Raw genomic sequence first — 126426 nt, 5'->3', positions numbered from 1 at the left:
ATGATAGTCTTGCATATCCATCCATGATAAGGTAAAAAAGGGGTTTTGGCAACTTTGAGAAAAACAAACACAGACAGTTTAAATCACTAAAAGCAAAACAAGTAATTACAAAGGGATACACTGACCACCATTACAACATCCCCTGGTCTGAAACATACACCAGGGCAAGGAAAAACTCATTGACTTTGAGAAGGTGTTGCATTTGTTCATCCCCTTGCAGGATGACCAGGCTGCAAATGGATGCTGCGAGGGCATCAACAAAAAAATAACAGTCAACATCAACCAAAAACATAAGTAATATCTGAAATTATACAAAACATCCAATTTACAGCAACGTCAGTATGCTTCTTGCGCCAAATGATGGACTTAAATCCGGCAGGTATATCATTTAGGCTACTCTCGAGCATTAAATTATCAGAAGCAGCTGGTGTAGGTCAACAAGTATATAAACGTAGTTTCCCAATAAGCACATTAAGCACAAGATCTGTATCAAAATGTTGACGCTGAAATGTCTACAAATGTGTTTACTGCCTCACTATCTAAAACAAAATCCAATCAGAAACATTCTTGTTGCATGGACTTTGGAAAAAACATTTCTCTGTGGGTCGCACTCTCACCCCTGACCTTTAGTTTCGGAGTTTTCTCATTTTGCCGTTGCCTTAGTACCCTCCCTGAGTGGAAAAATATGCTACCTATGTGTGTAAAGGAGGCTCTGAAGTGATTGTACCTGTGAATGTGAAGCATTTTCCCATTTGATAATGAAGCAACATGAGAAAAAAAGATTCAATTTTTCCACAAGCCCTTCGATTCAAGGACCAAACTGGCCAATTTGCTTTTTCTAAAGCCTTTGAAGTGTTCTAGTCTGCCCCAGGGCAGAGTTGCCAAGGTAAATAATTTATTATTGTTGTGTTGTTATTTTTGGTTTTGTTGTGGTTATTCTAATTAATATATATTCTTTATATATATCATTAATATATTGTATTTTTTTTTTATTTATCTTTTTACACATTTGTTTTTTTAAATTTCATTTTTACTTTGCACAGAAAGGAGAACCCGTCCAATTGCGTTGTATGATTGTATAATGGCAATAAATTCATTCATTCATTCATTCATTCATTCATTCATTCGTTTAATTTTTTGGGGGGTCATTATTCATGAAGCCAAATAAGTACAAATACAATTATACTGGATTTGTTTTAGGGTGCATATTTAAAAAAATATATATATTTTTTTGCAACATTTAAAACAGAAAGAAAATCCTAAACATTCATTGGCCTGGAAAGGTTTGGGTGCACGGCAGCACAGTGGTTAGCGCGTGTTCGTCACAGTTCTGAGGTCATGAGATCAAACCTTCCTGTGTGGAGTTTATATGTTCTACCCGTGCTTGTGTGGGTTTCCTCCGGGACTTCCATTTCCTCCCACATTTCAAAAACAAGCACGTCAGGTTAATTGGCCGGTCCGAATTGTCCCTAGGTGTGAATGAGTGAGTGAATTGTTGTCTGTCTCTGTGTGCCCTGCGACTGGTTGGCAACACGTTCAGGGTTTCCCCTGCCCACTGCCCAAAGATAGCTGGGATGGGCTCCAGCTACCCTACTGAGGATAAGCGGTGCAGAAAATGGATGGATGGATGGATGGACGCAGGAAATTGTGCCCCTACAACCCTAGTGGTTAAGGCATACATCCACACACCCCATATAAGTGAATTGACAGACTTATTTTAATGAAATTGCTACTTTACCAGGAAAGAAATATTAAGATGCAATGCAAAAACAAAGTTCATCTCCATTGACATGATTTATTTTATTTTATTTACAGCTTCAGTTCAATTGCTCACTAAATTAAGAAATTTCACAGCTTTGAATCATAATTATCATTATTATTATAATCATACATTCCACCCAGGACACTTATTCACAATGAATTAGTTTAAACAGATCTGACATCATAGACAGATAACGCCACTACCCCAAGCTTTCTGAATTCTAGTTTTCCAGTTTTCTAAGCACACTTTGTTGACATCTACAGTAGTTTTTTTTTCTCTCTGTGTCCCACTCACCAAGAATCAGAGGAAGTGGGACAGGAAAGCTAATGGAAGTAGTTCCACGGCAAGCGTTCTTCCGTGATCACACATCTTTCACTTACTCTTTCTTTGTCATAATTATCTACTTTTTGTTTGTCTTGTATTGTTTTCGTAAGTATTTGTTTGTGTTTTTCCTATCGTGGTGGTAAATGTGCCTCCTGCTGATTGCCTACAGTAGCAGGCCATTATGAGCACAAACACATATAAATACACACATGTGAGAAACAGGAACGAGGGAGGTGGGGGCTGTTTCCTGTCTGCCAGTAGATAAGTGTGCTGGAGAGTGTGCTCGTGTGGCCTGGCTCCAGATGTCTAAACCGTTGGGAACGTTGGTCTAATGGTCATGCAGGGGGCCCTCTGGAAAGTACATGAAAATAACAAACACTAATAATGAATGTTTTCCCTGAGTAAAATCCAAAAGGACACTACCGTTCAAAGGGGGTCGCTTCAAAATTTGCAGTGTTTTTTTGTTTGGTTTTTTTTTCCAGAAAAAGCACTATTTTATGAAAGGAGATAACACTGAACTAATCAGAAATACAACCCTTGTTAACATGGAAAATAGGTATATTAAGGCCCATTTCCAGCAACTGGCACTGCAGTGTTCTAACACTAAATTGTGTTTGCGAATTGTAATAAAAGGCTAATGGATGATTGGAAAACTCTAGTGCTGGAATGTTAACAGTACTGAAACAGTATAGCAGGTTAGAGAAGCTATAAAAATGTTTTGGGCTAGTCCAGTATTTGGATCATCACATTTGTGGGTGTGATAAAACTTCCAAAATGACAACAAAAAGAAAACCTTTGTGTGAAATACGACAGTCTATTCTTGTTCTAAGAATTGAAAGCTATTCCATATAATAAATTGCAATTAAAATAAAGATCTCCTACAGCGGTGTGTATTACTCCCTTTAGAGAACAATACAAACATTGTCAATCCAGAGTAGAAAGAAAAATGGGAGGCACAGCCAAGCAAGAGGACAGGTACATTAGAGTCTCTAGTTTGTGAACTAGATTTTATACAGGTCCTCAACAAGCAGCTTGGTTAAAAAGTACCCTCAAAACACCAGTGTTAACATCTACAAGGAATAGGCCACTCTGAGATGCTGGCCTTCAAGGTAAAGTGGCAAAGAAAAAGTCGTATCTGAGACTGTCCATCAAAAGAAAGAGATTAATAAGGGGGGAAAAAAACAAGACATTGGATAACTAACTCGTGAGATAAATAAAAGTAGGACTTTTTCACGTAAGACACAAAATTGTCCGGGTGACGCCAAAATCGTTTACGAATGTTTTCAGTTCACTGTGTACACCTGTTCAACTATAATAATAGCATGTAAATGATATGCGTCAATAATGAGACACCTGATATACAAGAGAGAGGTTGAACCTGTTCATGAGAATGATAGTAAAGGGTCCTGTTGCCTGAAGCGCTAAGAATGATGGAACCGTTCTGTTTTCATTTTTCATGTTTTTTAAACAAGCCTGGGTCTCAGGCATGTGTGCGTGTGGTTGTGTGTGTGTGTGTGTGTGTGTGTGTGTGTGTGTGTGTGTGTGTGTGTGTGTGTGTGTGTGTGTGTGTGTGTAGTGAATAGTGCAAATATAACTGCCAACAAGTGGACAGAAATAGCTTACAAGCCCAGCTAATCTTCCTTCCTTCACACAAACAGCCACACACACAAGAGGACGCTCAGACAAAGGGGGTCCCTTCTGTACATCCAAAATCGTTTTTATAATCGTCCTGACACACACTCACTCGAAAGGTTATGGCCTCTCATCAGCTAACACGAAACAGTTGACACACCACACGTTAGCGTTTTAATGCTGTTGGTTTGACGTGCGATGATCTTGAGATGTTAAAAGTCGCTTTGGGTCATTTCTCGGACACTTATGCACACTTGCAGGCACCCAAAGGAGTAATGTGCAGTCAGGGGAGGCAGAAAAGGTCTGCCTCACCTGAAAACATGGAAATATACATTTAAAGATATATTTTTCCTGTGTGCCCTGCGATTGGCAGGGCACACAGGGACAGACAACTCGCTCGCTCATTCACACCTAGGGACAATTTGGACCGGCCAATCCACCTGAAATGCATGTCTTTGGAATGTGGGAAGAAACCGGAGTGCCTGGAGGAAACCCACGCAAGCAAGTGGAGAACATACAAACTCCGCACAGGAATTATAGGCATCCAGTTATTTTTAAAAATTGCTACATTTTACATTATGTTATCAATATTATTAATGTAATTAGTAGGTAATGTATTATAGTGCGTATGCAGATTCAGAGCAAGGCACATAATTCTGGCAGAGGTTGATAGTCAGCCAAGGATTCCATTAACATAGTACTAGTAGACTAACAGTAGGTCAAACCATCCAGTAATTGTTTTCTTGTTGGATAGTAATTTCTTTCACAAGGGAAATTACACATCAATTGATGCTTTTATACAAAAGTAGCAGCACATAGACTTCTTTTGTAAGTTAAGAATAGACAATAAATGTTGTTTCTATGCTACAACTTATATATTGATTGTTTGCTCTGCCAATCAAATGGTGGATGAGAAGTAGGTTAATTTACTTGTAAATCTGACTCTGTTTTACCACACCCGAACGTCACTGACCCAAGGGTATTTATAAATTGGTATAAAGATGGATGGATAGATGAATGCATGGATGGATGGGTGGATGGATGAAACACAACACAGTATTTCGTTGTCACAATATGTTAACCCATTTTGTAACAATGACAATAAAGGTATATTCTATTCTATTCTATTCTATTTCTGTGTAATGGTCATTTGCCATGTCAAACTGTGAAATTTCAATTTTTTCTATCTATCTATCTATCTACCTTGGTCATATCCCTCAAGAGGGGTGTCTGACAGCAAGACAAACACATACAATAATAAAGGAAAATTAAAAAAGGAAAAAAAAATGACAATAAGATGAAACGGGACACAAGAAAGCGGCCATGTCACTTGAGTGACTCCTGTTGTGAGGGGGCCCTCTCCTTCTGAGAGGTGAGAGAATTCTCCCACCGTGGTCCGCTGTGTGTCGTAAGAGGCGACTAAAGTGGATGGAGCGAGGGGACTGGAGATCCTCTCCTCTCTATCTCTACTCCCTAAGAAACAGCAAGGCAAAGAAAGGGGGGCGGGGGACCAAAAGGTCCCACGAACCCTAGTTATTGGGTCACTAAATGTGAGAGGATGTGGAAGTAAAGCGACTGAGTGGAAGAAAGAGGAGATCGGAAGGATGATGACTAAAAGGAAGGTTGATGTGTCAGCCTTGAGTGAAACAAGGAGTACAATTTCTAATGGGAAAAAACGCACACAAAACACTTACTTCATTTCAACATGAATAAAACATATCTATGTAATGCAAGATGTGTCTTATTTTCCTCAAGCAGGTTATTTCAATCCAGCGTTTTCTACCAACACTTGATCCAACGAGGTGTGATTCCCAAGGGTTGTGTACGTCGAAATAATCAAATTTGTGGACTGCTGCCCAAGTTTAAAGGCCATTGCTGATGGACATAACAGAATACTTGGTGAACAGTAGTTTTATTTTATATCAAAGGTGTTTAATGGAGGCCAAGGCTCTCCCTTTTTCTTCAACAAGGCGCAGACATGCTGAGAAAGAAAGTGACTTTTTGAATGTCGAACATGGTATTATCTTAAATCCGATTTTGTATGGCGTTGATTCTGTGAAGCGACAAAAGTCTTTAGTGTCAAATCTCTGGACCTTCCGCAGATACAGCTAAATAGTTTGGTCTGACCCAGGAATGTGTGGCAGTCACAAACAGTTAAAATTATCTCAAAGGCTACGACCCAACAGCTGAAAATTTGAGGCAAGTGAAGGAATGAATGGAGAGTGGCTGGGCATATGGAGCCCCCTTTTGGAGTGTATAACTTTTACAATCAGGTGAGAGTGAATATGTAATTTTTGAAGATCATTAGAACCCAGGTACATGACAGTGTTTGAATGTGATATTGTACAACACAGAAGAATTTGAGATGAGCATCCGGAACTAAAGCATGTCAACTCCTGCATCAACCGGCAGGCGGAGATGGGAAGCTGCGTTGTTGCTGTTATGGACTTTTTGGACTATTTTACACACTTGAGGCATCGTTGCTGTCATGCACTTTCTGGACAAATTTCAACATATTACCTATTGTTTTCTTTTATTGATGTTCACTATGTTTTGTGTACCGTTACCCAATGCTAAATCTATTGCATCCTGTCATCATGGAAGGGGGATTACTACTCGTGAGGGCCCTTCTCAGGGTTTCTTATTTTCTTGGTACTGAGGTCCTGAGTTTTTCCTTGTCCACATCTTTGTTTAAGATCAGGGGATGATGTAATTGTAACCAGTGCAGTCCTTTGAGAATTTTTGTGATTAAGGGCTATATGAAGAAATGTGATTTGACTTGAATTGAAAGAAAAATGTGTAACTTAATTAATCTTAGACACAGAAACTGTAAATGTTGTGCAATACTTTGAAGTTGTTAAATTAGAGCCAAACTTAAAATCAATTGAGCTGTACGACTTTTGCCATGTAACAAATGGCCTCCAAAATGTGTGTGGCCTTACTACGAGCTGTCATGAACCAGAACGGAATCTCGGATCCAATAGCGTTAGTTTACAAAGTGCTTTTATTTGAAAGAGTTGTTGGAGCTGGCTTGGGACGTCGAAGCTTGTCGGTCGTCAGCTTCTTCGGGCGGAATGGCAGCTCCGTGACGGGTGGACAGAAAGTACAGCTGAGCGGGTAAGTCGATGGCCGGGACGGGAGAGTAGGTCGCAAAACGTGGAACGGAAACAGGTCAAAAACGGAAGGCAGGCGTGAATCAGGCAAGAGGAGTCATGGGTACCTTGTAGTCTGGAGAAACACTCAGGGATACAAAGAGTATACCCAAAAGTCCATCTCTGGACGCAGACCGCTTAAGTGGAGAACGTCAGCCAATCAGGAAGTGCGCTCCAGTGCGCCAAACGATTGCCCCAGGTGACTTCACTTAGGCAATCACGACAACGAGCTGTGTTTTTTTTTTTTTTTTTTTACAAATAATGAAATGTTAAAGTAAACTGATATGCTGTTTATTTAGAATAACTCAGCGTTCCACATAATAAACAAAATGTCCATTCCATCCATTATCTGCACCGCCCATCGCAGATATCTTCAGGCAGTGGCAATTCACTCACTCATTCACAACTAAGAGACGATTTGGACCTGCCAATTAACCTGACATGCATGTTTTTGGGAATGTGGGAAGAAACTGGAGTGCCGCGAGGAATCCCCCGTAACAAGCAAATTCTGCACAGAAAGGCTGCTAGCTAGATTTGAAACCCATTACCTCACAATTGTGCCGCGGATGTGCTGACCACTCAGCTGCCGTGCCATCAGTGTAAATTTATCTTATCCTCTACACTGCCTGTGTACTGTTTTTGCCAAATTTAACACAATAAAAGCTGTTTAATGCCTCAACTTGAATGTCACCATAAATAAAACAAAATTGAGAAGTACATACATTAACATTTTCAATGTAAATCACCCTGCAAATCCCATATATACTCTTTTCTCTCAGCAGAAGAGGGAAATCTTTACCCCATCATTCCGACAACAATGCTCTGTTCACTTACATATAGAGAATGAACAATGCTGTCTGCGTGCGCGCATGCATTCATGTGTGTGTAGTATTGTTCCCAGTGCGATGACTGCTCGTGGAGCCAAGGCTTAACTTTTTTGCTGAGCAACCTCGCAACCAAAGTCTGCCCTCAGTCCAATAGGATGCGTGAGTGCGGCCTACCTGCTGAATTGACAGAATGTGTCTTCATTGACTTCATGAGAGGTTATTTCCTCAACTAAACCATGGGACACAAAATCTTTCGACATTCTACTCAGCAACTTCATGGCTCTTTAACCTTAAATTTGTATGATACAATGTATAGCAGGGTTCTCCAAAATTTCTGTGTCGCAGGCTACTTTTTGGGCCTTCGTTTTGAAAATGCTGGTCTACTAGTGATCCCAAAAGCCAAGAAGAGATCCGCCAATTAACCTGATATGTTTTTGAAATGTGGGAGGAAATCGGAGTGCCCTGGAGGAAACCCACGCAAGCACGGGTAGAACATGTAAACTCCACGAAGGAAGGTTTGATCCTGTGTTGCGCAAAATAATAAATAACATTTATAAATGAATACATTTACATTATATTCTGCATATATATATATATATATATATATATATATATATATATATATATATATATATCTACATCTCATCTCATCTCATTATCTGTCCCGCTTATCCTCAGTAGGGTCGCAGGGGTGCTGGAGCCCATCCCAGCAATCATCGGGCAGTGGTCACCCTGAACTGGTTGCCAGCCAGTCGCAGGGCACACAGGGACAGACAACTCGCTCGCTCATTCACACCCAGGGACAATTTGGACCGGCCAATCCACCTGAGATGCATGTCTTTGGAATGTGGGAAGAAACCGGAGTGCCCGGAGGAAACCCACGCAAGCACAGGAAGTCTGGTAGATGGATTTGAACCCACACATACACACACACACATATATATATATATATATATATATATATATATATAAACAGAGAGAGAGAGAGAGAGAGAGAGAGAGAGAGAGAGAGAGAGAGAGAGAGAGAGAGAGAGAGAGAGAGAGAGAGAGATATGTATAGATATAGATATATAACTGGCTGTGCTGGTGAAAAACATCAAAGCATACAGGGAGTGCAGTTTGCTGTGTTTTACGGGACGTGGCTCACGTCTAGCATCCCGGACGCTAATGTGGAGCCACCCGGAGCTACCCGGAGCTATCCGGGTTCAGCACTGTCAGACAGAGACACAAAAGCCTGCGGGAAGCAGAGAAGAGGTGGGCTCGCTAACATGAGGTGGTGTATCCCTGGGCACAAAAACTTCCATCTGCTGCAGGGACATCGAACTTTTGGACTAGCGTGTCATTCATTCCGCTGTGGCTAAACTACAACAAAGCACCCCGAGAGCATCCTGTTAATAAACAACAAGCGAGACTGCTAGAAGTGTGAATTACTTTCTCTCTCTGCATATATATATATATATATATATATATATATATATATATATATATATATATATATATATATATATATATATATATATATATATATATATATATATGGCAGTGCAGTGGTTAGCGCATGTGTTTTAACTTGTATCTGTTGTTTCCTCCCTGTTTGCATCCAGCCACTAGTCCACTGTACCAGCTCAAGTAATGTCCCTCTAATAAAAAAATACAGATTCATTGTCCCCTTCAAGTTCAATTTTATTGTCAAACATGCTATATGCACAGCATACAGCACAGATGAAATAACTTCTTCTTTCCAGCGTGCCAACATACAAAAAATAAGGCACAAAACAATAAACAAATAGCAATAAGAACAAATAGTAGCAAGTTATTTACATGTACGTAATTGTATAATGTTATTCAATATGCATATGCTTACATATAAGTAGTGCTTACTCTATACAGTTTTGTTACTAATGTTTCTATAGTTTTCTATTCCCCGCCATACGACAATTTCACCTTACGATCGCCACCTCAGAACAGAGCTAGGAAGGATCCCAGTGGTCTACCATATTGAAAATGATTTTTGTACAATTGTGTGTGTGCAGGATTATAATAAATCTTAAAAAATGAACACCTAAACGCAAATTTATTGTTGTTGCATATATAGCGATACAGTACTTATGGCATAATGTGCACCACCTGGTGGTGGCACACTACATTGTTTATATTTCAAATGCATTGCCGACGCTGAAACAAAAAGCCATGTTCTATTGAGGCGGTTTTGTAAAAACAATTCCGACACCAAGGTATCCGTCCTGTTATCTATTTTTTAAGAAAAAAATATTGTGGACTTTTCCAGGCCCTTTTACGTGACAAGACATGATGTCCTATCGGGAACCTTGGATGGGGGAAATTTAAATAGTCGGACACAAAGTAGATTTTTACCTGAAATGGAAAGTCCTCTTCCTTTGAGGCTATTCATAGTTTTAAAACATGCAACCGAATTATTTGTCATATTATATTAACTGTTTAACTTTCCTGAAAGGTTTTATGTGACGAGTTCTGATGTCATATCCGGAACATTGGAGGGAGGGGAACTTAAATAGTCGGACACAAACATGGGCGATGTACCAACTAATGCGAACGATCGTAAGTTTTACCAACATATGTCAAATATGTTACTACAATTTGAAGACATTTATTAAAATCTTTATATGCCGGATGTGAGGGTGGAATTGGGTCTTAATATTTGCTTGACGTGCTGCTTCACAGTTTGACACAGCCAATTTTCCCGTTAAAATACAAGGAAATTCCTCTTGATTTTCAATTAGCTATTTATTTACCCATGTTAAGGTTAATGTTTGGATTCAGTTACCAGGAAACCATTCTAGTGGGTTTTTTAATCATCCCAAAGTAGTCGAGTAACAATGACTCAGCCACCTGCCCATTTTGTTTGATAACGAGGGAGGGAGGGAACTTAATTTCAAACATGATCAAAACAAAAACAGGTCAAAGATAATGTTAATCTACACGTCCTAAAAAGAATAGGAAGAAGCATATGCTTATTTAATCATACCCCAGACTTGCTTAATAATTGTGCCTTACAGCTAGATCTCTTGTGTATTTGCATGTTACAAAACACCTAATGAACATCCATATTTACGTTGGATCTGTGGATGCAGTCATTTCATCACCTTTACCATCGTCATCATCATCATTATAATAACCATCACTTTTTTCACTGTCATCATTCTTATCATTGCTGTTTGTATACATTTTCCGCATACTATGTAAAAAGAGTATCTTTTATAATAACAATAATTCTCATGGGTGCTCATGTAGACAACTGACTGTTTTGTGGCGTGTATTGTCATCCATCCATCCATCCATTATCTGTACCGCTTGTCCTCAGTAGGGTCGCAGGGTTGCTGGAGCCCATCCCAGCTACCTTCGGGCAGTCGGCAGGGGACACCCTGAACTGGTTGCCAGCCAGTCGCAGGGCACACAGGGACAGACAATTCGCTCGCCCATTCGCACCTAGGGATAATTTGAACCGGCCAATTAACCTGAAATGCATGTTTTTGGAATGTGGGAGGAAACCAGAGTCCCCGGAGGAAACCCACGCAAGCGGGGGGATAACATGCAAACTCTACACAGGAGGTTTGATCTCATGACCTCAGAACTGTGCCGCACATGCGCTAACCACTGCCCCGCCGTGTCTATCATACAAAGTATTTTTGGGCCCGCTGCTATAGGGGGTGTACCCCCAGGCAACAGAACCACCCATTGTTAAGCGTCCTGAACTGTGCAATAAAAAGACAAGGCATGAGAATTTGAGCCGGATGCCCCCAGCTTCTACTTGTCTGCCCTAACTATGCGATGTACATATGTTTTGTGTTCTTATTGCGATGTATATCTATGTGATTGTATTCACATTTATTAATTTTTTGTTTGGAAGACAATAGAAACTGATACACTAACATCTTTTTTTTCAAATTTAACAAAATTGTGACTGCTTCTGTTAGAGTCAAACTACCTGTAGAACAGATGAAGTCTGCAAAATCCTACACTACATATAATAATCAACACTAAATTTACTGCAAGTGGGAAAAGACCTAAGGAAGATGCTGGAAGAATTGTTTGTGTTGTGATTTGGTAAATAAAGAACGTGTTCACAGAAATCATCTTTGTTTTTAATTTACATAGTCTGTCTTGGTGTGAGTAAATAGCATTGTGTTTGTATGGTTTATCATCGCTTAATAAGGGCAATTGCAATCAATAATACGGGGAGGGGCAGCACGGCGGAACAGTGGTTAGCGTGTGTGCGGCACAGTTCTGAGGTCATGAGATCGAACCTCCCTGTGTGGAGTTTGCATGTTCTCCCCGTGCTTGCGTGGGTGTCCTCCGGGTTCCTCCCACATTCCAAAGACATGCATGTCAGGTTAATTGGTCAGTCCAAATTGTCCCTAGGTGTGAATGAGCGAGTGAGTTGTCTGTCTCTGTGTCCGGTGACTGGCTGGCAACCAGTTCAGGGTGTCCCCTGCCCACTGCCCGAAGATAGCTGGGATGGGCTCCAGTACCCAGCGACGCTACTGAAGAAAAGCGTTGCAGATAATGAATGAAAGAATGAATGAATGAATACGGGGAGCAATTGGCAAGGTTGATAGGAATGCTATTTTTGCCCCACAGACTGTCCAGGCACAAGGAGTGAGCAGGCAGGGAAGGCTTCATCATGCCAGGGATGTCCAAACCAAAAACTTTGTGCTTCTGGAGAGACAAAGGCCCCAGACCCCGGTACAGTATCAGCAGCTTCAAACTTGGCTAGGTGGTTCAACACTTCAAAACAGGATTAGCACAACCTTTTCCCCTTTTAAAGCTGTTTAGTATACATTAAAGTATTCCCTCGATTTTTGTAGTTAATCTGATCCATGCCCACCCATGCGAAAAGTGAACCATGTAAGTCAACAAATTAGGTTTTTTTTGTGTGCAATACTGTGCATGCGCAATTTCCCCATCAAGGATATATTTATTATACACGCAAACTCCAAATTATTCACTAAAAAAATCCTCTTGTGTATTTATCAATTTCTCTGGGACATTTCCCTTTTAGTGTCTGCCTCCACAGTGACCATTCTACAGTCTGTTGTGAATATTATTTAATTGGTAGTTTAAGTTATGCTTCAGGCAGGCCTCTCATACTGTAGACCTTGTAAAACGGATGAGACACAGCAATTGAGCCCACTTTTGGAGTGCTAGCAAACAAGCAGAGTATGTAATTTTGTTGAGCGACATAAATTAAATAACCATTTTATTTAACCTCAAAAGTTAAATACAGTCACCATGTCTAGTCACGCAATGACATTGCTTTTACTTGCCCCTCTGATTGGAATGCTCGTAAACAGCATGTATATAGGTTTGTTATTTTTTTCACTAGACATGTAAAGGATTCATTCGGATTGTTCATATCCCAGGAAGCAGAATAAGTTCTCTTATTAGTTTTAGTCTACTGGCCCTCTAAAAGTAATCCCAGAATTTCACGATTCATGCACAAATCCGAAGAACAAATAAACAGAAAAAAAACCTGCGCGCCATCGAGCATGCAAAAATTGAAATGCTGAGGAAACACTGTATTAGTAAATGACAATGTTGCAATTAATTTAATTTCTTCCAGCTAAAACTAACAAAGTAATAAAAGGAAATTTCTATCCGCTTATCTTTATGTATATGTTTTCTGTTATACATCTATAAATTCTTGACCTTTGCAGCCATAAAAGAAATTGGATTCAAACTGTCCACGGTCAAGCACAAGATCCTTGTCCTATCTGGGAAGGGAGGTGTAGGAAAGAGTACTTTCAGCGCTCACTTGGCTCATGTTCTGGCGAGTGATGAAACCAAGGAGGTACTTTTTGATCATTCAAAATATTGGCACTTTAATTTGGGCCACAGACCTTGTCACATTTTGTACTTTTTATGACCCAGTCCCTCTCCATTGTTATGTAAGGTTGCCCTTCTGGATGTTGACATCTGTGGTCCGTCGATTCCTAGAATCATGGGGTTGGAGGGAGAACAAGTAAGTTATGTTAATTCGAATGCAGATATTTGATCACACGTGCTTCTGTAAAGAACAGTGCGGCATATTTAGACCTTGGTAGTAATGAGTAATTTTGAAAGAACGTTATTTGTATCTGTTGTTAAATCTGCTGAATTATTGACTTCCTATTCCATAGGTACATCAGAGTGGGTCAGGCTGGTCCCCAGTGGTGAGTCACTTTAAGTACAACTGCTTCATGACGAAAAATCGATAAAACTCGTTTTTTTATTTTGATAATGAATGGCTGTGCCAACTAAAATTAGAGTTTAAAATCTTGTTATGCATCGTATTTTATTAGGTTGTTCCAATTTACGGAATAACTTATCTATTGATCATTCAGTCAATAGTCTTCCCTGTTCTTGTGTTTCAGTATGTGGAAGACAACCTTGCTGTCATGTCTATTGGCTTCCTCCTTGGTAGTCCCGATGATGCTGTTATCTGGAGAGGCCCCAAGAAGAACGGTAAACAATATGAATCTTCTGCTTGACATGTACTGTAAATTCAGTGTGATTACCTGAGGACGACGGAAGTTTTGATTTTAATCTCAGGAATGATCAAGCAGTTTCTGAGGGATGTGGATTGGGGCGAACTGGATTACCTCATTATAGATACACCCCCTGGAACATCAGATGAGCACCTGTCAATTGTGCAGTATCTAAGCTCCACCCAAGTTGATGGAGTTGTCATAATTACCACTCCACAGGTACAGAAAAGGACAAAGTACTTCTTTATGACTGAGTTTTACCCAAAGTGAGCGGAGAAAACCACGGACTGAAAAAAAACAGCTTTCCTTCTAATACAGTGGAACCTCGGTTCTCGACCATAATCCGTTCCAGAACCCTGTTCAAAAACCGATTTGTTCGATCACCGAAATCATTTTTCCCATTAAAAATAATGTAAATCGTTTTAATCCGTTTCAACACCCTGAATGTTTACCTCGAATGTTTAACGTAAACATAAAGCTAACCCAGGCTAATCGTACGTTCGCGTTATCGTAATCTTCCGTACGAAAGATTACGCTAACATGAACGTGTAAAAATTAAAAAAAAAAAGGCTAAAACACTTTGTACACCTATATTAAAAGGGAAAGAAAACAAAGCAGGTCCGCACGCGGTAACAGTTGGTCACGAAAAGAGCGATCTACACCCGTACGCCGCTCAGCATCGCACCCTAGCGTACGCACACACGCATTACCGGCGTTCGAACTCCGATTTTTTTGACCGAACAGCAAAGCAAGAATTTCTCGAAATTTTTGGTCGGACTCCGATTTGTTCGAACTGAGAGACGTTCGAAAACCGAGGTTTCACTGTAATAATAATAATAATAATGACTATTATTATTATTATCAAGTCATATATCACTCAATCAATCACAAACATATATATATATATATATATATATATATATATATATACACAGTGAAGAAAATAAGTATTCGAACACCCTGCTATTTCGCTATTTCTCACACTTAGAAATCATGGATGGGTCTGAAATTTTCATTGTAGGTGCATGTCCACTGTGAGAGAGATAAATTAAAAAGAATAATCCAGAAATCACAATGCATGTTTTTTTAACTATTTGTGTGATACAGCTGCAAATAAGTATTTGAACACCTGTGTATCATTAAAAGTTCTGACCCTGAAAGACCTGTTAGTCCGCCCATTAGAAGTCCACCTGCACTCCATGTATCATCCTGTATCAGATGCACCTCTTTGAGGTGGTAAGCAGCAAAAAGACAGCTGTCCACCCCATACAATCAGTAAGACTTTAACTTGTAACATAGCGAAGTCCAAAGAGCTGTCCAGAGACCAAATTGTACACCATGAGTGTGGCCGTGTATTGTGAGATTTTGGGGAACAACTTTCTTCCCTCAGTCAGCATTGAAGATGGGTCGTGGCTGGGTCTTCCAACACTACAACGACCCGAAGCACACAGCCAGGAGAACCAAGGATTGGCTCCGTAAAGAGCATATCAAGGTTCTCGCATGGCCCAGCCAGTCTCCAGACCTGAATTAAAATGAAAATCTTTGGAGGGAGCTCAAACTCATTGTTTCTCAGCGACAGCCCAGAAACTTGACTGATCTGAATGTTTGCAGTGTGGGCAAACTTGGTGAAAGGCTACAGGAAACGTCTGACCTCTGTAATGGCAAACAAAGGCTACTGTACCAAATATTCACATTCATTTTGTCGGGTGTTCAAATACTTATTTGCAGCTGTATTACAGAAATAAATTGTTAAAAAATCACGAATTGTGATTTATGGATTTTTCTTTTTAGTTTATCTCACTCACAGTGGACATGAATCTTCGATGAACATTTCAGACCGCTAAGTGCGAGAAATAGCAAAATAGCTTGGTGTGCAAATACTTATTTTCTTCACTGTATATATTCACAGTTCCCTTAACCACTAGTGTTGATGGGGCGCCCACCCCTCTATTGGCCTTTTTTTTTGGGGTAGGGGTTTTCTCCCCCACATGAAACAAATGGTACTAGTGGCAGGAGAAGCTACCTGATCTGACTCTGAAACAGCACTTTCATCATCTGGTCGCCATTTTTTTTGGTGTAAAGCGCCATCCTGCTTTTCAGAGATGAACCTGACATCTGCATTGTCTGACAGTGGCTTGTGATAATACTGATACTAGGTCCTAAATTATTGGGGAAAAAATTGTATTCAAGAAATTGAGTTTCACATCGTACAATAAGCATTGCATCAGTTGTGGCTTTCAAATTTATTTTGGGTGTGTATGGCATTCTCTCTTTTGCTTTTGCGACATATTAAAAGCTCAAATGCTCTTTGTCCCATAAAGAACTATTTACGTTTTTTATATACATTTATTTATATTCAATTTCTTTATTTATTAAAATGAATATATAATTAGATGGATAAGGATAATTGAAATGGTTCCTTCAAAAATAATGAGTGGGAAATAGTTATGTAAATACAAAAATAAAGATATAAAATTGTTCTTCTAAAATGCGTAAATAAATTATTCAATAAAAGCGTTTCATTAAATCGCATAAATAAATTAAGTAATTAATGGATATGAAATGAAGACGTACTCACCAGTTTGTTAAAATTCTTAATAATTTTGGGCCATTTTGTCTGTCCCATTTGCTTTATTGCAGGACACCTTTCAGAAGTAGGAGTCAATTTACAATGAATGAAAACCTTCGTGTTGCTCATATTTTGGCACAATCTTCACATTACACCTTCTTTACTGCAGGAGGTGTCTCTGCAAGATGTCCGGAAGGAAATTCGCTTCTGCCAGAAAGTCAAGTTGCCAATCATTGGAGTGGTGGAAAACATGAGTGGTTTTGCGTGTCCCCATTGTAAGGTCAGTCTGTTGAAGCTCGGCATGCAAATGAATATTTTAATATCAACAGGCCAGCATGTGAAAAACAAACTTAACATTATTTTTTCAGTTTACCATTGTAAATGTATCCCCTTTTTAAAAAAGCTTGGCTTGGCATAGGTTAGGTTCACACTGCAGAGCTTAATGATCAACTCTGATTTTTTTTGGGTGAGATCCGATTTTTTTTTTCATCGTCTACATTTCCAACTAAATGCGACTAGTTTGCGATCTCCTGTAACTTTTAAGCGTCTCCTGTTGTAATGCCACAAGTGTCCAGAATACGCAGAAGAGGACACGCAACGTCACACGCAATGTGCTCATTGTTTGCGGAAGTTCTCAAGGATGCTAAAAGCGTATCCAGCAATTAGAACGTTATTGTGCTACCGGTGGCTGAACATAGTTGTCCCTCCAAATACTAATTCAATGCAAAACCTCACTTTTCCTCCATTAAATGATTTCTGTGTTTTCGTCCGCCATGTTGGTTGAGTTCTATGCTTCTTCCAGCCTCTTGATGACGTGCAAATTGCATGGATGCGCATCGCATTCCAAAAGATCAGATGTGTATCGCATTTAGGATCACATAAGAAAGTGGGATGGGTCCGTTGTGAAGAAATCGAATCTCTGCTGTTCAGAAATAGGTCGCGTCCATTCCATGCAGTGTGAACCTAGCCATATTACGAGGTTTTTATTTATGGTTAGAAGTGCCACTAAGAGTAAAATGACGTTTCTAATTTAATTGAAAATTCCAAAAGGGACAGTGTGGTATATTTAGTGCCCCCTAGTGGTAGACAAAATCACATTGATTTGAATACCAGGCAAAAATGCATTAACTATCATCTGCATTGCTTATCCTCAGTAGGGTCGCATGGGTGCTGGAGCCCATCCCAGCTATCTTCAGGCAGTTGGTTGCCAGCCAATCGCAGGGCACACGGACAACTCATTCACACTTAAGGACAATTTAGACCGGCTAGTTCACCTGACATGCATGTTTTTGGAATGTGGGAGGGAACCGGAGTGCGCGGAGGTAACCCATGCAAGTACGGGGAGAACATGAAAACTCCACACAGGAGGTTCGATCTCATGACCTCAGAACTGTGCCGCACACGCGCTAATCATTGCGCCGCCGTGCCGCCCTTATAAACAATCATACCGAATTTTTTTTTAAAAAATCATAGGTTGAGTAATTTGTATTTCCTTTATACAGTGGGATCCGCATTTAATTCAGAGCCATGTTTGCCCCTCATCCTGCTGCCACGCTGTGCCGTCTATCACTGGCCCTTGTTTGTACCAGACAACACAGTGCCCTCTAGTGGTCGATTATTAATCCTGGGGTCTTTAAACTTTTTGGGAATCAGCAGGTGTTGACACTCGTTCTGTCTTTTAGAACACATCACAGATCTTCCCTCCTACTAGCGGGGGTGCTGAAACAATGTGTGCAGACCTCAATCTACCTCTACTTGGCAAAGTGCCTCTGGATCCAAGAATAGCGAAAAGCTGCGATGAGGGCAGGTCTTTCCTCGATGTCATACCAGACTCTCCTGCTGCTGAAGTCTACAAGAGAATTGTGCAGAGTGAGTTTTTGTCGCCTTTTCCCAGTAGAATAAAGGGAAATTTGTGGTTCAGACCATTCTGCCTCACAGTAAAAAAGGCCCAGAATGGCCCATGTCATATTTCTTTTTCTGTTTTCCTAAAGGCTTTTGTGAATTTTTTCCTTTAGTAAAACCATGCTTCCCAGGCACAATGTAGTTCACATACTTAACATTTACAACTTTATTTTCTCACTTTAAAACCATGAAAAGAGTCATATGTAATATGTAAAGTGAGAATCATGAAACATAATATAGAAGGTTAACACTACTCTATGGTTTGCACATAAATTTTTCCCTGTTTTGTTACAGGAATATGACTGAAAGACCATCACATTTATATGATTTCTCATTCCTTATTAGGCATCAAGGACTACTGCTCCATCCATGCCGTTGAAAAGCAGAACCCTTCATGAATCCAGCTGGACCAAAGTATCCACATTATTCCATTCTGTAAAACCTACAAATGACTGATAGCCATAGGCGTGTGTGTCACACACTACGTGCGTTCATTCCCAGAATTGTATGTTCAAATCCAAAACTTAAAGGGCAATCATGTGTATAATGTGATGTAATTTTCTGTATGCTTCCTGAATTTCTGTTTTTTGTTGATTGTCTTATAATGAGTGATGAATCCGACAAAGAGATCAAACAAGAAAGTTGAAAACAGACTGTGGATGAAATAATTAATACAATGGTCAATTTTCAACATCAGAACACATTTTATTATACAGAATAAAGTACGTTTGTGACAACAGTTTTGTTTTGCTTTGTGGGTATTCAAGAACATTTGTTTGAACAGTATTGTGCAAAAGTCCTTATTTGGGCAGCTGAACTGTATTATTTGAGTTGATGATGGTTATTTTTTTTCTGCCCTTTTTTGCGTCAATAACAATCGGGGATCACAAGATAAGCATCATCGACTATACAAGGAAAGAGGAACATTTTCATACCTGTCAACCTGTACTTTTTTTGCTGTACAAAGTACGTTTATTATGCATTTTAAAACGTGTACGACATACAAGAAAATCTGTGCGGAAAACGCAAATTTGTTAATTATGGGTACCATCCGTTCATCCGAAGAACGGCCCCCCTGACCTGAACCCGAGTGGTGTTTCGTTATTGGACTTCTGTGCTCGTCATGGTCTGTCCATAATGAACACCATGTTCAGACATAAGGGTGTCCATATGTGCACTTGGCACCAGGACACCCTAGGCCGTAGTTCGATGATCGACTTTGTCATCGTTTCGTCGGACCTGCGGCCGCATGTTCTCGACATTCGGGTGAAGAGAGGGGCGGAGCTGTCAACTGATCACCACCTGGTGGTGAGTTGGGTTCGATGGTGGGGGAAGATGCCGGCCCGACCCGGCAGACCCAAGCGTGTTGTGAGGGTCTGTTGGGAACGGCTGGCAGAATCTCCTGTCAGAAGTTTCAATTCACACCTCTGGCAGAACTTCGCCCATGTCCCAAGGGAGGCGGGGGACATTGAGTCCGAGTGGACCATGTTCCGCGCCTCCATTGTCGAGGCGGCTGATCGGAGCTGTGGCCGTAAGGTAGTCGGTGCCTGCCGCGGCGGCAACCCTCAGACCCGTTGGTGGTCACCGGCGGTGAGGGATGCCGTCAAGCTGAAGAAGGAGTCTTATCGGGCCTTCCTGGCCTGTGGGACTCTGGAAGCGGCCGGCAGGTATCGGCTGGCCAAGCGGAATGCGGCTTTGGCGGTTGCCGAGGCAAAAACTCTGGCATGGGAGGAGTTTGGCGAGTCCATGGAAGCCGACTTCCGAACGGCTTCGAGGAAATTCTGGTCCACCATCCGATGTCTTAGGGGGGGGGAAGCGGTGTGCCCTCGACACTGTGTATAGTGCCGATGGGGCGCTGCTGACCTCGACCCGGGACGTTGTGAATCGGTGGGCGGAGTACTTTGAAGACTTCCTCAATCCCACCGGCACGTCTTCCTCTGGGGAAGCAGAGCCTGAGGACTCTGGGTTGGGCTCTCGTATCACTGGGGTTGAAGTCACCGAGGTTGTCAAAAAACTCCTCAGTGGCAGGGCCCCGGGGGTCGATGAGATCTGCCCGGACTTCATTAAGGCTCTGGATGTTGTGGGCGTGTCATGGTTGACGCGCCTCTGCAACATCGCGTGGACATCGGGGACGGTGCCTCTGGACTGGCAGACTGGGGTGGTGGTTCCCGTCTTTAAGAAGGGGGACCGGAGAGTGTGTTCCAACTACAGGGAATCACACTTCTCAGCCTCCCCGGTAAGGTCTATTCAGGGGAACTGGAGAGGAGGGTCCGCCAGGAAGTCGAATCTCGGATTCAGGAGGAACAGTGTGGTTTTCGTCCTGGCCGTGGAACACTGGACCAGCTCTATACACTCTTCAGGGTCTTTGAGGGTGCATGGGAGTTTGCCTACATGTGTTTTGTGGACTTGGAGAAGGCATTCGACCGTGTTCCTCGGGAGGCCCTGTTGGGGGTGCTTCGGGAGTATGGGGTACCGCACAGTCTTATCCGGGCTGTGCGGTCCCTGTATGCCCGGTGCCAGAGTCTGGTCTGCATTGCCGGCAGTAAGTCGGATTCGTTCCCGGTGAGGGTTGGGCTCCGCCAGGGCTGCCCTTTGTCACCGATTCTGTTCATAACTTTTATGGACAGAATTTCTAGGCGCAGCCTTGGCGGGGATGGAGTCCGGTTTGGGGGCCTCAGCATTGCGTCACTGCTTTTTGCAGATGACGTGGTGCTGTTGGCTTCCTCAGGCCGTGATCTTCAGCTCTCGCTGGAGCGATTCGCAGCCGAGTGTGAAGCGGCCGGGATGGGGATCAGCACCTCCAAGTCCGAGGCCATGGTTCTCAGTCGGAAAAGGGTGGTATGCTCCCTGCGGGTCGGGGAGGAGGTCTTGCCCCAAGTGGAGGAGTTCAAGTATCTTGGGGTCTTGTTCACGAGTGAGGGTAGGATGGAATGGGAGATCGACAGACGGGTCGGTGCAGCATCTGCCGTCATTCGGACCTTGTGTCTGTCGTGGTGAAGAGGGAGCTGAGCCAAAAGGCAAAGCTCTCGATCTACCGATCGATCTACGTTCCTACCCTCACCTATGGTCATGAACTTTGGGTCATGACCGAAAGAACTCGATCCCGGATACATGTGGCCGAAATGAGTTTCCTCCGCAGGGTGGCTGGGTTCTCCCTTAGGGGCCGGTCACACAGACAATTGCGGCTGAATCACGGCCAGAAATTTCTGCCTGTGAGGCGGACGCTATTGGACGCTTTGAGATCGCAATGCAGACTAGATACAGCAGTGCTTAACACGCGGTCGGAAATTCGCGCGCGGGTGGCAGCGCGAAAAAGTTTTGCGCTGCTCAATTCTTCAGAGCGCGGGTACACAGCCTTTCACGAGCGTATCAAGGCTGAACCACGGCCAGAAATTTCTGTTTGGACGTTTTGAGACCGCCATATAGACGAGATACAGCAGTGCTTTACTCGCGGTCGGAAATTCACACGTGGTTGGCCGCGCGCAAAACTTTTGAGCTGCTCAAAAGTTTGAGGACGTGTTAAACCGCGTGCCGCACACGTGGTCAACACGAGGTAATGACGCGGAACGACGTGCTCTGGCCGCGGCCAGGGCGTGGTTACACATGGGTAGGACGGGAAATTTCAGCGGGTAATCGTGGGTGGAGCATGGTAATAGCATGTTCTGCGCCTGTATCGCGGTGTTATTACGTGAAATTAGCGTGTTACGCGTGTGACAGTCAAACGCCTTTCTCCGCGTATATACAGCGTGATTTGCCGAGCACACGTCACACGTCAGTTGTGCTCGTGACGTCAAGGGGGTGAACATGGATCCCCGTCAGCGTAGTGACCTCGTCTTAATCCATTTTTATTTCTTGACATTTCTTTTCAAGATAATAAAATAAAAATGATGCCATAGCTTGAAATCTTGATCTTCACGGGACTGTGTCTTGAGTGGTTATGATTTCTACAGCCCGGTGTTATCCGAGAAATGCATCCCTGCCGAGATTTGCATTCCCTCGCTACTACAACCTCTTTTACCTCGTTTTATCTCACTTTTAGGGAATGTAATGGCGAACATATAACCAAAACCACTTCGTCTTGCATTTGTTGGAAATGTAATACAACTTAAACCATTCCGTCTTTGTTTTTGTTGTGAACGTAATCGAACGGTAAATCCTCCCCCCCTCGCGTGAACGCGCATTCTGCTGCGCTTCCAACGAAAGCGATCGTATTCTATATAAAACGCTTATTAAAACTATAAAGCGAGCTAATTATAACAATTGGGAGATCCTAGTCTATATAACGCGTTTATTTAAACAAAGTGCGATCGTATTCTACAAAATGCGTTTGTTAACGCGGATGAAAAAGTCACCAACGTCAATGCACGCTTACAACAAAAGCGATCGCAGCAGAATGCGCGTTCACGCGAGGGGGTGGGGGTGGGGGGTTGTTGCGTAGGAGTCGGATTTGGGCACAACACCGGCTCGGGAGCTTTTATACCCGTGGTCCACACGAGAAAATGACGCAGAAATGACGCGATGAGGAAGCGGAACAGTCGCCGGCGTCTGTTTTGCGGGCATACCACCGATGAACAGCGGGTTGGCCAATTTCGCGGATTTTCCATCGCGGGCAACCACGGGCAAAAAAAAACTGCAAAATTTTAGCCGTGATTCAGCCGCAAACGGCTGTGTGACCGGCCCCTTAGAGATAAGGTGAGAAGCTCAGTCATCCGGGAGGGACTCGGTGTAGAGCCACTGCTCCTCCGCGTTGAGAGGAGCCAGTTGAGGTGGCTCGGGCATCTAATAAGGATGCCTCCTGGACGCCTCCCTCGGGAGGTGTTCCGGGCATGTCCCACCGGCAGGAGGCCCCAGGGGCGGCCCAGGACACGTTGGAGAGACTATGTCTCTCGGCCGGCTTGGGAACGCCTCGGGGTCCCGTCGGATGAGCTGGAGGAGGAGGCTGGTGATAGGGACGTCTGGGCTTCCCTTTTAACGCTGCTGCCCCCGCGACCCGACCTCGGATAAGCGGAAGACAATGGATGGATGGGTACCATCCGGTATACACCGACTATCACGAAACGGCAAATCAATCAAGTCAAACGAGTTCGTCGCGGTAGCCTCTATTTCGGTATTGTTTTTTTTTTCGTTGCAAAAGAAGCGAGCGGTTTGATGCTACTGTGCGCATGCGTCTGCCGCCTGGGGATTCCCCATCATGCATATTCAACATCGGATTTCATGTGGTAGTTGTGTAGTAAAACAAAGTCTGTCTCTTTTTAGAGAACCGGCTTTTTTGGCTCATCTTATTAAAGAGAGCCGGCTCTCAAACGGCTCACTTGCTTTGATGCATTATATTACGAATTATGTTGTATAAAGAAGTTAAGACAAAAAGGATGTATAAAAGCAGAAAATGAAAAAAGACAGGTTTGTGGTTGTCCCTTTAATCAGTATATTACCAACAATAATTTAATGCAAAAATGAATAATTTGAATAAGAAAATGTATTCTTCTACTTAATTATATTTGTATGTATTTTTTCCTTCTACGGTGAACGTCCAAGCAACTTAATTTTTTAACTTTTTATAATAAACCTCATTCATGTCGAGCAACTCAGTATCTCTCACCAAAATGTTAATTAACAATATATAACAACACATAAACATTATACGATATTAAACTACATCAATAAACACGATTGGAAAAAAAATATGGTGTAAGATTATTTTGTAAGGGAAAATACGACAGTTGGTAAGGGTATGCATTTTTTCTTTTACCCAGATCGGATTTATAATTAAGTTTGTACATAGAAAACGTCACTTCTTTGAGAAAATAGTAGGTTCGACACAGGTTGACAAATTTTCTGCCGTCTAGGATCCTGTACACACTACAGTATTATTTTCGCCTGATCCATTCAATGCTCATTTACCTCCTCTTGTGGACAAAGTGAAATATGAACTTTGAAGCAGGTGCTTTCGAGTGTATAGCTGTACTTTGAACTGACACGTGAAAGTTATATAGCGGGTAAAATCCATACTTCTCTGCTTTATCGTCAAATATGCTCTATGTACAACATACAGCACATATTATATCGCTTCAGCTTCTCTACATGCAATATTATTTGTATTGCGCTTTATTTTACGGCACAATACAAACAATCAAGAGCAGAAACAATTGAAACCTTTTCTACTGTCTTTTATTTTAATCAAGTATTATAATACTTGACACTTCAGGTATTCCTTTTTAATGTTACTTAAATAGGCCTTTTTTCTTTCTATATTTTAGACCACATTGTTTGAGCAATACGCATGGGGATACGACGTTATTTTGTTGCCGTTGTAACATAAATCAACAAGTCAGTGAAAAGTACTCTCTTCCGTGTGGTGCAGTAAATGCAGATAAATATAACCCCCACCCACCTCCTCTTCTCTCCGCCGCCTCCATTCGTTGAGCTCTGCAACATCCTGAGTGGCCGTGGCTGAGAAATGCAGGCAGCAAGCAGACAGCCCCATCAAGACGGATGATTTAACCTCCCACTTCCACCCACTTTTCTTTGATTTCTTCTCAATCTTAAGAAAAGACTTTCTATTGCCTTTTGTGAAACCGACGCAAGGTTGGTAAATTTATGTACTGTATTAATAAAAGCTCTTAGTAGTGGATACAACAGAAAAACATTTACTTCATTAAAATGTGTAGGGCACTCCTGCTGCTTAACCATGGTTACTTGGCATTGTGTAGCACAAGATCCCTTTTGTGTGTGATCAACTCTTTTTAACTTGATCCAAAAGTTCACTAACCTTTGAAAAAATAATGCATGAGAAATCCCGCAAAAGGATGTACTGCTAGTGTTCATTCCTGTCATTGGTAAGTGGAGTAAAGCCCCGGCTCGGATCACATAGCACTGCTGCTGCACACCAACTGCTCGGGCTATAATAGGAGAGAGAGGTAAGGTTGCGCAGCTGACCATGCTGATTCCAAGGAGCCAGAGCTCTGCAATCCTATTTAAGTCAGTGTCCTGTCACTTCTCAGGGCTTAACAGTGCCGTGACAACTTGGGGGGGATATCTGGATGTGACAGAAACATATGCATATCAGCATGCTTTTTTTAACCGTTGAGAACATGTCATAAGAAACTATTGATATGGAATATATAGCTCGTCACTCGTGTTAAAGGGACAGTGTGTATTATTTAATGCCTCCGGGTTTAAAATGTACAATTTGAGAACTTTAAAGTCGTATGTCAGGTCAAGTCACATTTCTTTCTATAGCCATAAATCACAAAATGTCTCAAAAGACTGCACTGGTTACAATTACACCATCCCCCTGATCTTAAACAAAGACGTGGACAAGGAAAAACTCAAAACCTGAGAACTAGGAAAATAAGAAACCTTGAGAAGGGGCCTCACAAGTGGTAATCCCCCTTCCAGGATGACCAGGGTGCAATAGATTTAGCATTGGCTAACAGTACACAAAACATAGTCAACATCAATAAAAGAAAACAATAAGTAATATGGTTAAATTTGTCCAGAAAGTCATGACAGCAACGACGCCTCAAGCCTGTAAAATAGTCCAAAAAGTCCATAACAGCTTTGACAAGAGGAACAAGAGGTACTATCTGGCGAAAGTTTGGACTTTTCTGCTTCGGTTGATAGCACTGCAGCCTGGCTATTACAATGTACAACTAATGAACAGGTTTTAACTTAATACAGGAGACCACCCCAGGATACAACATTAATCCGTTCTGAGGTGGGGATCACACAGTGAAACTGCCAAAAAGCGGGGGATAGGAACCTATGCTAATCACCGTTGGGCAGATAATTGAGAAAAAGAATAGTTAGAGTTACTAGTTACTTTATGTAAAAAGTAATTGTCTTACTCCCAAGATTACTGACACATTGAAGTAGTGCTTTACTCTCAAAATAACTAGTTGCAAAATATTGTATATACTGTATCCACATTGAAGCCAATCCCCTAAGATGACTTAAAAATAGCCATGTAACAAAAGAAATAGCAGAAAACGTGTACAACAAACTGTGGAAGCGGTAAACCCTTCCTATTTATTGGCTTATGCAATCTTGAGAGCTTGCAAGCAAACACAGCCGAGACACTTCTTATTCATTTTGTCTTCCATCCATAGAAAGTTGGTGAATTCTACCACGTTTTTGAGACTATTGGTATTCCTGACCCAAAGTATATTTCAAATTGTAGTTTTCTGTAACACAAGTTCTGGGTCACTGCAGAGGTGACTGCCTCCCATTTGGGGGCAAAATAGTGTTGTTTTTTCCAATTTTTTGTCAAAATAATTAAAAACTACTTTTGCTTTTTCCCAGTTTCATGGATTTTTTTGTCATAGTCCGCCCTCTTTGGCTTGACTGTCTGATATTTGTGTTAATCGGGGCTTCCTGTGTGCAGATTCACCATGGGGATCAAGGCTGGCCTCCCCAGATATGAGCTGTATCTCTACATCGCTGTTGTCTCGGGGGCTTTAGCGTGGGCTGCCAGTTGGATCGTTGAGGCTTCAAGTGGTGAGTGCTTTAACTCCCTGACTCACGTTCTACACCTTTTATCAATGCGGGGATGATTAATGGATGACCTGATTACTCTCCGGATGAAATTCTGTGCAGTTGCTTACAGTTAAGCCTGAAACATTGAGAGTCATGTCTCCATGCTTCCCATGAAGGAAAGTGCACAAACTCATCACAAAGATGTGAATAGTGTGATGCTGTGGATGGTACCAAAAGTCAGCACTGAGCTTTTGTCCAGTAATGTTTGGCCCTATCCTGTCTGCATTCCTTTCTTTTTGTCTTCAAATTGTCATATCCTTTTAAAGCAGGGGTCTCTGGTCGGATTTAGGGTTTTTTGGGGGGGGTCATTTCAGTTGTTTTATTGGTCCTTTTTCAGTCATTTTTGGTTTTAGGGTTCGTTTTTTGGTCATTGTTGGTCATCTTTCGGTTTATTTCTTGAATGGTTTTTGTCACATTTTTTTCATTCGTTTTTCATTTATTTTCATACTTTTAAGTAACATGTACTTTTTTCCTACTCTCAAGTACTTCTATACTAGATACTTTTCAGCACTTTTAATACTTTTCAGCACTTTTTCACAACAGTATAAAGTTCCTTTTCAGTACTTTTTCACACTTTTCATTAGCTTCTGTACTTTTTCCAAACTTTTCAGTTTCTTTTCACATGTTCTACTACATCCTTTAAAATCGAACATTTTAGCTTTAAACTTCGATACTTTATTTTTATGTCATTTTCCTGGGTTTTTTTTTTCTGTTTTTCTTTTTGGTCAATTTCTGTCAAGCGTTGAGGCTCGTGTTTGACGAGGCACATGCAGATTTACAAATAAACAGTCTTGGATGTTATTCTTAATTTGATTAGCAGTGCGAATAAGAAATATAAAAACTGTGGCGTAGAACAATATGTTTTATTGTCTCACCTTAACTTATAAATGATATCTATGTGCTGCTAATTTTGGATGAAAACATTAATAGCTGGATAATTTTCCATTATGAGAAAAAGTCCACGCAACAAAAGGAAAATTACTCGATGGCTTGACTTCCTGTTAGCCTCACTAATTCTATTGTTTGGGGCTGAGGTGTCTGCCAAATCAGAATCCTTGGTCTCACTATCGCCCTCTGAGGCAAAATAATTGAGTGTCACACTCAGCATCTGCAGACACTCAGCACAAAAATACATTACATATTAATTGTATTAAAAGTTTTCATAATATAATGTGAAAATTACGCCATTTTGATGTAAAGGTAAATGAAATAGACCTTTAACACTCAACTACCATAACCATTTAATTCATTTTAATGTTAAATGTTCATGATGATAGATAAAGCACAGCCACACCTGCCTCCCCTGAGTGAACGTCACTAGTGTTTTCTCATGATTCTATGTGCGATATATGTGTGGAGATCCCAACTGCATTCACACTTTAAAATAAGCGAGAAAACGAGAGTTTGGACATTATTCTATTTTTGTATTTATCAAATTTATCCATTAATTGCATGTTATTATAATATCATACCTTTCTTTGCTGATCCTTCATATCTCATCCTTGTGCCTTTTAGCCATTAAAACCCGCACACAGTTGCTAAAATGCCAAACTAACACCGTATATTAACTGCTCGATATTTATTTTGGACATCTGTGTTCCTTTACAGTGAACGTGGGCAGAAAAACATTCAGAGATAGTGTAAAACCAGGATGGTATTACTTTGGCAGGAAAATGGTATGTTTGAGCTTGAATTTATTTGGATTATTTTAAAGATATCTCATTATTTAATCTTTCTCTTGCACAGGATGTTGCGGACTTTGAATGGGTGATGTGGATTTCTACATTCCGCAATCATATTCTTTTTGCTCTCACCGGACATGTGATTTTTGCAAAAATCGTCACCTTGTTGGCCCCAAAGGTGCATGCATGTGTGTACTGTAAGTGTGTGTCGTAGCGAGAGACAATGAGGTTTGAAGTGGCATAGCACTGCATGCAGGTACACTTGAACCCTTTTTGTATACAAGGTAATCCCTCGTTTTTCGCGGGGTTTGCGTTCCAAAAATCCCCCCCGATAGTCAAAACCCGGGAAGTAGAAGGCTTTAATTGTTTACTGAATAATATATTATACATTAAAACCAGGGCAGCACGGCGGCGCAGTGGTTAGCACGTGTGCGGCACAGTTCTAAGGTCTTGGGAACCTCCTGTGTGGGTTCAAATCCAGCTACCGGACTTCCTGTGCGGGGTTTGTATGTTCTCCCCGTGCTTGCGTGGGTTTCCTCCCACATTACAAAGACATGCATTTCCGGTGGATTGGCTGTTCCATATTGTCCCTAGGTGTGAATGAGTGAGCGAGTTGTCTGTCCCTGTGTGCAACCAGTTCAGGGTGTCCTGCCCGATGATTGCTGGGATGGGCTCCAGCACCCCCGCGACCCTACTGAGGATAAGCGGTGCAGCTAATGAGATGAGATGAGACATTAAAACCAAAAAAACAACCCAATTTACAAGCTCAAACGAGAGTTTGCTATGTGCAGTCCCTTCTGAAGATTTCTTAATTTTCCTCATGCTGAGGTTTTTGAGTTTTTCCTTGCCCTCATTTAGGTTTTAGATCAGGGGGTGGTGTAATAATAGTCTGTAGTTAGGAATAGTCTGTGGTCTGTGCAGCCTTTTGAGACTCCTTGTGATTAAGGGCTACACGAATAAACGTGACTTGACTTGACTATTTCACAATGTCACTTCAGCTAATTCGCAAGTGTGAATGTTGTATTCAACTGCACTGACTCCAATACCATTCTCAAATCCCTCTTTATCCAAAAATATGTACTTGTAAAAGGGGGAGGGCTTGATTGTGCAGTATAGCACCCACATGCTATTTATTTTTTATAACAAAAGGACACGTTACTGTTTACATTGAAATTGCTTGTGTTATTTGCCTTTTAGATCCCAACAGTTTTACTTTTTCTTTGTTGTCAGGCAGCATTTAATTGAAACACTTATCTGCCTTCTCCGTTGTTTTATTAGAATTTGATAAATGACAACACTTAAAAATAGCATTTAGTATAATGGCTATCCACTTTTCGTAATAACGGTTAATTATTTTATATTGTACAGAACCATTTCTTGCAAATCAGTGCAAAATATTTTTATTTATTTATTTGTTCGGTGTGTCAATTTTGCTTTTAAGCTAGCGGTTTCACATTATCAGTTTTGACCATAAATTTTAATTTCGGCGCATCCCTAATTAATATATTCCATTGATTCCGAATTAAATGTATGGCTAAATCGTCCGAGCACTTGATGGATCTGCTGATATAGTGCATGGTGTTGAATTGAGTTTCTTTATACAGTAGAATAACAGTCATTTACATTTTGTGAACTCTGGAATATTTCAATGTGTTTTAAACATGTTTTCTATTTTGTTTCATGCTGACAATGAAGATTGGTATTAATGGATGTAAGGTAACCTTAATAAACGTGTGATGGCTTAACATCTGTGTTATTTATTTAGACTCACAATAGTTATCTGTGTTACCCCCCTCACTATCTAAACACACGTCCATTTTGGTGGATAACCTTTAATGACACTAAACTGCATTTTTTTTTTGACAATATCAAAAATACAAAGATGATGCCATAGTATCGAGATAAGTGTCTCCTCTCTCCCCGCAGCACAGGCCCTTCATCTTCTGTGTGTACGGTGCCTTGGCGGTCCTGATCACAATGGGCTGGACCTTCATGACGTTAGTTGTCTCTCACTGCTTCATACTCTACAGCATCGCCATGCTCAAGAACAAATGGATGTGTTTTGCTGGCGGATTGGCCACTTTAGCCTCAATCAAGCTGGAGCCCTATAACTCCTGGCAGGTAGGAATGGTCACTTATTTCGGTACTTCACATTTAGAATCGACCAAGACAGTTGTTGATTTGACTCCTGCAGGAAACATTGGTGACCGGCTCCTTTGACCTGCAAGACGTCCTGTTTTATGGAGGCTGCGGTTTCACCATCATGCGCAGTATGAGCTTTGCGTTTGAGAACTGTGAGAAGAAAGATGGCAACTACACGTTCTGCGATCTCCTAAAATACAACTTCTACCTACCGTTCTTCTTTTTTGGGCCTGTAATGACTTTTGACAAGTTTCACATTCAGGTAAGAGATCTGAAGTCAAGTGTAGGGTTTCCTACAGGGGCTTGAAATCATTGAAGTCATTGAATTTTGTGTGAAGTGCTCATAGCTCCTTGAAATAGTTGCCATATTTTTAGGCAGTCTGACTCAATAGACAACGCATTAAATGAAGAAAAATAAAACAACTCTGCTTAGAAATTATGCAAACATGCCTTAGTGCTCACATAAGTTAAAAATTAGAATAATTGGCTTTCCATTCCCTACAAATGTTTGATTGAGTGCTGTCAGTAAAAAAGGAAAAACATTTTTTTATACAAATTCGTACAAAAAAACACTAATAATATAGGGCACAGAAGCCCAGTGTCAATTTCTATGCCTTTTCTATGCCCAATGGCTGCTGCTCAATATTTGGCTTAGGATCTATCAAATAGGCTATGCATTGTTTTACATGGGATTTCTTCTGCTAATGTGCTGGGGAAGTCTTAAAATTGGCTTTATAGGTCTTTAAAAAGTGCTTGAATTTGGCCGTGAAAAGGTGTACCTACCCTGTAAGAGTAGATGCATTAAAAAAACATATTTGCAGTCTGCCATAAGGATGCTATTTGTTTTAAGTGGAAAGAATGAAATAAATAGTCACCACGCATAACAAATTTGCTCTCTCGCCCCCCGCTCTCAGTAATTGTCGGCTGGGGATAATGGATCATGGCTGTACAGGTGCCGTTCGTTCAGCGGAAACAGTGGAATCAAGAGCTGCCACTCATGGCACAAATTTGCTCTCTCGGCCCCCACCTCGCAGCAATAGTAAACTAGGGATGATGGATGGTAGCCATAAGGATGCTGTCTGTGTTAAGTGGAAAGAATGAAATAAATAGTCACCACGCATAATAAATTTGCTTTCTCGTCCCACGCTCTCAGTAATAGTCGGCTGGGGATAATGGATCATGGCCGTACAGATGCTGATTATTTGGCGGAAATAATTGAAACAAGAGCTTCCACGCATGACACAAATTTGCTCTCTCGGCTCCCAACTCTCAGCAATGGGGGTTAAAAGATTGCAGTTTTACGGGTGCTGTTCATTTTAGGAAAGAACAGAAAAAAGAGCCTCCAAGCATGACATAAATTTGCTATCTGGGCACACACTCTCAGCAATAATCGACTGGGGATAATGACTCAGGGCTAAAACAGTGCAGTTCATTTTAGGCAGAACACAATAGTAGGCTACAGTGACTCGAACTGGGGAAAAAGTGCTCTGTCGGCCCGTGCTCTCAGCAAGTGTCAACCAGGGATAATAGACTGAGGTCACAACAGTGAATTTCATTTTCGGCAGTCAAAATTGCACGCCTCCTGTTAAAAGCACCTCATGCTGGATCCGCTCGCAGCAATATGGGATTGGGGGTATGGGTTCGGGTCAGCATGAGTTTATCTTAAGCGTGTCATACAGTAAGTAAGGAGCCACCTGTCCTTAATCATATCAATATGCAGCTCCACGGTGCAGAGGTTCAGGGTTCAAGTCCAGCTACCACAGCCTCCCTGTGTGGGGTCTGCATGTTCTCCCCGTGCTTGCGTGGGTTTGGTCCAGTTTCCTCCTACAATCCCAAAAACATGCATGTCAGGTTAATTGGCCGGTCCAAATCGCCCCTAGGTGTGCATGCGCGAGTGAGTTAACTGACACTGTGTTCTCTGCAATTAGCTGACAACCAGTTCAGGATGCCCTGCGTGTGTTTCCTCCGGGCACTTCAGTTTCCTACCACCTTTAAAAACATGCATGGCAGGTTAAGTGGTGATTGCAAACTGTCCCTAGGTTTGAACGAGTGAGTCTGTCTCTGTGTGTCCTGCGACTGGCTGGCAACCAGTTTAGGGTGTCCCCTGTCCACTGCCCGAGGATGGGCTCGAGCACCCCGTGACCCTACTGATAATATATGGATGGATGGATGGATAATGGATGGCGGTCGCATGAGTAAAGTTCACTTTTCGGTGGACAGAACAAAAAAAACAAGCAGCCAGGACTCATAAAAAGGTCTTCCGCTGACTGCCGCTCCTAGTATTATTGGGGATAAGGAATTGCCACTGGAGGGAAGTATTTGGCCTTAGAAAATCATCAGGTTTGAAAATTTGGCTTGCGAGAGTTTTTTAAAGATAAGCATGGTTATAATTAAAATTTTTCTAGTTCGTACAAATACATGAAACACTAAATCATTAGCGCAAGATGAAATAAAGGAATTTATAATTCCATAAACACATTTTTTTTAATCATCCCATTGGCATATTTAAATGTGTTGAATATATAAAATGCAGGCAGCACGGCAGCTGAGTGGTTAGCGAGTGTGCGGCACAGTTCTGAGGTCATAAGATCGAACCTTCCTGTGTGGAGTTTGCATGCTCTCCCTGTGCTCAAGTGGGTTTCCTACGGGCTCTCTGGTTTCCTACCACATTTCTAAAACATAGATGTCAGCTTAGTTGGCCGGTCCGACTTGTCCCCAGGTGTGAATGAGCGAGTGACCTGTCTGTGCTACTGGCTGACAATTAGTTCAGGGTGTCCCCTGCCCACTGCCCGAAGACAGCTGAGATGGGCTCCAGCACCCCCGCGACCCCACTGAGGATAAGTGGTGCAGATAATAGATGGATGGATGGATGGATGGATGGATGAATTCATTTTAACCTTTTCTTTATAGCAAAGTGAGTATAATGCTACTTATACATATATCTGCTAGCTGGTATAGTAGAACCTTTTGCTGATTCATTGTTGTTATTGATATTAGTATTTATATGGATATTGGCACTCGTTTTAGTATTATTAACCGACATTTGATGACAACTGAAACAATACAGTCCGTTAAAATCAGGCTTGCTTGTCTTCCTTTATATTGAGTGAGTGGGACCTGGCAGATGATCTCTCCCGATAAGGGTATTATGCTTGATTCTCCAGGTCAACAACACTTCGCTGAGCCGCAAAGAGAAGGAAATTTGGAACATCACCACCAAGGCTGTTTTGCACTTGGCGCTGATCCTGATGGTGGATGCTTTCTTCCATTATCTCTATATCCTAACGATCCCCAGTGATATGAAGCTTGTAAGCCAACTTTCTGATTGGTGTTTAGGTGAGTTGCATGTATCTTGGATGGAATTCTATTCATCATTTTTGGTCAGAGATTTTATTGTTTTGTTTCTCCGTTTGATTTAAATCCTCCTGTGAGGAGTTTGCATGTTCTCCCCGTGCTTGCGTGGGTTTCATCCCACATTCCCAAAACATGCAATTAGTTCTACCCACTGCCTGAAGATAGCTGGGATGGGCTCCAGCACCCAGTGACCCTACTGAGGATAAGCGGTGTAGATAATGAGATGGATTTATTTTTTTTATTATATTTAATTTTTTTTTGTTATCGTGTTTTTCATATCATTTGTGGCATGAGGGTTACAAATCGATATAGGGTTTTTTGGGGGGGTTGATAAATTTGCTGTAATTTTGGATATAAGTGTTTAAGCTTTTTCAAGGTGTACTATATATATATATTTTTTTTTTTAAAAAAACAAATAACAAAAATCATTCTGTCGGACGGTCCGTTGGTAATTAAGCAGTTCATTCCTGCGTAACAAGCTTTATGGTAGAGCACATAACAGTTTTTAATACATGTGATATCCAGAAGATTACTGATTTGAATTGAAAAGCACCCTGTTTACTTCGTGAGAAATGGCAACGTAAGCCCCAAATGTTAGCTAATTAGCACTCGCTAACTTATTATATTCAGTGTATTTGACGTGACTAGTACCTACTAAACAAAAATACATTAAAACACCTGCTCGCTGAAAATCCTGGAATAAATTGAGGGCTACAAGTCCCTCCACTTAATTTGCAGATAAACATCACTGTCCTCTGTCTTAATCAAAACAGATGGATACAAATCCAAATCAGGTCTGGAACCTTCCCGGATGGCACAGCCCAACGCACAGCAATAAATTACCATCGTAAAAAGTTTTGGTTATATTCTTCTGTCGTCGCTATTAATTCTTGTTTCGATTAAACTGCTCATTCATCTACCATCTGCTGAGGTGCTTCTGCCATTCGTCATGGCTCTCATTCTGCTAAGGAATGCGATGTGACGTCACATGCAAAGAGTCAATATACAGTAAAGATTACAATAATGTGCATATCTTGGTGATTTGTACTACTTTGGCATTACTGCCATGAATTTGTAAATCATAGTTGTATATCATTTTGATTGATTGATTGGTCGATCGACTGATAAAGTCTAGCTCTTGTCTTCAACACAAACTTTAGGATACATTTTTCATGGAGTTGTATTACGTTATTGGAATTTAAAAAAGGCACTTACACAAAAAATGATTCTGTGTGTGCTTTTATCATATTCTGAATACAGCATATACACTCGCCCCTCCCCACAAAGTTATCGGTATTGGCGTCAGCCTGTCGAAGCGCAATTTGTCGAGTATCCATAAGAAAAAAGTTATCGTGCGTCCATCATCTTGAATAAAGTGGAAACTTACTTGCGTTTGCCATTGCAGCTGGTCTTGCTTACTTCAACTTGGTGTATGATTGGCTAAAAGCAGCCGTGATGTTTGGAGTCATTAACACAGTGGCAACCCTGGACCACCTCGACCCCCCTAAGCCTCCCAAGTGTATCACAATGCTTTATGTATTTGCTGAGACGTGAGTTTCAATACACTTGCGGCGTTCATATTGGATGCAAAAACATTTCATTCATGTTTTTTGGTTTGTTTTTTGTTCAGGCACTTTGACAGAGGCATTAATGACTGGCTGTGCAAGTAAGTATAACACAGATCATATTTTAACACTCTCAAGTACCTGATTTTCTGGACTATAGGGTGCACCTAAAAATGAGAAAAAGAGAGATGGATCAAATGAAAGATGGGGAAAGGAAAAGAGAGAGACAAAGAGAATAAAAGACAGAGAGAATCTACATTTTCTAAGAACAAAAGATAATAGGAGGGGAAGTAAGAATGACCGAAAAGAGAGAAAAAGATAGGAGTGAAGAAAGAAAAACTAGAGCTACAGTAGTTTTGAGAGTGGCGCCTTGCTTTGGTGACATCCAGTGGATAAATTTAAAACTGCAGGTCCTTTTTTCTTTTTCTTGCGCTTTTCTCACTGTTGTGTTGCGGGCCAGACTAAAGCAGTTGCTAGGCCTACATTTTGAAATCCCTGCCAAAATGATTGATCAAGCGATAATCATTGCTGACCAAAATCATAAAAAATTGAAAGCAAGGGGAATTTTACCCGGATTGCAGCAGTGAGAGTACCAGCACTCAAACACTAGACCACCACTATTAGAATTTATCCCTTCATCACACTACTTTTACTCATGGTGCCAGAAACGAAAGTTAGAGAAGAAATAAAACCGAAAGTCGTCCTGAAAGATTTAAACGTAAAGTCATCCTCGATACACCAAAAAGGTTGTTTGCCTCGTCGTGCTTTTTTGTGTTCTTTTATATATTTCACGATGACTTTCTGTTTTTTCCATTCTCTCCATTTGTTTCTGGCACCATAAAACTTAGATTACTGCTGGTCTAGCAGTTGTGACGCGTACAATGTTTAATCAGGAATTTGGACAGCGTTATTTTTCAACTGAACAAACCATTGCTGTATAGTCATCGCACTACTACGTAAGGTAACGGTAGCTCTTACCGTGGTTCTACTTTCGGCTTTGTATATTGAAAAAGGTACAAAAAGTACTTTTTTTGGGGGGTGCGTCTTATAGCGCAGAAAATATGGTACTTTTTCTCTTAATGGGATGCTTCTCAGGTACGTTTATGACTACATTGGTGGAGATCACGATCAAATCTTCAAGGAGCTGCTAGCCACCACCAGCACCTTTGCCGTCACTACTCTTTGGCTGGGGCCATGTGAACTGGTTTACGTCTGGTCTTTCTTTAACTGCTTCGGTCTCAATTTTGAGCTTTGGGTGGACAAGTTATTCTCCATTCCACCATTTTCTACTATGGAGGTGAGACATTTGAAACAAATCATTAGCGCACGTCCACAGTATTCGATTATACATAGGGTTAAAATGCACAATTGAATGGGATCTAATACAAAAAAATCAAGAGATAATAGAAGGATCATATAATCCCGCTTTACTCATTCTAAGGGGGAGTAATGTCGCCTGACTACTTGTCAGCAGTTTTGTGTGCGTTACTGAAAAAAAGTCATTAGTTACTGTTACTAGTTACTTGTATGTGTTGGTCTTGCTGTCAGTCACCCCTCTCAGGGGTATGACCAGGGTAGGTAGGTAGGTAGGTAGGTAGGTAGGTAGGTAGGTAGGTAGGTAGGTAGGTAGGTAGGTAGGTAGGTAGGTAGGTAGGTAGATAGGTAGATAGATAGATAGATAGATAGATAGATAGATAGATAGATAGATAGATAGATAGATAGATAGATAGATAGATAGATAGATAGATAGATAGATAGATAGATAGATAGATAGATAGATAGATAGATAGATAGATAGATAGATAGATAGATAGATAGATAGATGGATAGACTAGTTACTTCATTCAAAAAGTAATTTTGTGACCCCCCCAGATTACTGCCACTCGAGGTAGCATATTCTCTGAAAGTAAAAATCAAGATACAAATTACCAGATATCCTTACATTGAAGACAACCTCTTAAAAATAGCCACATGATAGAATAGAAGTAAATGTGTACGCCAACGTGTGGAAGCTGTGAACCCCTTATATTTTTTAACTTGCTTAACTAGCCTGCAAGCTGACACAGCTGAGACGCTCCATATCCATTTTGTCTCTTGTCTTCAAACTACTCAAAGTTGTCCTTCTCAAATTTTCTTTTGTTCTCAAGGAAAGGTGTATAATTTCTCTGCTCACATTTGCCCTAGTGATTTTGTGGTTTCTGTACGAGACACGCCCCCCACGCGGTGACACACAAACAAATATGCACATATAATTGGACCCCTGATTTCAGTATTTTATTTCATAGTTGTAAATTAGGGAGAAAATCAGAATATCAGTAGGGAGAAATTACACGTCCTCATACTCTGTGCTGGGGATGGCACATAGTTCTATTTTGTAGGTTTATACAAAAACGCCAACCCTACTCAAATGTTGTATTCAGCGTTGTAATGATTTCTTATTCATGATTTTAAAACGTAGCGGAGCGACGCATCATGTTGTAATTACAGGTGAGGTACAAAATAATATTAATAACGAGATTCTGTACTCGTTACGGAGATAAGTGACCGCACTCTAGGAACGTCTTTTTTTTTGTAACACTTTTACTACCAACACTTAACGTTTGTGTCTTCTGCTCGCAGGGTTTAGCGGGTGAAGCCATGTCTCGAAGGATCCGGGGTCTGTTCAATGCTGCCAATTTTTGGGCCATTGTTCTCTATAATGTTCTTTCCCTGAACAGTTTAGAGTTTGCCAAACTGGTTGGAAGAAGACTGATTTTCAAAGGTAGGAAATCCTGATTCATTTGCATATAGTGATGCTACTGAACAGTGTTAAATGATCTTAAATAACTTATAGTGAAATTATTTTTTTAACCAGCCAGACACTCTGAGTGCTTAGCACCACCAAAGCTCTGAACCTATACTGGACTGTCTCAGAAAATTAGAATATTGTGATAAAGTTCTTTATTTTCTGTAATGCAATTAAAAAAACAAAAATGTCATACATTCTGGATTCATTACACATCAACTGAACTATTTCAAGCCTTTTATTATTTGAATATTGCTGAATTTGGTTTACAGCTTAAGAAAACTCAAAAATCCTATCTCAAAATATTAGAATATCAGGAAAAAGTATACAAGTAGGCTATTCAACTAATCACCTGAATCATCTAATTAACTCGAAACACCTTGCGAGGGTTTCCTGAGCCTTAAAAACACTCAGCTTGGTTCAGTAAACTAAATCACAAGTATGGGGAAGACTGCTGATCTGTCTGCTGTCCAGAGGACCATCATTGATACCCTCCATCAGGAGGGTAAGACACAAAAAGAAATTTCTCAAAGAGCAGGCTGTTCACAGAGTGCAGTTTCAAAGCATATCCACAAAAAGTCTGTTGGAAGGGAAAAATGTGGCCGGAAACGCTGCACAACCAAGAGAGATGACCGCAGCCTTAACAAAATTGTGAAGAAGAGCCGCTTCCAGAATTTGGGGGAGCTTCAAAGACAGTGGGCTGAAGCTGGAGTCCAGGTATCAAAAGCCACAGTTCAAAGACGTGTCCGGGAAATGGGCTACAATAGCCGTATTCCCATGGTCAAGCCACTTCTGAACTCAAGACAACGGAAGAAGCGTCTGACTTGGGCTATGGAGAAGAAGCACTGGACAGTTGCAGAGTGGTCCAAAGTCCTCTTTTCAGACGAAAGCAAGTTTTGCATTTCATTTGGAAGTCAAGGCGCCAGAGTCTGGAGAAGGCTGGAGAGGAGCAAAATCCAAGTTGCTTGAAATCCAGTGTGAAGTTCCCACAGTCAGCAATGGTTTGGGGAGCCATGTCAGCTGCTGGTGTTGGTCTACTGTGTTTCATCAAGTCCAGAGTAAATGCAACTGTGTACCAAGAGATTTTAGAGCACTACATGCTTCCATCTGCTGAAAAGCTCTATGGAGATGAGGATTTCATTTTCCAGCATGATCTGGCACCTGCCCACAGTGCCAAAACCACCAGTAACTGGTGCACTGACCATGGCATCACTGTCCTTGATTGGCCTGCTAATTCCCCTGACCTGAACCCCATTGAGAATGTGTGGGGTATAGTTAAGAAGAAGATGAAAGACACCAGACCTACAAATGCAAATGAGCTGAAGGCCGCTATCGAAGCATCCTGGGCATCAATAACACCTCAGCAATGCCACAGGCTGATTGCCTCCATGCCACGCCGGATTGATGCAGTAATCCGTGCAAAAGGATTCCCAACCAAGTACTGAGTGCATGAATGGACATTTTCAAATGTTTGATTTAGTTTTGCTGTTATAAAAATTTTTTTTTACTTGGTCTGAGGAAGTATTCTAATATTTTGAGATAGGATTTTTGAGTTTTTTTCAGCTGTAAGCCAAAATCAGCAATATTCAAATAATAAAAGGCTTGAAATAGTTCAGTTGATGTGTAATGAATCCAGAATGTATGACATTTTTGTTTTTTTAATTGCATTACAGAAAATAAAGAACTTTATCACAATATTCTAATTTTCTGAGACAGTCCAGTAATTGCCCCTGTAGCTAAATATAATTGTTATTTTTTTGTGTGTGTAAAAGTATGTACTGTGTGCCTAATCCATTTTTTTTCTTGTTTGGAACAAGAATACATACTTCAATAGTATAATAATAGAATACTTCAAATCAGTAAAATTTACCAACTGTGTGTTAAGAATTCATTTTTTGCTGTCTGATTGTCTGACACTTGAGAGTGGAATATGAACATTAACTATCTTTCTGTTGCTCTCTATGTATCTCTCTCTCCATGTCTTTCTCTCTTTGTCTCTCTTTTTGTTTCCCTCTCTGATACTCTGTCTCTCTCTGTATATCCTTCTGTCTCTCTGCCATACCCTCTGTCTTGCTCTCTGTCTCACACCCTTTGTCTCTTTCTCTGTCTTTCTCGCTCTTTCTCTGTGGGTGTGTCTCTCTGTATTTGTCTCTCTGTCTCTCTGTGTCTGTTGTCTCATAATCCCTGTGTATTTCTCTTTCTTTGTAACTCTACGTGTATCTTGTTTGTGTATCCCCCCCCCCCCCCTCTCTCTCTCTCTCTCTCTCTCTCTCTCTCTCTCTCTCTCTCTCTCTCTCTCTCTCTCTCTCTCTCTGACTCTAACTCTCTGACTCTTTCTCTGACTCTCTGACTCTCTGACTCTCTCTCTCTCGCTCTACCTCTCTCTCTCTCTCTCTCTTCCTCTGTCTGTCTTTCTCGTTGTCTCTCTCTCTCTCTCTTTCTCGTTGTCACTTTTTTTTCTACCCAGGCTTTCCTTTATCTACCCTCTCAGTGTTACTGGTGACCTACTGCGGCGTACAGCTGGTCAAAGAGCACGAAAGACAGCAAGCGCTTCTGGAGGATGAGCAGCCGGCAAAGCCGCTAGATGGCGACAAAATAAAGGCAGAATAACACATGTAATGAGATTAGATTGGTTTCATTTGCAGCTTTCAAAACAGAACCGAACTGTAATGGCCAGATTGTGACTAAACTATGGTGGTCACAGCACAGTGTTTGTGCTTTAAAAATTCTGATGTTTCTTCAAGTGCACTTTTTGGGTGATAATCATCGCAATATTTGGCACAGTACCCTTTGACAGTTGGGTTTATTGTATCCAAATGCTGCAAAATGAAAGTCTGTGAAGTATTGATTTAGCAAAGGAACAGCCACTCACAGATGTAGTTCATTAATAGATTTTTTTTTACTTGTCTGTCTTAATATTTAATCAACACAAGGGCTAAAACATAAAACCTCAGTGCTGCTGATAGGAGTGTGATGACGCGAGACAAACATGAAAGGTGCTGTGGAGTCCTCCACTTTCATGCAGCTGTTTTTTGATGCTTGTTCCAGAGACTTAAAGCATGATACAGGCCGCATATTTTAATATCGACCATATGTTGGTCTTGATCTTGTCAAATGTGTTCTCTAACAGCTTGAAAGAGTTAACTGCTGACTAGACAACTTTTTACCACGCACACGCTCACACGTATACACACAAGCTGTGCCCAAATTATGCTCTTATGCATCACGTTTACATTGCCTGTTGTCTTTTGGACTTTGGATCAAATAAAGTTTTGTTCCATCCATAAATGCTTCCCTGATTTCTGCATAAAAAGCTACATTGAAAAGCAGTCCTGGCTCAAAGAGAAATCGCCACTGTCTACAAAGAGTTAAAATTGGATTTGGTGAGTGGTTGATGTTGTGTCAGTGAGTCAGGCGTGCTCTCGATCACCACAACAAGGCTTAGTTTAGACAAATGTGATTACCATTGTTACATTCACTCAATGACATTAAAGGAAACCTTTAAAGGCCAGACAAACCGATGCTTATTCAATCTGTTCTTCTCTTTTAGTCACTCTGATCCTGGTTGACTTCTGCTTCATTTGCCAGTTAGTGCAGCTGTTTCTGACAGCTTACCCATGTGACAAGTATTGGTAATTTAATGTAATTTTGAAAGCATTTTTTGTGAAAAAAGCTCAAGATATGTTTTAAAGATATGCTGAAAATGATGACTGTATCTTAGAAATTTTGTAATTGTACATCAGCTAATTGATTTGATATATGGAAATTGAAAACAGAAACAATTACGGTTCGCTATTTTTCTTTGTTCACTGAAGGGAATTCATTTGACACTCTGTGAAGCTCCTGTTGCTTACATCACAGTACACAACAAATCATTTTACATTCTTGCTGGCAAGGTAGCTATGTCGAGGTAATGAAACATTAGAAAAAAGCATGTTTCTGATGGATTTCAGTTGTCCATAATCACTGTTTAAGACATTTGGCACATCATATGTGTTATTTGTCTACATTTTTTTTCTGTTGTAAGATAATAATAAAAATGTCTTTAATATCAGCCATATTATATTATTTAGAATATAATGTAGCTCATTTTGTGATTTTTTTTTTCAATATAAGTGCTTGAATAGTGAGTAGGATCGGTTATTTGTGTGCATTTGGGTCAAGTGAGACAAGGTGTGAGTGGAAATCAAGGAGGAAGTGGCCAAAAAAGAAAAAGGGTAAGCGAGAGGGGGTGGGGAGAGAGAGAAAAACCCAAACCTGACAGCCTGACTTTGACAGTAAGGAAGATTGTATGAAGCTTATATAGCAGTGTACATTTATTTTTCCCCTCCAAAAACTCAATATATAGCCATGACTAGCTAAATCTCTGGTAACAGAAGTGAGTACACCCTTAACTAAAAGTTCCTGAAGTTAATAATTTGTTTTGCCACCATGATTTTGAAGAACCACTTTAATTCTTCTGGCCATGTATTTTACCAGAACTTCACAAATTGCCATTGGAATGCTCTTCCACTCCTCCACGAGAACAAGACTTGTCAGGGGGATATTTGTGCTTCTCCACCTCCCGCTTAAGGATGCCCCAAAGATGTTCTTTTGGATTTAGATCTGGAGACATACTTGGCCAGTGTATCCCCTTTACCCTTAGAAGTGTATTTGGGGTCATTGTCAGGCTGGTACATTGCCTTGCGACCCAGTTTCTGGAGGGAGGGAATCCTTCTATGCTACAGTATTTCACTGTATATGCTTGAGTACTTATTTCCCTTTATGAAATGCAACTCCCCAATTACGGCTGCACTCATGCAGCCCCAAACATGACATTCCGAACACCATGCTTGACTTAAGCACGATACAAACATGCTTGTACTCGTCACCTGGTTGCCGCCACACATGGTTCAACCCATCTGATCCAAATAAATTTATATTTGTCCCATCAGACCAGAGGATACATTTTCAGTAAGCCATGGCCTTTGTTGACAGACTTATTTTCATTGTGTCAAAGTGAAGTTTCTTCAGTGATGTTACATACATCTTATTCGTCATTTGATTCAGAGTAAGAAAGCAATTTCTAAACTGTAGCATAAGGGGAAAAACACGTTTTATTATCTTATAGGGGGATATAGGGTTTCCCTTAATCACTCGGCTTTCTGTGGTGTGTTTTGGGCAAGTGCAGCCTGGTGGCACCCATCCCTCTCCAGGCCCCAAAAAATGTTTTCACCCAGTTTCGAACTGGGGACCTTTCACGTCTTAGGCGAATGTGGTATTTAATGCACAAAGGAAAAAAAAGTCCATGCACTGTTCCCTTTGAATAAAAGCCTGAATAGATAGATAATCATCTATTGTGAAAAAAGTCATTTCAACAAGAAAAAACAATACTGGATAGTTTGACTTGGTGCTACGCTCGCTAGTGATATCACTAATTCTACTGTTTGGGGCTGAGGCATGCGCCAAATCCAAACCCTTGGTCGCATTATTGCCCTCTGCCATAAAGCAAGATAATGTGCCTCACTCTGCATCTTTAGACGCTCAGCAAAGTAATATGTTACATACGTATTTTATTAATAGTAATTATAATATAATGTAAAAATTCATCAATTTAAAAAAGAAAATCCAAAAACTATAAAGTTAAACAAGAAACGTGTTTAAGACTAAATAAATATAATAATAATTTCATGTATTTTTAATTTTATATTTCCATTCCTCATCGGCCTTGTCCGACTGCATGTCACTGGTTGTCAGGATCCAAACTTTTTTGTTTTCCTACGGGTACTCGGTGTGCAATTACAATGCTCATGCCGGTAAGAACAGTGGCAAGGACACATACATCCTCCAAAACATTATCAGGGTATTGAAACCTCCGGTTGCAGCTTTTATTGGTTATTACATACTCTGTAACAGTTGGCTTTCAAGACATCTTTTAGAGCAAATGAAGGCAAGGTGAATTGCATTTATCCCGTGACAAAACATCCAAGCAATTTTCCGATGAGCTATTATACCGTATATAACATCCTGTCCTCACTGCTTAGCGTTGAGCTGTTTGTGAGGATCCACGTGGGGAATGGGTGAGTCGGCTCCACCAAAATGGATTCCTTAGCTCTCAGAGTGTCCCGCCTATAAATATCTGCGGTTATTGAGAGCTACTGACAGCTGCAACCACCCAGTGAATGCTTAGCCGAACGATCAGTTGTGTTCCTTTGTAGGGAATGAGCAGACCCTCTTTCGACCTTCCTGCGAAATCAGGTTAAGGTAGCAAAAGAAAATGGCTGCCCTCACTATCGACTCTGCAGAGCAACCTCGGATGTACCAGCAAACCCTTCTTCAGGATGGACTGTGTGACCTCTTGGAGAATGATAAGTTTGTGGACTGTGTCCTCAAAGTCAAGGACAAAGAGTTTCCTTGTCACCGTTTAGTTTTAGCTGCCAGCAGCCCTTTTTTTAAGGCTATGTTCCTGTCTGACCTGGAGGAGAGCAAGACCCGGGACATCATCCTCAAAGATGTCGAGCCTCGCACTTTGGGGATGATTTTGCGCTACCTCTACACCTCCGACATAAATTTGACAGAGCAGAACGTCCAGGACATCTTCATAGTCGCCAACATGTACCAGATCCCGTCCATATTTTCTGTTTGTGTGTCCTACCTTCAAGAGAAGTTGGTCCTAGGTAACTGCTTGGCTATCTTCAGGTTGGGGCTGCTGCTGGACTGTCCTCGGCTTGCCTCCAATGCTCAGGAGTTCATCTGCGAGCGTTTTAAGGTCGTAATCAGGGACCCGGATTTCCTTGAACTCACCGCCACTGAACTTGCCCTCATCATCAGCTCAGATGCGCTTAACGTTGAGCGGGAGGAGCTCGTGTTTGAATCGCTGATGGACTGGCTCAAACACAATGATAAAGAAAGGTTAGAAGAATTGCCTGAATTGTTGCACTGCATTCGCTTCAGGTTAATACCAATGCGTTACTTCCAAGACAAAGTGGAAAGCCATCAATACATCCGTTCCAACCAGGAGGTCAAGAAAGAGATGGATTTAGTTAAAAACGCTCACAAAGGTTGTATTCCAAAGCCCAAGTCGAAAAGAACTGAGGTAGAAGGAGGCGAGGAAGACAAGAGGGGTTTTCTGCCAGGAATACTTAACAACAATCCCCGTTTTGGGATGTTTGAGATGGACTTGCTCCTCATGATCAGTGAAAACGGGACTGTGGCCTATGAACCAGTTGGAAATGAATGTTTTGTTGTGTCGGACTCCAGTGAAATTCCTAAGAACCACTGCAGTCTGGTTACAAAAGAGAACCAAGTTTTTGTTGTCGGCGGCCTTCTCTACAATGAGGAGAATCTCGACGAACCCTTCAGCTCTTACTTCTTACAGGTAAGGGTGTCAAATCTTAATATGTTTAACTATGATATGATGTCCCTTTTTTGGAGAGGAGCTAGAGTTATAGGGGTGGAAGTCGATTGAGGATGACTCACAGTGTATCCAAGTTCAGGAAATAGAAATACTTTGTAAATATTAAAATAATAAAAAAGAAGGAAGTCTGTTAATGAATGACACAAATGAACCGTGTTTTTTAACATTTGAAATAAAATATTGTACCATACAAAGTATCTTCAGTGGGTAGATGTCAATCCTTTGATTAAATACATTTGCCCAAGGGTTTCTTTCTCCAATTGTAGGTTAGCTTGAAAAAAATTTGTTTGGATCAATTAAGCACAAATAATTATTCTTTATGCATTATTCATTTTATAATTTTTTTAATGGGAGTGAGACCTGATGGGTCATCGTGACAATTTCACACGAAACAGTCTCCCTTGTGGATTTTGCTGCCTAACCAACATTTAACAAAAACAATTGACACACACGCCAGGGGCATTAACAATATATTGTAAGAGTCATTTTCCAGCTCACATCTCCCTAACTTCTTTCCTAGTTTGACCCAGTGAGTTCAGAATGGTTAGGGATGCCCTCACAACCCAATCCTCGCTGCTTGTTTGGGATGGCAGAAGTGGAAAACTCAATATATGTTGTCGGAGGCAAGGAACTGAAAGAAGGGGAGCACGTTCTGGACTCAGTCATGATCTATGACAGACAGTAAGTATGGACAGTTTTCTGTCAAAAGTTATGATTTAGATTTCATTTATTTATGTTCATTTGTCACCTGCAAGGTATGTGTACCTCATCTTTAACATAAAATCCCATCTCTGGTTCAACGTGACCCATTTTTATGCGCTATCGAAAAAATGTTGATGGTCTTCATTTGATGGTTTAATTTGCTGTAGTTTCTACATTCACGGTATTAATTTGACTTTTCATGGTTTTCCAATGGAAGCCCATTTCTGCTAGTAAAAGTAATTAAATTAATAAATGGGCAGCGTTTTTTTTTCCTCTAACATGAAAATGTCTACCAACAGGCTTTAAGCCACACATAGCAACATTAAAATAACAAAAGGCTTGCAGAATTTCACTCATTTTTAATGTATGCAGAATGAATTATATTTTTTAATGGCATTGCATATATATATATATATATATATATATATATATATATATATATATATATATATATATATATATATATATATATATATATATATATATACATTTATTTTGTTTTGCATTCGTAGAATAGCTTGGGTGACAACCTATAAAAATTGATTCTAAAAATTCTAAAAAATATTTTCAAAATCATATATTTTACTCTTTTTTCAGGTCTTTCAAGTGGGGGGAGTCAGACCCTCTACCATATGTTGTGTACGGCCACGGAACTGTATCGCACAAAGGGCTTGTCTACGTTATTGGAGGCAAATCAGAAAGCAGGTAATTTGTTTTCCTAATGTCACGCTACACTGTGGATTTGCTTAATCGCAGGAAAAACATGTACAAGTGTTGATTGTTTTGATGCAGGAAGTGTATGAGGAGGGTGTGTGTCTACAACCCAACAAAGTTCGAGTGGAAAGACTTGGCCCCTATGAAAACAGCTCGATCACTTTTTGGTGTGGAAGTCCACAAGGAAAAGATTTTTGTAGTGACAGGGGTTACAGACTCAGGTCTCACCAGCTCTGTGGAGGTTTATGACATCGCCAGCAATCAGTAAGACGACAAGCTTTTAACATTCTTGTGTTATTTATTTTTATTTATTTATTATTATTCAGCCAGTATTAACCATCAACATGATATCTACCGGAAATCATTTTGTCACGCGAAGCTATCGACGTGACTCGTCGCCTTCGATCGGCGCCGGGTTTTTAGACCCAACTGCTGTGTTGGGAGTCATTATGTGACCAAACCCCCCAATTCCAACCCTTAATGCCGAGGGCCAAGCAGGGAGGCAATGGGTACCAATGTTGTAAGTCTAAGGGGCCGGTCACACAGACATTTGCGGCTGAATCACGGCCAGAAATTTCTGCCTCATTCTGCCTTTGAGGCGGACGCTATTGGACGCATTGAGATCGCCATTCAGACGAGATACAGCGGTGCTTAACACGAGGTCGGAAATTCGCGCGCGGGTAGCAGCGCGAGAGAGTTTTGCGCTGCTCAATTATTCAGAGCGCGGGTACACAACCTTTCACGAGCGTATCGAGGCTAAACCACGGCCAGGAATTTCTGGCCGTGAAGCAGATGCTGTTGAGCGCTGTTGGACGTTTTGAGACCGCCATATAGACGAGATAGAGCAGTGCTTTACTCGCGGTCGGAAATTTTTGATGTGTTGCGTAGGAGTCGGATTTGGGCACAACACCGGCTCGGGAGCTTTTATACCCGTGGTCCACACGAGAAAATGACGCAGAAATGACGCGATGAGGAAGCGGAACAGTCGCCGGCGTGTTTTGCGGGCATACCACCGATGAACAGCGGGTTGGCCAATTTTGCGCATTTTCCATCGCGGGCATCCACGGGCTAAAAAAAACCGCAAAATTTTAGCCGTGATTCAGCCGCAAATGTCTGTGTGACCGGCCCCTTAGGTATGACTCGGCCAAGGCTTGAACCAGCGTCCTCCCAGTCTCGGAGCAGGCGCCGTACCATCTAGGCTACCAAACTGGTCAGCTGGTTAGAGTCTCCAGCAACCGGTTTTGGATTTTAAAATAATACAAAAAACATCATCATCGTTTTATTGGAACAAGGCTCTTTGACTTAGTCCGGAACGTCTTTTTTGACAACGAAAAGAATGTTTCACTAAGTTATAAAATACTTGAATTGTAAAAACAATATTATTTCAAAAAAAATAGCTACAGCCAAAACTGAAATTGTAAGTAGACTGTCAGTCAACACAGTGATAGCCAGCTCCTTCAGTTTCTCTTTTTCTTGTTTTGCCAAGGCAATAGCCCAGGACCCACTGAAAATGGGTCAACGACCAACTTTCAGATATCGACCCACAAGTTTAAAAACACTCCTTTAGGGGATTCTCGTTTTGCTGTGTTTTTCAGTATACCTGCACAAAATCCAAACAAAGAAATCTCCAGACATGTGGAATTAGTTCAATTTAGAGCTGATAATTTGCAGTGTGCACACAAATTTGTATCAGGCAAAAATTAAAAGAGAATTCACAGAAAAAAAACTCATTTTGCCTCAGGGGCCAGATCCAGTCCTTATGTTCTCAGGTGGGTGGGATCAGCAAAGAAAATGTCAACGCCAAATATTTAGCTTTGTTTTTTAGTCCCATGATTTATCATTTAGCCTACATTTGTAGCTACCCAACAAATTGTAATCACGGATGATAATGGATATTCTCTAAGCACAACATATCTATTCACAAACAATGGAATGTGTTTGCAATCTGTTAACAGTTAAATAAATACTGCTTTACAACCTGAACCAACTCACCGCAAACATCTCAAACATAACAAATTCATGTGTGAGCTAGGACTAAAAATGTACTTGCCTCGAACGTCAAACTGCTTTGTATAAATAAAGAAATACAAAGTAAGAGGTTAAGCAAAAACATTAGATTAAAGTACAAGCCTGGGGCTACTGAAACTGAGAAAATTCTGCACAATATTGTTTTCAATGAAAGTCGACAGGATGTCCGCTCTTTTACACCTTTACTGCCCTCTAGCAGCGGGACAAAGCACTCGGTTTGTATTTATTAAAAATAAAAAAAGTCTTCAGATAGAAATAAGCAAGAGATTTTCTTTTTCCTTTACATAATTCGAAATTTACGGCCGGTCGGATTAAATCATCCAGGATCTGGATGCAGCCAGCAGGCCGTAAGTATGACAAATATCATATTTTTGGTGAAAATGAGAGTGAGGGACTAGAGTAGCATAAAATTATAAATTAAAATGTTTTGTGGATTTTTGGGGAACTAGTAATTGACCTTGTTCTTTATTGGCTTGGTTTGGCTTGTCAAATGTATATTATTTTTTTATATTGTTTATATTTTTAGTGTTTGACTCATTCTGTTTTTCCTGTTTTATTTATATTACAATTCAATCGCGGATTAAATCCTATTCTAGCCTTATTCTAAAGTAAATATGCATGGGTCTAAAGGACACTAACAACAGAGATGTTATTATAGTTCACAATATTAACAGTAACAAAAATTTATAGAAATTATTTAGCAGATGTGTTGTAATACCTCTCAGTAATAGTCAGATAACAGAGAAAAAAAACATTTAAATATCTATAATATTTGCTTTATTTTTCATTCTATTTATTTATTTGACCATTTTTAAACATTTCAATAGAGTTGTATACTGGTAAAAAAAGGGGGCATGGGACCCACACTAAAAATAAGAAAATAATCAATATTTTCATGGATGAGTAAGCCTAATGAGGTAACCAAGAGATTAGAAAAAAAATTGTAATACAGTATATTATTGTTTTCAAGTATTTTAGAGCAGATTTAAGACGCGGTTCGCCACTGACTCGTTAACACGGGGCGTTTTACCTGAAAGCTAACACAAGAGGAGGGTTAAGTGACTGTTCTCATAATCACGAGATGAAGCATCTGGCTCCATTTGTCAAATGGCTCATGAAACGGAAATAGTAGCAAACGATTGTGTCATAAAACACAAGATTACAAATGACTGGGTCATGGAAAAAGAGCAACTGCTTGCCGTTGAATTTTAGTCGAGCTGAGGTTCAGTAGATGTTATCAAATTTTAATCATAACAAATTTGTGATGCTAGGTTTGTTTAGGGCTGAATGATTGCAAATCAAAGTTCACCTGTCATACCTTTCAATATGTAAGTTTTTCCCGTGTTTTCCCCATGTTTTGATCACTTTAAATTGTGTACACAGTGCAACAATATTGTTCGGGAAACATTTTTTTTCTAAATGAATTTTAAAAACTAATAGTTTGTTAGGCGGATCTCACATTGGCTTTTTCAGCTCTAATCCGGATCGTCTTGGTCACTGATAGCAGATGACAACGTCCTCATAGATAAAAAGCGTGTTACACTAGCAAATGTTGTAAAATGTCAATCATTACATCTGGGTATGTCTGCAAGTTTCTCTCTCGCTGACTTAAAAAAAAAAAAAAATATATATATATATATATATATATATATATATATATGTGTGTGTGTGTGTGTGTGTATGTTTATTAAAATGTATACTTAAACAATAAAAAACAAACAAACTTAAATGATAGGACAAAGAAATCTTTCCTGTATCTGTCTATTATCCACCCATAATTGTTTTTCATTGTCTCTCTGCTTCTCTCTCTCTTAAAGTGCAATGCTAGTTTCCTAACGACGTACTGTTTTGTGGTTTATGGCCCATTTTTCAACCTGTCAAAATGACGTCAAAAAAATTGTCATTTGATGTAACCTCTGCAGACACAGAAATATGAAAGATGTAAATGTTTATACAGTCTTGTTTAACCCCCTTTTTCCTGTAAAATTTGCCTAAAATCCGAATCCAAGATGTACCCAAAGTAAATTAAATGCTGTTCTTGAATAATTTAGAAAATATATACGGCTTTGGTATCTTTTGAAAGGTAACACTCTGCGGTTTTGTCTCACACTAAAATAATCACTGTAAGTGCTACTAAGTAATCTGAGTTACAACACACAGAAATATAAGGTTTTTATTCTCGTCCAAATTTTCTTTTGCAATTAAATGCCTGCAGATGAATGTAGCATGGGCATCTTAGCTGCAAAACAGCCGAGACAACAACTTTTGGAGTCTTACCTGGTGCCTTGTCAAATTGGATCACAATCTGAAAAACTAAACATTATATTTTACACAGCTTTCCATTTTGGGCAGGTTTAGGTATTTCCAAAAGTGGCCATTTGGAGACGACTAGTTTTCAACAATTAAATATTTGCAAAAGTGTATTTTACTTTGGGCAATTTTTTAGTCATCGTAAACGTTTGAATTCTCTTTCCAGAAGTCAATTAATGATTGTGAACACATGCACGTGAAAATAAATCACTAGTAACTTTATGCACACTTATTCCAGGGCCGAATTTGAACACAATGTATATTTTTTGTCAGAATTGCATTTGTTAACCAATGTGTCAGTCATGATTTGAATCAGTCACTATTGGCTAAAGTTAATTGGAGGGAAAAAAGGTGGGACCTTTTTAGCAATACAGACCTCATACAGGCTAATGGGGGTTGTTGACTGTAAAACAAAGACTGCAATTGGCCGAACAACACAAGTTTGGATGCTAAAGGCTAGAGAAAATAATTCTACTCCTCTGTTTATTTGTGAACGGGAATTATGAGGCTAAACAAACAAATAGCAACAAGTAAGTCTATCGATGCAGAGATACTTTTCTGCGGATTTATATACAGTGTGCATTACCGTTCGATTACGTTCACAACAAAAACAAAGACGGAATGGTTTAAGTTGTATTACATTCCCAATAAATGCAAGACGAAGTGGATTTGGTTATATGTTCGCCATTTCTCGGCATAACACCGGGCTGTAGAAATCATAACCGCTCAAGACACAGTCCTGTGAAGATCAAGATTTCAAGCTATGGCACCGAAGAAGCCAATATGTTATTATTGTAATAGTTTTTAATTTTTATTTTATTATCTTGTTATGAAATGAAAAGAAATGTCAAGAAATAAAAATGGATTAAGACGAGGTCACTACGGTGACGGGGGGAGGGATTTTTAAGGGTTATTGATCTATCTTCGTTATTCATTAGCCATTATTCGTTATCGGTCAGTTCATAATACGCTACAAAGCCAAGGCGCCGGGACACTTACTCTCAGCCAAAATGCCGAGCTAAGGTCCTAGCCCCAAAGCCTTGCTGCGATCGTCACATGCTGACACATCAATTTCGCATTTGCGGTATGGCTATCCATGTTCACCCCTTGACGTCTCGAGCACAACTGACGTGTGCTCGGCAAATCGCGCTGTATATACGCGGAGAAAGGCGTTTGACCGTCACACGCGTAACACGCTAATTTCACGTAATAACACCGCGATACAGGCGCAGAACATGCTATGACCGTGCTCCACCCACGATTACCCGCTGAAATTTCGCATCCTACCCACGTGTAACCACGCCCTGGCCGCGGCCATAGCACGTCGTTCCGCGTCATTTCCGCGTCATTACCTCGTGTGCCGCCCGCGGTTAACACGTGGTCTAAAGTTTTGAGCAGCGCAAAACTTTTTCGCGCGGCCAACCGCGTGTGAATTTCCGACCACGTGTAAAGCACTGCTGTATCTCGTCTGTATGGCGATCTCAAAGCGTCCAACAGCGTCTGCTTCACAGGCAGAAATTTCTGGCCGTGATTCAGCCTCGATACAGACGCAAACGGCTGTGTGACCGGGCCCTAAGGTGATGTATTTAGTGAGCTGCATTGTGTTTGTAAGATCCATTATGCTTGATAAGGAGAATTTCTAATCATTAATAAGAGGAGGATTCGGCTGAGATTGACGTGTATGACCTGTTTACTGAAGATGAGCAGTGATTGTTTGTACTTACTACCTAAAAACGGCGTTGCTTTTGAAGCCCATTAGTGGCTAAATGGTTACCCCTGACATCAATAAAAACAGCCGTAAATTTTCTGCTTCAACATATACTTCAAATGCCATATTAATCAAAAGACAGTGTTTTGACCATTTGTGAGTGGGTCACAACCGAAGCGGTGATTTGTTGCGATATAATTGACTGAATTAAAGTGTGTGCGTTGTCCAGGTGGTCCGAGTTTGCTGAGTTCCCTCAGGAGCGGAGCTCCCTCAGTCTGAAATCCATGGGGGGCTTCCTGTATGCAATTGGGGGCTTTGCCATGATGCCGGCTGAAACCAACGAAGAGTCCATTCCAACAGAAATGACGGACATTTGGAGGTAGGGAGGCCTCTTCACATAGGCCTCTTCAATTTTCTTTTTGTCATTGATATGAACATTGTGAAACATTGTATGCAACAAGATTAGACACGGGACTTGAGGGTAAACATATAATTAAGACTTAAAATATATACATATATATCATCGAGATTCATTTGTTCTTGAAGATCAGCCTTTATTCCCAAATTTTTTTGCTTAATATAATTTTCCCTTTCCAATTCAACAAAACATTTTTCCTTATAAACAATGTCCACAATTTTTTGTTCAGGTTATTAGGTAGAGGCAGGGTTGGGAGAGTTACTTTAAATATGTAATCCGTCTGTCTCCGTTCTGGTCCTGACACATTCGTAAATAAAAATAAATGAAAATGTTAAAACGTAGTTAAAAAATGTGTTTGACTCGCACATCATCTTCAAGCTCCCATTAGAAAAATATTATAAAATCCAAAATATAAGGTAAACATCTTGCACATATGTTTTCTGATTTTAAAAATGTATTTCTTTTTTAAACACAAATGAATAAAAAGAATACAGTTTAAACTTAAAAAAATGCATTAATATAATTTAACTAGGGCAGCACGGCGACGCAGTGGTTAGCGCGTGTGCGGCACAGTTCTGAGGTCCTGAGATCGAACCCCCTGTGTGGAGTTTGCATGTTCTCCCTGTGCTTGCGTGGGTTTCTTCCGGGCACTCCGGGTTCCTCCCACATTCTAAAAACATGCATGTCAGGTAAATTGGCTGGTCTGAATTAGTCATATAATTAGTAAAAACACTGTTTTTTTCATTATTTGAATTATTATTTAAAAAATGGATAAAAATTAAGTTAAAATCAAGTAAAAAAATGTGCAGATGACAATATGTGTTTTAATTATTTTTCTAAAAAACATCATAAAAATATCATAACATTCAAAATAAGAGAACATTTTTTTACCAAATGGATAACCAGTATTACATCCTGAATCAATCAATTAAGCCCTTAAAAAAAACTAAAACTTGGGGCCAGGAATTTATCCCAGAAAAAATCAACGAACTGAGTGTCCTGAGATTTTTTGAAAGGACTTGTAGGGAGTTTGGAACTTTGTTACTCTCTGCCACCATCTTCTGGCTTGTGTCATCAACGCAGCCTCAGTCAGCTCATTCATGATGCGCGTGCAAGTAAGTCATATCATAGACATGCTGGAATAAACTATTCTAATCTTTTCAGGGGTTTTGGTTGGCATTTGAACTTTACTATAAGAAGGACTTTTTTCAGTTTCATCAATTTCATGCTACACTAACAAATAAAAACAAAAACAAAAAACAGGTCTTCCCCACAAGACCCCATTCTGTTTTCCGTTCCTAACAGCTTTGCTAAAAGTAAAATAAAAGCAGTTAAGTGTGGTGGGAAATAAAGCATAAGGGATCTTTGAAAGCGGTTGTGCAACTTTAACAGACAAATAGGGAAAATATGTAACTTTTTGAGTACACCTCAAACTACGCACCTCACATTTAATGAAAACAAGTGTGCTTTGGCTCCAAAAAAGGATTACAGACTCTGAGTGACGCAGTCCAACTCGTGCATAATGAATGGTTTGATTTGCCGTGCATGACCTTGCTATCGTTAATTTATTGAGTCTTTTATTTATTTTTTTTCATTTTAGGAAGGAAGGAATGCTGATACGCGCCAATAATATAATATGAATCTTCTCTACAGATATGACGAGACCGAAAAGTGCTGGAGTGGGATTCTACGCGAGATCATTTACGCAGAGGGAGCCACTATCGTTCCTGTCAGCCTCAACACTCTGCGCCTTAACAAATTATAGCACAGCTTTTAACACGCAGTCACTAGAATGAGTCAGTGAATGGAAAATTCTTTTATAAAACTCTATTTGCACATCCGGCTCTTCTTCTCATTCATTGCAGAGTCACAAGGGTGAAAAATAAACCCAGGGGGTGTGCAGTGCAAACAGTTTTACTTTTATTTGTTTTCCACATGTATTTTTTTTCCAAATAACTTCCATATACTGTACAGTACGCAGTATTTACACAAATTTTACAGGGCACCACAGAAAATACACATTCTTCTTAGACACGATGCAAACAATCGGAGTGAACAATAAATGTAAACATTGATTTCCAGTAGACACCTGAGCATAGAAGTCATCACCATAAACGTGCCATAAAATCACATTTGTTTAAAAGTATACTTTATGTACAAAACACCTGGGTGTGTGTGAGGTACTTTTATCGAGTCATATCAACTAAGCTGGATGTGGCATCAAACATGCTCTTTAAAGGAAATACATCTCTGAGGATCTTAACAACAATGAAAAATAGGAGTAGTAGCTGTACAAAACTCATTATTATACATTCATTGATGGCAATGAAAGCCATCCATTCACTTATTCACTTATCATAAAATAATGTTAACTTTAGCCTACTGATAATGTCAATGGCCAATATGAAACCCATTTTATGCAGGTCGATAAAACCTTATGATAAACCTTATCTATTATCACGTTACCTTGAAGGGACCGTGTGTATGATTTAGCGCCTCCCAGAAATACGTAAATAATTTCATAAAAAACGATATTGATTTAAATAATAAGCAACCAGCATTTTTTTGAATAATCTTAGGTGTAGAAATTTGCATTTGACATAACATTTAGCCTCGCCAACTGGGAGTTTACATAATTGGCAGCCATCTTGTTGCTATGGGTACCCCAAGAAAACCAAAACCTTGTGAAATACTATGCAAAATAAAATGGAAGAAATATGATGGTCACTTTGAGTTTCCGCAGTTGGTACTCTTACTTTTGCTTTGTAGCATTTGTTTTCTGTTGCAGGACGATATGTTAATGAACACTATATGTCACTGTATTGTGTATTGCAACCGAAAACAAGTGCTGAAAAAGCACAAGGGAGAAAATAAACTTGGCGGTTGCTAACGGAAATGTATTTGTGGTGGTAGAGGAGTGAGGGAGCACGAGAGACTGTTGATACGGATTTTTTTCTCAAAAGCATCTTGTATTTCTCTTAACTAGAGAAACTTGTATGAAGAAGGGCCGCTGTATCCTCTTTTAAAATAAATGATGTTTTTTTTTAACCACCATGTTTTAATAATAATACACATTGTCCATTTTACATGAAATGCTAAACTGGATGTTCCGATTTGCTGAGGCATCAATTCAAATGTAGAGATAAAAATATACGTGGAACAGCAGTTGCAATTACCACACTAAAACTGCACACGCAGTATAAAAGTAATTAGACAGCAAGCTTACAAAAGGGATATTGATGAGTAATCACAATCAAATCGTCAACATTGGACAAGTTATTATTAACATATAAACATATTTTCCAGGCTATAAGGTGCACCAATTTAGCCAGAAATTTGAAAGTGCATTTATAAACAGGTGTGCCTTATAGTTTGATAAAATTGTAAATGCACAGAGTATTTATGCCTGTGTGATTCTACACAAGGTTTTACATATACCACTGTTTTTATGCAATGAATGATCAATCAATTAACATGGCAGACCACAATAGCAAAACATTGTATGCGACAGGAATCGAACCTGAGTCACAGTGGAGGGAGCCACAAAAACTAACCTCTAGACGACCGTGGATACAGGTAATATGTGATAAGGCATTAGATTTAATCCCATCATACTAGAGGTACGATCGGCCAAAAAAATCCAGTCCGACCCGACCAAGGCCTGGGGGTATTAAAGCCCGACCCAGCCCGAGCCCGACCAATTAACTTGATTTGAGGGACTGAGCCTGAAGCCAACCCGAATTTTTTTTTGTGAGGACTCGGGAGCAGGAGGGGTGATTTTGGCTGTTTACTCATTATCTTTTGTATTTACTTACATATTTCAGGACAACTTTCTGTTTTCTCCATTCTCTAGCATTTGTTTCTGACACCATAGGATATTATGACAATGAGATAAAATCGGATGCCTTACAGTGTGACGTCGGTATTACTGGTATCACTGGTGGTTAGTTTTTTGCGCTTTCATCGCCGCAACCTGGGTTCAATTCCCTTTGCATGCAATAATTTGCAATCTTGGTCAGAGACATTATTCGACTGATCAATCATTGCACAAATGTAAAGCCCAAGTATATAACCTGCTCAACAGGTAGCTCTTAATGCAGTTTTAAATTCATGCGCCTTATGGTCCAGTGGCCTTACTTATGAAAAAGGATGACAAAAGATTATTTTGGGCACGTGCAATTTATAATCTGGCGCACCTTATAGTGTGGAAAATACTTCAAAGCTCTAAAATTGCTGACCCTCCCGTAATCTAAGAAAAGCCCACATGTGATGTCTGGGTTACTGCATATAAAGGCTCACGAAACACTACCAAACCTAAATGTACTGAAAGAAAACACACAGTTATCACTTTTAGACACAATATTTTACAACACCAAACGCCTTGTGGACCAATAATGGAAGTCCTTTATGGCACAATTTCAAGCAGACTATGCAGAAAATACTGTACATAAAAGCCTCAGTAATCCGAGATGAACAAGTTTTATCAGTTCTCTACTTTGGAATGTCATCCAGTAAACGAAAAACACCTTTGTTTGGATTCGAAGGGAATACAATGGCTAGCTTAATAAACTGAACAACATTGGCTATTATGTTAAATGACTGCACATCCTTGTCCAGTTCGTCTTAGGCGAAAAAGTCTAGTCAGCAAGACAATACTTGTAAGTCAGTGATACAATTGTGATTTATAAGAGGGTTGGTGAGTTGGTTGGATCCCTTAACAACATGGGTCATTGGGGCACTACTTCCTGCGGTGTGTCTGGTGGCGCCCATCCCACTACAGGCCAGATTTTTTAAGATAAACCAATTGAAAATGAATTCAACACATGAAAGTTTGAAAAATCGAATTCTCGGCAGATATAATTGGTAGTATTTGTTCTACTCCCTGCGCACATGCCTGTAATTGTCCATTACTAGTGCTCTTCTGCCTTTCCTCAGCAGATTTTTATTGTTACAATGTGTGATCGGCGCAAGCTGGCTACTGCTGGCTACTGTTCGCTACCGTTAGTTACTCGTAACTACAAGTAGCTGTCGTTATCGGCTTGCCCTCGGGAACTCTAATAATAGCAGTGGCATGCAGTCAGTGGAGGCAGGTGAGGCACAGCCTCATCCATCATAATAGAAATGGAAATAATAAATTATAAAATATATCAAATGATTACAGTTGTACAGCGTTAAAATTGTTTCTCATTTCTGAACAACTTTTAGATTTCATTTTTCAAAAATTTCACATTAAAATATGATATTATTAATACAATAAGTATGTAACGTATAACCTGGCTGAGTATCTGTAGATGCAGAGTGAGGCACGCAACTTTCTTGCCTCATGGCAGAGGGCAATAGTGAGAACAAGGAGTCCAATTTGCCGCTTACCTCAGCCCCAAACATAAGAATTTGTGATAGTATTAGCAAGCTAACAGCAAGTCGAGTCATAATTGTTTTCCCGGTTTGCATGTTTTTTTTTTTTTCATTAGAGGCTGCACGGCGGCTGGCTGGGTGGTTAGCACACAGCCCCACGGAAAGGAGGTCCAGTATTTGATTCCAGCTGCCGCGGCCTCTCTGTGCAGAATTTGCATGTTCTCACTGTGCCTGTATGGGTTTCCTACTAGAACTCCGCTTTCCTCCCACATTTAAAAAAAACATGCATGCGAGGTTAGTTTTTCCAGTCCCTAGGTGTGTTTGAGCAAGTGAGTTGTCTTTCTCTTTGTTCCCTGCAACTGGCTGGCAACCAGTTCAGGGTGTCCCCTGCCCACTTCCTGGACATAGATGGGATGGTGCTTTTATTCAAACAGGAGCAGCATCTAGACTTTGTTTATGAGTTAAGGTAGGAACACAAAACATTTTTTTCTATGTGACGGTTCATATATTGTTTTCTTGCTCGACCAATCAAATGATGAATAAGATATAGTTTCATTTATTCGTGAATCTGACTGGGCCTCACCAGACACAAACCTCATTGCACGTCACAGGTTGGATATAGTAGTAAGTGCACTGACTTCTTTAGTGCTGTTTAACCGACATCCTAGATAGAACTTGGCTTTAGCTCTATTAAAAACAGACAGACACCATACAAAAATCCTCATGGTTTTAATTTACTCTAAATTTGATTTGGAGTGCATCTGTTGTTTTCTGTTTTAAGGCTTAGAAAAACTGAAATTCTAACTCTACTCCACACTACTGTTCAGTGCTTTGTACAGTACAGCGGTACCAGTTTATACGAGCAGCTCGAAACACGAGAATTTCGATACACGATATTTATTTAGAAGAAAAATCTTGCTCTGTATACGACGAAAATGCAGGTCACAAGCATTCCCAGAGGCTACCACTAGAGATGGCTTACCGCTGAAGCCTGCTTGCTGCTACCATTCCAGTTTCCGCTTGCAAACTACTAAAGGCGCAAAAGAAAATGTGTTGTAAAATGTTTGTGTGTTTACATTTATTTCAAGTTACAGTAACTTTTTTTTTTATATAAATGGTAAATGGTCTGCATTTTATATAGCGCTTTTCAAGTCAATGAAGACCTCCCAAAGCGCTTTACAATGTGCTTCACACTTACCCATTCACACACACACTCACACACCAATAGCGGCCATACAGACCTACTTATTGGGGGCATTGGGGATTCAGTGTCTTGCTTCGACATATAACACAGAGGAGCCGGGAATCTAACCTGCGATTTCTTAATCCCAAGACGAGCGCTCTACCTCCTGAGCTAATGCCTGCCCAGTCACACAGCCGTTTGCGTCTGTATCGCGGCTGAATCCCGGCCAGAAATTTCTGCCCGTGAAGCAGATGCTGTTGCCCGCGGTGGAAAATGCGCAAAATTGGCCAACCCGCTGTTCATCCGTGGTATGCCCGCGAAACAGACACCGGCGGCTGTTCCGCTTCCTCATCGCGTCAGTTCCACGTCTGGACCACGGGTATAAAAGCTTCCGAGCCGGGGTGTAGAAATCATAACCGCTCAAGACACAGTCCCGTGAAGATCAAGATTTCAAGCTATGGCACCGAAGAAGAAGCCAATATGTTATTATTGTAATAGTTTTTCATTTTTATTTTATTATCTTGTTATGAAATGAAAAGAAATGTCAAGAAATAAAAATGGATTAAGACGAGGTCACTACGGTGACGGGGATCCATGTCTACCCCTTGACGTCTCGAGCACAACTGACGTGTGCTCGGCAAATCGCGCTGTATATACGCGGAGAAAGGCGTTTGACCGTTACACGCGTAACACGCTAATTTCACGTAATAACATCGCGATACAGGCGCAGAACATGCTATTACCATGCTCCACCCACGATTACCTGCTAAAATTCAGCGTCCTACCCGCGTGTAACCGCGCCCTGGCCGCGGCAGTAGAACGTCGTTCCACATCTGTACCGCGTCAAATCCGCGTGAGTACCACGTGTGCCGCCCGCGGTTACCCGTGGTCTAAAGTTTTGAGCAGCGCAAAACTTTTTCGCGCAGCCAACCGCGTGTAAATTTCTTGCCGCGTGTAAAGCACGGCTGTATCTCGTCTGTATCGCGATCTCAACGCGGGCAACAGCGTCTGCTTCACGGGCAGAAATTTCTGGTCGTGATTCAGCCGCGATACAGACGCAAACGGCTGTGTGACCGGGCCCTTACTTTGATTTTAAGTGTATGGTATGGGCTTACGTATCATCAACAGTCTCTCAATCTCATACCGCTCAACCTCAGCCAATTGATCACTGTAATAATGGTTGAAATTCCCCCTGTTTAGCAATAAAACACCTTACAAACAAGACACAGCACCTATTTACTCACAGGAAGATAGACAATGTAGAACACTGCGTCAATAGTAGCAATCGACGATGACGTTGTCTGCTACCAGTGACCGAGATTGATCCAGATTACAACCGAAATGGGTGCGATAGATCTTTTTTAATGTTTTCTTTTTTGTTCGTATAAATATGGTTATACGGTGTACACAATTTGAAATATAGGTTTAAAGGTATACTATCTGTTATTCCTCCTTGCAAATGCCCCTCCCCACCTTCCTCCGTCACACGCGCACACTTTCATTACGGCAACTTCTTCCACGATAAGTACTCAATTCATATTTTGTCATGTGTAATTACTATTTGACTGTTTTTAGCGATCAAGATGATGTGTTTTATAGGTATTTGGTGTTAAATCAAATATTTTGAGGAGGTCGGGAAAGGACCAATTAGTTATCATTTATTTCCTATCGAGAAAATGTCCTGGTTGCATGAGCAATTCGAGCTAAGAGCACAATCCTAGAAACGAATTAAGCTCGTATGAAGAGGTACCACTGTACTTTCATTTTTAGCCTCTCTGCCTTCCATTACAGGTGCACATCACTTGCTAAGAAAAAAAACACTTTCACAGCTGGTTGAAGGAAATCGTTGAAACCCAAAAGGGTCGCACTGACCTGAAGAGACGGCCATACGGAATTGCAGTTTTCCGTGTCAGATGGCGGAAAAGTGTTCCTGACAAGCGGAGGCTCGGCGGGCGCTTGGGCTGCATTTGGTTAACATTGTGATCTGCGTGCTAAAGTTGTTTCCGTTGCTGCCTATGGAGGGTTGCTGGTATTTTGTGTCAGCACCCAGGAAGCGCTGGAGCATCCATCTGCGCCACTTACGCTTGATCTCAGTCTGTACCTGCGGGACGAATAAAGGAATCGAGAAAACGAGGTGAGGGGCGGTGCTGACCAAGGCTAGGGGTATAATAGACCGATGAACATTCAAGGCAGCTATTTTTGTTTAAACTTACCTCCCCATTTAAGAAACAGTACAAGACAGCAACTACAAAACCCTGCAACAGAGAGAAGACGTTACTAGTATTTAGTGTTGGGAGCAGTGTTGTGCATGTTACTGAAAAAAGTTATTAGTTACAGTTACTAGTTACTTCATTTAAAAAGGAATTCCATTACCCCCCAGATTACTGACATCAAAAAGTAGGGCGTTACTCTGAAAGTAACTAGTTACCAATTACCTTACCCCCTAAAACTGCTTAGAAATAGCCACGTAATGAAAATAGATTAAAAGAAATGTGTAGACCAACAAATAGAAGTGGTGACACCTTCATATTTCTTGGCCTGTGCAATCTTGAGGGCTTACAAAACAACACAGCCAAGACACTCCATATCCATTCTGTCTTTAAACCACTCGAAGATTTAATTCTCCATTTCTGGGTAATGTCCAAGACGTTTTCTTTTTTCCACCAGGCATGGTAAAATGTAAAAAATATTGTACAAATATCTAGCAAATGTGCTTAAGTTTGCCCCTTGATTCCCATTGGTTTGTTTTTCCTGTATAAGCCATGACCCCCCCAAGCGCTGCCTCCCATTCGCTACTGGTGACAGACAACCAAATTTGCTCATATTAACTGATCTAAACTGAGTTGTGTATATGCCTTGGATACAAGTATATACTGTAGTGAGAATATCAGAATATCAGTAAGTAGAAATTATGCATTGTCGTACCACAGCACCTGTAGTTGTATCTTGCAAGCAGTTTTAAACCACTGTTCTTTAAACCACCATTTTGTATTCTCGCATGGTATTCTAAGGCATGCTTCCAGCTGAATCTTTGAGCGCAGAGCCGGAATAGGGTTTCTCGCCTGTGCGGAGTCTCGTGTGTCTTTTCAAGCTGTCTTTACAGCTGAAATTTTGACTGTAAACTGAGCAGGAGAAACACTTCTCACCAGGGAAATCTAACAAATAACCCTTCCGCCCCCTTTTTAACTAATACTCTTGACAGCCCCTGCTTGCAACGATAGTCTACCGGAGATAATGAATCGCGACGGCATGGGAGCTGTTCATTTTTGGTGGGAAGAACATGGAAAAAAAGTTGTCATGCATGACACAAATTTGCCCTCCCCAACCCACGCTCTCAGCATTAGCCGATTGGGGATATTGGATTGCGGCCACAACTGTGCATTTCATTTTAATCGGCACGCCTCCAGACAAAAGTGTGCTCTGCCAGACACTCCTCACAGCAATATGCAATCAGGGATAGTGGATCTCGGCTACACGATTGCTGTTCACTTTTTGGCGGACAGAAAAAAACCCAAAAATGTGAACTTTTTTTTTATGAATTTTGTATTTAATTTAAAATGAAGCTTATTGAGCATTGAAGAGACTGTTATTACTTGAAGTCGTTTTGGTTCTCTTTGTCGTTTTTTAAAGATATGATTAGATTCTACTATCTAGGGTTTACACTGAAAGGCAATACATTTGAGAGTGCATATTTTTTATTGATTTGTATTGTATTTAGTTGGTGGTTCCTTAAGTCAGACCAGTTTTATGTTTTTTTTTCTCATGTTGCCTTAATTGACAGTATAAAGTTTAATGATTCGGGGCAAACTAAGGCCCAGAGGCTGCATGCTTAGCCCACCAAACAAAAATGTTAAGAATATAATGATGATGATGTGGACTGAATGGTAAAACAGGCACTGCCAATGAAAATGTTCTGATTTGATGCTTTGTAGTCCAGTTCTAAGAGTACATTTTTCTTTACTTACTATTTTTATTGAGTACATATTTTATTTATCAAGCTATGTATCAAATGTCATGCAAGAAAAGAAACCTTCTTTTGGGTTTTTCAATGCATATTATAAAAATACTGTGCTTCAGAAAGGGACATATCATATTTAGACTTCCTATACAAATCAAGAAGAAAAATGTAATAAATCTATTCTAATCGATTTAATCTTACAGCAAAAATATATATCCACAGCAAAATAACAGAAATGAAAACCAGTTTTATTAGAATTTTGTCAGAAAATTTTCTTTTTGGTTGAATCTTTATGTTTGGTAAACACTCTCAATGTCCAAAAGATATACAATATACTTGTGAATCTCCCTCTTGTATTGAAAAAAACATAATTACAAATTATTTTTCTTTTAACTGTATTTATTTTATCTATTTACTTTGAATGAATGAATAATTGAAAACTTTTATTTCGAACATTTAAATAAAAACAGGACAAAAACAATGAGTCAACAACAAAATATAGTCGAAAAGGGGTAGTCAGAAGCAGATGCTTATTTTTCCTACCCCTTTATCTTCCCTATTAAATACATTTTACAAATTCTCCTTTCCTCTTATGTCTAATATAACAAAATCTCATGGATATACTTATTACAAAGGTCAGATATCAATAATTATAATAATTACAATAATCACAGATTTTATACACTAATCTTCGCAATACCCATCCCTCAACGTCATAATGCGCCTAGTTACCAAATGTCACTGCGGAACCACTGATAATAACAACAATAAAAATAAACATAATATTTATAATAACAGTTCTGATATAATAATAGCAACAATAATAAGAAGTTAACCATAGTTTTAAACGCAGTATTTCCAATCTCCCTCATATCCCATTTTCTTCATCCCTGTATTTCGCCAGTAATGCTTTTTTGTATTTAAATTTGAACACATGGATAGTTGGACATTGTTTGATCTCATTGTAAATTATTCCAAAGTTTGACTCCACACACAGACACACACATACTTTTCCTGGTTATTCTCACCTTTGGGATTTTGAATTTGCTACAGCCCCTCAAGTTATAATTTCCCTCTTTCCGAGTGAATAATTTTTGTATGTTTTCTGGCACTATGTTTTTGTTGACCTTAAATAACAGTTGTTTCCTTTTCTCTATATGTCTACAACACTTTCTCTTTGCTTGAACCTAATGACTTTGAATTGTTTGTTTGGCAGTTTAATGCCATATTTTGTTTGGAATGATACAATGTTTAATATAAGACATGATTTATTAATTTGCTTTAATTCTGAGCTGTTAAAATATTTTGATTAAATACTTTATTAATGGACAAAAACTATATATAACATGGACTTGTAAATATATGTATGTTTATTCATTCATAAATACATTCCGTCAGCCATTTAAAAAAAACGTATCGGCAATTCTTGTCATCGAATTTTTGGCTGAAGGGAATGTACAAATTAAAATCTGTCTTTTTAAAATGGCAGCAGTGCTATGAGAAAAATTGGGTCACCTTACATTATTTTCTCCTCATGTATTTCCGAGGTATCGGATTCGAAACTACCAGGAGTTACAAAAGAAATCAATACTTTTTTTTCTCTTTTGCCAATGTGACTCAAAACGTTTGCCCAACCCTGATTTGGGTTCACTGTGGCTTAGGGGTACTACAGGTTGTCCATTGTAGTCAATAATTTGGATGTGTAATTTTGGATTTTACTTTATTTTTTTACCTGATTTTCCAGTTTTACTTTATTTTTTCTTGGGTTTTTTTCTACACACACAATAAACAAAACAATACTTGAAGTGAGGTAAAATAATCTGTTATCAAAACCAATATTTTTATTATGTTCTAATTGTTTTTTTAAATTTATTTATTTAGTAAAATAGTAAAACAACAAAACTTAAACAAAATTACCAGTAAGATTTTTTTAACATTTTTTCATACAATATTGTTTTTTCATAGTGTAATCTTTAATAGCTTTAGAAAACATAATACGTTATTACTGTATTTTCTGCACTATAAGGCGCACCTAAAAGTCTTAATTTTTTTCAAAAGCTGACCGTGCGCCTTATAATACAGTGCGCCTTATATATGGCTCAATATTATATTCGCAAGGTCTCGCAACTTACGCAACAGCCGCCGACTCGATTTTCCCCCGAACGTAGAGTAGTCCGGGGTGTATGCTTGGATTTATATACCGGCGTTTCATTGGCTAACCAATGTGTCAATCATTATTTGAATCGATCGCTATTGGCTAAAGTTATTCGGAGCCCCGGATTGGTTAGAGGGCCAAAACAAACCCTGCAATTGGCCGAAAAAGATGTGTCAATCATCCGTTAAATCGATCGCTATTGGCTGAAGTTATTCGGAGCCTCGGATACGCTAGAGGGCCAAAACAAACCCTGCAATTGGCCGAAAAAGATGTGTCAATCGTCCGTTAAATCGATCGCTATTGGCTGAAGTTATTTGGAGCCTCGGATACGCTAGAGGGCCAAAACAAACCCTGCAATTGGCCGAAAAAGATGACTGAATAGCAAGCTTGCTAAAGTACGCCATAAAGAAACATGTTTCATTAGTCTGTATTTGTAAACATTTTACTCTCCTGGATTTACTACACTCACGGTTGTAAGAAGACCATGATTGCGTATCATTATTGAACGTGAGAACTTAGGTGAGTTATGCGGCTTTATATTTTACCGGTATCTTGTTTTAGAACGATCTTGATGTTGCTGTGATGAGTTCAGTGGATTAAACTCAATTCCAAGTGTTTATTGTCATATGCACAGTAAAGCTGCGAGCGAAAAAGAAAATAGAAAGTAAGGAATGGTTGGCATTACTTGAATCCCAAGACTTTAACCTTCCGAATTATATTTGAAATGATGCATTTAAGTGACATCGTACGGACACAGCATCCGCACGTGTCTACGACACGTATTTGCTTCTTTGCAAGCTTTGGGAATGTTAAGGGGGTAATCAGTTTGACTGAATCATCTGACTGTTTTGTCGACGTTCCCATTGTTGCGCCTTATAATCCGGTGCGCCTTATCTATGGAAGATATAGGACCAAAAACTATTTTTTGGGGGTGCGCCCTATAACCCGGTGCGCCCTATAGTGCGGAAAATACGGTATATAGATTTTCCGGTACTACCTCATGAGCACGTCATCAATTGTAAGTACAATGAGAAAGACAATAGTAATCTGCTGCCACCAACTGATATTTATGAATTGTACAATCACTCGGCTGATCACTGGAAGAAAGCAACAATATTATCCAATGGGATGCTTTTTCTCCCCCCCAAAAAATTGGGAAATATCTCGCGACACACTAGGCAAGGTCTCATGGTACACTATTGTTTCCGGGCACACTGCTCTAGACAGGTCAATATGAGCTCTCGCCTTGCAAGTTTTGTATCTTTACCTGAAACGACCCAAGGATGAGATCAAACACCATGCGGAGCTGTGGGTGAATGTGGTCTGGGATGAAAGCAAAGATGATGTAGTTGATACCAAAGAGAGGTATCAAAAGCAGCGTAGATTTTGCTAGCCTCCTGCAGGCAAGAAAAGGTTGATATGAGGAGACAAGTTCAGCCTAAAAAACATCCAAAGGATGTTTACTTTTAGGTACCATGTTTATTCGGGTATTACGCGCCTTTTCTTACACTTTACCTGAGCTCAACTTAAACATTCTGAGTCACAAACATGTTGGTAATTTGGATAGTTCATTACCATATTTGAGCAATGACTGATAATTTGCATTGCATTTGCACAACATTGAGTACAATGGAATTCAAACTCAAAAAGCAACAGTAAAAGTCCCAGATCTTAACCACCAGACCACGAAGGTTAGAAATAACAAAGGAAAAGGCATCCGATTTGATCTCATCATCACACTAGTTTTACGATACCACATTGTACAACATTGTTTTGGCTGGACTGCTTATAATAAGGATCCATCACAATATCATTTTGCTTTTAATTCTTAGTTTCCAAAACCAGTTTGATAAAATATAAGTTTCCCTAGTACAGTGGTTAGCACATTTACCTAACATATAAAAGGCCTCTGGTTCAAGACCAGTTGGAAACATATGTTGGCCTGGAGAGAGTTGGGTGCCACCAGAATGTACTTACCTAAGACACACTGCAGGAAATGGTGCCCCTACGACCCTAGTGGTTAAGAGAGCCAACCAATCAACCATTTACTCTAGACACTGTGTCTGCAGATACTAAAAATCAAATCAATCAGTCACTCAATCATTGCAAAATTTTGAAACCCAATGTGTGCCCACCCATGAACTAAATGCAACTCTTGAATGGTGCCAATTCCGAGAACCAATACCAACACTACAATTGACATGATAACATATAATGTTGACCCCCTCCAAGACACAGATAAAAAGTACAGATACTTGGTATCAGTTCGGCTCTGGTGTGCCTCCGTACACCAGAGGGCGCCTAACTACTTTGTAATTGGAACAGCTGTGTCCAATCATCTCACACCTGTCCATAATTATCCTCACCCTTCATGAGGATATTTTGGGACATCATTCGGGGTCGGGCGATTTTCATTTCAGCATTCGGGGCGGCAGTGGCTCAGGAGGTTGAGCGCTCGTCTTGGGATCAAGAGATCGCAGTTCGTCTCCCGGCTCCTCCGTGTTACATGTCGAAGTGTCCTTGGGTAAGACACTGAACCCCTAATACCCCCAATAAGCAGGTTAGCGCCTTACATGGCTGCACGGCCGCTATTGGGAAATGTGAAGCACACTGTTAAGAGCTTTGGGGAGTCTTGACTTGAAAAGCGCTATAGAAATGCATCATTTCATTTCATTTAATTTTCATTCGTTTTTTTTATCATCACATTTTTCAGTTAATTGTGCTTTCTGAGGTTTGTTCTATTGGTTTATGATTCAGACACTTTTCATATTTTGGGTAGTGAGGTTCCTGCTTTGGGTCCATTGACAACCACAACAGTATCAGCAATTGTCTCCTGGCATTACTAAAATATTTTCGGGGTGTTCGCCAGTTCTTCAATTACTTCAAATTTGATGGAAAGTTCGTTAGAATAAATATGTCACACTATAAAGTATGAGTTTAAATAGTGTCAACAATATTGTGGTCCTAATTTCGAACTATATTCTAATTCAAAAAAACCTACGAGTACTGATTTGATTCCTTCCTTCCAATGTCGGGACAATTCATCTTCTGCCTTAAAATCCGGATGATGCAGATGAAGAGAAAAAAGTTGACCTGGCAAAAAATTAGCATACAAATAAATACAACTGCGCTGTTTGGAGCAGTGCAGTAAATGTTACGAGCGTTGTCACTCACAAGAATGGTCACAAGAATGGGCGTTTTGATGATCCACCAGGGTTTGTCATCGACGAACTCCCAACATCTGCCGAAAGTAAAACGAAATCAGGAGTGAAATATTTTTCACGGATCTAAATGATCCATTAGATGTGTTACCTTTCAGGTGTGGAAAAATACAATCACATTACAGTACATACGCTGATTTATGTATTGGTTTTTCTTGATGTTTTGCTCAGAATTTTAGTCTGGCCTGCAAATGAGTGTTGAGGCAACCCATCTTCAAAATTGTCATTGTAAACCACGTGAAAAAGACATTTGAATAATGTCTTTATAGTCATTTTGTATGGCAACAAAGAAACAATAATATGAAAAGATGAATAAATGAATAAATGGTAAAAGTGCAATCTGTTTTACTGGTACTACTAGTACTCTGCAGGCCTAAAAAATATCTGAATCATGTGATGTTAACTATGTTGGGTCCTTCAATACTCATTAAGTATTTCCAAATTTTATGTCAGTTTCCCTACATTGATCTCCCCTGGTTGTACTGCTTCCAGAAGTGTGCTTTCATGTTTGAGCATTTAACCAATCAAATTTCAGCCATCACTTGTTTCCAGGGTCGGAGATCTACCTTGAGTCATTCACAGTGTGCTCTGCAGGACCTGAGGCATGAGATCAGTGTTGATGAAACTGTTGGTTTAGCAAATCAGATTTTGAGTTGGCGGAGCCTACTAGCAAGCCTTGGGAAACACAAGTTTCACAAACTACGATTGGCTAGAGGGAGGTAACTGAAGTCTCACAACAAAAACATGTTCACTGCTTCTGTTAAACTGACTTATGCAGCAATAGCTTCTATGGCGATAGAAAAGAATGGGATATGTTCAAGTAATTGAAATCTCTCTCTCTCTCTCTCTCTCTCTCTATATATATATATATATATATATATATATATATATATATATATATATATATATATTTGGGGCGGCAGTAGCTCAGGAGGTAGAGCGATCGTTTTAGGATTAAGGGATCCCAGTTCGAGTCCCGGCTTGTCCGTGTTACATGTCGAAGTGTCCTTGGGTAAGACACTGAACCCCCAATACCCCCAATAAGCAGGTTAGCGCCTTACATGGCTGCACAGATCACGGCCGCTATTGGGAAATGTGAAGCACAATGTAAAGCGCTTTGGGAAGTCATTGACTTGAAAAGCGCTACATAAATGCAGATCATTTCATTTCATTTCATATATATATATATATATGGGTAAATTTAGTGTCTATAATAATTGGATTGATTCAGCTTACTGAAGGCCTAGGTGTGAAATGCATGGCCCCCTATTAATTTCAAATAATTCCCCAGGAAACCATGGACAAAGAAGAAACAATTTTTCTTACCCAAGATCGTTTAAATAAGCCTTTGTAATCACCCACGCTGAGATGAAGACGGCAGGAGCCACTGAAAATTGCAAATATACATACATCATTGGATTTCTCCCATGTGTGTATATATATATATATATATATATATATATATATATATATATATATATATATATATATATATATATATATATGTGTGTGTGTGTGTGTGTGTGTGTGTGTGTGTGTGTGTGTGTGTGTGTGTGTGTGTGTGTATAATCAGTGAAGAAAATAAGTATTTGCTATTTTGCAATTTCTCCTACTTAGAAATTATGGAGGGGTCTGAAATTTTCATTGATTAAATACTTTATTAATGGACAAAAACTATATATAACATGTCCTTGTAAATATAAGGTGCATGTTCACTGTGAAAGAGATAAACTGAAAAGAAAAGATGATTTTTTTAAACGATTTATTCGTATGATATAGCTGCAAATAAGTATTTTAACACCTGAGGAAATGAATGTTAATATTTGGCAGATCTTCTTTAGATCAGTCAGGTTTCTGGGCTGTTGCTGAGAAATACGGAGTTTGAGCTCCCTCCAGAGATTATCATTTGGGTTCAGGTCTGGAGACTGGCTGGACCATGCTAGAACCTTGATATGCTTCTTACGGAGCCATTCCTTTGTTTTCCCGGTTGTGTGCTCCGGATTGTTGTCGTGTTGGAAGACCCAGCCACACGACCCATCTTAAATGCTCTGACAGAGGGAAGGAGGTTGTTCCCTAAAATCTCACAATACACGGAACCAGTCAGCCTCTCTTTATTGCAGTGCACTCGTCCTGTCCCATGTGCAGAAAAACACCCCCTAAGCATGGTGCTATCACCCCCATGGTTCACAGTAGAGATGGTGTTTTTCAGATTGCACTCTTAATTCGTCTTCCTTCAAACACGCTCAGTGGAATTATGACCAAACAGTTTAATTTTGGTCTCATCTAACCACAAAACTTTCTCCCATGACTCCTCTGTTTAATCCAAATGGTCATATGCAAACTTAAGACGGGCCTTGACATGCGCTGGTTTAAGCAGGAGAACCATTCATGATTTCAAACTATGACGTCTTAGTGTATTACCTGCAGTAACCTTGGAAACCGTGGTCCCAGCTCTTTTCAGGTCATTGACCAACTCATGTCGTGTAGTTTCGGGCTGATTCCTCACCTTTCTTAGAGTCATTGAGACCCTACAAGGTGATATCTTGCATGGGGCTCCACTCCGATTGAGATTGACTGTCATGTTTAGCTTCTTCCATTTTCTAATGATTGCGCTAACAGTGGACCTTTTTTCACCAAGCTGCTTGGCAATATCTCCGTCTTCCTTACCAGCCTTGTGGAGGAGTACAATTTTTTCCTTGGTGTCTTTGGACAGCTCTTAAATGTTCGCCACGTTACAAGTTAGTCTTACTGATTGTATGGAGTGGACAGGTGTCTTTTTGCAGCTAACCACCTCAAAGAGGTGCATCTGATTCAGGATGATATATGAAGTGCAGATGGACCTCTAATGGGCAGACTGACCGGTCATTCAGGGTCAGAATTCTTGATGATACACAGGGGTTCTAATACTTATTTGCAGCTGTATCACACAAACAAATCATTAAAAAAATCATGCATTGTAATTTTCTTTTTAGTTTATCTATGTCACAGTGGACATGCACGTCCGATGAAAATTTCAGACCCCTCCCTTTTCTTCACTGTATATATGTATATTAAGTATATATATGTATATTAAGTATATATATACATACACATATAGATATATGCACATAGACATAAAGATTTATATATAAAAAAGCAATGACCTTCCCAAGGATCATACAGGATTTGACAGAGTGAAATGCAGCGTTTTAGGTAAGCCGGGCACGATTCTTCCCAGCAGACACAACAATTCTGGCATATTTATGAGTATACGTTTGAGTTATTCCAATGGTGTAATGACAATGGCCAGCGTAAAGGACATTTAGATAAAAATGAAAAAAAGCTTCTATCCGTTTACAGAAGCTCACTCTGATCGAGGTTGCAGGTGTCAGAATATTTGCGGGGGAGGGGCACAATGGACTTGCTGCTTGTTACAAGCTGCAAACAAAAAAAACCCATTCACACTCCCTTCCACAAACGCACAAAAAAGCTCATAAACAAATTCCACAGGGAAAAAAGCATGCCCACATCCAATCCCACAACCTTTCAACTTTTCCCTGGTCAGGGTTCATTTTCCAATCATTGCAAATGCATGCGGAGTGCCTGATGGGTATTCTCGATTGTTATGTCTGCCGCAGTTACATAAATCGCTTAAATGAGCTGTTTCGGAAAGCAGCTGCCCGAGCTCAGGTCCAACGCTGATGCCTATGTAAATGAAAGCGTAGTATCACCTTGCAGCGTCCACACCAAACTCATCTGGTGATGGGATGAGTGTTGTTTATGTAAATCAGTGGTCGGCAATGCCCGGGCCACGGACCGGTACCGGGCCGTGAGTAGTTTTGTGCCGGATCGCACTGAAAGAACAATAAGTTTCATCACGTTTTTACCTAATGTTGTTTTACTGACACAGCTATATTTCAGACTGAACTCGAGCCAGCGCTTTGAGGTGGTTCGCACAGGTGGGGGAGTTGCCGTCCGGCGGTGCAACTGTCACGTTGGAAACAAGGACCCTCTGCCCGGCAAAAATACAGTAAAAAATGAATCAAACCAAACTTTTGCACTTATTGCCCAACATCGTAGAGAATGGTCAACTATACATCCATCCATCCACTATCTGCACCGCTTATCCTCATTAGGGTCGCGGGGGTGCTGGAGCCCAACCCAGCTGTCTTCGGGCAGTTGGCAGGTGACACCCTGGTAGCTAGCCAGTTGCACAGACAACTCACTTGCTCATTCACACCTAGGGATAAATTAGACCGGCCAATTAATCTGACATGCATGTATGGAATGGAATGTGGGAGGAAACCCACGCAAACATGGGGAGAACATACAAACTCCACACCAGAAGGCTGGTAGCTGCATTAGATCCCATGACCTCTGAACTGTGCCAGGGACGCGTTAACCACTGAGCTTTATAAACAAACTTGCCAATGTGGAAAGGCTTTTGGCAACGGAGTTGGAGGATGCATGGATCCCTACGTCAAGAACGTGACAAGATTTTCCCGGGGTGAGTTTATTCGGTGGGTTTGTTGTTTTTTATTACTTTGTACGAGGATCGACATGAAATTTGACATTAAACCAGAGTGTGTTGCCATTGACACTTCCTCAAACATGTTTAATGCCGACCTTGGGCTGGACCGTGAAAATGTTGTCAGTCAATGTACCCAGCCGAGATAGAGAAAAGGTTGCCGACCACTGTTGTAAACAAGCGTTTGGTCGCGTTCTGGCATGCATCGGACCAATCTGCAGGCGTCAGCTTCACTTGACCTTTCTTGCGGTCTCTCTTGCGCTTATGCTTGTCACCAGTTTCAGATGTGAGCCTGAACAGAGGTTTTGCCTTCGCAGAACATGCTTCAATGAAGCTTTGGAGCAGACTCACCATACAGAATGGCATGCTCTACAAAATAAGGAAAGATCCTCACATGGCCAAGAAAATCTTCCAGTTTGTGGTGCCTGATTCATTGAAACAGAAAGTCCTTCAAGGTTTATATGACTCAGCAGGTCACCAAGGCCAGAACCGTACTTTGTCTCTGGTGCGGCAACGATTCTTCTGGAATGGCATGGAACGTGATGTTGTGAATTATGTCAAATCCTGTCAGCGCTGTGTAGTAGGGAAAACACCGGAACCACACAACCGTGCACCACTCAAGAACATAGTCACCTCTGAGCCTATGGAGTTGGTCTGTATAGACTTTTGGACTGCTGAGCAAGAGAACAAGTCTGTAGATGTCCTGGTCGTAACTGATCATTTCTCCAAGATGGCGCACGCCTTCCCTTGCAGAAATCAAACCGCCAAACAAGTTGCTCGCCGTCTGTGGCAGGATTTCTTCCTTGTCTATGGTTTCCCACGGCGTATCCACTCTGATCAGGGAGCTAATTTTGAGAGCAAACTGATCAAAGAGCTTCTAGAGATGGCAGGGGTGCAGAAATCCCATACCACTCCGTACCACCCCATGGGAAATGGCATCGCAGAACGATTCAACCGAACATTGGGAGATATGATCAGAACCCTTCCCCCTCAGCCCAAAGCAAAGTGGCCACAAATGCTGCAGCAGCTCACATTCTGCTATAACTGCACAGAGCATGAGACAACAGGGTTTGCACCGTTTTACCTAGTGTTTGGTAGGATCCCTCGTCTCCCTGTCGATGTCATGTTTCAACATGCTAATACCAATGATGCTGTTGTCAGCTACTCTGACTTTGTACGCCATCTGAAGAAAGATCTACATGAAGCTGCTCAGATTGTACAGAGGAATACTCTCAGAGAACAGACTCGTCATGCCAAGCTGTACAACCGTAGGGCCAAAGGATCACCTCTCGTCGTGGGAGACCGGGTGTTGATCGCCAACAGAGGTGTCCCGGGGAAACGCAAAGTTGCAGACAAGTGGGAGTCAACCCCGTATGAAGTCATATCAGTCAAGCCTGATCTCAATGTCTACAGAGTCAAGGATTGTCTGACGGGCAAAGAGAAGGTAGTTCACAGGAATTTGCTGCTCTCTGTTAGCTTCTTGCCCTGTGAGGATGATCTGGCCAGCGAATCTGAACACTCAGAGTCTGACGCTGCTATGCATGGAAGTGATGTATGCCCTGATTTACCTGACGCGGTTGAAGACAGTGATGTCCGTACAGTAAACTGGGTGATACAGGCAGGTGAAGAGCAAGTTCATCCAGAGGTAGAGGATAACTCACTAGACAGCAGATCTGATGCCCAGTCCGACTCTCGCAGTGTTGATACATCCAGCCGAGGAAGTCAGCACATCCCCGAACAAGATGTTGACCATACTTCAAGTGACAATACGGAAAGCCCATCACAGTGCTCTGAAAACATGATCCCTTTGGGTATGGGTCTCCCAGACGAGACCCCATTGAACACTGACCATCTGGACGCAGACTCCCCTGATACTGACTGTTTAGACTTGACTGCCCCAGACCTTCAAGCTCAGGTTATTTGTGCTCAACCTAACCGTTATGGTCTTAGGGTCCGCCAGTCCATCAGGCCTCCTAGTCGTCTTATTTGTCAGATGAATGACCATGTGGTAGGTGACAATCATCTGTCCGCAATATCTGCAAGTTCCTAGTTTAAGTTCAGTAGAGATGCACTTTCAGTTTGAGTAACAAAGCTTGAGTAAGAAACAAGAATTGTGTCTATGTGAGCACTTACAACTACAGGAACAATGTTTGATATTTCAGAGATGTAACAGGCATCTTTGAGTCTGTGCTTAGTTAGGAGTTTGATCGCCTCCTTTCTTTTCACACTCCTTTTTGGGAGAGTTTTAGAACTGACATGCACTTCAGTTTGTTCCTTGTAATACTGTACCAGTTTTCGTGTCCTCTTTTTCATCAGTATTTGCCTTTTTGGCATGTGATTTTTTTTTCTGTTTAGTGTAGCACTCCCATATTTAGCAGAATTTCAGGGGGGTGTATGTAACGGGTGTAATAATAACTTTTATTTTATTGAAATTCCTGCTAAAATATGTGTATAGTTTTTGGTAAATGTCCTGCAATGCTGAGTCCAACAGTGCCATCTGCTGGTATGGGGTGGGGTTTGGTTTTGGCTTCTAACATGTGACCAGGAGGCGGGGTTTTGTCAGTTTAACCAGAGTACTACAAAGGTAAGACATATCTTTTGGTGCTCCACAAAATAAGTTAATTTTAAACATTATAACCCCAGCTGACAAATCTCTCACCATGCATAGTAATGTGATTGATATTGTCAAGCTGTTTTGATTTATTTTCGTTTTGTTTCTGTTTTACTAAATATTAATTCCCCTTGTAGAGATCAAAGAGATCAAACCCAGCAGAAAAAGCTAATGTTGTGACTCATCCATTTGCAGGTAAATTGTACCCATTTTTATACTCATTATTGTTTTTATTCCTATTTTTTCATATACATTAAAAAAGGATGATGTTGGTTAAAATTCAGAGTAAAGAAAAACATGTTGAATTCATTGTAAACGTTAAAAATCCACTATACGATCTCTTGTTAAAAGTATCTTGTTAAAATGCAAAGATTTATAAATGTATTGTGATATTCTAAAATGTATTTTCTGTAAAGTGAAAAGACAGCTCTTTGATATGCTTTGTTGTCAGTTTAACCAGAGTACTACAAAGAGATCAAAGAGATCAAACCCAGCAGAAAAAGCTAATGTTGTGACTCATCCATTTGCAGAACTGTAATAATAAAAACCTCATCATCCAGTCCAGCGTGAATGTGGATCTTTGGTGGGACACGTACAACGCGGCCATTGAATTCCCTTCCCAAAACAAAACAAACCATCTGTTTATGTCCACGTACCCCAGCCAATCACGATGTACCACCAGAAGTACTTCCTCTCTGAGAAGAAGGAGACAGCGAGGAGAGCGTGGAGGTAAAGGCCTTCTACCAGTAACCAGAAGTAACTGGCCATGATGCCGTATTGGAAGAACACCACCACCGCCTTGCAACCCACCTGAAAAGCATCCGTGGTGTGACGCCGTTAGTGAATAAGAAAAGCTTCCCTGCTCATTTTGGTGACAGCTGTGTTTTATTTGGGCAAATGACAACATTACATGATCATTCAGCCAGCACTGATGCAAAAAAAGCAGTAAAGCAGAATGTTGTTTTTCCAAAATGGTTGACAGCATTCGGTGCTCATACCATTTCAAAGCTAATTGAGACGTTTGTACTTTGAGACTTTGATTTATATTGAAAATGTTTGTTAACACAGACATCTAATTGATTTTTTTTAATCCTTTTTGACTAGAGCAGTGGTGTCAAACATAAAACGCAGGGCCAAATACTACAGGTAAATGCTATACTGTTGGCTAACTGTTAATAAACCGTTTCATCAAACCGTTTTTTAAAACACAGAATTAAAGCAAAGTCATATATTATCCTCCTTTTTAAGCGCTTAATTTGATGAAAAAAAAACATAAAAGTTGATAAGTTCATTCTCTTTTTGTATTGGAAAAATGCAATTGAGATTTCATAGGATTTCAGTTCCTTATTTTGACGATTATTGCACCGTTCTTTGTTGTTTTGTCAATTGCATCATTGTTGTTTTTGGCGAATCATTTTGCTGTTCTTTGATTTCTATACCCCTTAGGGTTGATATGGTTTTTTTTTGTAACCTTGAAGATTTATTAAAAAGAGGGACCTTCGGGTAGGCCTTCAAAGTTGGAAAGGAATTCCTGATGTGATGACTTCTCTACCTGACTTCCTTGCAGTTTGATGTCTTCTTCCCTCCTTATTTTGAGGGTGTACTAAAGTTTAAACTTAACAAAATGCAAAAGCATGAAATTCAATATTTTTGTTTACAAATAAATTCCATGCATACATACATAGATACATACAATGCATGCAAAAACAAAAAACAAAATATATATATATATATATATATATATATATATATATATATATATGTATATATATATACTACATACTTTTTTTTAAGACGAACTATCACCCCTCGGGCTGTAGTTGGCCCACAGGCCGCATGTTTGAGACCCCTGCATACTGTCACTTTCCTGTATTAGTTGTCAATGCAAAAAAACAATTTGTACGTACCTGTCGTTCTTGTAAAGTCAAGTTTTAGTTCAGAAAAAGTCGTTGTCATAACATTTTGTTCTAAGACTTCCACTGCTTGTTTTCACACGCTTGATAGTAAACTATAAATTGAATTGTTGTTGTATTTTTTCCCTCTAAATGGAATGTTAACAAATGTTAGAGATAGGGAGCAGCTGTGTTTAAAGTGGGACAAGCTGTATGAAGCCGAAGGATTAAATACTGTATCTCCTCTATGACATTCACTACTTGCCTATATGATTTATAGCCTACAGATGAAATCAGCTCAGGTAATAAAGCAAAGACTTCTACTGGAGCCAGATGTGAGACACACACATTGCTAGTAACTTGATCTGTTGCATAACAACGAAAGACTCGCCTTTCTGCATTAACCAAAAACAAAAACTAACAGCTTCAACCTTTGATCCGAATCCAGCCCTGGGATCATTTGCCTTTAAGACCCTCGTGCTGAGATGACGTGAACAAAAAGGCAATAGCAGAACTCAATGTGATTTATTGAAAAAATGTACTGACTTAATGTTCGGCAAACAGGAACTCTCACAACATCCTGCAGGACAAATGAATGGGGAGCACTCTAAGGAGTGGAGAGAACTTGGCAAACATTGTTCCACCCGGTGTGAGGTAAAGCAAACAATAATGTCGGCAAATAATCAAGTCAGAGTTACAGTCAAGGTTAGAGAAGAACTGCTTTAATAGTTCCTGGTTGTTGTTCAATGCAGGAATTTGAAAAAAGTTTAGTGGTACTTTACTCACAGATGAATGGCATCTCTCCGTCTCGCCGACCTCGTACAAAACGACATCCTTGATGAAGACGGCGATGGCTTTCAGAATGAACGACACAAAGAGATGCATGTGGATGTAATTTCTTGTGCAGTGCAGCTTTCTGTAACACAAACAGGTACACCAATCAGCTTGCGTTTGCTTGGACCAGGTTTAATTTGTGGTGCATGGAATTTTAAAGGAATGGAGGAATTTTATTAGATTTTATTGATTGAAATGACAGCCAAAGGCAAATCTATTAAGCATTCTTGATGAACTAATGAGCTGCATCACAGTCGTGTCATGATTACTCATGTGACTCAGCTGTGCCCGCTCATTTGGCGCCACCCGCCGCGGGTTCTGATTGGCTCCCTGTCACTATTTAAACTCAGTCCTGTCAATCCCCTGTTGTCAGTCCGTCTGCGAACCTCAGTGAACACTAGGCAAGCCTTTTTCGACCCTGACTCCCACCGGTCCTGTTTTTGCTCCCGTCTGTCCCCGGCTTCGACCCGTTTTGATCCTGACCATGTCTGCTCTCCCGTCCCGGATCAGGACCTCTTTTTGTTCCCGACTACGTCTACTCTCCCGTTCTGGCTTATGACTCGTTTCCGATCCCGAACATGTTTTTGCTCTCCTGTCCTGGCTATCTACCCGTTTTTCTGTCTCTGACACCGCCATCGCTCGCTACGGAAGATCCACTTCCGTGTTCGGATCGCAATCTGAGTACAAGAGCGACTTGCTTCCCGCGCCCAGCGAACACCGGATTGTGGGCTCAGCCCTTCCTCTTCCCTTCAATAAAACTTGTGAGAAACATAACGCAATTGGGTCCTGTTTCCATTCTGGTCCTGACAAGTAGTCTGTCCATTTTTTTTTTAAAATAACTCACATTATTTGTAATTTGACAAGACAGGTATTTAGTTCAAGTTTAGTTCGAGGGTTAAAAATATTTGCACTTTTAATACATGTTTTCCAGGAAAATATAACAACCCCTGCAAAAAATAAATTAAAAAATTACGAATAACAATGTTTTGAAATGGCACCGTAGCTTGAACAGTGGGCACACCTGGAATTCAAAACACGCTTATCAAAAATCAAATTGAAATGAATGTTAAGGCCCTCAGTTGACAGAATAAACAAAGATATATAATATGATAGAACACATCATTACATTTTCAATTACAAATAGGCTGATGACATTTTTTACATTTGCCTACTGGCTAATTGGGATCCTATCATTTAAACATATGCAGATTGAGGAAAAACTCAGCTTGACTATTAGACATTAGTAACACACGGTAAATATTGTTTACTTCCTTGACGAGACTCAGTTAGAGGGTTAGGGTTAGACGGTGAGGTTCGGAGATTGGGTTGGAGTTGAGGTTAGCAGTTACAGTTAGGGGTTTAGGATAGCCCCATTAAAATATTATAGCATTTGCATTGGAATAGGGCATCTAAGATGTGGTTCTATTTAGTTTGATTTACTTTGACAGCAAAGTTACACTCACAAATTAAGATACATTTTGTCCAAAACAAAGCTCGTATCTTAAAACCTTCAGACATAAAGTCACTTGTGTCTCTAGGCGCCACTGAAGAGCTCAAGCTAAAGTATGCAGTTGTGCTTGAATTTTTGCACAACTTCATGAAATTATACAGTATGCATTGTATTTTACAAACTATAAGACCCATGAGATCACAAGGTACACCGCACACCGATTTCTCATACATAAGAAACATGACCGTGTTTATTTGTGTATAACCGTTGAGGTCTTTATGCACGTATATACACTTACAGCATATAATAGTGCAATGATAAATCGGTCGGTAAGTATTGCTGATCAAAATAGCAAAAATTGATTGACCATCAGTGGTACAGGTGACATACAAAAAAATCATTAGAGCTTATTTCATTTCAGGTTAAATAGTCTCTCCATTTCTTCACCTTCAACTGTGCGTCAATAATATGTATACGTACGCAAAATACCTTTTATAGTATTTTATTGAACAACTTTCTGTTTTCTGTCTTGTGGAGAGACTGTCTAACGGTTAGACTCTAACCCATGAGGATGCATTATGCAAATCAGTGTTTCTGGCACCGTTGATATAGTGTGGTGATGAGATATGCTCTAATGCAATTTTATACAAGATCAGTACCAATTTTTTGGTCTAGTGGTAAAGTGTCAGCTCCCTACCCACCACGACCGGGGTTTCAAACGCATCGCACACAATACTGTATATTGCGATCGGGGCACACGATGATTCATGATTGATCAATCCTTGCTCAGGACACCTACAAAATACTGAATGCATTTCCAATCGTATCCACTGTATTCTGTTGTATACCAGGCACACTTTAAAATTTCTGGGCAATTTGGAGTTTTTAGGTGCACCTATTGTCTGGGCAATAGGGTAAATTTATGAACACAAGTGTAATTATACAAAAGATAAATGCCGGTCAATGATAGTTTAGGCACAGAAAATGAGGCGCAGTATGATTAAGAAACAGGGTTAAATAGGCTTTATCTTCTGAAAAAATCCAGACACATTTTATGTATGTTGGATTTTATGGGGCCTTTTCCTCACCATATGGTGTCTTTTCAAGTTGATATACCCTTAGGTAAGTGACAACATCCCTGGGAATAATAAAATCTAATAAAAAGCAAATTATTTTCACCTACAATTGACATTGCGAAATGTAATGTAGAAAAGAAGTTGTCTTGCATTTCAAACTTCTAACAAAGCGGAAAAGCGTGTAAACCATCGGGTGAGTCGTCAACCTCACACAACATTAGCCAGCTGCCCAATATTAACAAGAAACACTGCTCATATCCTGTGTGTGTGTGTCCCATAGTCCAAACCATTGGCATTTTAAAACGATGAGATGTAAACATAACCCTTGTTGTTTAACCCTACACATACATGCACATACGCGGCCGAGAACAGTGAAGTGTTTATTCCAGGCCACGCCCCCTCGACCACTCACTGTAATGACTCGTGCTTGCGTGGTTTATCCCTGCAAGCGTATATTCTCTGGGTGCAAACATGAGGTCAAGGGGAAACTTGCTGTGGACACCCGGCAACTCGATAGATAAGTGGTCAGACTTTATAGCTGCTTTCAGTGTAATTCTTTGTTTGACAACCGTTGCAAAACTGTTTAATGGCACACGAAATTAAAAACATGTCCAGGAAGTAAGATATGAAATAAGGTGAAGGGAAAAAAGGTGTTTGATTGGAGGTAAAATCTTAAGCCCAAGCCAGAGCACAAACAGAACTTTGACCGGGGCCTTAAATGTCAATTATTTTGTTTGGGTCGGGCTGGGCTTCTCTCTCGGGTGTTTTTTATATAAATATCTCATCTCATCAGCCATACCGCTTATCCTCATTAGGGTCGCGGGGGGGCTGGAGCCCATCCCAGCCATCTCCGGGCAGTGGGCAGGGGACACCCTGAACTGGTTGCCAGCCAATTGCAGGGCACACAGGGACAGACAACTCATTCGCTCATTCACACCTATATGTTATAAAAATGTACATCGGTACCACGGCTCACAAATTTAATTCTCTCTTGGAGTAGATGAAAATGTTATAGGTGGAGACGCATTTTGAATGTAAATGCTCCAATCCGTTCCAAGCCCCGCAAAAGTATAGTTTGATATTTTTTTGTTAAACCATCAAAGAGCATCAGAGCCTGACAAAGGTACATGTAAAAATTACATTACCGCACAATTAATATAAAATGAGAGGCACGTAATTTAGAAAAAAACAAAGAATAGAAGAAATAATTAATGTTGTCATTTGCCCAAATGTGTGACTTGATTGACCTATTTCCCTCGCATTTCTTGAAAAAGGGATCCAATGACATCTGCTTTTGCCAGCTTTTGACAATCCGTCTGAAATGCGCGAGGCAGACATAGCAATACCCCGACTTGTCAATACTTCTTCCGGGTGATTCCTTTCCACAAATTCAAAATTCATGGAATTTTGCTAAATATGTCTTTAATTTGGGCTGATTGAATGACGGCATCCTCCTCCCAGCTATCTTGCTGGAACCCCTCCTCCTTCTTGGGTCTGAACTCTCAAATGTAACGGTGACATGAAGAGCCTGCTGGGAGCACGCATGCGCACTGGGTTGCAACGGTTGCAATAGCCAGTTTGTTTACATTCGGGAAACTCTAATAGCAGCGCGTACTGTACTGTATTTTTTACTTTGTTTCCTGAAACGCCATTGTAACTAGAGAAAATACTATTCCCTTCAGGTACTTTGTAACCTAAAACTTTCGTACATTGGTAAGTAGAGGTACCTTTGTTTACTGTAGCTTTAGCACTTGCTGTCTACCATTAATCAACCAAAAACATTGTGGAAGCCTATGTTACTTTACATAAAAAAACAAAACAAATTCGCGATTTTAGGCAATAAGAAAAACAAATAGCTATAGCTCCTTTCAATCATAGATAAAAAAATTAATAGTGAAATTTCCATATTCAAGTAAACATTTTCTTGAATATGGAATATGCAGCTGAATGATTTCATGTCCGAGAACAATCTCTTTGAATCAATGCAATCAGGATTCAGGGCTAACCACTCTACTGAGACAGCTCTGATTAAGGTAACCAATGATCTCCTACGGGCAATGGACTCGGGCGCATCATCACTTTTGCTGCTGCTGGACCTTAGTGCTGCATTTGACACAGTGGACCATAATATCTTGCTAGAACGGTTGGAAAAATGGATTGTTCTCTCAGGAAACGTCCTATTATGGTTCAGATCCTACCTCTCAGAGAGGACACACTGCGTTAAATATGGCGAATTGACATCTGAGCCATTTAGTGTTACTTGTGGTGTTCCGCAGGGTTCAGTGCTTGGCCCCCTTCTCTTCAGCATTTATATGCTTCCACTAGGTGATATTATTTGCAAGTATAATATCAGTTTTCCATTGCTACGCAGATGACACTCAACTCTATCTCCCGATGGAGGAATCTGCCACACTAAACTGTGGAAATTTGGAGGCCTGCCTCACTGAGATAAAAGAGTGGATGTCACTCAGATTCCTGCATCTTAACTCTGAAAAGACTGAAATGTTAGTTATTGGTCCATCTAAGTCCCGTGACTTATTCTCTAAAACCGCTGTGAACATAGACAATTGCCACATCACACAGAGTGACTCAGTTAAAAATTTAGGTGTCATTTTCGACCCCGATCTGTCCTTTCAAACACATGTGAAGAAAATTACTAGAACCGCTTTCTTCCATCTCCGTAACATTGCTAAAATTCGTCCTATACTTTCTCAGTCGGATGCGGAAATCATAATTCACGCGTTTGTTACCTCCCGTCTCGACTACTGTAATGCACTACTTTCCGGACTTCCGATGACCAGACTCAAGAGTCTTCAGCTGGTACAAAATGATGCAGCGAGGCTTTTAACAAGGACAAAAAAGTACGATCACATCACCCCATGCGATTTTAAGGTTCTCCTTTTACTATACAAAATCATACATGGACTTTCCCCCTCATATCTTTCAGATCTGATCTCCCCCTATGTCCCGGCCCGAAGCCTTCGTTCCGAGAGCGCCGGTCTCCTGGTGATCCCAAGAGCCAAGAAGTGTTCCGCTGTTTCGAGAGCGTTCTCCATCCGGGCACCGGTGTTGTGGAATGCTCTTCCCCCTGAGATCCGATCTGCAACCTCAGTGGAAATGTTTAAATCTAAGCTTAAAACTCACTTCTACTCTATAGCATACGAATAACCTAAACTTCTTATATGTAATAACTTGTGAAGCCCTTAGAGACTAATTGTGATTAAGGCTATACAAATAAAAATGACTTGACTTGACTTGACAATTAAAAATAAATAAATAAAATCAGACAAACTTGTTTACATCATTAAATTAATCATTAAGATTAGTGTTTGAGTGCAATTTTTGTCACTTGCCACTCTGCATGACTTTACCCAAGTAAAAAAAAAACTGTGGTGGAAATAAATTTAATTGTTGTTTTGCTTTTCCTTTTTACAAAGGCACACTTAATAAAAACAACAAAAGATTAAATCTAGGTGAAGGAAAGAATATTAAGGGGGAAAAAAATTACAATCAAATTTATCCTGCCTGAATCATAATTTAATTGTGAGCCTCCGAAAAGACCCACACCCTCTTGCTAAGGCAACATTTGTATGCCACTAAGAATTATTTTTCTACCATGTGGCCCCAAGCTAATATGAGTTTGACACTCTTGCTTTGGCACTTGCTGACCATAGATTCAATGTCCCTCTGCCTCTGTCTCTATTAAAGTGCCGCACTAGGTACTTAAGGACGTACTGCTTATGTGGTGTAAGGCCCAGTATTCACCTGTCAAAATCATGGACAGCCTTAACATTTTTCTGTAAACAATCAAGAAAATCCGTCATTGACGGAAAAAGCCGGTTGATGCAACCTCTGTAGAAATATATAATATAATAAAATATGCAAATATTACTACAGACAAGTTATTGCACGCGAGGAAAGCCAGAGTAGTGATAATTTTCTTGTTCTAAGTACAGTGGAACCTCGGTTCTCGACCAAAAATTTCGAGAAATTCTTGCTTCGCTTTTCGTTCCAAAAATCGGAGTTCGAACGCTGGTACGCTAGGGGCGATGCTGAGAGGCGTACGGGTGTAGATTACCCTCACCCCTCGTGAAGAACTGTTGTCACGTGACCGCGCACTTCTTTTTGCTTTCGTTTTTAATATCGGTGAACGGAGTGTTTTAACCCCTAATTATGCCTCGGAAGAAGATCGGTGCAAGCAGCAAAGTTGCAACAGGTGAAAAAAGAAGAGTAGTGCGTACAACTATTGCATTTAAGAAAGAAATAATAGCAAAATATGAAGAAGATGTGCGAGTTTCCCTTCTTTCGAGGGAATAGAGCAGGGGTCGGGAACCTTTTTGACTCAAAGAGCCATAAAAGCAAAAAATATTAATTTTATTTTGGGAAAGAGCCACACCATATATTACGAGACAAATTTACTAAATTGCTAAACCCGCGCCCCAGACAAAAGCTTAGTCTTCAGCACATTTATTTTTGATGATTTGATAAAAATTATGAAAAGAGAATAATGCCAGAGCCCCTGTCCCAAAATCAACAAACATACCACTTTAAACTTGTCTCTTTCTTGCAATTACTCAAGATCGGTTAAACTCCTTTTGACCCTTTTTTTCATACATATTGGTTTCAAAACCAGATGCAAGCAGTTATTGTGTAAAAACGTCACAACATTCTGCAAATGGGGAGCCTGATGAGCTCACTTTTGGCGCAGACGGCGTAGGGCGAGAGATGGGAGGGAGTGCTTGCACTTTTTGCATAGGTCCACCCATCCCTCCCACTTACCCAATCAAATGACTAAGTTCTCTTCCGGTGTTTTGGCGTATTTACAGTTCTGTGGATTCATCATAAAGTATCTGAACACTGAACACAGATTATATAGTGAACTTTTATATAAAGGATTCTTTAGCGTTGTACAGCCAAAACGAGTTTTTTTCCCCCTTTTTTTTGTGTGACACCCTGACTGTAAATTGTAGTGAAAAACATGCCCTATATATACTGCGAAGTAATTCCATTTCATTTAGCTTTGGTTTGGCTTTGCGTGTACCTGAAAAGGATAAACAACTCAAGTTTTGAACAAGATGGAGAAATTTTGCATGCAATCAAATTTGTCTCTGAGGCACAGATACTCATAGAAAGAGCCATATATGGCTCGCGAGCCATAGGTTCCCGACCCCTGGAATAGAGCATGGCTTCTGCAGACCACCACAAAGGTAAGAAATCCTATTCATAAATCTTTTCTTTATCCTTTAACCGCTCACCACTTGTTGTGGAGACCCCGGTGCTAAATGACGTTTAAACGACCTGATTTTTTTATTTTTACACGTTCACGTTAGCGCAATCTTTCGCACGGAAGATTACGCTAACGCGAACGTACGATGAGCCTGGGTTAGCTTCATGTTTACGTTCATGGTAAGCCTTCAAGGATTGGAACGGATTAAAATGATTTTACATTACTTTTAATGGCAAAAAGGATTTTCGGTGATCGACCAAATCGGTTTTCGAACAGGGTTCTGGAACGGATTATGGTCGAGAACCGAGGCTCCACTGTATGTATGTATATCTTCTTGTTTGTTTGTCTGTTTGTGTGTCTCTCCACCCAGGAAAAGGGGAAGGAGTTTAGGTATGACCACCATCTTTTACAGGAAATCGTTTATGTTACCCTAAATGGGAAATATGAAGTATTCAGTCCTGCAAAAAAGTAAAATGGTTGGGCTCAGGCTAGATCGGGCCTTATTACCCGCGGGTCTAGGTTGGGTCGGGCTGGATTCTTAAGGCCCAATCTTACGTATGGTTTTATTTTCATTAGGAAGCATCTCCCTGGTTCAACTTACCGGAAGAGGCAGAGTATGGCGATGGCGGCTGTGAGAGAAATCAGCGACACACTGTGACCGATGGTGTAACCCACTTTGACAGCATCAAAGAAGTCTCCCTGCAAGAAGACTGGTGTCTAGAAATGCTGCACGACACCGATGCAAATTGCCGTACTGACCGTATCGTCGTCATCCACGGTGCTGTTGGGATTGTAGCCACAGTCCAAGATGTAGGAGTCAATGCTAACAGGACTCCAGCCGTCTTTAGTACAAGTCTTGGTCAGGTTACCTAATGAGTGCAATGACAGACAGGATTTTAAAGGTATACCAAAAATGTTATGTGTTTATTAGTCGAAGTGGTTGCGAGTGTTTCAAGCAAAGTTTGGGTAATTTTGGTACGGAATTTCTAGACATTGTGTCTCAGGTGGATGTAGTATTCATACAAAAAAAGGGCCAGGAGTCAAAAGCGGGCTCACAGGCAAAACAAAAACACACAGAAAGCTAACCGGGCTAACTGGGACCTATCAACAAAAGGCTCCCTTAGCAGAAGAACACGAGGCCGGCCGACCAAAACCGTGAAGTTAGCAGCCAGGTAAACCAGGAACCAACCACGAAAAAACGACTACAACGACAAAAATGAATCTGGCCAGGAATAAACCAAAAAGCACAGCAAACCAGTGTTGTTATTATTACATAACTACTCAATAACAGCAGCATCTGTACAAGTCTAAAGAAAGCCTAGCTCTGCATTTACTAACACTTCATTATATCACACAGAGTTCTGACTGGAATGCTTCCAAATGCTAAAAGGAAATGGGAAGTCCAGACAGTTCAAAGATACCAAGGCAGTTCCCACATGCTTTTTCCTCTATCTGTCGCTTAATTACCCCGCTTTGGAAAACATCCCAGGAAGTCAATTGGGCACTGAGGTATTTATGCAATGCCCTGGCCATGGGGGTACTAGTTAAAATTTTATGTACATCTGATCGGGAAAGGTCAGTCCATAGTCATGGGCAGTGTTGGGAAAAATGTTACGAAGGAACAAGTTCCTGGAACGTGATTACTTCAGTAACGAGTACCGTAACATAACAATACCATTTTTTTACTCTTCTGTCGTTACTGGTGTGTTACTGGGTCATTAAGCTGGTCATCAAACCCAAATCATAAATTACAATATCGTCTCACTACTGAACACCCTTGCATGACTCATTTTGTAACAACCTTATATCCGTTAACACGTTATTTGAAGGGTGGGTGTTTTTATATTTCTACACAAAGTACAACAGAATACACTGATGGTGTCACGTTCTCAAGCACCGAGAATGAAAACGCTCAATTTCTTGTTATGGAGATGTTCACGTATATACTCGCATCCAAGCCGAATATACAGCCATCAGTTTTATCTATCAGTTTATACGCACATATTTGTTTGAGTCACCAGTAGTAAATGGTAAGCAGCACGTGGGGAAGGGGGTGTGGCTTACATAGGAACAATAAACACCTGGAAATCAACGAGGCAAACATAAGCACCGAACTGATGGTGATTGAGTGTTGAATTTTGGTCTTTTTATTTGTAAATTATTTTGCCTAACATTGTGCCTGGAAGAAAAAAATAAAACATCTTGACAGTACCCAGAAATAGAGAAGGAGATCTTTGTGTGGTTTGAAGCCCAAAGACCAAATGGATATGGAGTATCTCAGCTGAAGGCCTGTTTTCAAGCTCTTAGGAATGCACAAAGGAAAAAATATGGAGGTTTCACTGCTTCCGTAGGTTGGTGCACACAATCTCTTCTACTAATTATTATTATGATGTGGCTATTTAAAAGCAGTTTGCTTCCCAAACCCGCTTCTCTCTCTCTCTCTCTCTGTCTCTCTCTCTCTCTAGGTATGGATATGCGAGTATTTGTTTTTTTTCTGTAATATATTGTTACTTTTTGGTTTTAGTAATCTGGGGGTAACTGAGTTAATTTTTATATAAAATAACAAGTAGCTTTAACAAATTAAAAAATTTCAGTAATATTCCCAACATTGGTCACAAGATATGAGCAAGATCTCTCATTCAGGTAGGACACAATAAATATAAAAGGGTCAGAATACACCGGTGGGCTTGAGCAGAGGTCAGTACCAACAGAGCATAGATTAAACAGATCGAAAATGTCGCATAGGAATGCCGTCTATGAAGACTCAGAAGAGGGGGAACACCCCATACCTCACATCAAAAGCATGTTCCCGTAAAAAGAGGGTAAACCACCAGCTACAGTATGCAATGTGTCCTTTGTTTACTCAAACAAGCTGAGATTTCAGCATTCAAGTATTCAACATCAAACTTGAGGAAACACCTTGCGGTAGGTTTCCTAAATTTACAATTCGCAATGCACAGCATGTAAGATTAGAATGTACATTGACCAAAATTACATTTTGTTTTTAAAGAATAACAAAATTGAATTAGCTTTGGTCAAGTCAAGTCAAGTCATTTTTATTTGTATAGCCCTTAATCACAAAGAGTCTCAAAGGGCTTCACAGGTTATTACACATGAGAAGTTTAGGTTATTCATATGCTATAGAGGAGAAGTGAGTTTTAAGCTTAGATTTAAACATTTCCACTGAGGTTGCAGATCGGATCTCAGGGGGAAGAGCATTCCACAACACCGGTGCCCGGATGGAGAACGCTCTCGAACCAGCGGAACACTTCTTGGCTCTTTGGTGAATCTACTTGTCTCAAATGACTATTTTTGTTGGTGGGACAATGACTTAAATGGCGTAATTAAATCAACTTTTTTTATTTTTGTGTGTTTAACATGTATGATGCGTTATTAGTATGTCTTTTTTAGGTTCAATCAAGCAGAAATTGGCTTTTTGGTTGAGTATGCTGTTGTCATGAAACCTTTTTGCATGGCACCTAATATCCCCCAAGGGGAGATAGTCTGTGCAAATGGGTCTTCTGCTGCCAACATTTTACCAGCTGTGGGAAGAGCTGAAAAGGTTAGAGTCATCTTGCAAAATGTGTACACCTCTTGTTCACGCCATGCAGCAAAGGATACAAAAACGTTTTGGAGATGTCATAATGAAGCTTGAGCTGACTGCAGCAGCAAAACTCTTTCCAAGATTCATAACCTCCTGGACTATAGAGCAGATCTAAAATGCTGGTAAATATAATTTATCTTTATGTATAAATGACTGTTAAACATTTAATATTACGGGTGCGGTCATTTAGTGTTATGATGAGACAGTGACAAACCACAATGTGGCCATATAGCTAAACCTAACTTAATTTTAAACATCAGCAGCTTTACAGCCTATACAGTAGAAGAGTTAGAATTATGTAAAGACATAATTATTTTCAAAATAATTTATCTTGCCACAGGCCTAGACCACATCAAAAATAACCTCCACAATGACTTGGATGATGTCACCAGCACTAACAACAGTCAATCTGATGAAGACGGCTTCTTTGCATCCATGAAGATCGAGATATCAGAATTCAGAGCTGGAGAGCTACCTTTCCTGTCTGTCTGCTACAGGTATGGATCTACTCCACACCTTTCCTCTCATCAAGAAGCTGTCACTTAAAGTCAACTCAGATCTTCCTGCATCTGTGGCCTGTGAGAGATTGAACTCCTGTTCACTACTGAACGCTCACAGCTTCACTGCAAGAACCTTGGAAATACACTGCTGTTGAAGCTTAAAAGTAGCATAACTTGCAAGCTTGTTGTTCTGCCTGTTGTGCCTGTTAAGATATGTACAGTACTGGGGCTTTTTTAATAGTATTTTTATTATTATTCTTATTAAAGCACTTGTATTTAAGATAATAATTCTAATCCATTTTTAAATTAAATGTATTTTTTGTTGATTAGATGGACTTTGATAATTTGATTGGATGGTTGTTTAAAAAAAACAATAACTAAGACTTTGCTACAGTTACTCAGTACTTGAGTATTTATTTTTTCATCAAGTACTTTTTTACTTTTATTCAAGTAATTAATAGGACGGCTACTTTTACTCCTACTTGAGTAGTATCATTCTGAAGTACTTGAGTAAAACTTTTGGCTACTCTACCCACTTCTGGTTTTGAGACAAGAAACCGAAGCTAAGAACGTACACTAGCCAAGCCCTCTAAATTGAGAAATACTTTAAGTCCTTTATCACTCCCACAAAGGCACTATTACAGTCTGACCTGAACTTGAAAATGAACTAATGAAGACCGAAAGCTGAGCACAAAAAAGTAACCCTATATTAGGGGGACTGCAAGTCCTGCAGTATTTAACTTTATTGCCGTATTTATCATCTTTGGACACGTAATTCAACTATCTCATAATAAATTATTAAATGTTACAATCCTAACATAGAGCACAAATAAAACTTGATTTAAAAATGACAAATGGCATTGGCTTGCTTGTCTTGATTTCCTCTGGGTGTGGAAATAGTTCAAGGAATGAAGTGCTGTTCAAGAAGTACCATAAAAATTAAGAGCAAAATTAATTTTGGCATTTTACAAATCATGTTTTATTGACTTAAACATTTTTGTAATTTAAGGTATTATTTTTTTTTCATAATTTACTACATTAAAAATGTTTTCAAATCATGAAAAATAAACAAACAATACTTATGAAAAGAAAATCTAGGAAAATAATATCTAAAATATTCCAAAGATATCAATCCATCCACCCATCCATTATCTGCACCGCTTATCCTCAGTAAGGTCGCGGGGGGGCTGGAGCCCATCCCAGCTATCATCGGGCAGTGGACAGGGGACACCCTGAACTGGTTGCCAGCCGATTGCAGGGCACACAGGGACAGACAACTTGCTCGCTCATTCACACCTAATTTGTACAGGCCAATTATGTGAATTTCCCTGCGGGGATGAATAAAGTATCTATCTGTCTATCGATCGATCGATCTATCTATTAAGCTGACATGTATGTTTCTGGAATGTGGGAGGAAACCGGAGTGCCCAGAGGAAACCCACACAAGCACGGGGTGAAAACATGCAAACTCCACACAGGAGGTTCGATCTCATGACCTCAGATCTGTGCTGCACACGTGCTAACCAGTGCGCCGCTGTGCTGCCCTTCCGAAGATATACATTAGGAAAGATAACAATACTAATTTTAGGTTGTTGTTTTTTACTTTGAACATATGATAAGTGCCATAGCCAAACTGTTCACTGTAAAACAAGTCGGAAATTTAAAGAAAATGTGTTTTCTGGCTCAGAGATAAAGTGAAAAGTGCGCAATTATCTACTGCATTGTTACATGCGAAGCTGAACGTAGCACATGCGAAGCCAGGAGAACGCTGATTTCAAGTAATGTTCAGCCCAGTCCATATAGAACATAGTCTCAACTACAGTTTACAATCAATGTGTCACACTAAATAAATAAGATCAAACAATGACAATCTGAATCAAATCTAATATGACAGAAGTTCTTGTCTTAAAACCCTGCAAATCTTCGCTGGAATACCATGCAAACTTTGTATTTTTGCAGCAGTTGAGTCCTCATTTTCTCACAATGAACTCTTACTTATTTTCAAAGAAAGCTATCCACTTGGTACATTCAGAAGTCCATCAGTTTGAAGCACCAGCAACATCTCAGGAAAGTGTCAAAGAATTGTCTTTTATTCTCAACAACTCCATCGAGCTGGACAAGGACTTCGTATTTTTTGCTGTCGGCAAAATCAGAACTGTGCGACCGCTTGAAATGTGTTTTAAGGCTTTTCATTTTTTGCTTTTTTTTTAACTTCAGAACGTGCCCGGTAGTATCTCGTTATAAAATAGCTGACAAAGCGTGAGTGCTTGCCAACTCTCCTTCTCTGCAAAGCAAAACTTTGCGAGCTCCATCAAGGCGTTGGCAGATAAACTTTAAGTATGCTGTGCTCATCTTAGGGTTGCACAACTTCTCCACAAATAGTGTAAAGTAGTACCTCGTTATACAAGCACCTCTAGACACAAGAATTTACAAAGGAAAATCCAGTTTATGGTACCAGTTTGCGCATGCGCCTCCGCCATCGGGGACCTGATTCTGCGCCCATGGTTATACCTGCCGTATTCCACAGAAAGTTCGTTTTCACATTTTATAGCATCTGCTTTTAGTGACCGTAGGCAAGAATTACGAAAAGGGAATTGTAAGGTGTCTGAAAATAAGAAGAATGATGACAGTTGAAACGAAACAAGAAATAATAGAAAAACCAAAGCACCGTGTGAGTGACCAAGCCAAGGAATATAATCAGGAGGCTGCAAATGCCAATCACAAAGCCGTGTAAGAATGTATGCAACACTTTGCTGCAATATTACCAGGGGAAAGGTTTTATTCCTGTTGCAAAGATTAGCCAGCAAGGATGAGGACAAACCAGAGAAACTGGCATATTACAGGAGCTGGGGGGAATTTGCTGCATTTGTCAGTTGAAAAGAAACATCCAGAAGGGAGGCAACTGGTCGTGCGACAGCTCAGTTAATGTCAATTTCCTTACGCATTTCCATAACATTTTGAAGGGTAGGCAGAGACAAATCTCGTCGGATAAGTTTACTTACCGTAAATTCCGGACTATAAGCCGCTACTTTTTTCCCAAACCTTCAACCCTGCGGCTTATTCAGTGATGCGGCCAATTTACGTAATTTTTCTAACGGCTGCCAGCGGCGCTCGAGTACAAAAGGTAAGATTTAGACCGGTGGAATATATGCGCCGAGGAAGGCTGCAACTTCGTAGCTTGTGCATAAATTAAATTAGCGTAGACATATCCTCATCATGCAACTTGCAAAATGAAAGGAACATGAGGTAGTTTTCAAGCAAAAAGCGAGCAGTCCGATAACTAAGGAAACAGAGCTACTGCACATAAACTTCACTTTGCGAGCGTGTTGCTAGCGTGTTTTTGACTAAGGGAGCGTGGGACGTCGTCTATGTGGCAAAGTTTCTTTCCCATACTGGGGAAAACGACTTTAATGACGTCAGGTATAAGGAGGAAGATGAGGACGGTTTACCGTGGTTTCTACAATAGCGGTATGTTTTTTTCTTAACAGACCTGTTTACCTTATTTTTAGTAGCATTTTGCTACCCTCCACAGGCACGGTTTGGGATGAAAGTTATAGTATTGTAATTAAAGCTTTGAAAACTCTCTCGGTGTACCGTCTTTCTTTGTAAAAATGTGTAACCGATGTATAATATGTATTTGCACCTGTATATTTTTGTAATGTATCTATTTGAGACACTTATTCTGATATGTTTTGCGAATTAAAAGAGAGGGGCGGAGCAAACGCGGGCTGACAGGAAGTGGGGTAAAGGTGAGTGAGACCTGTTGTCGCGGCTGACAATAGTGGAAATATATTTTTCCCACCCTTACCTTTGAAAATATAGACTTTTTTTCCTTGGATTAGTTTTAACGGGCACCCGGACTCTGCAGGTCTGCATCAAATCTTAAGTACCGGTATCATTTTCTGTTCATTTTGCCGGCTGTGGTTTTAGGACTATGTACTTTACGTTCAGTTACAGTCGCGGGACTCAAAGCCGGGTTCGGGCTAATTTTGTGATTGTGTTACATGTTTTAGTGTGGGCGCATGCGGCTTATATACAGGTGCAAACTCTACACAGGAGGTTCGATCTCATGACCTCAGAACTGTGCTGCACACGTGCTAACCACTGCCCCACCGTGCACACCCCCAAAAATAGCCTTTTGTCATATATATTTTTTTATATATAAGAAGCACTGGACTATATGGTTCAAAAATTAAAACTACAGTATGAGCTACAGTATTTTCAGTGTACAACCATTTCATCTGTTGCGTTTAATTTATACACTCGATGTATATATTAGTGCAATGATAGATTAGTGGAACTACGTTACTGTTCAAAATTGCAAAACATTGTGTACCACAATAGCTGAACTCAGGTAGCAGTGGTGAGAGCGACAGCACCATTCAACTAGACCACTAGTGATACAGATAATAAATTAAAAAGGCATTAGATTTTCTCAATATATCAATATTTTTACTCAGAAATAAAAAAAAAGGAAGAAAAAGCACGCGAAGAAAACTATTTGAGTAATCTGATGATGAATTGGATTTTTGCGCTCGTTCATCTATCTTTCTGTTTTTTCCATTCTCTAACATACGTTTCTGGCACTGAGTAAAAGTCGTGAAAAAATAAGATCCAATCCAATGCCTTTTCAAATGTTATCTGTATCATTAGTGGTTTAGGTATTAGGTGCAAGCGCTCCCACCGTTGCATCCAATGTTTTGCGATTTTCGGCAGCGATTTATTTTCAATTGATCAATCATTACTCAAATGCCGTAATGTATACCATAAAACATTGAGTAGTAACGCACACTTATACATAATGCATGCATCTGTAATCTTATCCATCATATTTGGCAGATATATAAGGCGCACCTGGTTACAAATTCCTGGCCAATTTGGGGTTTTTAGGTGCCCGGAAAATATGGCACGTGCAGCACGTGAACCCAGTCAGCAAAGATAGGACAAAAAAAGCAATCCATGAATGAATATCGCCTCACAAATGTAGAAGGAGGACATTCCATTTATTCCCAACCATGTCACTCCACAGCTGTTATCAACCGGATTTGACCAACGATACGATTCTTGCAAAAAACAAGTTGGCATTAGCATATGTTGGAATGAAAAATACCTGAGATGCGGGAGCTTTAACTGGTTTAAACAACACGACAAGACACAAAGGAGATGGTAAGCCGCTGCTGTTCCAGCTCGTGCACCCGGCGGATTTTGCACGTTTGAGGGACTGCCAGAAGAATGCTTTCATCATCCCCCAAGTCCGCATTACGTACCACAACAAGGCCAGCTCAAACCAGTTAATCACTCGCTATCGTTTGGATATCGCCGGGATCTTTCTTTAAGCTTGCAAATGATTATCTGTCGTTCGTTTACGACTGTGCCCCAAACAATCTGTGGCGTATAGAAATACATGTATGAATCCATAAATACCCTACAATTGTATGACACATAAAAAACACGTGAATAAATCACTTAATACTTAAATGTAAAATATAAATGCAAATAATTCATTTATTTACGTATTTTATCATTTATTTTGCCAATTATTTATTTGGGTTTTTAGTTCATCATGTATTTTGTTGTGTATTTTGTTGTGTGTTTTGTTGTTTATTTTGTCTAGGGCTGCAACCAGCAACTATTTTAACAGTAAACTTGTTATTGAGCCATGCCTGTCAAACTCAGCCAAATACTCCCCGTATTGCAAATGCCCTTATTAAACAAAAATAAACCTTACAAACACAACGCGGCACTTATTTACTCACAGCAAGACAGAAGTTGCAAAATACCGAGACAATATTAACCATCTATGATGGCATTGATGTCTGCTGCCAGTGACCAAGACGATCAGGATTCGATCTTACAAACAAATATTGAATTTTTAAAGTTTCCTGTACAAAAATTCTCATACAGCGTCACAATTTGAAATGATCAAAAATACGAGGAAATCACATAAGTTGATAGGTACTTTTGAAAGAATTTGTCTAATAATCAGATAAGTATTTTTTTTCTTAGATTTAGCAGGAAGTTGACATAATTATGATCCCAATGATTATAAACACAAGAAAAATTGGTACAATGAAAACTACATCTTTTATTGAACATACTGCGGATTTGTACAAAATCAAACTAAAATGCCCTATTTAAAACCAATAAGGCATTGTAGAGACATTAATCCATAAATAAACCTCCGTCTCTTTTTTAGGGGGATGGAAATAAATAATAATTTAAAAGCTAGTAAAAATATTTATCCATGTAAACCAATTAAAAGCAAGATCATTAGAAACAGCAGAATAGTAAATACACATTGTGTTCATTTTTGTGAAGTATATTCAGTGGTCAACTGCAAATTCTGTCACAATTGTGCTGAATGATTCTTATCAGTTTGCTATCAAACAGTTTTAAGAACTGAAGTTTGTGGTTTTACCGTTTAACAACGGACATTTGTAATTCGCTTGTATTAAATTTCTAATTTATGTGTCAGGTACTGTTTGGTAAAGAGGTGAGATTGGTCCCAAAAAAATCCAGCCTTGTCCTGACCCAGCCCGCGGGTACAAAAGCCAGAACCAGCCCGAACCCGACCGTTTAACTTGGTTTGAGGAACCGGGCCCGAAGTAAAACCTAAGTTGCACTTAGGCACCAAAGTACTCACTGGTGGAAGAAAGGCATTGAAGTCGATCGGTGAACTTGTTATTCAACTAAGAAGTGTAGGGTCAGCGAGTTTCACCCGCCCCAACATCTAAATAACATTTTAAATTACAAGATACATGACGGAATATATGACAAAACGCACAACAGAATAAACAACACAATACACAATAAAATAAATGACAAAACAAATACTGAAATAAATAAATGACAAAGTGCATAAAACATACAAATAACTGGCATTTACTGGTATATAATATATTAAGGAATCCATCGTCACAAATTTGTATGTATTTATTTATACATTTATTTCTACATATAGCAGGAATGGTCCTCCGTAGTGAACCGCAACAAATTGAAATTTTGCGCATTTGTGTTGGGCTTATTCAGTAAAAAGTTCTCAAGAACAACTTCTCTATCTGCACTATAATTATGACTTGTTTTGTAATACTTGCTCTTGTAAGAGGGTGGACGTGTAAATAACAGCCAGCTTTCCACAATCACCCCTGCCTGTGTGCATTTGAGAATCTGAAGTCGTACGGATTTGTGAAATAAAATCCACGGACTTGTCAGACAGCTGCCGCCGAATGTACAAAATCAAAGCCGTCCCCATCATAACCTGAGCACAGCAAGCTCCTCCAGCAGAGACTTGAAATTATTTGTTGATTTACAGCATGATTGAGTGACTTCCCTTTCACCTCTTGCTCTCTTTTAAGTCCTCCTATGGTCTTTGCTTCTTTGATCTATCAGTAAAATACAAGGTGTTTCAACAGATATGACATCCTGTGATATAAATATCACAGAATTAGATGATTGAGCAAATGAAATCCACTGATTTAATGCCAGATGTTTCTCTTAAATGGGAAGTGCGGGTGCCAGCCATGTTGACTCATTTTTGAAGGCCTGCAGAAAATGTATTTCTGTAGCTATATTGGCATAGGACATATCAATTGAAAACCTAAACCCATGTTTCTAGCCATTACCATTTTTTAGTACCAATCCACCCTAGGGACGAGCTGCGACCCAAATCAAGAAAATATTTATCCTTAAAGCAGAAGACACTCAACTATATCATCTGATACTAAAGTGTGGAAATTTAGAGGCCTGTCTCACTGAGATAATAAGACGGATGTCACTCAACTTCTTGCGCATCAACTCTGAAAAGACCAAAATGTAAATTATTGGTCCATCTAATTGCCATGACTTGTTCTCAAAACTGCTCTGAACATTGACAAATGTAATATCACCCGGAGTGACTAAGTCGAAAATCTATGTGTCACAGTTGACCCCAATCTGTCCTTCCAGTTACACCTTAAGAACATTACTAGAAAAGCTTTTGTTCCATCATCGCAACATTGCTAAAATCCGCCCTATGCTGTCCTAGTCTGATGCAGAGATTATAATTCATCCAATTGTTACCTCACGTCTTGATTACTGGAATGTAAAATGAAATGAAATGATCTGCATTTATATAGCGCTTTTCAAGTCAATGACTTCCCAAAGCGCTTTACAATGTGCTCCACATTTCCCAATCGCGGCCTTGCAGCCATGTAAGGCGCTAACCTGCTTATTGGGGGTATTAGGGTTTCAGTGTCTTACCCAAGAACACTTCAGATTCAGATTCAGATTTACTTTATTGTCATTCGTGTACACGTGTATACAGAACGAAATGTCGATACATCTGACCCGCACAGTTTCTTTGAACGTCAGCCGGGATAGATTAACCATGTTTCGTCAGAATTTTAGCGCAGCAGTTCGTCATCTCGCGGTTCGATGCCACTTCCAGTTGTTAAATGGTCCAGTTTATTGTCCAGAGAGCGAACGTTGGAGAGGAAAATGGATGGGAGAGGCGTTTTGCAGGGTTTAGCCATGTAACACGGACGAGCCGGGATTCGAACTGGGATACCTTGATCCCAAGACGAGAGCTCTACCTCCTGAGCTACTCTCCGGTCTCCTGATGTCCAAAATCAAGAGCCTTCAGCTGGTACAAAATGCTGCAGCGAGGCTTTCAACCAAGACAAGAAAGTTTGATCACATTACCCTGATTTTAGCTAACCTGCATTGGCTCCCTGTTAGCTTAAAATGTAATTTTAAGGTTCTATTGGGATTATACAAAGTCATGCATGGACTTGCTTTCTCATATCTTTCAGATTTAATTTCCCCTATGTTCCGGTCCGGAGCCTTCGCTCTGAAAATGCTGGTCTACTAGTGATCCCAAGAGCCAAGAAAGGAACCGCAGGTTCGAGAGCGTTCTCCATTTTGGGCCCGGTTGTTGAGGAATGCTCTTACCCCTGAGATTAAATCTGCAACCTCAGTGGAACTGTTTGAATCTAGGCTTAAAACACACTTCTATTCAATAGCTATAAATGACCTATATTTCATCATGACAATATCTGTGAATTATTTGTTATCGCAACATCCATTGCAGCCTGGTCATCCTGGAAGGGGGATTACCTCATGTGCAGTTCCTTCTCAAGGTTTCTTCATTTTCCACATCTTGAGGTTTATGAGTTTTTTTTTGCCATCATGTAGGTTTTAGATCAGAGGATGGTGTAATAATAGTCTGTAGTTTGCAATAATCTGTGGTCTGTACAGCCTTTTAAGACTCCTTGTGATTTCAAATAAACATGGCTTGACACTTAAGCTGTCAACTTAAAGCAGAGAGAGTAGAATATATTCACATTTTTTTCAAAAAATAAAATAAACAGGAAAACTAAAACAACTTAAAATACTTTATATACTCGCATAGAAGCCCATAAGTGACCCCCTAAAACTGCTTCAAAACAGCCACACGCAAAAGAAAATCAAAATATTCATAAAACCTGTACCTAAACATCAATATATTTTTGTAATTATGTAGTTAATAAAGATCAATATACTGGTAAGCTAAAAATAAAGAATGTTCAAACCATTTACTGGACCTTCCAGGAGCACATCAATTAAATACACATGTTGGTATTTCACAATCGTTTCCTTCTTTGACTCAACCGTCACTTTTTTCCACTTTTCCTTCCCCTTATCAATACCTTTCCTGGGATCTATAATCATGGGCAGAAAAGGAAATAAAACCAATAAAATGAGATGTGGTCCCTCTCAAAAAGCGCCGACTGACTCAACAGGTAAAAGAGATCGACCAGGGCGTTATTGCCATCTACTGTTAAGGAGAGAAATTGACCCTAGGTTTTTTTCTTTTTTGCATCATTTTGCGAATGCAAGGTCCGCAACCCACTGAAAACGTTCACGACTCACTTTTGTGTGTCTTGACCCACCACTTGAGAAACTCTGGTTTAGTAAACAACAATTAAACATTGTCAAGTTTTCCGAGAAAACTGAGAAAAAATGGCTTTTAGTAAAGGGATGCATTTCAAGCAGAAATTTCACTTTGGTGAGGTGTTTTTGCATTTGTGATGCCTCCAATATCTAAAGGATGCTTTCCATAAACACAAGGGCACTTTGCTTGCAAAAATGTGTCACAAGAACACTGAACTGATGCATGAACGATGCAAGAACCGTTCAGCTACCAAAGCTTACAGGAAAGTGATCAAAATATTTCGGTCAGCATGGCGATCCCTTGGCCGACCGTGTTCCTGTGGGCGTGCAGGAAACGTCATCCCTCTCTGACCAGACGATGACTATGGAACTACCACCTTTTTTTAAAGATAAAAGCTTTGTTCTCTCACCACACGGCTTCAGTATGCCTACTCACCAAGCGGGGCTGCCCACACACTCTCATTTGCCGGATACAGGAAGCAACACTAGAAAGTAGGGGCTCCCTTGATTTGATCAAACCCAATCGTGCCAGCTAATGGTTATTTATCATACTGAAATCATTCCAAGAGGCTGAATACTTAATGAAGAGCTTACCCAAACATTTTATAATATATTTTGTAAATAAAACAGAGATATATGTTTACGTTTTGGCATTCAGGGACAATTATTCTAGAAAAGTATGTATACATTATGGCACTGAATGATTTAAGAAGTAAATGTTGAAAATTATAAGATTTTTTCTTTCAAATCTGAATGACAAATTCAAAAGCATCTGAATTTTCGAAATGTTCAATATATAAGCCACGGCATACGTCAAGTCGGTAATGCAGCTCCTGCCAAACATGCTGAAGCATATCTTGAGTAAAGTTCTCCAGCATATTAAATGTTTTTTTTTTCATTTTGTACACAAATTATCTGCTTGTGAGTTTGTACAGGTTAATATATACCGTATTTTCCGCACTATAGGGCGCACCGGGTTATAGGGCGCACCACCAAAAAATAGTTTTTGGTCCTATATCTTCCATACATAAGGCGCACCGGATTATAAACCGCTACAATGGGAACGTCGACAAAACAGTCAGATAGTTCAGTCAAACTGATTACCCCCTTAACATTCCCAAAGCTTGCAAAGAAGCAAATACGTGTCGTAGACACGTGCAGATGCGGTGTCCGTATGATGTCAATCAAATGCATCGTTCCAAATATCATTCGCAAGGTTAAAGTCTTAGGATTCAAGAAATGCCAACCATTCCTTAGTTTCTATTTTCTTTTTCGCTCGTAACTTTACTGTACATATGACAATAAACACTTGGAATTGAGTTTAATTTAAAAAAAAAACATCACAGAAACATCGATATCACTCTGAAACAAGATACTGGGAAAATATATAGCCAGAGTAGCTCACCGAAGTCGTTGCCTTCAATAATAATGTGCAACCATGGTCCTCTTATATCGGTGAGTGTAGTAAATCCAGGAGAGTCAAATCTTTACAAATACAGAATAGTAAAACATGTTCTCTCTATGCCGTAGACAACCAAATGCAAACATGTTCTCTCTATGCCATAGACAACCAAACCTGCTATCCACATTCATCTTTTTCGGCCAATTGCAGGCTTTGTTTTGCCCCTTTAGCCTATGCGAGCCTGTAAATGATAAAAAAGATCCGCCTCCTTTACCTCCGAATAATTTTAGCCAATAGTGATCGATTCAAATGATGATTGACACATTGGCTAGCAAATGAAACGCCGGCATATGTAGCCCAGCATACACCGCGGACGACTTCGCCTTCGGGGGAAAATCTAGTCGGCGGCTGCTTGCCTTAGTTGCAAGACTTTGCGACTTAATATTGATCCATATATAAGGCGCACTGTATTATAAGGCGCATGGTCAGTTTTTGAAAAAAATAAAGGCTTTAAGGTGCGCCTTACAGTGCGGAAAATACGGTATATTCATAATAATAATTATTAATAATATTCAAAGCATATCTTGCTTTTAAAACACCCTATACTGTATTTTCTCCTCATAAACCTGGGATTCGTCTTTTTTACCCTCCATTATGTGGTTGTTTTACTCCTATCTGGCTTGCACCAGATTTTTGCATGTATGATCCTTTTACATGCTGGTGATTATCCCTCAGTTGGTTTGGATTTTTTTTTGTAAGCACTTCATCATAAACAAGACACGATGCATCACACGATAACAGACCCCTAATTTTTGGATTTTGTTCTTTTTTCTTCTTCCTAAAATCAATGACTTGTTTTAACTCATTGGATGCATAATTAACAGACCACATGCCGCAAATGTAATGACGCATATTGTCAATGTCAGAAAAACATTTTGTATTTTCGTCATTTTTTTATTCCTTATTGAATGTTTCCGATTCAAATTGGGTCTTTTGTACAAAATATAACACTGAAAATGCTTTATTTTATTTTAAGATCAAATTGATTAGGTCAATCTGTTAAAACGCCCTTGTAATTTAGTCATAAAGTAACAAAGTCAAATAAAATAAAATTATATGAATAGAGACGTTGTTTTTACATTACAGGTAAGATCTTAAGTCCAAGCCCGACCAGACTCAATTTTTAGCCCGGGTCGGGCCTAAAATGTCAATCATTACATTCGGGTAGGGTCGGGCTTCTCTATTGCTGACATTTTTTTTTCAATAATCTACCTGTGATTGTTTTTCTATTTATCTTAAGTTTTCAAAATTTGAATCACATTTATTCAAAATGATATTATAAAACACTGCACAGTTTGAATCATTCATGCTCTCTGAACCATTATTACTAAATAATTTTTCATAAAACACCAAGACTTTTAAAGGACCAAATTACAGCTGTGTGCCTTAACGTGACAGGCTACATTCTCCAGAGTAATAATCCAAATGGAGGTCTCCCTTTACAGACCAAACGTATAATTTCAGTGTGATTGCGCTGACGAAAGTAAGCACGCCACTTATTTTCAAATTGCAATACATGCAAATCTCGGTGGGACTGATCTCAAACACAGTGCTCTACAAAGCATTGAAATCTCAGCGGTGTAACAACTGCATAATTAGCCACATCCCCATGAGGTTGAAACTGGATTACAGCGGGATGAATAGATAAATAAACACTCAGGCGTTCTCTAATAACTTCATGATGTACAGAGTAGAGAGGAGAAATGTTTTTCTCTCTTTACGACTGCGCCACTGTGCCAGGTGAATTTGTGCCGCGATAAATAGGGCAGGGCATCAGCAACTATAAAGATAAAATGAACTTGCCATCAACGTGTGTCATGCACTGCACGGTGATACAAGGTCAACCGTAGCAAATATTTGAAACCGCTGCAATAAAATTTGAGGTTATAAATGATTATGGGTGTGCTCCGATAAATACAATAAATCAACCCTGCATCAAGTTGCATTCTTCATGCTCAAGTAGCATACAGCCAATGCAAACAATAAAACTTTATGGCGTGATGATTTGTAACAGTAAAAAATATTGGTGGTAAAATGGGATTAATGGAAGGATTGCTGTCTTATTGCGTATTTTTTAAATGAAGTACTACTTATTCCATGACGTACACGGAATCCGTCTAACCAGCCATTAAGTGCTAATGACAACGATAGAATTAGAACAAGAATTTTCTTTATTATTATTGATAACAACGTAGTAAACATAGTTTACCACGGGATTAGATGAGCCATGTAATAAAAGACTTAAAAGGGAAAAGTAAGACAAAAAGAAAAGAACCTGTGGCTCTAAGGGAAAAGAGCCATAACCAGCTAGACCAAAGAAAAGCTTCGACCATCATGCTGTCTGGACTCCGAACTCTCTCCCTTGCCTACACCTCCCACCCCACTGCATTCTGTCAAATCAATACCAAACTACTCTATTTAGATTCGATTTAGATTTTTAGATTTTTATACGGATCCTTTTTTTTCTTACCTTGCTGCTGTCTGTAATTCTCTTATTTATTGCATATTTGCACATGGGAAAGATAAATACATTTTATATGTGCGGTATGTTGTGCATTTAGCATAATTGACAATAAAATTGAAGTTAAGATGAAGTTTAGTTGAGATGACAAAGTTTCATTATAACTTGGGCTCATTCCCTTTACTCCCCTTCCCCTCCATTTTGCGCAAAGCATGTTTACAAAGAGGCAAAGAATGTCCCATTCCTCCACACAGCATTGTTAAGATGAAAGAGTACGGTACTCGAGCACCCTTGTTACAATGTTAGGTGCCCCCTAGCTGCTTCTTAGTTACGCACACTCGGCATTACTGACCAGCTGGAAGTAATTGTTGAACCTTTACCACATGCTGGCTGAGATGGAAAGCTGCGTCATTGCTGTCACAGATTTCTTGAACAATTTTACATATTAGCTATGTTTTTTAAATATATTGAGTATGTTTTGTGTATTGTTACCCAATGCAACATCTATGGCAGCCTTGTCATAATGGAAAGGGAATTATCACTTGTAGGGCCCCTTCTCAAGGTTATCTATTTTCCTCAAGTTTGGGTTTTTGAGTTTTCCCTTGCCCGCATGCTGGTTTCAGATCAAGGGATGGTGTAATTCTGCCTTGGGATTAAGTACTATACAAGTGTGACTTGACTTGAAATTGCATTTGAAAACTTATTTATTTTTAAATTGAATCTTTTCTGAGAAAATGCATTTATGTGCAATGATACCTCCCCTACATCCTCCCAGACTCTCTGAGAATGGTTAATTAGTTTATGAAATTCATACCTGTTGGAATCTCCCTGGAAAAGTAAAAAAGGTATTTGGGGCAGGGGATGAAGACCACTTCCCCAACATCAGCATTTGGCCAGCAGGTGATCTTGTCCCACGTACCACTGCAACCTGGAAGTCACATATACAATAAACACAGAATGAAAATTACCTCCCAACCAACCAACATGCTTGGGGAGTAAAGGAATACATGAAACAATGTTACGTAATTAGGATACAAAAAACAGAATCGTATTCCGTTTCAGTTACAGAGAAAAGACGTAATCAAATTATAGGTTTATTTAGTTGAATTAAGGATTACGTTGCAGGATTTCAGTTTTTTTTTTTTTTAAGTATTTTTATACATACATAATGCGCCGATAGACGGCTTTTGTGTTTCATAATGTCAATCATTGACACTAGATGGACAAAGAGAGATGAATTTTAGACACGCGGTACGTGCGGATCGTAGTAGCCTCCATATAGTGCAGATTGTACAGATTGCATGTTCGTCACACGGTGTTGCAGGTAAAAGTACTTTTGATTCCGTCTTATTTATGTATGTAGCACTCATTTTGTTGAATTGGTGCGAGCTTGCAGTTTCATGAGGCTGTTTTTGTGTGTGATTTTTGGTGCGCTAGTGATGCATTCGGGGATATTAAGTAAATTTGCTTAATCATCTTCTTTTTGTGTTTTGTAGTTAATTGTTGTTCAATATCCACGATATGATCACTGTATTAATCTACTCTTAACGCGAACCAAAACAGAGCATAGAGAAAGTTTGATTTTTGCTTGATAAACTATAATATGTGGTTAAAATTGAAGCACTATTTTGTTGGACGACAAGCAACTACCTGACCTTGGTTTCTTCCAATTCTTTTTCAAAGTTACATTGTTCCATCCATCCATTATATGCACCGCCTATCCTCAGGGGAGTGTCACAGGGGAGTGGGAAGGGGACACACTGAAGTGGTACTTTGCTCATTTTGTATTTTATTAGCATATGTGGTATTGGAGTAATCCAAAAGTAATTAAAAGTAATCAAGTTACATTATTGAAATATTATGGTATTGGGATTATGTGACTTATTACACTTTTCAACAGGTAAATATTAACTGTATCGGATTACATTTTTAAAGTAACCCTTCCAACCCTGCCAACCAACCACCCCCGAAAAAATGCCTTCCATCAAAGTTGTTTGGCTTCTGAATTAGCGTTCCCATGGCAGCCAGCGCATCAGATCCATAAGAGCAGATCTCTTAGTTTAACACTGAGCTCCGCCATGACTTATAAAAAGGCTCCCCGTCCTTTGTTGCATATTCTGATTTGAATCATCAGTCAGAAGAGATTTTCCACACTGCATTTTGGTTCGGTATAGAGAAGTGGGTCACCACGCCTCAATTCAAACATCTGTTTATTACTTTGTTGGTGATACGTTCCACGTTTGTCGGTTGCGGGTACAGTGGCACCAACACTTGAGGGACACCAGAAAAGGAAAGGTGAGCTGTAAAAGATTGTTTTCAATTGATTTCAGAGTGTGGGAGAGGCATTCAACCCCTACTGTGTACTAAAATTGCGAATTTCTCACAGTTTTGCCCAAATATGTGCTGAGTGCTGATAGTGTCCCACATTTCCCATATCTCTCTCTCTCTCTTTCTTTTGGGACACGGAGAAGAGATCGAAATAGCCATGATTTTCTCATAGCTCTTGTTTACTTAGACTTAGATAACCATCCATCAATTTTCTGCACCGCTAATCTTGACAAGGGTTGCAGGAGTGCTGGAGCTCATCTCAGCTTTCTTTGGGCAGCGGTTAGGGGAAACCCTGCCTGAATGTAAGAGGAGACGAGAGTGCCCGGAAGATACCCACAAAGGCACGGGGAGAACATGCAAACTTTTCATAGGGAGGCCCGAGCTGGAATTGAACCCGGGACGTCCAAACCACTCAGTCGGGCTGCCCCTTTAGATAACTATAATGCCTTTTTTTAAAATTTGGTATATGAGCAGCAAGGGGTGGCACAAAGGTCGACTGTTTATCGAGTCCGCCTTACATTTCAGAGGTCCCGGGTTCAATTCCAGTTACTGGCCTCGTTTGCATTTTCTCCATGGTTGCTTCGGTTTCCTCCAACATTCTAAAAACATGTAGGCAGGTGTACTTCTGACTGAAAATTGTCCCTAAGACTGAATGATCGTCTGTCCCTGTGTGCCGTGTGATTGGCTAGCAACTAATCCAGGGTGTCCATCACTTCTGTCACCGCCATGCGGAAAAGAAGGAGAAAAGATGATTTGCTCATTAATTAATCGTCAATATGGTGAACTTCTTCCAGTTTATAGTAAATCAGAGAAACAATCTGCATGCTGCTCTGTTGAAGCGTGCAAGAGATCTGATAAGTTTATCGCCTTTATAATGTTGGAAACCTGCAAAGAAGACTTCATGAGATGCCAGTGCTGCATCGGGTCAGGTGCAATCGACATTTCGTTCTGTGTACATTGTTACACAGAATGACAATACAAGGAAATTATTATTATTATTATTATTATTTTGCAAACTCTTATTTGTTGTTTTGACAATTACATAATTGTCGCTCTCACCCAATCATGTTGCTGTTCTTTGATTATCACACCCCTTAGGGCTGATCTGCTTTTTATAACCCTGAAGATTTAATAAAAAGAGAATGGGGATAGATATTCCCTGTCTGAAGTCTTGTCTTCCTGTCCTCCTTGCAAGTTCAAATTACAATCATGTTTTTTCTCCTTATTTTGAGTGTCTACTCGAACTTAAACCTAACAGTGTCCATCCGTTTCTATGATCTCATTAAAGGGATCATGTGTTTATCTAGCGCCTTCTAGCGGAAAAACATATATTTAGATTTAAATAATAAGGAAAAGTAGATAAATTCTTATATTAATGTGGATATTTCAGAGTACTATGAGGTCAAGTAATTTGCATTTATTTTGCATGAAATGAGTCTAACTTGGAGGAAACTAGAATATTTGTTCGACATTTCGCTGCTACAAGTATCACAGAAAAACAAAACTTTTCCGAAAGCCTGGGCATATAATAAGACAAAAAAGTTTTGTATTGTTCCTTGTGCTTTTTAGCACCCGCTTTATGATGCACTACACAACACAGTGACATCTAGTGGTCAATTATTACACACTGTCCCTTTAAAGTCAACGTTGATATGACTTTGGTTGAGAGGCATGGAAGCATGTTGTTCCCTCTTGAAATTTTTCCATCTGTTTGCAGTTTTTTGATGAAGGTACTAAAGGCCGATTTATATCCCGCATTGAATCCAATTAGTCTGTTCTTCTTCCGCCATGCAGGCCATGCACCGTCTCAGCTCTACTTTTAAAAAGAATAATATATAAGAAAAGTCTTTCACTTCTACCACGACGCAATCGCCTATTCGAACTTGTCAAACTTACTGCCCATAAGTCAGGCAATATACGCCAATGTTCAATCTTGAAAGTCTAAGACCAGACCTGAAAAAAAAACATTGATTGACTTTAAGGTCCATTTTCATTCTGTTTAGCATTTTCAAATGTCAACCAATCTAAAATCAGGGTATATTTCATAACGACTCGTTGCCAGTGTCTCTTTTACAGCTATAGTTGCGAACCGTTAATGCTAGCATAGTACAAAATAGAATAGAATAGAATAGAATAGAATAGAATAGAATAGAATAGAATAGAATAGAATAGAATAGAATAGGTCTTTATTGTCATTATTATCATTGGATGCATCAAGATTAGACATGGCACTCAAGGGTAAACATGGAAAAAAGACTTTAAAGAGAAGAATAAGATAAAAGACTGCGACATGGTGCTTAAAAACATTGATGCAGTGAAAGAATAGCGTATTTTAACAATAGTGCAATGAAAAGTAGTGCAATAACATTAGCCGCAGCAAAAAATACCAAATAAGTTGCAAGTTTGAATATCTTTACTGTTCTCCGCACTTGTTTGGGGTGGCGATGGCCCTGGGGAGGAAACGGTCTCTGATGAGCCTGTTTTTTCTTGTTTTAAGGGACCTACCAGAGGGTAATAAGAAAAAAGGGGGTAGCCCGGGTGAGAAGAGTCCCTTATCATATAGACGCCTCTGCTACCATCACTTTTTTATAGTAGTGTCATATAAACAGCAGCAAAAGGCACGTTAACACTAGTGTCTCTCATTGGGTGCGAAGTTAAAAAATGCAGAAAAATCAAGCTTACCCCACTGCTGATTTGTCACAAAAACGTTGATTTCCTCAAGATGGTTTCTCGTTTATGTGGGTTATTTTTGTGTCATGTATTTTTAACTCACCTCTCACATTGAGAACTTCAGAACACTTGATAGCTGCTACTGAAATCATTAAGGGGGACACTGTAATCTCAGCTTCAGATGTTGTTGTATTGAAGAAGCATTTGAAAAAGTGGACATTATAGGATTAAAGATACGTTATGACTTCCTCTATTCAGTTATTTGTTAGAGAACAATACCAGACTTTCAAAGTGTCGTTCATTCTCAGCTCAGGTAGTCATTGTCATCCTACTCTCTCACACCAGTTTCCATCATTGTATTGAGCAACTTTTCTTTTAGATCTTTCACGTTTTCTCGGCTCCATCCTTGGGGCCTGATTGGTTCAATACATCCAAGTCCACTCGCCAAAATGTCTGTAGTGACCTTGACTGTGCCTCTCACAAGCTAATTTTGAATTCCATCCAACTCCCGTTACGCCCTAAAAGTACTTCAATATATTCCTTTCCACCACTTATGGCTCAAGGCCCTGTAACAAATCTGGAATGGCCAATTTGTATTTTTAGATGACATAAAGATCATCCATGATTTCCATGGCAATCTTCTTTTTGTTTCATGTTTTATTTTTCTATTTACTGTATTTTCCACACTATAAGCTGCACTGGATTGTAACGAGCTCCCCCAACAAAAAGTGTTTTGACATATATTTTTCATACCTAGGACACACTGGACAATAAGGCACATAAAATTGAGACTACAGTAAGAGCTAAAGTGTTTATTTGTGTATAACCATTGGGCTCTTTATACAATTATGGCATATAATCGCTGATTAAAATCGTAAAAGATTGTCTTCAACGGAAATCAGACCTGGGTTGCGGCGGTGAGGGCGCTGAACTTTGCCCACAAGACAACCAGTGGTACAGATTACATATGGAAAGGCATTTGAGTTTTTTTCATTATCACACTATTTTTACACTCATAATAAAATAAACCTTACCGCTTACAAGCATTTTGTACAATTTGCCAAATGAAATAGTAAAGTGAATAAATACATATAATAAAAAGGAAACATGATAACGCTGGATAAATTATTATTGTTTTTGTTTTATGATTTATTTAACAAATTGTATTTGGTAAGATAAGAAAATAATTCTTAAAATCAGAATATGTTATGATTAAAATTGACAATTTATTTTTAGAAAAACAAGAAACAAATATAGAAAAAAGCAGCAGAATTATATATGTGATTTTCAAATTTTTTTTTTTTTTTTTACAATTCAATTCAAAATGTATTTCAACCCTGCAACCCCAATAAGGATGAGCAGTACAGAAAATGGATGGATGGATTTTAGGTTAGTAAAAAAAAAATGATAAGATTTAAATACAAATTAAATTTATGCAAAATATGTTTCGCGTAAGACAATACAGTTGCTCTTATTTTACTTGTTTTACTACTTTTTAACTCGATATTTTTTGTTGTTTTTGATCATGTTTGCTACTTTTTGGTCTTATCTCTTTATAACAGGCACATTATATTAGCTCAAATGATGTAAAAGGTACTATTTATCGCTTTAGTTAGTTGTTTTAGATTCGACTTGAAGAATATGAAAATGAGTTGTTTCTTTTGGAATTTGAGCTAAATCCACATGATGATGGTCTGGCAGGAGGAGCAAAGTATGTGCAATCATGCAAAATACAATGCCAATCCAGGTTTGAACAGCGTTTGTTGTTTTTTGAGCGAGTTTTGTCACTTCCATCCAGACCTTCAGTGGAATTAGCAAATAAGGATGAGGCAAGAGTATATAACGGTTGACCATTACAAACATCCACATACCTGATGTTTTGTTCTCGATCTGAGCCTCGCACAGGTCCTTCTCCTTGTCCAGCTCCCTCTTCATGTCGCACATCTGATTCTGCATGGAAATTACCTACGAAGAGAGTAGACAGCACTCAAGTAAAAATCTTGGCACGAGTGCTCTGTAAAGGAGCAAAAGAAGCTTTTTATATCGAGGTGAAATTTCCTCAATTGTTTCCCGAAATGATTCGGACCGGCGCAGCTGCCAAGTACCTCATCTGGCATATACAAAAGATGAAAACACATTTCCTGGACATAGTCAGCCAGTACAGTCATTAAATTTCCATATTTTCAAGTGGCAAAGGAGATGAATGCACACTTGCTAAACAAGTTTTTCGTGGGAGTTATTACTTTTACCTTTTTACTAAAGATCAGACTGATAAAACGTAGCCATTAGAGGTAAGATTGGGCCTAAGAAAATTCCACCCCAACGCGACCCAGGAACGCGGGTAATAAAGCCTGACCCATCCCAAACCCAACACATTGACTTTATTTGAGGACCCGGACCCGAAGAAAAAAACAACCTTTCATATTTTATTTGGAATGCTTCTCTCTGACAGCCTTCTTTTATTAATGTATCCACCCGTCATTTTTCTTTGTTTCTTTTCTATGTGTCGCGCGGTGAAGGAACCGCGCAATGGATTCAGTTCTGTCTCGTGCAGCCCTGAGCGAGCGGGCCGGGCTTTTTTTCTCGATTAAATATCCCTTTCGCGCAGCACAGACATTGTTGCCGCGTGCTCGACAATGACAGGTGGATGAATAAAAAAAGAGAAGAATGATATTTAATGATTTAATTTTGGGTTTCGCTCAGCCTATAGATTTTACCTCCCGTATCTATTGCTGGCCACAACATGACTCTAATATTGATGGGACATCTGGCTCTTGATCTTTTTAGAGAATGGGCTCTTTCAGCTTGGCTCACTAAAGAAAGTCGGCTCTGTGGTTCCCGTAAACGGCCTTTTAGATTTTTTTGTTCCTTTAATCAATATTATCACCAATAATAATGTGACATTATGTAGTAATGAATAAATATATATTTTTTAATGTATTACGGTAATCCATCGCTGTTTCACTGTTCACGTTTGGTGGTTTCGCTACTTAGTGGATTTTCATCATTCATTGTGTTCTGCATTATTAATTTCATACAAAGCAACTTGAAAAGAAATCAACACAGAATCCCAAAAAACACACATCATGGCCATATGTGAATAAAAAAAATAACCTTGCAGTGTAACATCAAATAAACAACGAAATATAAAAATACCCTTTCAAATTTGTCATGTACAAAAAAGCTAAGATAGAAACATGGGACCCCTGAAAAATACAAAACATTTGAAATTTAAATATTCACAGAAAAACATTTTTTAAATAAATCTAAAATACAACATTTTATATAAAGTAATCTCTGCTTTTTCGCAGGGGTTGCGTTCCAAAAAAACCACAGAGACATTGATTTATTCATGAGATATCAGCAACATAATATATACAATTATAACAAGGTAACATCTATAGCTCTACAAATAAAAAAAACAACACATAATTGCAGTTGAGTCTTTATTATCATTATACAATAGAACAAAGAAATGTTTCAGTGTAAGAAAGCTAAGAGTCACAAACGTAGTTATTTCCCACGAGTTGTAGCCCCAGTTCATCCGTTTTATGGTAAATGGATAATGGCATTGGTGAGATACAGGTTTGGCAGGGGTGGCTTGTAAGAGTTGTTGCGTAGTCATAGCAGTAGGCTGACTTTGTGGCAGTGCTGTGGCTTTCGCTGCCGACACCCCTTCGGTCTCTTCTCTACCTGATAACGACCCACGGAGCATTTCCTTGCGTTTCTTTGACTTTCCAGGAGTCCGATTTAACTGCTGAATTTCTTGTCATTGTGAGGAGCTACTAAAACACTAGCTGTTGCCTTGCTTTGCAGTTAGTTTTTGGTGGACCCATTAACTTGTGTGCTTGCCCAGCTGTTTGACTGAAAGCATACACCAGCCTATCACAGTGGCGCACACACCCAGCACACACACACACACAGACACACACACACACAGCCCTCTGGCACTTCCCCCAATGATTACATTTGCTGTGTGTTGCCTGCTGCAAAACACAATGCACGATGAAAATTTGCAAAGTATTGAAATACCGAAAAGTAAACAGCAATACAGTGAGGCATTATTGTACTCAACAAATTTAAACTCAAACAACCACACAGAATCCCCGGTAAATGCATATTGACCAATCGTGTCTCTTGAAGGGAGACGGCTCCTGATTAGCAGGGAGCCAGCTCCCGTTGATTACTTCGAAGAGCCAGTTCATAGAGCCGTTATGTTCACAAACAACTCATATTACTCCCATTTTTTCCACACAACACTATAACCAACCCATAATTGCATACATGACTCGTTTCTTCAATCAGGTAAGATCAATTTGAAAGAATGCACACTATTATTTTGTCCTCCAAGAAAAAAAATCATGAAACATGTAAGGCTTTATCTTTATACACAGCACAAGTCAATCATAAAGCTCATTCGAATGCTTATTTTGTTATTTTATTTCATTTTTTCCCGAGTGGCATCCCCCATTGGGTCAGAATATTCGCCACATTTGATACCAGAAAAAAAGACAACCGCATTGGAAACTGAATGTTTTTATGTTGATATTATCCATTAATATCACTTTACACCACGATCACAATCAGTTAGATCAGATTTTTCCTGGTCTAAAATATTTCCGGTCACAAAACTGGAAATGCGCCAGAACACCCGGGGAGGATTAGCGCAATTTACAAAGACACCCGCCACGGCAATTAGACTGTGTCTGTTTTCAGGCCAAGCACAGTCTATCTGTTCGAAAATTGCCAGATGCAAGGCAGCTGTGTACACCGGAACACCTAGACCATTAGACTGGACTCGGAGTGAAAATAAAGATACATGATGTTTTTGAGGCTGAGTACACTTGCGCCTCTCTGTTAAAATCAAACCTCTAGTCTGGATATTGTGTAAGACGTATTGGTTAAGAGCATGTAGATGTAGGATGTTGGGCTTGAATTTCGAGCCAGGTTCGGGCATCAAATCTCAATCATTAAGTCAGGCCGGGCTTCTCTCTCGAAGTTTTTTTTTTCTTCGTGGAGAATCAGCACAGTAGGCCCCTACTTTTAATAAATTAATTATTTGGATAACTACTTTTTACTTCTAATTGAGTTATATTATTCCAAAGTAACTGTAACAGCGACATGCGTACTTCGGCGCCTATGTGTGCGCTCCGGAGCCGAATTGTGCGTTTCGGCGATGCATTTCGGGACCACGCACACTTCAGCGCCGGGGAGCAGCTTCGGGTTTGCTTGGGTCCCGGTCCCTCAAATCAAGGGGTTCGGTCTGGTCCGAGTCGGGCAGGATTTTTTTTAGGCCCGATCTTTCACGGGTATCTTAATTACCACATCTTCAGCTTTATTTTGTTTTGCTAAAAGGGACACTTTTTTATTCCAACAACACAGTTTGTTGACTATTTGAGGGGGTTTTAGGGGTGTTTATATCATAGAAATGCTGAAAAAACAGACTGATGATGAATTATGGATACAACCAAATCTAATAAAGTCCTGAGATTTATGTATCTGCAGTATATCATAAAACACTGAAAAGATTACTTATGTTCAAATATGGATATAAACAAATGTGATAAAGTCCAAAGACTTAGGTACAACACTGCACACCAGTTAACCACAGTCAATTGCTTCCATTAATAATGATTGTAATTCCCCGTATTAAGCAATGATAAACCTTACAATCACCCCGCAAGACACACAGTATTTACTTGGAGTGGGCAGATCAATACAAGTATCGGTATTATCAATACTAGGCAAGCACTTGAGTTGGATCGATACTTTTGTCATTGATAGACATTTCACTCCTCCACGGATATTCTTAAATACGCATTGTAGATAGAGCAATTCTCTCTCTGATCTAGCGCCCTCAGTCACTCTCTAAGTTAATGCCTGAGTATGTGACTGACACTTTTAGCACCTCTCTCTACCTGGCCCGCTGCTGCTCCTGCCTGTCAGACTGACAATAGGGCGACCGACCAACCCTGCCAAAAGCAAAGAATGACAAAGACAAATAGGAAGGGCAACTCCAGAAAACAATACCAGGTCTCATTTTTGGGGTAAAGTGGTCGGCTGCTGTGTAAACAGTTTGAAAAATCGACACAAAAATACCTGAACAAAACTAACCATGTGGAGATCAATGAGCTGCAAAACCTTACTGTTTCTGAACAAAAAACAGTAAATTTGTTGTCACTTCTGCAACAGAGTCAGTGAGAGACAATTGATGCTTTATTTGCACTGCTGACGTTATTCTTAGAAGGAAGTTTGGTTGTTTTGTTGACATATAGTATTTGTATTTATTATTTACATTGCTGCTTTTTTTGGGTTGACTCCATCGGCTTCTGTTCTGAAACCGTTGTAATAAAAATATTGGTATTCATTTTTTATACTTTTAAAATTTGTAATGGAGTTATTTAATAAAAATGAAGCATTTTTAGAGGATAATATCTTTATGATCTGTTTATCGATAATATAGACTAACTCAAAAGGGGACGTGATCAATTATTCAATAATCACGACATTTCTGAACAAAAAGTATCTGTATCGGATCAGTATTGATCGATACTACCCTGTATTTACTTGGATTGGACCGACACCAAAATCCCGGAATCACCCACTTTACATTACTCGCAACAAAATAGACTATGTAGACCAAAAATAAAGATACATTGTGTATAAAGTAAATTTGAATTACCATATAAACAACACAGCTATTCTTTCAGCATCTGTCTTAGTTATTTCTCCACTTACAGTCAATTTAGTGTTTCTTATTATACGTACGTTGAAGATTTGAGATTTAAAAAAAAAAAAACAAGTCCTTTCAAAAAAAAATTCCGAGCAAAAATTATTTTACGGCGTGCGCAAAGTAAAAAAGATCAAATAAAACATAAAATACGGGTAAAAGCGTATAAGTTGACAGGTAAATAATACTACCTATGTTTAAACCAAATGTGTTATTTTCAGGATCTGCACTGACAGAGGCATTTATACATAAATCATACATGCTTCTCCAGGGGAAACCGATGTAACTAAGGATGCTGGAAAGACCACTAAGTGACGAGACAGAGGGGAGGCTGTTGCCATGGTGTCGTGTTAAGAAGACCATTACATCCCGGATCCAAACCCGGCATAAAAGGGCATAAGTGTCAGGGAAACCTTTGAACTGTTCTGATGCTGTGATGCCCAAGACAAAGCTGACTGAAACATGTTACAATAATGATATTAAAATTCTTCAGGTCGAAAAGGTTTACAAAAACAAAATCACGAGGGAGAGCTTGTCTTTTTATTGTGTGGATTCAAAATATCAAAAAGTTATTCAAACTAAACATTGCGAAGCAAGATGACTGCCCCATTGGTCACAATGGCGAGCAAAGCATCCAAGACAAACTCTCTTGACTAATCGGTTAAATCTTGTGCGCATACTAAAGCTGCAAAATTCCATATGGACTAAAGTTTACTGGCAGGCGCATTCCTGAAAGGAGGTCACTTGTGTGTTTAGTTGTACTCACAGGTTTCAGCAGCATGCAGGATAAAAGAATGAAAAGACTCCTCCTGTGTTCTGCATACATCTCCGCAGTGTGTTGCTCGTTTGATTCCAAAAGTGAATGTATGCTTCGGTAAAACCAGATTCAGATGCTTCGTCTGGGCTGACTTGTGCGTTGTTGCACGCAAGAAGTGGCGCGGATCGCGCAAGTGGCAAAATGCTTCTCCTCCCAGCCATTGCGCACAAGTGATAAGCAGCCAATGAAAACTGCTCTGAGGGCAACGGGACACGCCTCAGACACACCTTCCGTTTAACTTCATCAAACCTTTGTCACGTTATGCAGTCCTGATGAGATTGAGGATTGTGAAGCATTTTTTTTGGCATGACACTTTAAATTAAAAAAATAATGATAATAATAATCTAAAGGAAAATCACCCTGCTATTTCAAACACTTTCACAATACATAATAAGCATTAAATAATGAGATCTCACAAATAAATGAATCTACATAGTATTCATTATTGATTGGCAGCCAGTGTTGGGAGAAGAGGTAAGCTCAGGTTTAAAAAGTTCAGCCCGACCCAACCCGAGTCGCGAGTATATAGACCCGAACCCGCCCATACCTGACAGATTAGCTTGTTTTGATAAAGAAGCCCGAAAAACACCCGAAGCTGTAATTTTCCGCAAAAGTAAACACGAACCTTTCACTCCGTCTGCGCGTACTTCAGCGCCAAATTGTGCTGAACTACGCAGCTTGAGGTGTACTTGGGGTCGAGTCCCTCGAATCAACTGTGTACTGCAAGCACAGCGCCTAAAGAATGATTATGCGCCAAAGTGCGCATCTCGGCGACGTGCAGCAAAAGTGAAACTGAAGAAAATGGCATCGAAATGAAAATCATATTCTTCAGAATACAAGCTGCTACTACGTAAAGATTTGGCCAAAAAGCAGAAATAAAGTTTGTAAAACTTGTAAGCTATTGGCAAGAAGCAGAAATGACGTCTGACGTGAGGGAGGTGTAGGGGGAAGCTGCGCATCTTTTACCCTAACACGGAGGGGAAAAACTTCTTTGGATTTAGTTATTTTAGGGTAACGAATTTTCTTTTTCTAAACGATTACTTGGATAAAAGTACGTGCATGCTGGGTAGATACTCCATGAAAGGAAGAAAAAAAAAGGGCGAGAGAGACTTAATAATTGACATTTTAAGTCCGGACACAAGATCTTACCTCTAGTTGGGAGTTTAGAAAGAAATGCATTCATGAAGGGCAATTACTTTTCTCTGAAAACAAGCTCGGCTCAACTGTCGTTATAACATGGTGCGTCATTATTCTGCTACTTTTTCAAAGCAGACAAATAATTTCACTGACTTCTGTTCTTTGATGGTTACTCCTCCGTTCACAAAGCTTTATCTAACCTGCAATCGATCAGCGACACAAGACTGAATACAACACTTGAGAGAGTTGGGCATGATTATCTACCTTCAAAATACAACTGAATACAGTTAAGGTGGGATTGTCTCAAGCACAGCATACGAGAGTGAGTATTTTCTCCCTACTGATATTTTGACATTCTCCCTACCGTTTATATTCACATCTAAGCCATGTTTACAACCATTCATCCATCTCTTCCAATTATCCAGGGTTGGGTCGCAGAGGCTGCAGCCTCGGCAGGGATGCCTAGACCTCCCAATCCCCAGCCACTTCATCAAGCCCATCTGGCAGGATCCCAAGGTGTTCCAAGACCAGCCTAGAGTCGTCGTTTCTCCAGCATGTCCTGGGTTGTTGCCCGGGCCTCCTACCGGTGGCACATGCACGGAACACCTCCCGAGGGAAGTGTACAGGAGGCATCCTTATCAGATGCCTGAGCCACCTCCGCTGGCTCCTGTCAATGTGTCTGAGATTCTCACCTTATCTCTGAGGGAGAGACGAGTCACCTTGCTGAAAAAACTCATTTCAGCCGCTTGTATCCGGGATCTTGTTCTTTTGGTCATAACACCACCAGGGACCGGTACAACCATAAAATAAAATAATTAAATCAGGGGGTCAAGTTTATATGCATATATTTGGTTGTGTGTCACAAATCAGCCAATTGTAGGCAGTGTTTGGGGAGGGGGCTTGGCTTATACAGAACCATAGAAATCAATGGGGCAAAAAAGAGTGCTATTTTTTTTTTTTTGTAAAATTATTTTTGCAGTTCACCATACCAGTAGAAAAAACGAACATTTTTGTAAATTACACAGAAATGGTACAATAAGTATTTTCATGTGTGTAGCATATTTCTGATCGTTTGAATATAGAGAATGACTGATTATTTTTTTGTTTTCAGAGGTTTGTTGAAAAAAGAGGGCTTACTAGGTATTCAGGTAAACTTCACCTCTGACACAGGGTTTATTCTTTTATGTCTTTTAACCACATTTGCTACCTTAGAGTTGATAGTTAAAAGATTAATGGATGAGTTTGTATTTCTGGTTATTTTATTGATTACCTATAATAGGATAAAGATGCACTAGATGAGTACATATAGAACTATACAAAGGGAACTTCCACCAGACTACGCTAACAGCCATGTAGCACGTTCTTTGAAAAAGGGTGGTGGTGTCGCACTCATTTTTGAAAAAACGCTCAAATTTACTCCTCGTACCTCTAATAATTACAAGGCGTTTGAGGCTCTTGTGATGCGGTCCTCTCGATTGTCAATTTATGTAATAACTATCTATCGCGCACCTGGACTATACACAACTTTCTTAGACGAATTTGCTGAACTTTTGTCTGAACTAGTAACCTATGCAGACAAAATTATAATTATGGGGGACTTTAACATTCATATGAACTCCCCACTCAGTTCACTTACTATTGCGTTTAGGTCTCTAATTGATGCATTTGGTTTTAATCAACTGGTTGATTTGCCAACCCATAAAAATGGAAACACGCTAGACTTGATTCTGACTCGAGGAGTTTTAACCTCAAACATTATGGTGTTACCGTGTACTACCGTTATCTCGGATCATTATTTAGTTACATTTGAGGTGCTAGCTAAATGTAGTGTTAAAAAAACGGAAGGATTTAGCGGACGCAATATAAGCACTGGCACAGTTTCTGAGCTCTCCGATATTCTTCCAGGAGCAGTTGCGTCCTTTCCTTCCTACATAGGTTCCATCAAACCACTCCTAAATGAATTCAACGCTACCCTGGCTAGTGCTCTAGATTCAGTAGCGCCCATCCGGTATAAATCACGACCTAAGAGACGCACACCTTGGTTTAATGATGAAACTAGATCCCTTAAACGAGAATGCAGGAAATCTGAAAGAAAATGGCGCGCTACCAAGCTTGAAGTTTTCCTTCAAATCTGGTGTGATAGTTTGTTGAAGTATAAAGCGGCTGGCCTCTGCAAAATCAGCCTACCTTTCGAAGGTGATTGCGTCACAAAAGAACAATCCCAAGGTCCTTTTCGACACTGTAGCATCGCTCACAAGGCAAAAGACTATCCCAGAAAGCTCCACTCATTCTGCCCACGACATAATGGTCTTCTTTACTAAGAAGATCCAAAGGATACAGGAAGAAATTGCTAAAGACAGTATTAATTCAACACATACTAAAGCACTCAAATCTATAGATGCACGACATGGTGGCTGTCCAGGGATTTTGTCCCGTTTTAGTGAACTGTCACTCGAAAATCTTAAACAGATGGTGAATACGGCCAAACCGACGATTTGCCAGTTCGACCCGCTCCCAGGTTCACTTATTAAAGGTCTCTTTGGCGTTCTTGCACCTTCAGTTCTAAATATTTTAAACATATCACTCTCCTCAGGTGTAGTTCCAGCTGCTTTTAAGTCCGCCGTCATTAAACCCACACTGAAACGACTCGACCTTGATCCAGAAAACTTATGTAATTATAGACCTGTGTCAAACTTACCGTTTCTTTCTAAAATACTTGAAAAAGTAGTGGCACAGCAGCTGAATGATTTCATGTCCGAGAACAATCTCTTTGAATCAATGCAATCAGGATTCAGGGCTAACCACTCTACTGAGACAGCTCTGATTAAGGTAACCAATGATCTCCTACGGGCAATGGACTCGGGCGCATCATCACTTTTGCTGCTGCTGGACCTTAGTGCTGCATTTGACACAGTGGACCATAATATCTTGCTAGAACGGTTGGAAAAATGGATTGGTCTCTCAGGAAACGTCCTATTATGGTTCAGATCCTACCTCTCAGATAGGACACATTGCGTTAAATATGGCGAATTGACATCTGAGCCATTTAGTGTTACTTGTGGTGTTCCACAGGGTTCAGTGCTTGGGCCCCTTCTTTTCTGCATTTATATGCTTCCACTAGGTGATATTATTCGCAAGTATAATATCAGTTTCCATTTCTACGCAGATGACACTCAACTCTATCTCCCGATGGAGGAATCTGCCACACTAAACTGTGGAAATTTGGAGGCCTGCCTCACTGAGATAAAAGAGTGGATGTCACTCAATTTCCTGCGTCTTAACTCTGAAAAGACTGAAATGTTAGTTATTGGTCCATCTAAGTCCCGTGACTTATTCTCTAAAACCGCTGTGAACATAGACAATTGCCACATCACACAGAGCGACTCACTTAAAAATTTAGGTGTCATTTTCGACCCCGATCTGTCCTTTCAAACACATGTGAAGAAAATTACTAGAACCGCTTTCTTCCATCTCCGTAACATTGCTAGAATTCGTCCTATACTGTCTCAGTCGGATGCGGAAATCATAATTCACGCGTTTGTTACCTCCCGTCTCGACTACTGTAATGCACTACTTTCCGGTCTTCCGATGACCAGACTCAAGAGTCTCCAGCTGGTACAAAATGCGGCAGCGAGGCTTTTAACAAGGACAAAAAAGTACGATCACATCACTCCAATTTTGGCTAACCTGCATTGGCTCCCTGTTAGCCTAAGATGCGATTTTAAGGTTCTCCTATTATTATACAAAATCATACATGGACTTTCCCCCTCTTATCTTTCAGATCTGATCTCCCCCTATGTCCCGGCCCGAAGCCTTCATTCCGAGAGCGCCGGTCTTCTGGTGATCCCAAGAGCCAAGAAGTGTTCCACTGGTTCGAGAGCGTTCTCCATCCGGGCACCGGCGTTGTGGAATGCTCTTCCCCCTGAGATCCGATCTGCAACCTCAGTGGAAATGTTTAAATCTAAGCTTAAAACTCACTTTTACTCTGTAGCATACGAATAACCTAAACTTCTTATATGTAATAACCTGTGAAGCCCTTAGAGACTAATTGTGATTAAGGGCTATACAAATAAAAATGACTTGACTTGACTTCAACAATTCCTAGGATTCGCCAACTTTTACCGGAGGTTCATCAGGAACTACAGCTCGGTGGCAGCTCCACTCACAGTCCTCACCAGCCCTAAGAAGCCGTTCCGGTGGTGCCTCGCAGCCAATGAGGCTTTCAACTGTCTGAAGAACCATTACTCTACGGCTCCTATACTCCAGGTACCTGACCCGGCATGCCAACTCGTAGTGGAGGTGGACGCCTCAGATGTGGGAGTTGGTGCCGTCCGGTCCCAGCGGTAGAACAAGGACCAGAAGATGCACCTGTGTGCCTTCTTTTCCCTGCGGTTATCTCCGGCCAAACACAATTACGATGTGGGGGATCGTGAGTTGTTGGCTGTCAAACGAGCACTGGAGGAATGGCAGCATTGGTTGGAGGGGGTAACGGTGCCGTTCTTAGTTTGGACAGATCACAAATATTTGGAATATATTAGATCGGCTAAGCGACTAAACCCACGTCAGTCACGTTGGTCCCTGTTCTTTACCCGTTTCAATTTTACCCTGTCCTACAGACCCTCAACGTGAAACCCGACGCCCTCTCCCGGCAATTCCAGAAGCCAGACGAGCAACATCAGGGCCCTGCAACGGTTCTCCTGGCTTCCCGCATGGTAGCGGCTGTTTCCTGGGATATTGAAGCCCGAGTCAGAGAGGCGCTACCAGATCAAGCCGGTCCCAGCTCTTGTCCCGATGGCCGACTATTCGTCCCTGAACCCTGACGGTCTGAGGTACTTCAATGGGGGCATGATTCTCGCCTGTCTTGCCACCCGGGGTCGGTTTGGACCCTCAGTTTCTTGTCCCGACGTTTCTGGTGGCCTTCCATGGTCAAAGATGTACGAGGATACGTATCAGCCTGTCAAGTATGTGCCCAGAACAAGGCCTCTCACCAACGCCCGGCCGAGTTAACCAGGATCTGGAGACAGCGCTCCGCTGTATGGTCTCTCGTGAACCGTTGTCTTGGGCTCGGCAATTGGCATGGGTGGAGTATTCCCACAACTCCCTGGTTAGCTCCTCCACGGGAATATCCCCCTTCCAGTGCGTATATGGCTACCAACCTCCAATGTTCCCTAGCCAGGAGGGGGAAGCCTCCTAACCGTCCACTACTGCTAACGCCCGCCACTGTCGATGAACCTGGGCTCGTGCCCGGGCCGCACTCCTCCGGGCAGGCAAGTCTCATTCAGTCGGGGCTAATCGACGGAGGAATTCTGCTCCGAACTACCATGTGGGCCAGAGTGTTTGGCTTTCATCCGCTGATCTGCCACTGAGGGTTGAGTCGAGGAAACTGGCTCCTCGTTTTCTAGGCCCGTTCCCCATAGAAAGGATTATCAACGCCTCGGCGGTCCGTTCCCGCCTGCCAAGGTCTATGAGGGTGCACCCCACATTCCATGTCTCCCGGATCAAGCCCATCAGCCAGAGCCCGTTGGCACCCGTAACGCCTCCTCCCCCGGCTCCGCGCCGTCTGGACGGGGAACCTGTCTACACTGTGCGTCGCCTGCTCCGCTCCCGACGCAGGGGTCGGGGATTCCAGTATTTGGTCGACTGGGAAGGATACGGTCAGGAGGAGAGGTCATGGGTCCCCACCCGACAGATCCTAGACCGATCTCTCGTGGCGGAGTTCCATCGACTACATCCAGACCAACCAGCGCCGCGCCGTGGTCGTCCCCGAGGCTCCTATACCGCAACCCTTCCACCTGCGGACCCACCCCCTGCCGCCCCTTCGGATGCTGACAATGGGGTCTCCGTTCATTCTGAGGAATTACTGAATTCTGAGGAGTACTGTGTCATATTTTCCTTTTTACCCACGACTCCTCTTGCCTGATTCATGCCTGCCTTCCGTTTTTGACCTGTTTCCGTTCCACGTTTTGCGATCTACTCGACTTACCCGCTGAGCTGCACTTTCCGTCTACCTGTCACGAACCTGCCATTACGCCCGAAGAGGCTGACGACCAACAAGTGCCGACGTCCCAAGCCAGCTCCAACAACACTTTCAAATAAAAAGTCTTCTGAAACTAACACTATTAGATCCGAGAGTCAGTTCTGGTTCATGACAGTTTGACTTTTGTTTAAATAAGACTGCATTTTTTAATTCATATTTCTCTCACCAGACAAACTGTAGCGTTTGCTTCCCATGTCATTTTTTCTAACTGTATCATACATTTTCTGCCACACATCTTCAGTGGGATTCCTTCTCCCGAGCTAATGCTCCACCTCTTATGGTAGGATTCTGAGGCTTTCCCAGGCCAACGTCCTCCCCGGGGCCACCTACCGGCAGGATATGCCCAAAGCACCACTCCGGGGAGACATCCAGGAGGCCCCAGAACAAGCTACTGTGCCGTTTTCTGCCAGGCTTAATATATACAAAGCTTAGGATAAGATAATGTTGAGTTCATAGGGCAAAAGGACTGTTTTTAAAGCTGTGTATATTCTGAACCCATGCGCTTTATAATTCATTGAACGAGGTCCTGTCCAGAGCTGCTTCACATTGATGGATTAATAACAGTACAGTTTTTCGTCAGAGAAAAATGTCCATGCTGCTTCTCTGCATTGCACAAATTCAGCTGCCAGTTTCAGTACTTCTAAACATGCTTAAAACAATCCTTGGTTCTAAATGCATGTGCTTTGACGCGTAGCCAGCCTTTACGCCTGGTGAGTGAATCAGTGAGGCTTATGAAAGCTTTGATGAATGTCAGAATTCTAATGGGATTGAAAATCATATGCACTGTTGTGCCGTGAAAGATGGAGAAATTTGTTTGCTCCGCTCAAAGCTCACTAGGGTCAATGTCTGCTCATCTGAGTATTGATTTACTCATACGGTATGTGGCCCGTGAAATGTATAGGGTCAAGGACTATTACGTATTAGCGGTTTTAAAGACATTGCATTTTTGAAAGTTGAATTGTTGCGGCTAATCTTAAATTCGTGTCAAACCACACAAATCCCCTAAAAAGTGACACGCTACATGCATGGCATCTTTCACATGAAATCATCTGTAGAATGCTATAATCTAAACAGTGAAATGAATGCATTTTCCCTCTAGGTCATCTTGAATAAACAAGTCCTAATTCATGGTGACAAGTGAATGATGTAAGTCGTCCCCCTGTGAATTGGACGCCCAGACGATACAGTTTAAATGCAGTTTGGATTTTCTCATAAGGATGAAATTCTGTCAAACTGACAGCTTAATCAACTGATTGTGTGACCTAGAGAAGAAGGGGAAACCTGCTTTATGT

General features: G+C 40.2%; 4 protein-coding genes across 7 annotated transcripts; 3 read left to right on the top strand and 1 right to left on the bottom strand.

Annotated features, from left to right (window-relative positions):
• Positions 1-10159: 10159 nt before the first annotated feature.
• On the top strand, positions 10160-19410 carry nubp1 (nucleotide binding protein 1 (MinD homolog, E. coli)). Its single transcript, XM_088352952.1, has 10 exons — positions 10160-10274; positions 12315-12419; positions 13391-13524; positions 13627-13695; positions 13853-13885; positions 14087-14177; positions 14265-14419; positions 16939-17049; positions 18452-18638; positions 19017-19410. Exons 1-10 carry the CDS (start codon positions 10244-10246, stop codon positions 19067-19069), a joined length of 969 nt encoding a protein of 322 aa, XP_088209078.1. The 5' UTR covers positions 10160-10243; the 3' UTR covers positions 19070-19410.
• Positions 19411-25105: 5695 nt separating this feature from the next.
• On the top strand, positions 25106-41972 carry hhatla (hedgehog acyltransferase like, a). 3 transcript variants are annotated; one of them, XM_088352488.1, is made up of 13 exons: positions 25106-25256; positions 27055-27167; positions 28815-28882; positions 28953-29066; positions 30584-30604; positions 30815-31009; positions 31083-31292; positions 34195-34366; positions 35790-35934; positions 36015-36050; positions 37045-37246; positions 38569-38710; positions 41202-41972. In XM_088352488.1, exons 2-13 carry the CDS (start codon positions 27062-27064, stop codon positions 41342-41344), a joined length of 1554 nt encoding a protein of 517 aa, XP_088208614.1. In that variant the 5' UTR covers positions 25106-25256; positions 27055-27061; the 3' UTR covers positions 41345-41972. The 3 variants fall into 3 exon arrangements, with proteins under 3 accessions (XP_088208614.1, XP_088208695.1, XP_088208772.1); XM_088352569.1 differs by lacking the exon at positions 30584-30604; XM_088352646.1 differs by lacking the exons at positions 25106-25256; positions 27055-27167 and having other exon boundaries at positions 28871-28882; positions 30584-30599.
• A 2969-nt stretch (positions 41973-44941) lies between these two features.
• On the top strand, positions 44942-55794 carry klhl40a (kelch-like family member 40a). The gene is made up of 6 exons (XM_088353130.1): positions 44942-46091; positions 46651-46811; positions 47430-47537; positions 47625-47810; positions 53822-53971; positions 55664-55794. The coding sequence occupies exons 1-6, from the start codon at positions 44991-44993 to the stop codon at positions 55773-55775; spliced, it is 1818 nt and encodes a 605-aa protein (XP_088209256.1). The 5' UTR covers positions 44942-44990; the 3' UTR covers positions 55776-55794.
• Positions 55795-60933: 5139 nt separating this feature from the next.
• On the bottom strand, positions 60934-118052 carry LOC148373374 (vasoactive intestinal polypeptide receptor-like). 2 transcript variants are annotated; one of them, XM_088352841.1, is made up of 13 exons: positions 117910-118052; positions 112285-112378; positions 106230-106343; positions 88239-88348; positions 88081-88178; positions 79679-79808; positions 77657-77810; positions 71209-71269; positions 69836-69902; positions 69663-69754; positions 67929-68058; positions 62762-62803; positions 60934-62649 (listed from the first exon to the last, which is right to left on the bottom strand). In XM_088352841.1, exons 1-13 carry the CDS (start codon positions 117967-117969, stop codon positions 62458-62460), a joined length of 1344 nt encoding a protein of 447 aa, XP_088208967.1. In that variant the 5' UTR covers positions 117970-118052; the 3' UTR covers positions 60934-62457. The 2 variants fall into 2 exon arrangements, with proteins under 2 accessions (XP_088208967.1, XP_088208890.1); XM_088352764.1 differs by having other exon boundaries at positions 69663-69902.
• Positions 118053-126426: the final 8374 nt, after the last annotated feature.

Source organism: Urocampus carinirostris, chromosome 1 (genome assembly GCF_059441175.1).
Source record: "Urocampus carinirostris isolate Australia breed hairy pipefish chromosome 1, RoL_Ucar_1.0, whole genome shotgun sequence".
Lineage (NCBI taxonomy): Eukaryota > Metazoa > Chordata > Actinopteri > Syngnathiformes > Syngnathidae > Urocampus > Urocampus carinirostris.
Note: the sequence above shows the minus strand (reverse complement) of the source record. Positions and strands in the feature narration are given on the sequence as shown.

Coding starts and splice junctions, on each gene's coding strand:
- nubp1 (XM_088352952.1), top strand. CDS start 10,244: ATGGGCGATGTACCAACTAATGCGAACGATC. Junction 13,525..13,626: donor CGAGTGATGAAACCAAGGAG/GTACTTTTTGAT, acceptor TTGTTATGTAAG/GTTGCCCTTCTGGATGTTGA. Junction 14,420..16,938: donor TCATAATTACCACTCCACAG/GTACAGAAAAGG, acceptor TCTTTACTGCAG/GAGGTGTCTCTGCAAGATGT.
- klhl40a (XM_088353130.1), top strand. CDS start 44,991: ATGGCTGCCCTCACTATCGACTCTGCAGAGCAACCTCGGATGTACCAG. Junction 46,092..46,650: donor TCAGCTCTTACTTCTTACAG/GTAAGGGTGTCA, acceptor CTTCTTTCCTAG/TTTGACCCAGTGAGTTCAGA. Junction 46,812..47,429: donor GTCATGATCTATGACAGACA/GTAAGTATGGAC, acceptor CTCTTTTTTCAG/GTCTTTCAAGTGGGGGGAGT.
- hhatla (XM_088352488.1), top strand. CDS start 27,062: ATGGGGATCAAGGCTGGCCTCCCCAGATATGAGCTGTATCTCTACATC. Junction 29,067..30,583: donor TCACCTTGTTGGCCCCAAAG/GTGCATGCATGT, acceptor CTGACAATGAAG/ATTGGTATTAATGGATGTAA. Junction 37,247..38,568: donor CACCATTTTCTACTATGGAG/GTGAGACATTTG, acceptor TTCTGCTCGCAG/GGTTTAGCGGGTGAAGCCAT.
- LOC148373374 (XM_088352764.1), bottom strand. CDS start 117,969: ATGTATGCAGAACACAGGAGGAGTCTTTTCATTCTTTTATCCTGCATG. Junction 79,809..88,080: donor GCCATACTCTGCCTCTTCCG/GTAAGTTGAACC, acceptor TTTGTGTTACAG/AAAGCTGCACTGCACAAGAA. Junction 62,650..62,761: donor ACTGTTTCTTAAATGGGGAG/GTAAGTTTAAAC, acceptor TTCGTCCCGCAG/GTACAGACTGAGATCAAGCG.